Below are 142,409 nucleotides of genomic sequence, written 5' to 3'. Positions count from 1 at the left end.
AGCGACCACTGGCCATATGCCATAAAAACAGAACTGAAATAAACCCTAGAATAATCATTGCATTGGACTACAATCCTATTTCATTATAAAGGCACTCTCCTGGACTGCTCCATTCTAGTACCGTTCTAATCCCTTTATAAAAATTCCCTCCTGAACATTTCTGTTTTGCACATGCTGCAGAATGATAGGGGTTCCACCAGGTGGGAGCCTTCTAAGGTTGCCAGCTCAGGGTTGGGAAATACCTGGAGATTTTGGGGGCGGAGCCTGAGGAGGGCAGGGTTTGGAGAAGGGAGGGACTTCAATGCCATAGAGTCCAATGGCCAAAGTGGCCATTTTCTCCAGGGAACTGATTTCTATCGCCTGGAGATCAGTTGCAAAAGAGGGAGATCTCCAGCCACCACCTGGAGTTTAGAATTCAAGGAGCAAGCACCAGCAAAAGTAAACCTAAAATAAGGTAACTACAATACAAACTTGCTCTTAAAATGTATATTAAAGGTAATTACTAACAGGCACAACCTTGGTTGAGCAAACAGGAAATTTACAAAAGGTTCAAAGTGAATTCAATATAACAGCATACAAGCTTTACACAAAGATAAATATAGGCAAAAGTGCTCAATGTATATCATAATTTCAAGTCCATGCATGTAGATTTCAAAATTCAAGCAACAGAGACAAGACGTGGTACAATGGAAATCCGGTATAATTCCATTTCATATGAAACTTTTTCAGGCTCTTAGTCCTTCCGTGCTAAGTTCATTCAATATATGAAGGAGTGTGCCTTCCTTGTATACATGGACGGCAAAGTAATTACCTTTAATATACATTTTAAGAGCAATTTTGTATTGTAGTTACTTTATTTTAGGTTTACTTTTGCTGGTGCTTGCACCTTGAATTCTAAACTCCCGATTAGCACTTGCAGCTGAATTTTGACTACCATCTGGAGTTTGGCAACCCTAGAGTCATCAGAGAGAATGCACATGAATGGGCAGTTGCTGATATTACCCATTTGCAAGGTGGCAGCTTCATAAGACTTTCCTCAGATGAGTGAAGCTGTTGTGGCAGAGCGTAGCAGGAGAAGTAGCCCTGCAGGTATGTGGTTCCAAGGCCATTACGGGCTTTGTAGGTGATAGCCCATACCTTGATTTGAACCCGGTAATGACTGGTAACAAATTAAGTGACTGCAGAATGGGTGTGACATGCATGTTCCACCTGGTGCCCAACAGTAATTGAGATTTAGCATTCTGTACCAACCAGATAATTTCAGAGGGTAGCCATGCTAGTCTGCAGTAGAACAATTAGATTCAAATCTAGTAGCACCTTAAAGACCAACAAGATTTCTGGGGTATGAGTTTCGAGAGTCAAAGCTCCCTTCATTAGCTGCCTTATCAGTAGGCTTGCCAGGTCCCTCTTCGCCACCAGAGGGAGGTTTTCGGGGCGGAGCCTGAGGAGGGCGGGGTTTGGGGAGGGGAGGGACTTCAATGCCAGAGAGTCCAATTGCCAAAGTGGCCGTTTTCTCCAGGTGAACTCATCTCTATCGGCTGGAGATCAGTTGTAATAGCAGGAGATCGCCAGCTTGTACCTGGAGGTTGGCAACCCTGCTTATTGGATTTAGGAAGCTTTGACTCTCGAAAGCTCATACCCCGAAAATCTTGTTGGTCTCTAAGGTGCTACTGGACTTGAATCTACATATTCCCTGCAGACCAACATAGCTATCCTCTGAAACATCATTAATAGTCCCATGTCTTCAGCCGTACGGAGGAGGGCAATCTGGCAAATACTTAGGGTTACCAGGTCCCTCTTCACCACCAGTGGGAGGTTTTTGGGGCAGAGCCTGAGGAGGGCGGGGTTTGGGGAGGGGAGGGATTTAAATGCCAGAGTCCAATTGCCAAAGCGACCATTTTTCTCCAGGTGAACTGATCTCTATCGGCTGGAGATCAGTTGTAATAGCAGGAGAACTCCAGGTAGTACGTGGATGTTGGCAACCCTACAAATACTTTGAGGGTAAAAATATAGAATCATAGGGTTGGGAGGGTCCACCAGGGTCATCTAGTCCAATCCCCTGCACAATGCAGGAAATTCACAACTACTTCCCCACACCCCCAGTGACCCCTACTCCATGCCCAGAAGATGGCCAAGATGCCCTCCCTCTCATGAACTGCCTAAGGTCACAGAATCAGCATTGCTGACAGATGGCCATCTAGCCTCTTCTTAAAAACCTCCAGGGAAGGAGAGCTCACCACCTCCCGAGGAAGCCTGTTCCACTGAGGAACCACTCTGTTAGAAAATTCTTCCTAATGTCTAGACGGAAACTCTTTTGATTTAATTTCAACCCGTTGGTTCTGGTCCTATCCTCTGGGGCAACAGAAAACAACTCGGCACCCTCCTCTACATGACAGCCCTTCAAGTACTTGAAGATGGTTATCCTATCCCTGATTCCCCTCTCAGTCTTCTCCTCTCCAGGCTAAACATACCCAGCTCCTTCAAGCTTTCCTCATAGGACTTGGTCTCCAGACCCCTCACCATCTTGGTCACCAGACCACCTCTGTATTGTTTCTAAAGACTGCAGGAAATCTGCTCACTCCTGCATTTGGACACTCTAGCAACAGAGTAAGCCCCATTGTAGAATGGCCGTTTCAGATTTCTGTGGTGAGGGGAGGCAACTGGCCTCTTGGTTTCATAACCTGCTCTTGAAGACGTTCAAAGATGAATCCCAAAGGGGTGGAGCCAATGTGAGTTTTTAGAACATTTGTTGTGGGACTTGTGCCTTTGGCATGTGTAAGCCCACGGGGCTGTTTACACCAACCACAGCTTATTGTGTAGAACAGGTGAGCCATGTGGCAAAAGAACCTCCTGCTGAGGGATGACAGACTTGAAATTCAGGGATGGGAGGAACACCGCCTGCTATTTACTCCCTACACATTGCTCCTGGGCACCAGAATAGAGTTGCCAGCCTCCAGGTACTAGCTGGAGATCTCCCACTATTCCAACTGATCTCCAGCCGATAGAGATCAGTTCACCTGGAGAAAAATGGCCACTTTGGCAATTGGACTCTATGGCATTGAAGGCCCTCCCCTCCCCAAACCCTTCCCCTCCCCAGGCTCCACCACAAAAACCTCCTGCCAGTGGCGAAGAGGGACCTGGCAGCCCTACACCAGAACCAGGCCCCGAGCGATGTCAAAAAGAAACAAAAGGGCCGCACCAGTAACAGGAAATAAAAATGAGGTCAAGGCCAATGCAAAACGCCTAGGGAATTATTAGTCTGAGTAATAAAAAAAATCTTTTAACCTGTTTTGCACCATTGGCCATGGCCTTATTTTTAGTCCCCAGTAATGTCACCCATCCAATTCCTAGGGATTCAAAAGGCAGAGCTCCATCATCCCAGATGCCCTATATCCTTTCCGGCCTCTCTGATCCTGTGGTGATTTGGAAAGAGGACATTTATATGCGAATAGCCCAGACTTTTAGTCCGAGCTTGTCAGATCTCAGAAGCTAAGCAGGGTTGGCCATGGTTAGTATTTGGATGGGAGACCCGCCAAGGAAGATCTGGGTTGTTACGCAGAGGAATTTGCAATGGCAAACCACCTATTGCCTTGAAAACCCCAGGAGGGTCTCCATAAATTGGCGACAACTTGATGGCTATTCTTTATGTGAAACTTTCTTTGTGGTCTTGCCACAGTTTAACACCAGATGGCACTCCAAGCCTGCATGAAGCATCATGAGTGACTCAGATTCTAGATCAGTGGTTCCCAACCTTTTTTTGACCAGGGACCACTAGGACTTTTTTGTTCGGTGCAGGGACCCCAAGGTCCAAAATAAAAATTCTGAGAATTTGAAAATAAACTTTAATCATAACTGTTAGTTAAACATTAAACTTAGTATAATATTTGAATATATATATTTTATAATAGATAACTTTTAACTGAAAATATTAATTTATTATGGGTTTATAACTTTGTTTCGCGGACCTTAATTTAGTTCTCGCGAACCCCTGGGGGTCCATGGACGCCTGGTTGGGAACCAGTGTTCTAGATGGACCACTGTACTGCTCCTGCAAGGCTCTTCTTATGTTCTTAAGCATCAGACAAACCAAAGGTGGAGCAAAAGTCTCATAGCAACAACGACGACTACACAATCTGAAACAACAGCAGCAGCAAATTCCCCTGCTTTGAAAAGGTCCTTGCAGAGTTTTCTGACAGGAGGGTAGGAACTTGTCTAACTGAGTGAAGCACACTGTTCTACAAAGAGGGTTGCCAACCTCCAGGTACTAGCTGGAGATCTCCTGCTATTACAACTGATCTCCAGCCGATAGAGATCAGTTCACCTGGAGAAAATGGCCAATTTAGCAATTGGACTCTATGGCACTGAGGTCCCTCCCCTCCCCAAACCCTGCCCTCCTCAGGCTCCGCCCCAAAACCTCCCGCCAGTGGTGAAGAGGGGCCTGGCAACCCTATCTACAAAGATGAGGCAGACTCTGAAAAAGGCCACAACTAGGCTGCAGCAGAAGACAGCACACAAAAGGAGGGGGCCATCAGAATACCATGAGCGCATTCCTGGGTGGGGGGAGTCATTTGGAGACAGCGTGACCCCGCGCCAGCATAAGGGCCCACTTATCACAATATTAGGGACACTTATGCTGGTGCGGGGGGGGGGCATTCCCGTCAGCGCCTGGATGCTGCAGAGCTGCACGGGGCTCCCCCGCTGGTGCAGCCTCTCCGGAAACTAAATCCTGGAAGAGAATGACTGCAGAGCTGCACGGGGCTCCCCCACTGGTGCAGCCTCTCCGGGAACTAAATCCTGGAAGAGAATGACGGTGGCATGGGAGGGAGGCATTCCCAGGGTGTTCTCAGGGACGGAACTGACTTGAATCATCTTCCTAACCCCTTCTAGCCCGGGAACACGCCTCGCTGCTGGGCCAGGGCTACGACACCTTTTTTGTTATAGCAGCCATGTTGTTTTCAGTGGGGGCATTTCCCTCATTTTCGCCTTTTTTATTTAAAAAAAAAAGGCTTTTTTATTATCCGCTCACGGTCCCCAAGGATCCACCCCCTCTCAGGAATGGGCTGCCCAACTGGATAATGAAGAGGCCGCATGGGGTCAGGTGGAGAGTGATGGTCCTTCAAGTATGCCGCAGAAGAGAGAAACAACAGCACGTCCGGTTAATTTCATGACAAAATTGGGATTTGAACTTTGAGTCTTCCTAATCATAACCTGGCCCTGACGTCGATGGCACAGGCTAGCCAGATCTTGTCAGATCTCGCAAGCTAAGCAGGGTTGGCCCTGGTTAATATTTGGATGGGAGACCACCAAGGAAGTCCAGGGTCGCTACACAGAGGCAGGCAATGGCCACGAGAGAGGAGGAGGCAGTGGTGGCTGACAGCCAGCTGCTGCCTGAGGAGGAGCACCCCGCCAGGAGGGGAGAAGAGGAGGCAGTGGCCGGGCTTAGAGGGGCCGTGGCTCAGTGATAGAGCATCTGCTTGGCATGCAGAGGGCCCCAGGTTCAATCCCGGCATCTCCAGTTAAAGGGAGCAAGCAAGTAGGTGATGTGAAAGACCTATGCCTGAGACCCTGGAGACCCACCGCCGGTCTGAGTAGACAATACTGACTTTGATGGACCAAGGTTCTGATTCAGTATAAGGCATCTTCATGTGTTCAAACCACCTCTCAACATCTCTTGCCTCAGAAACCCTATGGGGTCGTCATAAGTTGGCTGCAACTTGATAGCACTTCTCACCACTACTCATAAACTCATACTCCCATCATTGGGCTGCTCTGGTTCTCAAAATGTTTGACGCGACATTGAAGGATATTAATGTTGGATGTATGATATCAGAAATGCGGTGGCTTGTTCACACATGCAAGTTTGTTCAACATCACTTGATGTTGGAGTCAACCAGTGTTGAACGTACATATACAAAACCCAACCCAATGTTCCTTACGCCGATGGAAACATTTTATTAGTGAACTTTTACAGTTTCGGGAGGGTTACATTCAATATCCGTGCCAAGTATCAATCTCATTAGCATCAATCTCATTAACATCCTGTTTCTTAGTAGAGATAATAACAATTAAATTCTTTTTTTAATAAGGCTCCATCCTGTTAGAATGTTCCAGTGTTTCCGATGGAAAACACAATTATAACCAATCCCCTGCCCTGCAGGTACTCAGCCACACCAAGGCTCCAGCTAGAGGCCTGTTCTAACCATTAATTTGTCACTAATCCAAGTTGCTGGATTTGATCGGTTGAGGAAATCATCCAGTACAACTTTGAAGTCTAATAGTATTTATTTACTTCATTTATACCTTACGTTTCTCCTCAACAAGGACCAAAAGTGGTTTAAAGCATTCTCCCCTTCTCCACTGCAGAAGAAGAAGGAGGAGGAGGAGGAGGAGGAGGAGGTTTTTATATGCTGACTTTTCTCTACCACTGAAGGAAGACTCAAACCGGCTTACAATCGCCTTCCCTTCTCCTCCCCACAACAGACACCCTGTGAGGTTGGTGGGGCTGAGAGAGCTCTAAGAGAGCTGTAACTTGCCCAAGGTCACCCAGCTGGCTTCATGTGTAGGTGTGGGGAAACAAATCCAGTTCACCAGATTAGCCTCCGCTGCTCATGTGGAGGAGTGGGGAATCAAACCCAGTTCTCCAGATCAGACTCCACCGCTCTAAACCACCGTTCTTAACCACTACACCACATTGGCCCCTTACAAACAACCCTGTAAGGTAGGTAGGGATGCCAACCTCTAGGTGGCCAAACCAAGTAACAGCAGTATTGGCTATGAAAAATACAGAGAACTACAACATGAACAGCACAGCTCTGTTGTCAATTGAATACTATTCAAAAATACATTCAAATACAATCATATAATACAATGTGCAATTCTTACACCATTACATGAACAGAACTGTCGTATTCTCAATACAAAAGTGAAGAGAATTAAAGTCCAAGTCCATGCCCAGAACTCCTTGAGACAGAAAGGAACAATCAATCCCAATCTCCCTGGAGCCGTGTAGCGAGGTGCAGGAGCTGTGTAGTGAGGTCCACTTCAAAAGTGGACAATAGTTTGTTCAAATGAATCCATCACAGGACAGGGATCTGGTATTCTTCCTGTTTTGGAAGGTTCTTCATCAGGGTTCAACACAGACTGCACAGTAGCAAGTTCACATGTTGATTGGAACGCACACAACATTGTGTGCAACTGCAACCTCCAGATGATCTCCCACTATTACAACTGATCTCCAGAGATCTCCCACTATTACAACTGATCTCCAGCCGATAGAGATCAGTTTGCCTGGAGAAAATGTCCGCTTTGGCAACTGGACTCTATGGCATTGAAGTCCCTCCCCTCCCCAAACCCCGCTCCCTCAGGCTCCACCCCGGAGCTGGCAACCATAAAGGTAGGTCAGGCTGCGAGTGTGTGACTGGCCCAAGGTTATCCCTCAACCTTCCATAGTGGAGCAGGGATTTGAAATGGGGTCTCCCAGATCCTAGCCCAACACTCTTCGTCACTGCACCATACTAATCAAGTCAGCTTTTCCTCTCCTCAGTTCCCCTCCTTACAATATCACACAAGCCTTTTGTCCATGTAGGTCCCATGATCCCCAGTGGTCAAATGGGACCCTTCCCTTTCCGCTAGCAGAAAAGTTGGTTGGATTCAACCTTTAATCTATGCACATGTCTGGTGGAAAGTGCAGTCAACTCACAGCCGATTTAGGGCAATCACATAGGGTTGTTAATGCAAGAGACATTCAGAGGCGGTTTGCCATTGCCTCTGCATAGCTTCCCTGGTCTTCCTTGGTGGGAAGGAGATTGGAAGCCAGTTTGATTCTCCTTAAACAGTAGATTAAATTGGCATGTTTTAAAAAAAAATCAAACCAACCAACGACCTTTGTCTCTTGACCCCAATACATGCCCTCTTAGCCTTCATGACCAAATGAAATTTCTTTACCCTTACCTGCTATTTCCACCAATGTCCAGTGGTAGTGGTTGGTATCACCAACTCTTATTATTGCCCAAAGGAAGAATTTGGATCTATGCTTAAAAGCTCTCACACATCCTGGTTCTTACAAGCCTTTGCCAGCCAAAAGGGGACAACCAACAGATTCACAACAGAGAAAAGATTCCACCAGCATTACTGTTCTGTACAAATATTTAGCAGACAGCAGGAGCGCTCCTGGTATGTTGTTAAGGAAATCGTTCCATACCTTAGTGCAGGTGGGTTTGAGAGAAGGAAGGAACCAGGGGATAAAGGGGGGAAGTTTTTCATAATAACTTTAAGGAAATGCTTTTGTCTTTGAGTGAAGGTGCGGTTGGTAGATTGGAAGGAATGATAAGAAACCACTTAAAAATCATATTTCTAAGCCAATACTTGGCGGTTGCAACGTCATAAAAGTAACACAATTAATTATCTTCACATTGAGGCTATCGTGGTGGCAGAGAACAAAGGAGAAAATGAAGGGCCTTAGGCCAGGAAAGGAAAATACGGTGGTAGTTGTGGAGAGAAAACACCTCTGTTCTGATCTTACCCTGCATACTCACTGGTAGCCCGAAGCAAAGGCAGACTAGAGAACCATCCTAAGTAGGTCTACAGTGTGAATAGATAGAAACTTCAGGGAGAAGCTTTAGTTGCTGTTACTGAAAATCCTTTTCAGCCTCCTTGTCACAATCCTTTCTTTTTTTAAAAAAAATTGATTGGGTTTTAGTCACACAATTTACAGCAGTAAGGACTAGAGGTTTAGAGGGTTTTCAACAAAACCTAAGACTTCTGTGTCCCAAACCAGTTTCTTCATCTGTATGCTGAATTAAAAAAACTCTGGGATCCATTGCAGCCCTGAACAGTGAATCTGTGGGTTGAATTGTCATGTGTGAAAACTGCTGCTTGAACATTACTCAAGGCAGAATCAAACCGGCTCTCAGTCACCTTCCCTTCCCCTCCCCACAACAGGCACCCTGTGAGGTAGGTGGGGCTGAGAGAGCTCTTAAGAGAACTGTGACTAGCCCAAGGTCACCCAGCTGGCTTCATGTGTAGGAGTGGGGACACCAACCTGGTTCACCAGATTAGCAACCACCGCTCATGTGGAGGAGTGGGGAATCGAACCCGGTTCTCCAGATTAGAGTCCACCGCTCTTAACCACTACACCACGCTGGCTCTCATGAGGTAGGTTAGACTGAGATAAAGTGATTGGCCCAAGGTCGCCCAGTGAGTTTCTATGGCAGCACTATAACCACTGCTCTATGCTCGGTTAGCCAAGCAAAGGGTTCGATCCATAGTAAATTGTCAGTTTCCACTTATTGCCGCTTCTCACTGCAGACCCCCCTCATGTCTTCCCTCAGGGTGCCTTTCCCCCTCCCCAGAACCATAATTTGTGGAGATCAGTGGGCTGCAGTGGGAGGGGGAAGAGAATTCCATTCTGCCATTGGAAAATTTGGTTGGATTGTCAACAGAATCTAGACTCCCCTTTCCAAAGCAGCCATCCAAGATACCTCGAGATCTCTACAATTCGTAGGGTTGCCAGCTCTGGGTTGGGAAATACCTGGAGATTCTGGGGATGGAGCCTAGGGAGGGTGGAGTTTGGAGAGGAGAGGAACCTCAGCAGTGTTCAATGCCCTAGAGTCCACCCTCCAAAGCAGCCATTTTCTCCAGGGGAACTGATCTTGGTCATCTGGAGATCAGTTGTAATAGTGGGAGATCTCCAGGTGCTACCTGGAGGATGGCAACCCTAACCATCCTGCTTTCCTTTGCACGTAGCTTACGGTGGACTCCGCAGGTATGGTTTGTGGCCTGAGCATTCCCTCAACAACAACAAAAAATTGTGCACAGCCTGACTTGACACCTTGTGTAAGAAGTGTTCCTCGCTGCAAAGCCGTTGTGCAGAGTGTGTCGTTTAGATTCATGTTTCCATTCAGTTTGTTCATTACTTGCAAGGAGACCAGCTGGGGTCCCCCCCCATCCTAAGTCTTTGCCAAAGTTTATTATATTGCAGGCAAGGCATCAAAGGAAATAGTTGGAGAGGCTGGAGGAGCCGACCACAAGGGTCACGCTATAACATCAGAACCTTTGGAACAGTCAATATTATTTCAGATCCTAGCAATAGGAAATATTTTAATTCTTGCTTTTCAACATCCCTGGATATGTTGCTTCATAACACTCCACCCTTCTCCCATCTGCTAACAGTCGCCAGCTATCTATGGTTGGAATTAAGCAAGTCCAGCTCATGAGCACAGGCTAATCTTCAATACTGAAAGCCAGGGGTCGGGGCTGGCTAAAATGCCCCACCTGAGATGTCAATGTCATCGAGGGCATATCAGTTCTCTTGAGAATCTGGAAGCAGCAGATGAATTTGTCTGTGGGTAGGGCCGTTTATGCTCTGCAACAAAAAGAACCAAAACATTGCTTCAGATTAATCTGAATGGTGAGCTGAATCCTGCAATTGGTACCATATATAGGGTTGCCAACCTCCAGGGGCCCCCTGAAGCAACTTTTTTTAATGAGTGAATTTCTCAACAAAATCGATGGAGTTTTTTAGTGATAGAATCATTAACCAATGGACGGAAGTACTTAATATTGACTTTAGAATATGCTCTAATACCCATTTCATATGGCCTGAAAATGTCCCTGTAATTGATCAAATTTTTCAGGAGCTTGCAGTGCTCGAACCCCCCAGCTGTAAGGGCTCACTGAGCTCATCGGAATATTCACAGCCTACATTTTGGCAGCTGGATCCTCAAATCCTTCATTGGTGCATGGCTTAATAGTTCTGTAGTTTTATTTCATCACTGTATGGCCCATTTTCAAGGACTCCACCCCACCACCCTGTTCTCCACCATTTCTGCCTCAAGGTCCTTGCAAGGGCAGCAAGGCCCTTTGGACCTTGTTCGACGTGGCCCTATTGTTGCTGGTTGTGAAGGGGGCCCCATAACAGTTCAAGCTTCAGGGCCCCAAAAATGTAGGTCCCCCACAGCACAAGAGAAAGCATATAAGGAGCTCTTGTCAATTTCACTCTGCTAGCTGCAACTGAGGAAGAAGCGGTTCGAAAAGGACTTTGAAGCTGGCCGTTCCTTTTTGCAGGTGATCTATTCAATTATTGACCTCATCCCATGTTGCATAGTGGACCTTGCGAATATTATGCAACGATGTACAGTGGACTTCTTTTGGGCATATTGCCTTTGTAAGAATTGTTATGGGCACAAGGAAAGCATGTATTGTAAAATTAACACTGCATTGACTATAGATATATAATGTATTCTTATTGACTGTTCACTGTGTTTATTGTGTGTATATTCAACATATGTCCCATGTATTGTTATTAGTTATTCTACATTGATATCTGGCACAAATTTTGTGTAAAATATTGTTGAATTATGATATACCTTTAATAGCATAATTGGCCACCGTGCTGTTCTTTTCTTTTTTTTTTTGCTATCAGTCTCATTCAGCACAAACCCCCAACTTTTTTTTGTAACCTCCAGGTGGAGACTGGAGATCTCCTGCTATTACAGCTGATCTCCAGGCGACAGACATGGCAGCTTTGGCAATTGGACCAAACCCCGCCCTCTTCAGCCTCCACCCCCAAAATCTCCAGTTTTTCCCAACCGGGAGCTGGCAACCCTAACCATATAAAAGAAAATCGGCATATAAAAACCAACTCTTCTGCTTCTTCTTCGCCCCCAAACCTGCAGCCACCAGCCCTGAACTGACTCAATCACAAAGCACTGCTGTCCAAGCCAACATGAGATGCAAACAAATGTTCTCTGTGTAGCATTTGATCAGTGGTGACTCCACACGTGTAAGTTGCCACCGAGCTGCAGCTGATAGATGCATGTCTGTGATGGGTGAGAAATGTACTTCTCAAATATCATGAATTTGAGCTGGGGCTGTCCTGTCTTAGAAGCTCGGCTCATGTTATTCTTAGTGAGACACTGGCAGCCCAGAGAAATCCACACTTCCTTTCTCTTCCTTTTGCCACCAGCTTATGCCTCCTTAAATTACAGCACGCTTTAAATCAAAAAAAGCCTCGAATGCTTGGATTGGAGCACCTTTTATGGAAAATATTTCCTACTTCTCATGCTGCTCTGTGGAAGGGCCAAAGGGTGTTTCCCCCCTGGGGAATCTGGTGGATGTCGGTTTGTTGAATCTAGGGTTGCCAGCGGGCCTGGAGGAAAAGAGCCCTGTCCCTTTAACAGTGGCTAAATGTATGAAAATGGACAGCTGAAGCTTTTCATGTCATGGAGGTTTATAGCATCACCATCCTGTTAAACCTCTGTTAAAGGGACAGTATTTGCCAGGCTGGCAACTGGTGGGAGGACTGGGAATAGGGACATGGTGGGAGGATGGTCACTTCCATGGAAACCAGGAAGTGATGGTGGGTAGCTTTAGAAATCACCAGAAACTCTAGGTTAGGGTTGTCTACCTCCAAGTGGTAGTTGGAGATCTCCAGCTATTACAACTGATCTCCAGCCGACAGAGATCAGTTCACCTGGAGAAAATGGCTTTGGCAATTGGACTCTATGGCATTGAAGTCCCCTCCTCAGGCTCCCCCCCCCCAAAAAAAACCTCCTGCCGGTGGCGAAGAGGGACATGGCAACCCTACCTGGAGAAAATGGCTGCTTTGGAAGCTGGACTCTATGGCATTATACCCCATTGAAGTCCCTCCCCTCCCCAAACCCCGTCCTCCTCTGGCTCCACCTCCAAAATTTCCAGGTATTTCCCAACAAGCAGCTGGCAATCTTATCTATGGTGAAACCTGGCACCCTCCTCAGAAAACAACAATGAGAAAAGGAAATGGTGCCCACACTTACCATTCTGAGGGGCAACCAGTATCCTTCATTAACACAGGCTTTGCAGGACATAAATAGGTAGCAAATGCACATGGCACAAACATGCATCTCTTCTGAGTTTTTCTCTTACACCCCAGAGAGCATGCTCAAAGCAGAACCTGTGTGAGAAATGGCCATGACAACAGACAAACCTGAGGAGCCAACGATGGTGCTGGGAGGTGACAAGAGGAAAAAGGGAGGGGAGACCTAGAGGGATCATGATAAAGCATTCATTGCCACTTGGGTATGTATCTTGTGAACCATTTCAGTACATGCAGGATAGGTTCAGGGCACATTTGCTGTGCATTTGCTGTTTGTTGGCCCTCTGGGGCAAATGGTCAGTCACTATGAGAAGCAAAATATTGGATTAGCTGGACCGCTAGTCTGATTCAGCCTTGGAATCTCTTATCATCTACACTGTCAGTGTGGTGTAGTGGTTAAGAGTGGTGGACTCTAAACTGGAGAACAGGATTTTATTCAACACTCCTCCACATGAATCCTGTTGGGTGACCTCGGGCTAATCACAGTTCTCTCAGAACTCTCTCAACCCCACCTACCTCACAAGGTGTCTGTTGTAGGGAGAGGAAGGGAAGGCAATTGTAAGCCGGTTTGAGACTCCTTAAAGGTAGAACCAGGTTGGTTTCCCAACTCCTACCCATAAAACCAGCTGGGTGACCTTAGGCTAATCACAGTTCTCTCTGAACCTACTTCACAAGGTGTCTTCACAAGGCACCTGGTCGGCCACTGTGTGAACAGACTGCTGGACTTGATGGGCCTTGGTCTGATCCAGCAGGGCTTTTCTTATGTTCTTATGTCTGTTGTGGGGAGAGGAAGGGAAGGTGATTGTAAGCCGATATGATTCTCCTTAAAAGGTACAGGAAGTCGGCGCATAAAAACCAACTCTTCTTCTTCAATGCCCACAATGCAAATTAACACGCACTTCAACCGATTGACATTGATGGCTTAGAACAGACTGCTTAGTGGAAAGTTCCTTACACTGGAGGAAAGCTTCCCCATTAGTGGAACCAATCTACAGGATCAGACCCATTATGTAAGAAAGCTTAAGCCTATTGAATTGTGGCCAATAATGTCCAGCAACTTCGTTTTTGGGGTTCGATCCTCGTTCAGAGAGCTCTGGCAGTAATCGTTTTCTACCGATGCCGAGAATGTTTATGTCGAGATCACTCCTCCTTCAAGACTAACCATTGCCAGGCTTCCTCATGACATTTAAGCAGGTTTGAAGCTGGTTTAAATTTAGTACATTGATATTCCCCACAGACCCCACTACCTCAAACAATAGTGGTACCATTATTACCCTGTGGAATTATTTGCCTAATGTTGGTATGTAGCCCAAAGACAGTTTAATATAGGAGGGAAGGAGTCTCTCAGCATTAATAACTGGCATCGCCGTGAACAAAAAAAAATCATTCATTAAGAAGTGATACCTTGTGCACGCTGCTGTCTTGAAATCTACATCAAAGGCCGAAGCTGAAGGAATGCAGGGAGTTCACTCTTCTCTTTTCTAAGAAAATGCATTTTTTATTAAAAACAGGAGGTGGGCTGGACATACCATCCTCTTAAAATAGTTCAAATTTTAGCCATCAAGAGTTTAAATTGATGTACTGTGCTTAGCTATACTCTCTCTCTCTCTCTCTCTCTCTCTTTTTAAAGTCTATATGTACTTTAAAAGACAAATAGAAAATTCAAGGCCAACAATATAATTCATGAGTAACCACCTAAAGCTGGGTTGTTGTTTTTTTCTTTCTTCCCAATTTTCGGTGTTTGAATTTCCGTTGTGAAACATTTACATATAGCCCCTCATCCCAGGAGGCTATGTGTTATTTGCATTCATGTTTCTCGGTGGAGTTGAGCAGATAAAACAAAAAAACAAATCTGCAGGGTAATGCTTTTTCTTGCCCGCCCAAGAGGCACCGCAGAGCATCTCTCGGGTCTGTCTGTCATAGACAGGAACAGAAAACATGGCAACCCCCAACACTCATCACTAATTTATCCATTTTCCCCCCCTCCAATCCAGGAAGAAGAATGAAGAATTGTCATCGAGTCACAACTGACATATGGCAAAGCCAAACCATGGGGTGTTCTAGGCAAGAGATGAGCATAGTGGTCTGCCATTATGTTCCTCTGCATAGCAACCCCAGTCTTCCTTGGTGGTCTCCCATCCAAGTACTGACAATGTCCAACCTTGCTTAGCTCCTAAATCCTGACAAGCACAGGCCAAAATTGTTTTTGTCTTCTATGGGAATTAAGCCATTGAAACCTTTCAGCCCCACAACGCCGAACTCTTGCTTTAGAAAGCTTCCATTTATTAACAACAGGGCTTAACAGCGTGCCATTTGAGAGACAGCGTGGTATATTTGTTAGAATGTCGGATTATTACTGAGGTGATCCAGGCTAAGTTCCCCAAGTAAACCCTTCATTTCATTTGGGCCATATGGTTAGGGGAGGGGCAGTGGCTCAATGGTTGAGCATCTGCTTGGCATGCAGAAGGTCCCAGGTTCAATCCCCGGCATCTCCAGTTAAAGGGACTAGGCAAGCAGGTGATATGAAAGACCTCTGCCTGAGACCCTGGAGAGCCACTGCCAGTCTGAGAAGACAATACTGACTTTGATGGACCAAGGATCTGATTCAGTATGAGGCAGCTTCATGTATTGTTCATGTGTTGTTAGCTCTTCAATGAAATGAGGTGAAGCGTTCTCCTCGGGTGGTCGGTTTGGAGGGCAATAGCCTCCACCACCCCTTCACCTCTGCCATCCACTTCCCACCCCAGATCCAGAATAGCCAACATTCCCCAGGCATTTTTTAAAGACATTTCATCAAGCTGTGCACACCCACCAGGGCTTGTGGAGATCTCAAGGGATGTGAGAAGAATCACTCCTCAAGCTCTTGGCTGGGAGCAGGAAGAGTGCGAAGTCAAGGCACAGGTAGACTGGCCATTTAACTTACAGGGAAAGTAACTGGTGGGCCACTGTCCTGGAGGTCTCCTATCAATCAGGAGGAAATAGAGACAAGTCCCTGTATATCTATAAGGGCCACGAAGCCTGGCATGCTCCTGTTCACCCCTGTGTGGGGGTTGGGCAAGAGATGAGAGGCAGAGAAGGTGACAGCCTCAGATAACACTGACTCACTGCTGATGGGATGGTACTTGGTTTGTATCTCTGGTCTATTTCTGAGGACAACCAAAGGGTTCTTCCATCAAAAGAGGAGGAGCCAATTATCCACTGTTCCCATGAGGAGTGGTTAAAATGTTTAGGGTTGTTTAGTTTGGAAAGAAGGCGGTTAAGGGGAGACATGATAGAGGTCTATAAAATTATGCGTGGTATGGAGAGAGTGGACAGGAAGACGCTTTTCTCCCTCTCTCATAATACTAGAACGTGGGGTGATCTGCTGAAGCTGGAGGGTGAGAGATTCAAAACAGATAAAAGGAAGTGTTTCTTAACACAACGCATAGTTAAATTGTGGAACTCCCTGCCTCAGGATGTGGTGATGGCTGCCAACCTGGAAGGCTTTAAGAGGAGAGTGTACATGTTCATGGAGGAGAGGGTTATTCATGGCTACTTGTAAAAATGGATACTAGTCATGATGCATACCTATTCTCAGGATCAGAGGAGCATGCCTATTATATTAGGTGCTGTGGAACACAGGCAGGATAATGCTGCTTGCTGCAGTCGTCTGGTTTGTGGGCTTCCCTGGTTGGCCACTGTGTGAACAGACTGCTGGACTTGATGAGCCTTGGTCTGATCCAGCATGGCCTTCCTTATGTTCTTATGGCAACGCCACTTTGTATAGGATCCAATGGGCTGTCACAGAAGGAAGAGACAGAAAAGTCCCACAGCACCAGTACTGCTCCACACTGATGTTTTCCACCCAATCTATCTTATGTGGTTAGGGGAGGGGTGAACCCTTGTATACTGCTCTGAGTGCCTTGGAGGAAGGGACAGAATAAAATATAATAAATAGATTTTAGATCTCTCGAGGCTCTAGGTAGGGCCCATATGCACACCCAATGGCCATGATATAATCACTGTTCAGGCAAAACACTTCTCTCGTTTGTTTGGAGTTCCTGATTTATGATAAGTTGATAGCACAGCCAAGTCATATCAATGAAATAGCCAAGGAGCGTGTTTTTCTTTCCTTTTAGAATCCAAGAGCTTGTTTTCTTTTGCACTGGCCTATTTATTATGGCAGCCAGTGCAAATATCCTACTCCCTTCAAACAGAATGGCAGAAAATGGGACTGGCAGGTGCCTATTTGATCCCATCAAAAGAAAGGACAGGGGTAGTATTTAACAGTATACGATCACAGACTAGGAATGGGTCTCTGAGATCTATCAAGTCTAACCTCCATTATGGCAAGATTCTCTAGACTTAAATCTTCACAACATCATTCACCTTTAATCTGGAAGGAGATTCCTGGTCATGCCTGGTCAACTTGCTTCATAAATAGTAGTTTCCACAATTAACTGCCCTTTGAATCAATTTGTAATGATTGGTTATTGTATCTGTATTACGTTATGTTTCAAATATTCTGTTTTGGGTTATACATTGGATCGTTTTGCTTTCTGCTATGGTTTTGGCTGATGCAGTTGTCACATAAATCTAATCTCCATGGTTAACAGTGATAAAACATTTTCCTACCTCTCCATCAAAATCTTTACCTGTCAGATCCACTGCTTCCCATATGATGGGAAACAGGAGCATCCACTGGTGGATTAGATTGATCCTAGTTCCCCATCAGGCACAAAGTGATGGATTCCATTTCCATTCCACGTGCTGCACCCAGTGCAAAGGTTAGATTGATCTTTCTAGTTTGTCCTTTCTCTAAGATGTACAGGTTTATCGACATGTACATAAGAAAAGCCATGCTGGATCAGACCAAAGTCTATCAAGTCCAGCAGTGTGTTCACACAGTGGCCAACCAGGTGCCTCTAGGAAGCTCACAAACAAGACGACTGCAGCAGCAGCATCCTGCCTGTGTCTCACAGCACCTAATATAATGGGCATGCTCCTCTGATACTGTAGAGAATAGATATGCTTCATGACTAGTATCCATTTTTACAAGTAGCCATGAATAGCCCTCTCCTCTATGAACATGTCCACTCCCCTCTTAAAGCCTTCCAAGTTGGCAGCCATCACCACATCCTGGGGCAGGGAGTTCCACAATTTAACTACAAAATCAAGATACTTGCATTTCCTCCCCCACCCAAACAGAACAACACCATTAACTCTACAGTGTTTGGGGGGAGGAAGCTGATGTCTTTTCAGCTGAAACAGGAAAGGAGATTGTTCAACAAGTGAATAAATGCCATGGGCAACAATTGAAATAGGTATTTATGTAACAGACAAAAATAGGAACCATATATTTTTGTAGCAAATAAAAGCCTAGTGCATAAGATTGTTAAGAAAATCAATGTAATAAAAAGTCACAAAGTGTGCATATAAAAAACACTGATTGATTTGATTCCTACCACAGAAAAGAATGACCTGAATTCTGCAGAATTCAAGGAAAACTTTGTTGGATTCTACCTTCACTTTAAACAGCATTCACTGGCCTTCACTGGATTCAACCTTCATTGGTCTTCCCTGGAATTCCTGCTTCACAGGTCTCCATTAGTTTCTTATACCTTCTCCCACAGCCATTCAAATTACTTCAACATCTGCTCTAGTTAAATTTGCTTATTTGTTTAAGGGGTTTTATTTGTTCTGGCCTTATCAGGATTCTAATCTTCAACACTGTAAAATATGTGATGCATCTCTCTCTTAAATAGCGATGTTAATCCTCCAAACGTTTATCAAACTCTGAAATGGACACATTTTCAAAATAACTGTCAGTTATTTCAGTACGAACATTATTTTGCGAAGTCAGGATCATGCCAGAGCCCAGCCTTAAACCAGGGAGTGTAGCAAACATAGGTAGGTTTTGTCGTTACCCGACTTCATTGAGACTGCTCCAGTTTAAAGCACTATAGGATGGTGATACTACATTTCGAGATCTGTAAATGTAGGGTCACCCAGACCTTTATGGTCCAGGCTAGTATAATCTCATCAGATCTCAGAAGCTAAGCAGGAACCCTCATGGTTAGTAGTTGGATGGGAGACCACCAATGAAGTTCACGGTTGCTATGCAGTTCACCAGGAGAAAATGGCCACTTGGCAACTGGACTCTATGGCATTGGTCCCTCCCCTCCCCAAACCCTCCCCTCTTTAGGCTCCGCCTCAAAAACTTCTCACCAGTGGCGAAGAGGAACCTGGTAACCCCAGATAGGGCAGCATACACTCTGCCATGACAGTTTCACTCATCTAAGAAGTCTTATGAAGTTGCCACCTTGCAAATGGGTAATATCAGCAACTACCCATTCATGCGCATTCTCTGTGATGGCTCTAGAGTTGCCAACCTCCAGGTGGTGGCCGGAGATCTCCCACTATTACAACTGATCTCCAGGCGATAGAGATCAGTTTCCCTGGAGAACATGGCTGCTTTGGCAATTGGACTCTATGGCATTGAAGTCCCTCCCCTCCTCAGGTCCCGCCCCAAAAACCTCCTGCCAGGGGCAAAGAGGGACCTGGCAACCCAAGGAGAAGATGATGCTCATGGCAGTTTCATGTTCTTCGTCAAGAGGTCACTTTCCGTGCTATCCATGAGTCATGGCTATGCTATGAGAAATTCCATACTGGTATACTAACTTTTCAGGGCTAAGTTTAAGCTAGTAATTTAAGGATGGGGAAGAGATAACAACATTAAACAGGACTGAATGTAAGATGACATAATGCACTTATTCCTTCGGAATGTGGGGTGAATATTTATTCAAAAGGTGCGTGTAGGGGGAAACCCATAAATATGAACATCTAACACAACATCTGGGCTTGACTTGGCTGTACATGCATAAGACTATTGCAATTTTCAGATACCAGGAACAAAGGGGGAACACCTATTGGCACATCTTTAAGGCAAAAAAAAAAGATAGAAAGAACAACTTTAATGAGCAACATACGATTTGGTATTTCAACTGCCTCTGATATTTCCATGAAATGGCTTCCACAAGGAATCCCCCCCCCCCCCCGCGCGCGCGATAATCTACTGAATATGACATGGCTGGGCAATGTTAGTATTCTTGGAGGTCTTCAGTAAAGAGGTCCACCTTTCCTCTTATCTTTCCATGTGCCAAGGCGGCACAGGATTGCACAGATTGATTTTGCCAAAGCTGCACATGGATGGCTATTCCAATGCTTGGTGAATTCGCATCACATGGACTGGAAGAGATTCCAGACAAGGCTTCCAACTGGCACCGCAGGGAAAATAGCAGCTGCGTTGAGCTGATGCTAGGAAAATGGTGCTGATGTGGGCTGGACTTTCCTATCCAGTTTCCACATCACTTCTGGGAGTGACGTCATCATGCTGGCACCGTTGAGGCCTAGGCATCATTTTTAAGCCTGGCAGCGCTGGGGGGAGGGGCCCAAAGCGGGGGATCCCCCACCCCTGGTGGGGGTCTGGCAACCCTGGTTGTTTTGAGGAGAATAATGGAAGCTGCTTTTGGACCAGCGTGGTGTAATGGTTAAGAGAGGTGGTTTGGAGCAGTGGATAAATGGGTTTGATTCCCCACTTTTCCACATGAGTGGTTGAGGCTAATCTGGTGGACCGGGTTGGTCTCCCCACTCCTACATATGAAGCCAGCTGAGTGACCTTGGGCTAGTCACAGCTCTCTTAGAGCTCTCTCAGCCTCACCTACCTCACGGGGTGACTGTTGTGGGGAGGGGAAGGGAAGGTGATTGTAAGCGGGTTTAATTTTTCCTTAAGTGATAGAGAAAGTCGGCATATAAAAACCAACTCTTCTTCTTCTTCTTCTTACATGAATTAAATAAACAAAATAGTCTGATAATTTTACCTTGGCTTTTAAATAACTCTGGTCCTTATGGCTATGGATACGTGTTTGAAAACACACATACGCAGAGAACCTATGAGAGACTCAGGTGTGTACAAGGTGGAACGTCTGTATACTGCATTGCCTATGCAACACCCCCCCAGTAATTTCTTAAGAAGAGCATGAATCACTGAGAGCCATCAATGGCCCCTAAACAAAGAACATAAGAACATAAGAAAGGCCCTACTGGTCCATCAAGTCCAGCAGTCTGTTCACACAGTGGCCAACCAGGTGCCTCTAGGAAGCCCACAAAGAAGACAACTGCGGCAGCACCATTTTGCCTGTGTTCCACAGCACCTAAGATAATAGGCATGCTCCTCTGATCCTGGAGATAATAGGTATGCATCATGACTAGTATCCATTTTGACTAGTAGCCACGAATACCCCTCTCCTCCATGAACATGTCCACTCCCCTCTTCAAGCCTTCCAAGTTGGCCGCCACTCTGGCAATTGGACTTCCAAGATCCCCACTGCCTCCCCATTTACATCTACAGAACATGCAAAGGAACACAGAATTCAGGAAGGGGAGAGAGAAGAGGTGAGCAAAGAGTGAAAGTAAAAAAAATAAGCTCTACTGAACTCCCTCTTCTTAATCCTTCTCAGTTGGTGGGAGGGGTGGAGCTAGGGTTGCCAACTTCCAGGTATTAGCTTCAGATCTCTTGCTATTACAACTGATCTCCAGCTGATAGAGATCAATCCCCCAGGAGAAAATGGCTGCTTTGGCAATTGGACTCTGTGGCATTGAAGTCCCTCCCCCAAACCCCACCCTCCTCAGGCTCCACCCCAAAAACCTCCTGCCGGTGGCGAAGAGGGACCTGGCAACCCTAGGTAGGGCTCTCTAGGAATCCTGATTCTCTCACTTTCGTCCTGGGCTAAACGGAGAAACTCACCAAGCAATCTCTTGGTGCAGGAGGATACTTACTAAAATATCAAGCCAAGCCATGGGTTCAAGTGAGTATTTTCAGATTCCTAGACAGGTTTTTATCCTCCATTGAAATGCTCAGGTTTAAGCCAAGGGGCATCGTGTTTTCCACTTCCTTGCTTTCATGAGAGCAAAATGAGGCTGACTTCTCAAGGCCCTCCACCCAGCAATCTGAGCCCTGAGAATTTTGGACATCTAGTTCCCCTCACCCCATGTGGCCCCAGTTTCGTACACAATACAGAACTCTCTGGCGAGGTGGTAACTGTTCAGAAGCCTTCCAAGATGACTATGTGGCTTGCTTGACCAGTCATGAGGCACAAGAATCAAACCTGGATGTCACAAATGAAAGATTCTATCAATACCATTGAAGGAGCTCAGAGCGAAATGATCCCACTAATTGAGACAAGTCAACACATGTGTGACACGTCCACTACAAACTCTGCTTAAAGCGCAGATTCCAGGTCTTTAAGGTACCCCAAGGTTTTGGTAGAAACAGTCTAACTCTGCTACTCTTTGTGGATTTTCTTCAAGGAGCATCAGGCTACCAGTAATTATTTGCCATAATATCTAAACAGAAGCCCCGATTTCTGATTAATATGGTAATCTTCACAAACAAGATTACCACATCCAGGATTTCCTTCATGGAGGAGGAGAGTTGGTTTTTACATGCCTACTTACTCTACCACTTAAGGAAGACTCAAACCAGCTTATAATCACCTTCCCTTCCCTCTCCACAACAGACACCCTGTGAGGTAGGTGGGACTGAGAGAGCTCTAAGAGAGCTATGACTAGCCCAAGGTCACCCAGCTGGCTTCATGTGCAGGAGTGGGGAAACCAACCCGGTTCACCAGATTAGCCTCCGCCGCTCATGTGGAGGAGTGGGGAATCAAACCTGGTTCTTGGAGTCCACCGCTCCAAACCACCACTCTTAACCACTACACCACGCTGGAGGATAGGGCTACCAGTAGTTATTAGCCATAATATCTAAACGGAAGCCCCTATTACTGGTTAATTTCAAAGGCTGTGTGTGTGAAGTGCTTTCAATTTGCAGCCAATTTAAGGCAACCCTATAGGGTTTCCAAGGCAAGAGACGAACAAAGGTGGTTGCCATTGCCTGCCTCTGTGAGGCAACCCTAGACTTCCTTGGGGGTCTCCCATCCAAATACTAATCGAGCTGACCCTGCTTAGCTTTGGAGGTTTGATAAGATTGGGTTAGCTTGGGGAAACAAACAGAGGAGGACGGTCACATTCTTGTCTTGCCTTTAAATTCCCCAGAAGCCTCTGGCTTCTACTGGAATAAGAATGCAAATCTAGCTGGATTTGTGGCTCAATCCAAGAGACTGTAACATTCTGAAGCAGAAATGGCAACCATACATCTTTACCACCTAATCTAAGGACCTTTGGATCTTAGGAAGGAAGAAAGGAAGAAAGGAAGAAAGATTTTTAAAAGTGCTGACATATGCATTTGGGTTAACAATAAATTACAGAGTGTGAGACATTTATTTTCTAACGCAGGGCAGAGACCCCTCCCCCTTGTGCTCTCTAATACCTTGGCATAGCTTGATTCAGAACTATCACTACTCAGCTTGGATGTGTTATAGATGGAGGTAGGTCAAGGAAGCAAATATTCAGTTCTGGATCTAGATTAGGTTTGTATTGATTAAGACAATGTTGAGGTTTGGAGTCTCATTTGCCACAGCCAGATGCCTCACAAATAATTTGCTGCGTGATTTGTCAAGATTTTCACAACCAAGGCCGTTTTAAAAAGCTTCACATGACTTTGAACCCTGGTGCCATTTGCTTTTGCTAGTCTGTGGCTGGTCTAGAGAAAACAGGTATTGTAGGTTTTATGGAACACTACAAAAGCCTGAAAAATATGTTGGACTAGATGACAGGAAAATGAAGGGCAAGGATAGCTCTCCAAGGAGTTCAGATGACCGGAAAACGAAGGGCAAGGATAGCTCTCCAAGGAGTTCAGATCTCCAGCCACCACCTGGAGGTTGGCAACCCTAGCAAGCAGTGGGCATGGGACATGTGACTGCCATTCCTGCCTGCCTCTACCACCTCTACCACCATTCCACAACAGTGTTTCCAAAATGGTGGCGGCTTTTACTGCCCCCTTCTGGAAGCAACCAGAGCAACTGGCTCAAGGTCGCCCGACATGGGCAGAAGTAGACATTTTCAGAGACATAAAGGGAGTCTTGCAGCAACTTAAAATACTAACACATCTGAAGTGTTTGTAGACTTCAATCAACTTCTTTAGATACAAGCATGTCCTTCGGTGGTGTATATATGGGTGGGTACAAAAACTTTAAATAGTGAGGTCAAAAGGCAATGAACTAGGACACCTTGTCAGTCATACAGAGATGGTTGCAAAGTCTTATTTGTAGGGTTGCCAGGTCCCTCTTCACCACCAGCAGGAGGTTTTTGGGGTGGAGCCTGAGGAGGGCGGGGTTTGGGGAAGGGAGGGACTTCAGTGCCATAGAGTACAATTGCCAAAGCGGTCCTTTTCTCCCGGTGGACTGATCTCTATCGGCTGGAGATCAGTTGTAATAGCTGATCTCCAGCAACTACCTGGGGGTTAGCAACCCTACTTATTTGGGTGGATTTTGCAATCGATTCATGGTCCTCCCCACCTCCAGAATCCTCTTTGGATAGAAGTAGGGGTGCCAGGTCCCTCTTTGCCTGAGGAGGGCGGGGTTTGGGGAGGGGAGGGACTTCAATGCCATAGAGTCCAATTGCCAAAGTGGCCATTTTCTCCAGCTGAACTGATCTCTATCGGCTGGAGAACAGTAGTAATAGCAGGAGATCTCCAGCCACCACCTGGAGGTTGGCAACCCTAGATAGAAGCTTGATCTTTGAGAAATCTGATGCAGAGACTGGGTATGGGTGTTCTACTTTCAGGATTCCCCACACACACACTTTTTTGAATATTGGGAGGGGATTTTTTTTAGAGTCCCTTGGGTACACATTTTCACAGCCCTGAGATTTGGTGATATTAGGAAAAATGCATCCATTAGTTACGTCATGGAAACCACCACCACAACAAGAATAGCAAGAAGCCCCTTTGTGTAATGTAATGAAAAACATTTTTTTGAAAGTGTTTTACAATTTTGGCATCCAAATGGCTCATTTTGAGGAGGTTTCTATGGATCTTTTGTTTCTGTGTTGCAAAACAGTGCAACAGGAACGAAAAAACGTAATAAAAACATCACCACGGAAGTAAAGAAAGAACAAATCCCAACTGGGAATGAGCTCAGGGTTGTTGTGAGGATAAAATGGAGGGACGACTGTGGCCCTTTGGGATCCCCACTGAATAGGGTTGCCAACCTCCAGGTACTAGCGGGAGATCTCCTGCTATTACAACTGATCTCCAGCCAATAGAGATCAGTTCACCCGGAGAAAATGGCTGTTTTGGCAATTGGACTCTATGGCATTGAAGTCCAATGGCCAAACCCCTCCCTCCTCAGGCTCCGCCCCCAAAATCTCCAGGTATTTCCCAACCCAGAGCTGGCAACCCTAGGGCCAGATAAGAGCTCCCAAGGGGCTGGATCCGGCCCACAGGCCTTAGCACACCCTGGTCCTCTGTAATACCATTAGCCCTTTGAAACATGTTAAAGACACAAAGAGACATGATTAAGAGTCCATCTGTCTATAAAAGGTAAATTGCTGTCTATAAAAGGTAAAATATCCTTCAACACCTCCCCCGCCCCCCCAGTAAGTGAAACTGGGCTCGAGGCCAGCGAAGTTGTTAACGTTTCAAGAAGTCTTTAAAGGAACCACTTTACAGACCTTCTGCAAACATTGGGTGAAAACGCATGGTCGCTTTATCCTCCTTTAATCCCTGTTTCAGCCAGGATTAATCCAGGATCGAACCCATGCGTTTCGCCTAATGTGAGTTCAGTCCTGGCTAAAACAGGGATTAAAGGAGGATAAAACGACCATGCGTTTTTGCCCATTGTAACATCTACTTTTTATAGGCGCGCTTTTTCACGAAACGTTCCAAAATCAAAGTCTCAATTAGCATAGTTTTCAGCAGCTGAGGCTCAGAGGTGGAGCATCTGTAGGGTTGCCAGGTCCCTCTTCACCACCAGTGGGAGGTTTTGGGGGCGGAGCCTGAGGAGGGCGGGGTTTGGGGAGGGGAGGGACTTCAAATGCTATAGAGTCCAATTGCCAGAACGGCCATTTTCTCCAGGTGAATTGATCTCTATCGGCTGGAGATCAGTTGTAATAGCAGGAGATCTCCAGCTAGTACCTGGAGGCTGGTGACCCTAAGCATCTGCTTTGCATGCAGAAGGTCCCAGGTTCAACCCCCAGTATCTCCAGTTAAACAAAACAAATACTAGATGATGCGCCCTGAGCTGGATGGCCCTGGCTAGCCTGATCTCATCAAATCTTGGAAGCTAAGCAGGGTTAGTGCTTGGATGGGAGACCAACAAGGACGTCCAGTGTTTCTCTGCAGAGGCAGACAATGGCAAACCACCTCTGAAAGTCTCTCTTGCCTTGAAAACCCTAAGGGGTTACCATAAGTCAGCTGTGACTTGACAGCACTTTCCACCACAGTAGGTGACGTGAAAGACCTGTGCCCTGAGATCCTGGAAAGCTGCTGCCACTCTGAGAAGACAAGAGTGACTTTGATGGACCAATGGTCGGATTCTAGGGTTGCCAACCTCCAGGTGGTGGCTGGAGATCTCCTGCTATTACAACCAATCTCCAGGTGATAGAAATCAGTTCCCCTGGACAAAACGGCCGCTTTGCCAGTTGGACTGTATGGCATTGAAGTCCCTCCCCTCTCCAAACTCCGCCCTCCTCTGGCTCCACTCCCAAAATCTCCAGGTATTTTCCAACCAGGAGCTGGCAACCCTATCAGGTTCAGTGTATGGTAACTTCATGTATTCATATTTTTTAATGATTACTATGAATTGCTATATTTATATTAAAAAGTTCCATAGAAGTTTTAAGACTATTAAGTGGTATAGAATTTTTCTTATAGAAACCCTGGCAATTATATGCCAATAAAGGCTTGTATTATGTCTTATGTCTTATAGAAACAGCTTTCAGAGTATCTATCTTGCAGCTTTGCAAGATTTCTATTGCCTGTTTAAATATTTTTGCAATACTGTACCCTCCCCACCTTCCCCCAAAGAGCTCAAGGCTAAGCCTAAAGTATAGGGTTGCCTCTAGGTATTAGCTGGAGATCTCCTGCTATTACAACTGATCTCCTGTCGATAGAGATCAGTTCCCCCTGGAGAAAATGGCTGCTTTGGCAATTGGACTCTATGGCCCTGAAGTCCCTCCCCAAGCCCCACCCTCCTCAGGATCTGCCCCCAAAACACCTGCCGGTGGCAAAGAGGGACCTGGAAACCCTACTAAAGCAATGAACCTATGCAGGGTTACTCCATTTAAATCCCATAGGTTTATGCTGCAACTGACTTTAACCTCAGAACAACCTTGTAAAGTAGGTTAGACCAAGAATGAACAACATACTCAGGGCCACCCAGGAGAATTCATGGAATTATGCAAATCTTTAAATTGTACTTTCCCATACTCAGGCCTGATGCGCCAACCACTGCTGCAGCCCGCAGTGGGCTTTGTTCCTGCATTTTCATTCTGGGACTGATGCATGACCCAGTTTTAGTGAAATTCTTGGGATTTCAGCCCAAATGCTCCTCTGTGCTAGAATTCATATTGATTCAGTTGCTATCCCATTGGAAAATTGTATTTCCACCCCCCCTCTCCCAAGTGCCTAAGAAAGTCACCCCCACCCCCCACCCCAAGACAGAGAGAGAGAGAGAGAGAGAGAGAGAGAGAGAGAGGTTTGGAAACTGCTGGCATTATTGTGCATTCTTACACAAAGTAATTACTCTGGAGGAGGGGGGGAAGGGGAAAAGGACACATTGATATTCTGAGGAGAGTTACTTTACCTCAGGAATGAGAAACTAGTTCACCACCAAAGTCAACTCTGGAAACCTATTTTAGTACAACTTTGCATAACGAATACAATTTGCATTAAATGTCTGGGTGGTGTTAATGCCAAGCCAGGATACTGAGAAAATCTCCCAGGTCCAACTTTGATTCAGGGCCCTCTTGGGGGGCGGGGATATCTCACCATGACAGCCCTGAGATCTGCTCATCCTTCTGAACCCTGGACTACCCACAGTAGGTTCACCTCTACCCCCTTGGCTACATACAGCCTTGCTTGCCGGGGAAGTTCATATCCTGCAACATTTGACAGAAGAAAATACAAAGGCAGCCCTCTGTTCTGGTCCCACAGGTCACCACCACAATGCTTCTGTCTGCAGTGATGCAAGTTTGCAGGGTAGTGGTCAGGATTGCTGGGATAATATATGTGAAGAACTTGCAAAATTCAGAAAGTGCTGCATAAATGCAAAGGATTATTAAAACCATTATCAATTTGCATCAAACAAGAATAAATGTTGTTTTGCTTTCTCCAATGTATCCTTGAGGTCACAACATCTATGAGTTGAAGCTTCCTTTTTGGCTGTAAAGTGTCTTTAGTGTTATGGAACATGGAAATTGTGTACAGGGCAGAGTCACATGAGTGTTCATTGCAATCCAGTGTTTACACAAAGCATCCTTCCTGTACGTTGGTCCATTAAATTCTGGAGAAATACCGGATGCAAGTCTGTCTCTCACCATATTGGCTAGGCTGTAACAAGAAGCGTCCCGCTCCATTTTAACAGTGGGAGCTACATAAAAACATAAGAAAGGCCATGCCGGATCAGACCAAGGTCCATCAAGTCCAGCAGTCTGTTCACACAGTGGCCAGGTGCCTCTAGGAAGCCCACAAAGAAGACGACTGCAGCAGCATTGTCCTGCCTGTCTTCAACAGCACCTAATATAACGGGCATGCTCCTCTGATCCTGGGGAGAATAGGTATGCATCATGACTGGTGTTATGTATACAACTAGTATCCATTTTGACTAGTACCCATGAACATGTCTCCTCCATGAACATGTCCACTCCCCTCTTCAAGCCTTCCAAGTACCATTTTATGCAACAGCCCACACCAGTGACCAGAGCAGGTTTTTGGCCAGCAAAACTACAGCATCAAGTTGATACACTCCACTACAGCCACTTCACACATGAGGAGGAGAGCTTTCTCATCTGAAGGGGCCATCCTGCAAATGAGTCAGATGATCAAGAGCAGTTCTCTGTTGTGGCCCCCACCCAGCTGAATGACCTCCCGGATGAGATCCAGAAAGCTCCCACACCTTTGTGATTCCGCATAGTGCGTAAAACAAAAATGGTTCAGGAGGGTGTTTTTATAGGAGGGAATAAGGTTGTTTCACATCTGTGAAATCTAGTCAGCGTTCGTCATTCCATTTCTTGTATGTATCGCACTGCTTTTTCATTGTATTGTTTGACAGTTTTGCAAAGTTTTGCCCTTACGTTATTTGTGCGCACTGTACTATTTTCGTGCCTTGTTCTCTAATTTTGCCACCCAGTTGTAATCATCGTTGGCTGCGGGTTTTATATTATTCTTAGTGCGTTATTTTTAACTGAGTGATCCATCTTGAGTCGCAGCAACAAAAACAAATGCAGGTAATAAAAAAATAAGTAGAACAGGTTATGTTGTGTCTTATCCTGTTTTTATTGCCTTGTTTTCCAATTTTGAATCCAGTCTAACTGCATTGTTTACAGAGTGTTTTACACTGTTTTTTTTTTAATTGCATAGTTTTTCAGTTTTGTAAGCCACTTGGTAGTCTCAGCGGAAAGGTGGACTATAAATAAAGTTAGTAAACAAATTAATGAATAAAATCTAAAATGCCACCCTTTAAGGTCTAGCAAATAGAGTTGTTAATTCTGGGGGAAGCGGGGCTTGTATCCCTAACTCTGCTATGAATACCCCCAGGAGGTCTTGGACAAGTTCATGAGACATTCAGAGGTGGTTCGCCATTCCCCTCCTCTGTGTAGCAATCCAGGACTTCCTTGGTGGTCTTCCTTCCAAGTACTAACCAGGGCGAACCCTGCTTAGCTTCTGAGTTCTGATGAGATCAGGCAGGCCAGGGCTACCCCTGTATAAAATGAGGAAATAATAACGACTTGTAAAGTTTTTGTGACTGAAAGAAAAATTGAAGTGTCAACCTCCCACTTCAAGAAGGCAGCTTGCCTGTCCTCACAATTAAAGGATACATATTTCATTCTTATTGCTACCTTGAAGGTTGACCCAGTCCCATGCTAGGAGTGTTATATTCCATTTCCACATATGGGACTGAGAGGGCCTAGGAAGCAGCGAGAAACCAAATGTGTCGCTCAGTCTTTTTCTTTTTTAAACAAAAACAAAATGGGAGAAACATAATGGGAGGAAGTGCAAAGACTTCAGAGAAAAGAATGGCCCAAAACAAAATTATCAAGCTATTCCAGTGTGCAGAAGATATATTCACCGCTTTTTATAGGGTTGCCAACCTCCAGGTACTAGCTGGAGATCTCTTACTATTACAACTGATCTCCAGCCGATAGAGATCAGTTCACCTGGAGAAAATGGCCACTTTGGCAACTGGACTATGGCATTGAAGTCCCTCCCCTCCCTAAACCCCACCCTCCTCAGGCTCCACCCCAAAAACCTCCCGCCAGTGACAAAGAGGGACCTGGCAACCCTAACTTCTTAAAACACACACACCAACATGAGAATTCCAGAGGGAGTCCATTTTTAAAAATGGATGACATCTTGCCATGATGCTCATCTGAGGGGTTCAGGATACTGAAGCATGGAGGTTGAAGCAGTTTGGGAAAGGAGAAATGAAAAGGTGATGGCAAACTATGCTCCTGACCAATGCTGAAGTTGACCACCTGTTCCTCAGTTATAGGATCTTTTCTTTATTTACTTTTGTGACAGGTTAGGTTTGACAGGGAGGGCGGGGTTGGGGCGGGGAGGGACTTCAGAGTCCAGTTGCCAGAGTGGCCATTTCCTCCAGGTGAACGGATCTCTGTCGGCTGGAGATCAGTTGTAATAGCAAGAGCTCTCCAACTAGTACCTGGAGGTTGGCAACCCTACTACAAAGGTATGCTATTTTTCAGCCTTACCAGCCTCACAACTTTAAGGTTGACAATGAGGAAATTGAAATTGTAGAAGACTTTCTATTCTTTGGCTCCATCATCAACCAAAAGGGATAGTGCAGCCAAGAAATCAGAAGGAGACTGGGAAGGGCAGCCATGAAGGAGCTAGAAAAGATTCTTAAGTGTAAGGATGTGTCATTGGCCATCAAGATCAAGTTAATTCATGTCATCTTATTCCCTGTTACTGTGTATGGGTGTGAGAGCTGGACAATGAAGAAAGCTGATAGGAAGAAAGTCGATTCCTTTGAAATGTGGTGTTGGAGGAGAGTGTTACGGATACCGTGGACGACCAAAAAACAAATCAGTGGATTACAGATCAAATCAAGCCTGAACTGACCCTAGAAGCTAAAATGACTAAACTGAAGCTATCGTATTTTGGTTACATTATGAGAAGACCAGAGTCACTGGAAAAGACAGTCATGTTAGGAAAAGTTGAGGGCAGCAGGAAAAGAGGAAGACCCAACAAGAGATGGATGGACTCAATAAAGGAAGCCACAACCCTCAATTTGCAAGACCTGAGCAAGGCTGTCAAAGATAGGACATTTTGGAGGACTTTCATTCATAGGGTCGAGCACTTAACACACACACATGGGCAAATAATAGGGGGGGGACAAATCAGTGGGTTATAGATCAAATCAAGCCTGAACCGACCCTAGAAGCTAAAATGACTCAACTGAGGCTGTCGTATTTTGGTCACGTCATGAGACCACAAGAGTCACTGGAAAAGACAGTCATGCTAGAAAAATTGAGGGCAGCAGGAAAAGAGGAAGACACAACGAGAGATGGATGGACTCCATAAAGGAAGCCACAGCCTTCAATTTGCTAAATCTGAGCAAGGCTGTCAAAGACAGGACATTTTGGAGGACTTTCATTCATAGGGTTGCCATGAGTCGGAAGCGACTTGAAGGCACTTAACACACACACATGGGCAAATAATATTGGGGGGGGACACAAATCAGTGGGTTATAGATCAAATCAAGCCTGAACCGACCCTAGAAGCTAAAACGACTCAACTGAGGCTGTCGTATTTTGGTCACGTCATGAGACGACAAGAGTCACTGGAAAAGGCAGTCATGCTAGGAAAATTGAGGGCAGCAGGAAAAGAGGAAGACCCAACAAAGAGATGGACCCAAAGAGATGGATGGACTCCATAAAGGAAGCCACAGCCTTCAATTTGCAAGACCTGAGCAAGGCTGTCAAAGATAGGACATTTTGGAGGACTTTCCTTCATAGGGTCGCCATGAGTCGGAAGCGACTTGAAGGCACTTAACACACACACATGGGCAAATAATATTGGGGGGGGACACAAATCAGTGGGTTATAGATCAAATCAAGCCTGAACCGACCCTAGAAGCTAAAACGACTCAACTGAGGCTGTCGTATTTTGGTCACGTCATGAGACGACAAGAGTCACTGGAAAAGGCAGTCATGCTAGGAAAATTGAGGGCAGCAGGAAAAGAGGAAGACCCAACAAAGAGATGGACCCAAAGAGATGGATGGACTCCATAAAGGAAGCCACAGCCTTCAATTTGCAAGACCTGAGCAAGGCTGTCAAAGATAGGACATTTTGGAGGACTTTCCTTCATAGGGTCGCCATGAGTCGGAAGCGACTTGACGGCACTTCACATACCCATGGGGAAATGGGGCATCCGGAGAGCAGCCAACCCAACGCAAAACCTCCCGTGCATTGACCCACGCTCCGAAGCAACCCAACTCGCGTCGCCAAAAGATGGGGGGGGGAGAGAAGAATTTGACACCCCGGCGCGGGATTGGCCGGCGGCCCCGGGGCCATTCGTCCAATAGGAGGCCGGGGATCGCCGAGGCGCTGTATATAAACCGGCCCCGGCGGCTGTCCGCGCGTGGGCTCGCCGGGGCCTGGAGATGGGCGGACGGGGGAGCCCAGCGGAGCTGCCGCCTGTGCCTCCTCTGCGGGGCGGGCGGGACCGGCCTGGGGCGGCGCTGCTCCTCCTCCTGCTCCTGCGCACGGTGAATCTGCTTTCTTTGCTTCTCTCCCCCTTTCTGCTGAAGAGCCAGCGTGGTGTAGTGGGGAAGGGCGGTGGTTTGGAGCGGTGGGCTCTGGGTTCGAGTCCCCGCTCCTCCACATGAGCGGCGGAGGCTAATCTGGCGAACTGGATTTGGTTCCCCCACTCCTCCGCACGAAGCCAGCTGGGTGAGCTCGGGCTAGTCACGCTCTCTCAGCCCCACCTACCCCGCAGGGCCTCTGTTGCGGGAGGGGAAGGGGTGATTGTAAGCCGGTTTGAGCCCTCCTTAAGTGGTGGAGAGCCGGTGTCGTGGTTAAGAGCGGTGGTTTGGAGCGGTGGACTCTGGTCTGGAGAACCGGGTTGGATTCCCCACTCCTCCCCAGAAGAGGCGAACCCTAATCTGGTGAACTGGGTGGGCTTCCCCGCTCCTACACGGGAAGCCAGCTGGGCGACCTTGGGCTAGTCACAGCTCTCTCAGCCCCACCCACCTCACAGGGTGCCTGTCGCAGGGAAGGCGGTTGTTTGAGGCCATTTATGCACGGAAGGTTTTGCCCTGGATTTTCTGCCCTCTAGGTGCACATTTTCCCCATCCAAATTCTAAAAAACTCTGCATGGGGGCTTATTGTTGAGTTTTGAGAATTTAGATGGGGGAAATGCGCATCTAAAGAGTGGCAAATCCTAAGCAACCCCTCCCGTGCATAAATGGCCAAAGTCTCCCTGAAGTGGCAGAGAAAGTCAGCATCGAAAAACCAGCTCTCCTTCTCTTCCCCTTGCAGGTGTGCGGCCAGGAGCCCCAGTGCCCGCTGCCGTGCCGATGCCCCGCGGAGCCGCCTGCCTGCGCCCCCGGCGTGCCCACGGTCTTGGACGGCTGCGCCTGTTGCCCGGTTTGCGCCCGGCAGCGGGGGGAGAGATGCTCGGAGCTGCTGCCCTGCCAGGAGAGCCGCGGCCTCTACTGCCACCGCGGCGCGGGGACGGCGGCGGACCTGAGCATCTGCATGGGTAAGGGGCCAGCTCGCCACCCTCCCTCCCTCCCTCCCTGGGCGCTGCAAAGCTGAGCGCCTCTGAAGCCAAGGCCGTTTATGCACGGGAGGTTTCGCCTTGGATTTGCCGCTCTCTAGATACGCGTTTTTCCCCTCCAGCGTCTCAAAACTCTACGGGGAGCGGGGGCTTATTTTTGAGTTTTGAGAATTTGGATGGGGGAAATGTGTATCTAGAGCACTGGTTCCCAACCAGGGGCCCATGGACCCCCAGGGGTCCGCGAGAACTCAATTAAGGTCCGCAAAACAAAGTTATAAACCCATGATAAATTAATATTTTCAATTAAAAGTTCTCTATTATAAAATATATGTATTCAAATATAATTCTAAGTTTAATGTTTAACTAACAGTTATGATTAAAGTTTATTTTCAAATTCCCAGAATTTTTATTTTGAACCTTGGGGTCCCTGCACCGAACAAAAAAGTCCTAGTGGTCCCTGGTCAAAAAAAGGTTGGGAACCACTGATCTAGAGAGTGGCAAATCCAAGGCAAAATCTCCCATGCATCACCTCTGAATGCGCACCCTGTCTTTCGCAAGATAGAAGAAGAAGAGTTGGTTTTTATATGCTGGCTTTCTCTACCACTTAAGGAAGAATCCATCCATCTTACGGTCCCTTTCCCCTGCCCACAACAGACGCCCTGTGAGGTAGGTGGGGCTGAGAGAGCTCTAAGAGAACTGTGACTCGCCCAAGGTCACCCAGCTGGCTTTGGGTGGAGTGGGGAATCAAACCCAGTTCTCCAGATCAGAGCCCACTGCTCTTAACCATGCTGGCACTGGTAGACCAGTGTGCTGGTGGTACCTTACTCCCGTTGTGGAACTCCACATGGTACCCAGCGGGTCTCCCATAAGGGTATCGCCCAGGTTTGTGTTGTGTCTGCAAAAGGAGAGCCAGTGTGGCATAGTGGTTAAGAGCAGCGGACTCTAATCTGGAGAAACAGATTTGATTCCCCACTCCTCCACATGAAGCCTGCTGGGTGACCTTGGGCAAGTCACAGTTCTCTCTGAACTCTCAGCCCCATCTGCCTCACAAGGTGCCTGTTGTGGGGAGAGGAAGGGTCGGAGATTGTAAGCTGGTTTGATTCTCCTTAAAAGGTAGAGAAAACCGTGGTATAAAAATCAACTCTTCTTCATCATATACCTTGGGAAGGGCCTGTGGGTCATGGGTAGAGCATCTGCGTAGCATGCAGAAAGTCCCAGGTTCAATCCCTGGCATCTCCAGGATGATGTGAAAAACTATGACCTGAGACCCTGGAAAACTGCCTTCAGAGTAGACAGCACTGACCTTGATGGGCCCCTGGTCTGACTTGGTATAAGGCACCTGTGTTGACAGATCTCTCTTTGGAGAGGGGCTTAGGCTCAGGGGTAGAGCATCTGTGCTGCATGCGGATGGTTCCAGGTTCAGTCCCCTGCATGCTGAACTTGGTAGCCCAGCGGTCTGACCGGATTCACCTTCCACTCACCTCTTGCTTGAGTATGCAGTTGCATATCTGTGTATAATGCTAACCTACCATGCAAAGTTGTTGTGAGCTTCACAGTAACAAGCTTGTGTCTGCTTAAGCCGTTTTCCTCCCTTGTTGCTTAATATTTTATTGAAGGAATTTGTGCACCCACCTCTCCAGGGTCCTGCTTGCAAGAATGCAAGAACGTTTAGACTTTATGCAGTGCTTTACCCTGTTTAAAGTATCTACATGCGCTTGTCATTATAAACCTTACAACAGCCTTGTAAGGCGGGCCACTACTATTTTCTAATAAGGGAGAATGGCTTTTCTATGGCTGCCTGGAGTCTGGCGGCGGCTGCAGGTGAGATTTGGGCTTCTTGGCCTGTAGCTCAGTTTGCGTGCCACCAAAGTAATGGGATGGGCGAAATTCTTCTGAAAAAGCAGTTGTACCCTTCTACTGATTGAGGTGCCCCCCAAAAGCCGCTATTGGCCCCTCAGGGCGAGGTAAAATAGGTGTTTTCCCTCTATTTCTTTCTCCATAAGGCTGGTATTGACTGGGGGGGTTTAATATAGAAATGGCAAAGGCTAGCTCAGACTCAGACCTTGGAAGCTAAACAGGATCAGCACTGGTCAGTACTTGGATGGGAGACCATCAAGGAAGTCCAGAGTCGCTATGCAGAGGAAGGCAATGGCCAACCACTTCTGAACATCTCTTGCCTTGAAAACCCTACGGGGTCACCATAACTCAGCTTCAACTTGACGACACTTTAGTCACCTCGATCAGGAAAACTGTCTGTAATTTAGGGTTAATTCCTTTCTCGGCGCTGCCTTGCCTTCTTCCCCCTTCCGGCTGCTTTAAAATAAAAGTTTAAAAGATCTAGCAATCCCAAGATGGATCTCCCACATTGTGTGTGGTTTGGCATAAGCCCCAATGATCATGGTGCAATCATGCAAAGGAGGGAGAGTCGGGGCCGTGGCTCAGTGGTAGAGCATCTGCTTGGCATGCAGAAGGTCCCAGGTTCAAGCCCCAGCATCTCCAGTTAAAGGGACTAGGCAAGCAGGGGATGTGAAAGACCTCTGCCTGAGAACCTGGAGAGCCGCTGCTGGTCTGAGTAGACATTACTGACTTGGATGGGCCAAGGGTCTTGATTTGGTAGAAGGCAGCTTCATGTGTTCAAAGGATTGCCTTCTAGTTCTCCGCAAACATGGTAGATGCCAAATTAGCAGGCAGTTGTGCAGGCTTCCAGTGGAATCCTGAGCAGAGTTATGCCTCCCAGAACCCATTGATTTCACGCAGCAAATCATAAGCTACAAAGATGCCTATGGGCTTGCATTTTCAATGTTTTTTAATATAAGCACTTTCTGCATTCTTGAGAGCTAGAATCATAGAGTTGGAAGGGACCACCAGGGCCATCAAGTCCAACCCCCTGCACAATGCAGGAAATTCACAACTACCTCCCCCCCCACACACCCCTAGTGACCTGAAGATGCCCAAGATGCCCTCCCTCTCATCATCTGCCTAAGGTCACAGAATCAGCATTGCTGACAGATGGCCATCTAACCTCTTCTTAAAAAACTTCCAGGGAAGGAGAGCTTACCACCTCCCGAGGAAGCCTGTTCCACTGAGGAACCGCTCTAACTGTTAGAAAATTCTTCCTAATGTTTAGACGGAAACTCTTTTGATTTAATTTCAACCCATTGGTTCTGGTCCGACCTTCTTGGGCAACAGAAAACAACTCGGCACCCTCCTCTATATGACAGCCCTTCAAGTACTTAACGAACATGGTTATCATATCCCCTCTCAGTCTTCTCCTCTTCAGGCTAAGCATACCCAGCTCCTTCAACCTTTCCTCATAGGACTTGGTCTCCAGACCCCTCACCATCTTTGTTGCCCTCCTCTGGACACGTTCCAGCTTGTCTACAGCTTTCTTAAATTGTGGTGCCCAAAACTGAACACAGTACTCTAGTTGAGGTCTAACCAGAGCAGAGTAAAGCGATACCATCACTTATGCTAAAGCTTATGCTAAAACATGCAGGTTTGGTTTCTAGCATACCAGGGCAAAGGCATACAGCAGCATAGTGAATGCATGTTGTTTGAACGATATGTTCCATTTGAAGATAACTAAACATTTGGAAACCGAAAGTACTTAACAGGCTTCGGTCAGGGAGGGCGGGATAGAAATCGAACGTAACAAATAAATAAATCAACCTGAGACTTTAAGCAGCGTGGCTGTTGTAATCAAAACTGTGAAAAGACATGAATGTTCAAAGCTAGCTTCTAAATGTATCGGGCTTTCATTCCACAATGCCAGTGGGTGTCCAGATTCTGAGGGGTAACGGAGGCCCCCTTTTTAGAAAGGACATATGGACATTTTTGAGTGGCATGTAGCCAGCCAGGGACAGCCCAAAGCATAATCCACCTTCCCTCTTGACCCAAACTGTTCAATAACTTCTCAAGTATGGAATGTCACTTGTTCTTTGTTCATGGGGTATTTTCTGTGTAAATTCAGTGTGGGCACCTTGACCCAGTTCATAGGTAGAAAGGTAAGACCTTTGCACAGAAACCAACGCTGTACCTGGAGTAAGTGCTACAACCTAGGCAGATTCAAAACCAGCATGGCGTAGTGGTTAAGAGTGGCGAACTCTAATCCACAGAACCAGGTTTGATTCCCCACTCCTCCAAATGAGTGGAGGACTCTATTCTGGAGAACCAGGTTTGATTCCCCACTCCACCACATGAAGGCTGCTGGCTCACCTTGGGCTAGTCACAGTTCTCTCAGAACTCTCTCAGCCCCACCTACCTCACAAGGTGTCTGTTGCGGGGAGGGGAAGGGAAGGTGATTGTAAGCCACTTTGAGACTCCTTAAAGGTAGAGAAAAGCAGGGTATAAAAACCAACTTTTCTTCTAAAAGGAAGAAAGTTGATTTACTTGAGATGTGGTGTTGGAGGAGAGTACAGATACTGTGGACTGCCAAAAAGACAAATCGGTGGGTTCTAGATCAAATTGAACCTGAACTGTACCTAGAAGCTAAAATGACTTAACTGAGTCTATTGTGCTTTGGTCACATTATGAGAAGATAAGAGTCACTGGAAAAGACAATAACGCTAGGAAAAGTTGAAGGCAGCAGGAAAAGAGGAAGACCCAGCATGAGGTGCACTCAGTCAAGGAGGCCACGACTCTGTTTGCAAAATCTGAGCAAATTAACAGCCTCTTGTTGAGGATGTTTTGGTGGTCATTAATTCATAGGGTCACCATAAGTCGGAAGCGACTTGACAGCACTTCACACACACACACACGCACAAGCAGATTCATATCCTTCTGACTTCATATTTCATTCTAGTTACAAGAATGAAACCAATCCTACGTAATCTGTGATTTTCTGGTGATGGGAATGGCGTCAAAGGATAGCTTATCCAAGTACTGACGAGGACTGACCCTGCCCTGGCTGGCTACATGCCTCTCAAAAATGTCCATATAATTGGGGGAAAAAATGGATTAAATGGAATTTAATATTCTGCAGTATTTCTTATTGCAGATTTATAGGCCAACAGAAGTATAGTACTGGTTGGCCACTGTGTGAACAGACTGCTGTACTTGATGGGCCTTGGTCTGATCCAGCAGGGCTTTTCTTATGTTCTTAACACATGAAGCTGCCTTATGCTGAACCAGACCCTTGGCCCATCCAAGTCCGTATTGTCTACTCAGACCAGCAGCGGCTCTCCAGGGTCTCAGGCAGAGGTCTTTCACGTCACCTGCTTGCCTAGTCCCTTTAACTGGAGATGCTGGGGCTTGAACCTGGGACCTTCTGCATGCCAAGCAGATGCTCTTCCACTGAGCCACAGCCCCTCCTTCTCATAGTGGAATGGTAGCTGAGTACTTGATATGCCGAACTGAGGTGCAATTTGATCTCTTTCTTTTCTTGCCCTCAGACCTTGATGGAGACAACTGCGTGTTCGATGGGATGATTTACCGGAGTGGCGAGACGTTCCAGCCAAACTGTAAATATCACTGTACATGCAGGGATGGACAGATCGGCTGTGTGCCACGCTGTAACCTGGACCTCTTGCTTCCTGGCCCGGAGTGCCCCTTCCCTAGGAAAATTGAAGTCCCCACGGAGTGCTGTGAGCAGTGGGCTTGCGACTCTAAGGAAGACATGGACTTGGGAGGCTTGGAGATGGCAGGTGAGAGCTTCGGGGTTGGAAGCTGCTTGTGTAGTACCCTCTTGCAAATGCAGAATTTGACCGAAGAGATCGGTGACAAATCTTTTACGTGTCCTATACAAAAAAGGGAATTAAAAATATTCCCTTGACCTATGCTCATGAGAAGAGTTGGTTTTTAAATGCCGACTTTCTCTACCACTTAAGGGAGAATCAAACTGGGTTACAATCACCTTCCCTTCCCCACAACAGACACCCTGTGAGGTAGGCAGGACTGAGAGAGCTGTGACTTGCCCAAGATCACCCAGCTGGCTTCATGTGTAGGAGTGGGGAAACAAATCCAGTTCACCAGATTAGCGTCCGCCGCTCATGTGGAGGAGTGGGGAATCAAACACGGTTCTCCAGATCAGACTCCACCGCTCCAAACCACTACACCATGCTGGCTCTCCTTTGGTCCAGCTGGTAATGTCTGTGTTCTTTCCAAAACTATTTCCTTTCCCTAGATTTAACAGCCATTGCCTATTCATCTATCATTTCACACTTGAAAAAAACGGGGGGGGGGGAGATGAAAATTAATTTTTCTTGACACTAGAGAGAAAAGTTGCCACATCTCTCACGCAATTCACTGATCTACCTGACCGCAGATAACCTAGTATCCGCTTCTCAAAGTGTCACTAGCTGTTTTATCCAGGGAGTAAATTATTTATTTTGTGCAGTATTACAAAAAAAAGGAAAGTAGTTACAAAAAGGGAAGTCAGCAGTCTAATAAAAGCTTTAAAACCATGGAAGCCTCCCGGCTGTGACTATATTCCATCTGAATTGCTTAAACTTGATCCAGTTTGATGGGCTTCCTTTCTGGAACCTTTATTTACTGAGATAAATCAGACTGATATTTGGAAATTAGCAAAACGATTTCATCCATTCATTTCCTGAAATGGCTAGAAAACTCATGTTCAGTTTCCAGTGGGTAGCCATGTTGGCTAGATTTGAGTCCAGTACTAGTATCCATTTTATTAGTAGCCATGGATAGCCCTATCCTCCATGAACGTGTCCATGAACATGGGGAGGGGCAGTGGCTTAGTGGCATCTGCTTGGCATGCAGAAGGTCCCAGGTTCAAACCCCAGCATCTCCAGTTAAAGGGACTAGGTGATGTGGAAAGCCCTCTGCCTGAGACCCTGGAGAGCCACTGCTGGTCTGAGTAGACAATACTGACTTTGATAGACCAAGGGTATAAAGCAGCTTCATGTGTTTAGTAGGATCGTAGAGACCAAGATTTCCAGGGTATAAGCAAGTTCCCCAGTGTATTGCCTATGAAGGAAGAGAGGGGAGTGTTCAGTAGTTCACAATCTGAGGTGATAGAGGAGAGAGTTTCTCTTGTGACAGGCTACTCATGAGACTTGGGCCCAGCACCCATTCTGTCCAATGAAGAAGTAAATTGTAACTTGAAAGCTTGTACGTTGTGATCCGTGGTTTAGATCCCACAGAGGATTTCCACCGAAAGAAGAATGGATGATTTCTGCTGATGGCTCCGTTCTGCTGCACCCCTCTGACCCCCACCCCCCAATTACCTTCCCTCTTCCACAGGATCGTCATTTGGAGAAGCGTTTTGGTTTGCAGAGGGAGGTGGGAACTTATTAAAGAAAACCTCTTTCTATCTGTGGAAATCCTTTCCACCGGTGGAAGTCTCTGGTGGATCCGAGCCCCTGCTTGCATAAGTCAAAAAACATTTTCATTTCTGTTGGGGGAAAAACATCTTAAAACATGTTTTTAATCCGACTTCCTAGTGGTCATTTCGATATGCTCTATTACTCAGCTAAGGGTGGTGCGTTCCACCAGAGGAAGAGCTTCTCATATCAGCCTCGTGTTGCTGGAACATACTGTCCTTAATTGAGTGGGCCAGAAGGATACAACCCAATAAGTCCAAAAGCCATTTGAAATCATACGTACCTACACTCTCAAACACATTCCAAGGTCGATTCTCATTCTTACTCCTTCCAGTGTGTTTCATAACACTACTCTCATCTGCTCATAAAGTTTGGTAATGTTTACATGTTACAGCTTCAGCGTATGCGGTGATGTCACCGAACCAGGTCATAAACCCCTCTGGTTGTCTCGACAGGGTGCAGTTCTCACAATTGGCCAAAGCGATGTTTTACAAAACTGTTCAACAATAGCCTGTTTAATGAAATTGCTTTATGGCTCTGGACATAAAGCAATTAAGTTTTTTTTCTTTTCTTGCTGGTACTTACTACATTTACATAAAAAGCTGATCCGGAAACCGAGTAAACAAGCGTGCCGTGGCTGGGAAGGTTGTGAAGGAGGGAAGATGTGTTACACTGAATGGAGGTTGTCGCACTTGTAAGTTAGTTGCCTTGGCAAAAGGGGAGGTAGGAGGTGAAGCATTCAGATACCACAAATGACCCTCTGCCTGTTTGTGATGGGCATGAATCTGGTTAATAGTTGCAGGCATGTTTGCTCCCTCCTTTTGTGTCTGGAGAGTCCTTGATTACTTCCGGGTTTCAGAAGTCTTCTCCCAGTTCGTTGTGGAGATGACCAAGTACAGCCACCTGGACAGACCCGAGTCTGTTTCTTCCCTATAAATTGGCACTTAAACCCAGAGAAGCCAAGTTCGTCCAGGCAATTGCATTTGGATATCATGACAAATGGGACCGTGCACACCGGAAACCTAAGCACTGATGAGCCTTTCCTGGCAAAATGTCCTGACTGCAGGCAGACTTGAGGGCCAGAGGCGGGTAATGCAGGCGAATAGCAGTTCGAGGGTCAATGCTAGGCTGTTCCAGGTCTGGGTCCAAAGTCAGTATCAGAAGCAAAATCCAAATGCCAAGTCAAAGTCCATTTTAAAGTCAAGGTCATAAGAGTATCCGAAGATATCAGAGTCCAAAGAGAAAACCCAGGGTGGCAGTAACAAGTTGTTCCCACACTGGCCTCGATGCAAGTGCCTGCTTAAATAGGCCTAGGGTCAACCAGCTATTGCTTGTTCCTCTGACTCGGCATTCCCTGCTGGGTGCAGCTCATTAGTCTCATCACTCTCAGCAGAGAGTGCTCTTTGCTGGGCCTGCAGTCCAGCACTCCTTCTACGCTCATGTAGGAGTGCTCTGAATCTTTGGCACCTCTGCTCCAGCAGCTTTGGAGGGGCTTTCTGGTGACACTGCCTGTGGCTGGTCCTCTGACACAGGTGAGTCCCGCTCTGGGCAGTTGTAGGCACGGAGGGAACTCAACTGTCTGTGACTGCTCAGCCTGCTGCTGTTCCTTCCTTCCACTGCCTGCTGCTTCAAGGTCCTCATCTGAGGAAGCCTCAGCAGGCTGCCCCATGACACAAAACAAGCATGGTTCAATGACTTCTTTTGTGTCAGGGTTGGGCCATCCACCAAGAATATCTAGGCAATTGCCGAGGGTGCCAGAGATGCAGGGGCACCAAGTAGCCCTGACATCCACAGCAACAGGGTCTACTGTGGCAAGTGGCAACCCTGAGAGATGCTCTGGCAAGGCCCTCTTCCCCCTTCCACGGCTTGGTGGGGTGGGTGGTGGGCAGGATTGCCTCCATCTCCCCACAGCATGGCCTTGGCTTGCAGCGATTCTCCTGAACTAGGTGGCAATATTTCAAGGTTTCCAAATGGCTCCTTATTCCTGATGTAATAAAGGCCAATACGCTGAAGGCTATGACGAATGCGAGCTGCAAATTTTCCACTTATGTCGCGTTGGTTGTTTTGCCCAGCATACAGGCCAGAAGCCACTCTGGGCGACGATGGGTCTGATTCGGGCTCTAACTGCATCGAGCAGACAACGGAATGGAGTGCCTGCTCCACAACTTGTGGGATGGGAGTCTCCACTCGCGTCACCAACAAGAACCCGATGTGCGAGATGGTGAAGCAGACCAGACTCTGTGAGGTGCGGCCCTGTGAAAATGGCCGCCGGCCGCCGGATAAGGTAGGGCTTGCCTTCTGACGAGTTCCTCACATGGGGGGCTTTGTGTGGATTGCTCGTAAAAGGAAGATTGTGCATTGAACACAGACTTGGGCTAGACAGCAATGACTGTCATGAGTGATAGGTGGCTTCATCCTGCCTCTACTGCTAGTAGTCTACCCAAAATTTCTTGGAAGTTGATCGTGGAAATAGTGGGAGGGTGCACAGAGACTTTACACGGGGTGGGGAACGTCAGGCCCGGGGGCCGTATAAGGCCCGCGAAATCATGTGGTCAGGCCCTCCATGGGTCCTGGCTTATCTCTAGCTCAGAAGGATGCTTTCCTGCCTGAATCTCTTGGGCCCAGCTGGGGACGGCAGAGCTCAAAAGCAAGTTGCTCTATGTGGCAGATACTTCGAGCCATCTCCGGTTGTGCCTCTTGGCTAAGTGTTTGACCAAATATAGCAGGCTAATTTTTAAGTTGATAATTTTGTATGGCCCGCGAATGATGTCATAAATATCCAAATGGCCCTTGGCAGAAAAAAGGTTCCCCACCCCTGCTTTACACCCTACTGGGCCCAGTACATTTTCTTGCAGGGCAAGTCGTGTTTCTGTCCCACTCTTAAGCTGCATTCCTGATTCCAAAGCCAGCATGGATTTTTGGCCCTTGCCCCATATTTTCCCACTTTAAATTCAGGGGCCTGTTTATCCCAGGTAATCATTTATTGAACACCTTTTTTAAAAAAACCTGTTTTTCATTTGTAACAATGGGTATTGCTGTTGTGGCAGTGAGATGGCTTCCTGATTGCCACTAGGTCCAACCAATTAACTCTCTGCACAGTTAGCAGAAGGGGGGCATGGATCCATGATTGCTGCAAGACCCAACCAGTCCAGTTTATGCTGGTAGCAGACTGATTTTTCTAATGAAGGTAAGAGGTCTGGGCAGAAGGGGGCAAGCACAGACTCTCCAGTGGCTCAAATGCAGCATAAGAACATAAGAAAGGCCACGCTGGATCAGACCAAGGCCCATCAAGTCCAACAGGCTTTTCACACAGTGGCCAATCAGGTGCCTCTAGGAAGCCCACAAAAAAGATGACTGCAGCAGCACCAAATGTAATAGGCTTGCTCCTCTGATCCTGGAGAAAATAGGTATGCATCATGGCTAGTATCCATTTTGATTAGTAGCCATGGATAGCCCTCTCCGCCATGAACATGTCCACTCCCCTCTTAAAGCCTTCCAAGTTGGCAGCCATCACCACATCCTGGGGCAGGGAGTTCCACAATTTAACTATGTGCTGTGTGTGGAAGTATTTCCTTTTACCAGTTTTGAATCTGTCACCCTCCAGCTTCAGCAGATGACCCCATGTTCTAGTATTATGAACAGCCTTGTTTGTATAACCATGATTGTTGTGTAACACCCTGTCCCTTTTTTAGAAGGGCAAAAAGTGCATCCGAACCAAGAAGTCCCTAAGAGCCGTCCGCTTGGAGTACAAGAATTGTACCAGCATCCAGATGTACAAGCCCCGTTACTGTGGGGTCTGCAACGACGGACGATGTTGCACTCCTCACAGCACCAAAACCATCCATGTCGAGTTCCGCTGTCCCCAAGGAGGCACCGTCAAGCACCCTGTAATGTCGATCGCTACCTGTGTTTGTCATGGCAGCTGTCCTCAGGATTACAACACTTTCTTCAGGCGGCGCCACTGAAGAGGGCCGAATAAAAACAGGGACTTGAAAAATGACTTCCATGGGGAGTGGGGAATATTTAAATTTAAAAAGCTTAAGTTTTATATGACGTGTTGGAGACACCCAATGGGTAATGTTGACCCCCTTTTCCTTCTAATTATCACTTCTTTTTTATGGAGTGGTGGAGGCTCTGTTTCCTTTTGGCGCCTGTGGAGTTCCTTGAAATCATTTCTCATGCATGTAGAAATCATTTCTCCATGCGTAAACTTATTACCCGTGAGTGAGGGCGGGGAGAGGACATAGCAACTCAACGTGGGTTTTGACATATAAGAAATTCCTAGAAACTGCAGGCACTAAAATTTCCTGCTCATTCATGTACTAGCTCATCTCTAGCCGGATTTCCATATTCTTTTCCCCAAAACAAATTATTTTCTAAGTGCCACAGGCATGCTGTTTCTATTTCTCAAGCCTTATCGTTACCCCTATTTAACTACAAAGAGAAGTTAAGCACAACATGCTGGTGTGGCGTGACAGGGCTATACTTTTAAATTTGGTAAAAAGCCCAGTTAAATAATAAAGGGGAGAGTCAGGTAACAAATGTGCAGAACTAACAGTGCATCAGCTGGTACCCAACCACGTATATGAAATTGTGTCCGACGCTCACAGTAGTGTATTCAAAAATGTATTTGTATATACATAAACATACATTTAATACTAGTTGCAAATTAATGGTACATTTTACATTTGTAATACAATTCTTACAAATAAACACCTAATACAAAATTAATGGAAACACTTTTTTCTTTTATGTAATTCTTCTTCTTATATCACAAGTAGCAAATTGCTTCCTTTGTATAACAGGTTAACTTCGTGTTTCAGTTAACAAGCTCCTAGGTTGTACTTGTTTCATCGAGGTTAACTTCCTCAGAACAGTCTTTCTAACAAAATTGCAAAGAATAAATAAATCAAGTATTTTTATATCTTTCAATTTTACAAAGCCATATATAATTCTTAATAATTATTGCTGTATGGTACCTGCAATTGATCTTAATGGAACATATTCATACATACGTTGACTTGTGATATATGAAGATGTGTTACATAAAAGAGAAAAAAACAATAGTTTCCATGTATTTTGTATCAGAAGGTGTTTATTTGTAAGAATTGTAATATAAATGTAAAATGTACCATTAATTTGCAACCAGCATTAAATGTATGTTTATGTATATACTAATACATTTTTGAATACACTACTGTGAGTGTTGGAAACAATTTCAAAGAAGAGGTTGGGATACACTGTTAATAAAGCCCAGTTAGGCAGGCATCCTCAGGATCTGTTTCTTCATGGTAGGAACCCAAAAGTAGTTGTTAGAAAGGACAAAACTCATAGTGTGTCAGTGCTAAGAATTACACTGGTCAACCGAGCACTTAACCCCCATTCCTTTCTCTAGGCAGCAACTGCTGCCCATATAGCTTTGCCCATATTTCTCCCTCTATTCCTTTATTCCTCTTTCTCTGCTGGCCATAAGATGTCTCCAAGATGGCACCAATATCAGGAATAGATGATAAGGTTTAAGTATGGTGCCATTTTCAAGGCATTTCTGCCGCTGGGGAAAGGAGTGTAGTGAGATTCTGCGCTACCCCTCCAACAACTACAACCAAATTGATCAGGTGGGTACAGTAGCTGTCCTGTGAGGATTGGTTAAAATGCTTAGAGCTCTTCAGCCTAGAAAAATGGTACGGGGAGACATGATAGAGGTTTGTAAATTAGGCATTGCATGGAGAGAATGAACAGAGAACCTCTTCCTCTCCCATAATACTAGAACCTGGGGTCATCCGCTGACGCTGAAGGGTGAGAGATTCAGGACAGACAAAGGGCAGTATTTATATGCACAGCATATAGTTAATTTGTGGAACTCACTGTCACAGGATGTGGTGATGGCCGCCAATTTGGAAGGCTTTAAAAGGAATGGACAAATTCATGGATGACTGGGCTATCAATGGCTACTAATCATGGTGGATAGCTACTCCCTCCAGTACCAGAGGCACTATGGCCATTTATGCATGGGACATATTGCCTTGGGTTTGCTGCTCTCTAGATGCATATTTTCCCCATCCAAATTTTCAGAACTTAACAATAAGCCCCCATGCAGAGTTTTGAGAATTTGGATGGGGAAAATGTGCATCTAGAGAGGCAAATCCAAGGCAAAACCTCCCATGAATAAATGGCCCTCGTCTCTTTAAATCAGTTGCTGGGGAGCATGGTCAGAGTAATGCTGTTGCAGTGTTTGTCTCTGGGCTTCCTAGAGGAAGCTGGTTGGCTACTGTGTGGGCAGAACGCTGGACCAGTTGGACCTTTGGTCTGATCCAGAGTGGCTCTTACGTTCTTACTTTTCCTGAAGCCAGCTCTGAAAATTTGAGGCCAACCCAAAACATGGTAACTTTTCCCAGTTGGTCTTCCCACTTTGAACTGGCTTGGTGGATCCTTCGTTGTGTCCTGATCATGTTCAAGCAGGGTCAGGAGTTGGAAGATCCCTAGATGTGCTGCAAAGGTCAACTCAGAGAGTGATTCGTGTGGACTTGTCCTGTGAATTGAGCTACTTGAAGCATGAATGGTCTAGCTCTTCACATAGGGTGTTTCAACTTAAACTGGGCTGCCATTGCCCCAGTGGTCTAGCCAGTGGTGTCACTTCATGTTGTACTGTGAAGCATGTGGATTGGACTGTGTCATGGGTGAGAAAGCAAACTTGTAAATCTCTTCAATGTAGTTCTCTGTTTTATAGAAACAGCAATGTAAATAGAAAGCCTACATAGTATAATCTTATTTTTCTCAAAGTTCAAGCATTACTGATTAAAATGTCCTCTTGACTTGTGACCGAACTCTTGTTGTGAACCAGTCTGAAAAGTCTTTTCATTGTTAATCTGAAGGAAAAGGCCAAATTGAGTCACTTGAAGTCCTTTTGGCTGCTGACTTTTGAGCTCTTGAGAAGATGGCAGAGTCATTTATTTAAAGCTTCAGGCCGCAATCCTAAGTGTGCATACTGGTAAGCAGATGTGAAAGAAGAAGAGTTGGTTTTTATAGGCTAACTTTCTCTACCACTTAAGGAAGAATCAAACCGGCTTACAGTCACCTTCCCTTCACCAGAACAGACACCCCTGTAAGATAGGTGGGGCTGAGAGAGCTGTGACTAGCCCAACGTCACCCAGCAGGCTTCATGTGTAGGAGTGGGGAAACAAATCCTGTTCACCAGATTAGCATCCACTGCTCATGTGGAGGAGTGGGAAATCAAATCCGGTTCTCCAGATTAGAGTTCACCGCTCTTAACCACTACACCACGCTGGCTCTCACCTTCCTCACCTGCCAATACGGTTGTGTTTGTATCGAGTTACCATTCTATGGAATTGGTGCATTTTTACACTTTGCATACTTGTTGGGTGGGGGACATAAGGAAACTGCGAGGTGGGTATGAAGTCACTGATAGATAAGATCTTGAAGCAGGTGGTACCCAGGTAGTAGGCCTGTATCGATTCACAATAGACTTGGGGAAGACTGTTCTTGGAATTTGGGAAGAAAGGAGCTTGAAGCCAGTGTGGTGGTGTGGTCAGCATGTTGGACTAGGATCTGGGAAACCTAGGTTCAAACCTCTGCCATGGAAGCTTGCTGGGAGATTTTGGGCCAGTCATACCTTCTCAGTCTAACGGTCCTGACAGAGCAGCTGCAAAGATAAAAATGGAGAAGGGGAAAATGATGTAAGCTAGTTTGAGTCCCCATTGGGCATAAACGTGGGGTATAAATGAAGTAAATACATTCAATAATAATTTAGGAGGGTCTGAGTGCTCCAATTCATAGATTCTGTGGCTATGGAACTCTGTATATCCTGGACTGGGTAGGGGCCGTGGCTCAGTGGTTGAGCATCTGCTTGGCATGCAGAAGGTCCCAGGCTCAATCCCCAGCATCTCCAGTTAAAGGAACTAGGCAAGGAGGGGATGTGAAAGACCCCTGCCTGCTGCCCTGGGGACCGCTGCCTGTCTGAGTAGACCAGGGATGGGGAACCTCAGGCCTGGGGGCCGGATCCGGCCCTCGAGATCATTTTCCCTGGCCCTTGAGCCGATTCCGGGAGCTCCAGGGCCCTGCCACTCGAGCTCTCCCTATTTAGGCTCTCCCCTCGGCACTTCGGGCATTGCTGGCAGGCAGGCACGTGTGTAACACTGATGCTGGTTGGGTCATTGTTGGGCCGTTTCTCCCCACTCTCCCCGCTTCCTGACACACAACTTCCACCCAAAAGGTGCGCCTGGCTGGAAGCCCCCCTCCCCTTTCTCTCACCGGCTGTTTCCAAGTGGGTGGGTGGCGTGCCATGCCCTCCCTTCGCTCTCCAGCTTGGGCGCCTGGAGCTTGTGTCACCATCTCCCCCTCACCTGCCTGCCTGCCGCTGGCCGCACCCTCCACCGGCTCAGTGGGCTCTCCCCAGGGCCGAGGCCACCAAGAAAAGTGGTCTCCATTAGGCCCTGAAACCTTCCTCCCACCCACCCCCCCCCCCCGCCCAAGCTTGCCTGTGACCCGTGCGGTGGGGTGCTCCCCCGCAGCTTGAAGCTGCTTGGGCGCCCAGAGCTCGTTCCACCATCACCTGGCTACCGTGGGCTTCTCCCTCCCCACCCTCCTCCCCGTACAGGTGTGTGTGGAAGTGGGGCATTCCCCCGATCGCCAGGCCACTAGCATGGCCCGGTGAGTGCATGTGTGAACGTATGGCAGGGGGGGAGCCAAAAGCTTCCCCCAATCGTGCGTGTGTGTGTGTGTGTGTGGAGTGGGGGAATGCCCCATTTCCACACACACATGTACGGGGAGGAGGGTGAGTGCGATTGTGAAAGTGGGGAGGGGGAAGCTGAGAAGAGGCTTCCCCGATCGTGTGTGTGTGTTTGAAAGTGGGGAAGGGGTGGGAAGCGTGTGTGAAAGTGGGGAGGGGGGAGAAGCTGAGAAGGCTTCCCTCAATGGCGTGTTTGTGTGTGAAAATGGGGAGGGGGGAAGCGGGTGTGAAAGTGGGGAGGGGAGAGAAGCCAAGAAGGCTTCCCCCAATCGCGTGTGTTCATGTGTCTGTGTGGGAAGCCTCCCTCTCTTTCCTTCCTTCCCTCTCTCCCTCCTCTGCGTAGCCTCTCCTAGGGTTCACAGAATCATAAGAGTTGGAAGGGACCACCAGGGTCATCTAGTCCAACCCCCTGCACAATGCAGGAAATTCACAACTACCTCCCCCCACATCCCCAGTGACCCCAACCCTCCACCCGCCATGCAGGATCCCACAATCAAAGCACTCCCGACAGATGGCCATCCAGCCTCTGCTTAAAGACCTCCAAAGAAGGGGACTCCACCACCCTCCAGGTGGTGGTTGGAGACCTGGCAACCCTTAGCCTCTCCCCCCCCACACACACACCAGGAGATGTACACCTGGTATGGCCCCTGAATGATGTTATAAATGGGCAAATGGCCCTTGGCCGGAAAAAGGTTCCCCACCCCTGGAGTAGACAATACTGACTTTGATGGACCAAGGGTAGCTTCTACTCCTTAAAGGTAGAGAAAATCAGGGTATAAAAACCAACTGTCTTTGGAGGATACTAGGACAGTTTACAAAATGTGTAAAAACTGAAGTAAGTTTATAATGCAGCTGTGTCCTTTCACCAAGGCATCAGTGGTGGTTTATCACTAGGGGCATAGCCCTTAGCACTGATTGCAGAACCAGGGAAGGGAAGAAGTCTAAAGATGTAGGGTTAGAATTACATTTGTGACAGGATCTCTATACCTACTGGTTATCGCTCCTGTTCAGCTGAGCCCTGAGGCAGAGAGGGTGGAAAAAAGGTTTGTGCTGTCCCCAGCTGGAACAAAATATCACTGCCTGAGCACATATCACAATTTGTGCCATTTCTATTCATAATAGACCGGTGAAGGCAACGGCCTGCCAATTTATGGAGCTGCACTTCAGCTCGCTGTTCCTTCCATGTTTTCCTTTTACGAAACCAGATGTGGCCTTGCCGTGAAAGTAAACGTTTTGCTTCTAGTGGTGGCGGGGGGGGGGAGAGAAGATTTAAGGACAGTGCGATGGATTTCTTTACTTTGTCAAGTTTGATTGGCCTGATTCTGGACTTAAGGCACTCTTGAAAGAAATCCTATAACCGGTATGGGACATCCTGGACTTTTTTCCCAGAATCACTAAGAGCACCCCAGATTCCAATAAAACACTATTCTGCGTGTAGCTTAATTGCACTGCCATTCGTTGCTGCGTTTGTGTGCATTTTGAGTCTCCACTAGATGGTGCCAAATGAAAATCCATTACCAGTTTTGTAGCTAATGTTTCATTTTGTAGCTAATGAAGAGTCTGCCCCGACCCGTTTTAATCATCCTTTGCAATGTTTCTGCTTCCGCTGCCGATGAGTAAATGTATTCCAGTCGTCCTGCATTTCTATCTTGTGGTTCCCTTCCTAGAATAACAAATGCCAGATTCCCATCAGACAGGCAAATTTAACAGAAGGCCTTCCTATGTTTCTGTATATAGTCTTAGTATGGATTCACTGATCAGAAAGTTCCAGGGAGCGCCCAGTACAATTTCATCAACCTGGCCTTCAGATAAGGCTAAAAGTTTTGTTTATGATTACTATAATGGAGGATACTGTACTTGAAGATAAACATTTGGACGAGAGGAGTGGAAGGTTTTCCCACTCATTTTTATTATCTCAAACAGTAGGTAAAGGTAGTCCCCTGTGCAAGCACTGGGTCATTCCTGACCCATGGGGTGATGCCACATCACAATGTTGACTAGGCAGAATATGTTTACAGGGTGGTTTGCCATTGCCTTCCCCGGTCATCTACACTTTACCTCCAGCAAGCTGGGTACGCGTTTCACCGACCTCGGATGGATGGAAGGCTGAGTCAACTTTGAGCCGGCTACCCGAAACCGGCTTCTGTCAGGATCGAACTCAGGTAGTGAGCAGAGCGTTGACTGCAGTACTGTAGCTTACCACTCTGCACCACGGGACTCCTCAATGAACAGTGCAAGGACCAAAATAATAATAATAATAACCACTGCAATGAGAATTCTGTTTATGAAGCATAATTCTACAACTCTGCATTGATGAACATTTGATGCTGTGTCCCCTCCCCGCTGACATTTTATACCAATTGGGTCTTCTCCCCTACCCCCCAATCTATGTTTATGTAGTATCACTGTTTTGAAGAAAACACTGCAACAGAGATGTGGGGAAGACATATTGCTTCTGTTCAGTCTGGCCAGATATCCATAACCCCATTTATCCAGATATACCTTAATGTTCTAGAAAGGACAAGACCATAACAGTAGTCATGCCGGATGAAATAGGATGTCCTTCCAGTCCAGCATCTTGTTTCCTTAGATTTGAGTCCAGTAGCATCTTACCATGGCTACCCTCTGAAACGTGTTTCCTCAGTGACCAACTAGATGTCCCGGAAAGCCCACCAGCATGGTTACGAACGCCGAAATTGCCACTCTTTCCCGTCACCCCCCAGCAACTGGCATTCAGGGTTCTGCTGCGAATGAACAAGGAGGACCCATTCAGCTGTCGTAGTTCATTCCTCTGTTTGTGTGTGTAAGTACCATCAAGTAGGGCGACCCTGTAGGGTTTTCAAGACAAGAGCCCTACAAGAGAGGTTTGCCATTGCCTGCTTCTGCATACTATGGAAGTGAATAAGTAAAGGCGAGCTTTAACCCTCGCTAGAGGTTCCATACTTCCCTCAGCAGCTTTGGAAGGAAAATTTAGAAAACTCCCAAGAGTTCAGTGAGAGTGTCCTTTTGGGCCAGAGAAACTGAAGACTCTAGCCATGTTATTCTTAGGTGTAATTATTATAAGGACATTAGACAGAAGTTGATTCATCCGCTGCTGAAACTAAGGGCGTTTGTTTCAGAAGACGAGGAAATGAAATTTCTGCTGTAGGAAGGGGACAGACCTTTTGTCTGTCCCAAGTCGCTAAATTTTGCTCAGTGCCTATCAAGGTCTGTTTGAGAGAGATCACTCATGGTAATGTCAGTGTTGGTCACAATGAGCTCTTAGGTACATTTTAGTACAACATTTTTTATTGTGACTATTTTATCATTTTTATATATTTCTGTTAAGCTATGGGGATACTTTTAGATTTGATACCTACCCTTTTAAAATTCTTTTTAAGATTGTAATTGTTCCCGATGTTCTGGCAAAAGCAGCAAATTAATAAATTATTATTAGCAACTGGGGCTGCCGGCTCCGAGTTGGGAAATACCTGGAGATTTTAGGGGTGGAGCCTGAGGAGGGTGGGAGGGACTACAATGCCAAAGCGGCCATTTTCTCCAGGTGAACTGACCTCTATCAGCTGGAGACTAGGTGTAATAGGAGAAGATCTCCAGCTACTACCTGGAGGTTAAAACCACAAACAGCACCAGCTCTAATTGGTCAGCTGGTTATTGGTATGTATGCAACTTACTGGACAGTGTGATATTCATGTGATATATATGTGACTTAGTTTTAGGAGTTTGCCATATAAATTTGTTTTACAGAGGTTTATGGACCCGAAGAAAATTAAATCAACTGAAGAAGCTTTGTTGGCGAAACGTACACAAATCCGGAGGTGGCGTTTTGTATGATGGAATTCTCCTATTGAATTGGAACTCTCCTAATGAACTTGGATTTCTTTGCATTTATACATTGGATTTATTTTCAAAACGTGGACTTGTGACCTTATGGACGATCATTCATGAGCATTTGGACCTGGACTTATGTTTAAACTGTTGGTCAAATAAGACCTGGGTACTTGCACCCTTTAATTTGACGCCAGGGTCTTTGGTGAAGCAACCTGTTTTTTCTTTCATTTATTTTTCATGAATTGAACAATTTGTGTTTAGGATATTTGGTGATGCACCCATGTATTCTTTCCTATTTTAATGAATTGAGCGTTCCGTGCTTATTGTTCCAATTGTGTGATTATATAATTCAGTAATTCTTAGAGCTGGTGCTGTTTGTGGTTTTAACTGTGGTTATTCAGCACACGTATCTAATAGTGTTAGTTCCCCCTAGACTACCTGGAGGTTGGCAACTCCAGTAGCAACCCTGGACTTCCTCTGTGGTCTCCCATCCAGATACTAACCTGGATCAACCCTGCTTAGCTTCTGAGTTGGGGCCATGCATTTGTCTAATTGCATCATAAATTATCAAAGACCTAGTCTATACAATGCACTAACCCCAGGGAGGTTTTGTTTGTTTGTTGCCAGCTCCATGATATATGTGTTCATTGGTGAAGGTTACCATGTGCATTTGGTGTGTTGAGTTGTTGGCTTACCACCTCAGTCACCCACCTCAAGAATTTTGTGATGATTTGATATGATCCTTTTTTAATGGCCTGTGTCCTTTTGAACATTGGCATTATGCTCTTGGGGGACAAGGCCTTCCGTGTCTGCCAGCCATTGTGTTCTGATTCCAAACCATCACCAAAAGTGACCCAGCAGTCTATGGTTCTCTCTCAATGGACTGGCTTCTACAGCTTCCTGCAGAAAGTCAGCAACGACTCATGGGATATGAAATCTCCAGAAATTCAAGGAAGAGAACTGAGGGAAACACATCACAAGAGGAAAGGGCTATTTTAAACCTTTACACCATGCAATTCATATTATTGTTTGCAGCAAGCAACAATCAAGGCAAGTACTGACACTGCCCCATCACATCATTAAACCAGGAGCATGGTAAATGTATTGCTTAGATTAGAACCAAGCTAGAAGCCAACACCATATTCTTTGGCAGTGAATGATGCATGAGGAAGAAGAATTGGTTTATATAACCTGCCTTTTCTCTCCAGGTCAGGGGTCATCTCCCCTTAGTCATATATTTAATCTAAACTGAAAAGGTCCACATTTGTTAGCCTTTGGAGTAACATGGATCAGGGCCACGACGCAAGGGAAAGTGTGGGGGGGTAACACTCTCCCCTATACTTTTTCACAATCAAAATGCCCCCCTTAAGGTCATGGCTGCTTGGACATAAACCAAGAACTGACCTGTCTTTGTACAGGTGGCAGATTTTGAGGGTCAATTAACACAACCAGAGTTTCAGTGTCGTATTATTTTGTCCTAAAGGCTGCATACCAAGGAAGGTCAAGACTATTTGGGGAAGGAGCAGTTGGAGCTGAGAATCTCCATTAGATGCCACCCTATCCCTGCCCTTTCCTCCTGCTCTCCAAATTCTCCTCACTCATGTGGTTATTTAAAAAAAAAAGACAAAGAGGAAGAGGGACCTGGCAACTCTACTCCTGCTGTAGGTCCCCCTAATGTGCCATTGCGTCGCAACCAATTCATGGTGACCCCTTCCACGGGGGACTCCAGACATGAGATGAGGAGACATGGTTTGCCTTTGCCTTCTCCTGCATAGCAATCCCAGCCTTCCTTGGTGGTCTCCCACCCAAGTACTGACCATGGCTGAACATGCTAACCTCCCAAACAGGGTTAATCGAGGTAGGGTCCCCTCCCATTCTTTTCCCCCTTTGCATTATCAATCAGTCAATCAATACTCCGCCTATAGATGGTTAGACAAGCCAACCAGCTCATCCACCGAGAGGCAAAGCCAAATTGCAGAAGTGTACAATTAATTTTCCAGGCTGCAGATGCAACGAAAGTCGAGTAATTTATGTTCATCCTACGCCAATGGAGGCCCCGGGCCTATTTCTGAAGATCAAAGGTTGTTTTCAGCTGCTTCTGGAAAATCAATCTACCTTATTTTTAGTGCAGGTTAGGAACTGTGAGCAACGGACCGGGAGGGTTTGCCAAGAACATGGTGAGACAGACAGACTTTGAAAACTGGAAACTGTGGTTGCTTTCCAAAGCCAAAGTGTATCGGGCTCATGGCTGGCACCTCTCTGTGAAGTGCTCTGTGCTTTTAATCCCTGTTTGTGAGAATCAATGCGCACTTTAAGACGAGGCCTGTAATCACTGGCCCCTTGGGACATATCCTTTTTATGAGGGTTTAGCCAGACCACTGAATGTCCTCAGAAATTAAGAATATTTGCTCTTATCCCTGTAAAAGAGATAGACTGAAAAGGGCTTGTTTAATAACATTGCTGGGACTTCAGAAAGGCAAATCCTTCACTGTGTGAAGGGAAGGTTGCCAACATCCAAGTGAGGCCTGGGGAATCTCCTGGAATTACAACTGATCCAGATGACAGATATCTAGGGTTACCAGGTTCCTCTTCTCCATTGGCGGGAGGTTTTTGGGGTGGAGCCTGAGGAGGATGGAGTTTGGGGAGGGGAGGGGCTTCAATGCCATAGAGTCCAGTTGCCAAAGTGGCCGTTTTCTCCAGGTGGACTGATCTCTATCGGCTGGAGATCAGTTGTAATTCCAGGAGAATTTCAGCTAGTACCTGGAGATTGGCAACCCTACAGACATCAGTTCCCCTGAAGAAAATGGCTGGTCCAGAGGATGGACTCTATGTTCTCATACTCCACTGAGCTCTTTCCCCTCCCCAAGCTCTGACCTCCTCAACTGCCACCCCCAGATCTCCAGGAGTTCACAGCCCATAGCTGGCAACCATAATTACGCCCTTTGCATTTTTTCAGCCACTTCACTAGGGTTCCCAGGTGCTCACTAATGGCAGGCAATCTCCTGGGGATTCCTGCTGTTGCCCACCAACTAGGGTTGCCCACCTCCAGGTGGTGGCTGGCGATCTCCTGCTATTTCAACTGATCTCCAGCCGATAGAGATCAGTTCACCTGGAGAAAATGTCCACTTTGGCAATTGGACTGTATGGCATTGAAGTCCTTCCCCTCTCCAAACCCGGCCTCCTCAGGCTCCACCCCAAAAATTTCCAGCTCCAACCTGGAGCTGGCAACCCTACCACCAATGCTCAGCTGTTTGGCAGGCAGAAGCAGGCTAGCTGAAAGGGGGGGAGCAATCTGCATTTGTGAAGATGTCACTTCCAGTGTGATGGGGAAGTGCTGGCATCACACCAGGGGAATGTTCTATCACTCTCCCCAAAACTCTATGGAAACCAGCACCGGGGGATGTTCTAGCACTTGCCCCCAAAGCTCTATGGAAACCACAGAGTTTGGGAGCAAGTGCTAGAGCATCCCCGGGTGCAATGCCAGCGCTTCCGCATCACGCCAGAAGTGGCATCATCATGCACAGTCGCAGATCGCTGCCCCCTGAACCCACCTCCCAACATCTCCTGCCAGTTGCCAGGAGGGATCTGGCAACCCTACATTTCACACATTACATGTAAGCAAGCTTGGGTTTGCCACCAAGTGGAACCACACCTGACTTTGTATGATGCATCTGTTTGCAAAGACAGCTGGGCCATATTGAAGTTATTATGCTTTTACAAAATCATATGGGAGGAGCCAGAACTGGAAAATAGACAGGATATGACGTCATATTCTGTGTGCAAGTTGAAGACTTGTGATTCATACATCTATAATCTGTTTGTTTCATTTCTACCTCACCTTTCCTCCGTGGAACTAACCAAGGCAGCAAATCTAAAGTTCCTCAGACAACCGCCCGTTCGTGTACTGATCAGATAGACACCAGCTTAGGGTTTGCTGCATCTGCTGCTAAGTTCAGATCATGTACCAAGACTTCCTTGATACAGGCGGACTGAACCACAACCTCAGAAAGTGATATAACACCCAGGTAGTCAAGACAGGAGTTCAATCCAAAAACCAGACAAGTAGATATATATATTTTTGCCGCCAAGTTACAGCTGACTTTTGGCGACCCTGTAGGGTTTTCAAGGCAAGAGATGTTCAGAGGTGGTTTGCCACTGCCTGCTTCTGTGGCACAACCCTGGTATTCCTTGGAAGTCTCCCATCCAAATACTTGCCAGGGTCAAGGCTGAGAGTGTGTGAGTGGACCATGGTTACGAAGCATGGTAGAGTGGGGATTCGAACCTGGGTTTCCCAGATCTTGGTCTGACACTTTAACCGCTATACCACGCTGATACCATCCCATTAAAGTTCAACAGAGTTTAGCCATGAGTTGAAGCATGCCACTTAGAAGAGGACAACAATAAGGAGAGACTTGGCAAATGGTTCTTACAAGTGTAGGAAGTTGAGGAAACTGACAATGACAAACATTTGGAAAATAGCAATAAAGAAGGAAATCTCTAAATGATAAAACAGATGTATGAGAATAAAAAAACACCTTTAACAACATGGAAGAGGTTTCGAATTTCAAAGGGAAGATCTGGATTTGCCATCTGTTGGCCAGATGGCAGGTTTGACTTCCAGAAAGAAGATCTTAGAAAGGGTCTACCTAACCCGTACATTTATTGGCTGGAACCACAAACATTCTTCCTGGCTGAAATGTGGGAAGTCATGAGTTAATTTACAAGAAAAAGGCCTAACTTTAGCTGGTGACATGCATCACCATCCCACAGTTCTAAAATTAGAGCATTTCCTTATGTGGTGATAATGTTTGGAACGTCAATGTCACCCCTTTTTGTTTATGCGACTGTGACGAAATTACTTTGCCACAGTTTTATATATGGTTTAAATGTGTGTGTTTTAGCCTTTTAATAAGTAGGTTTTGAGTGAATGCCCTTACTCTAACTTGTTAAACCGAGAGTTCGTCGGTTAGAAAAGAGCAGGGATAGGATTGGTTGAACGGTAGCCCTACAAGGTAGGGAGACCCTTTTGGAATCTTTAAGAAGCAAGAGACACAGATAAGGAGTTGGAATACTGGGAAATATTTTGTTGCCCAAAATAGCAAACGGTAGGGTATAATGCCACGGACTCCACCCTCCAAAGCAGTCATTTGCTCCAGGGGCAGTGATCTGTGTAGTCTGGAGATAAGTTGCAATTCCAGGAGATCTCATAAGAACGTAAGAAGAGCCATGCTGGATCAGACCAAGGCCCATCTAGTCCAGCAGTCTGTTCACACAGTGGCCAACCAGATGCCTCTAGGAAGCCCACAAACAAGACAACTGCCTTGTGGAAACAGCCCAACTGACATGTAGTAAATGTTCCACCTTTTTTCTGTGCTAGTCAGATCCCATCTGAAATACTATATCCAGTTCGGACACCATACTTTAAAAGGGATTTTTTTATGCCATCAAGTCGCAGCTGACTTAAGGCAGCCCCTTGGGGTTTTCAAGGCAAGAGACGTTCAGAAGGGGGTTGCCATTGCCTGCCTCAGCATTGCAACCCAGGTATTCCTTAGTGGTCTCCCATCCAAATACTGACCAGGGCCCACCCAACGTAGCTTCCAAGATCTGATGAGATTGGGCTAGACTGGGCTATCCGGGTGAGGGTAAGAGGCATATAGACAATTTGAAACAGGTTCACGAGAGCAACAAAAAAAGTTATGGGTAAGGGGGAAAAGTCCTACATGAAAGATTGCAGGAGCTGGGTATATTTAGCCTGGAGATCACTGGGGAGGGGGGCAGGCATGATTGTACTGTAGGGTTGCCAGCTCCAGGTTGGGAAATACCTGGATATTTTAGGGGTGGACCCTGAGGAAGGCAGGGTTATGGGGAGGGGAGGGACTTCAATGGGATATAATTAGGCTTACCAGGTCCCGTTGGTCAATCGGCGGAAGGTTTTCTGGGGCTCGCGGTCCGGGCGCGCATCTGGTTCGACGCGCCCACGTGCCTACATCTCTTCTTGTTTACTTGTAAGTGATGGGGACGCTCTCTCAATCTCGGCCGAAACTCTATGGAAACCATAGAGTTTCGGCTGAATTTGCTAGTGTCCACGTCGCTTCAGGGTAAACCCTGAATTGACATAGGCGCGTCACACGTGCGTGCGGGCACGGGGTGCCTGCCGGCCCTCAGCTGGTTGGCGGGCAGCCTACTGGATTGGCGGTAGTTTACCCTCCAACACCTGGCAGTTGGCAACCCTAGGTATAATGCTATCGAGTCCATGTTCCAAAGTGGCCACTTTCTCCAGGTGAACTGATCTGTTGCCTGGAGATGAGCTGTAATAGCGGGAGATTTCCAGCTATCACCTGAAAGTTGATAACCCTATTGTACTGTTCATGTCCACAAATGTCTGGCCACATGGAGGATGGCAAAGACTTGTTTTCTGCTGCTCCAGAGGGCAATACTAGATCTAACAGGTTTAAGTTACTGGAGATTTCAGTTGGACATGAGGAGGCACTTACTAATGGTGTGAGCAGTTCGACAACAGAGCCAATTACCTGTAGGGCGCTCCCTTGCTGGAGATCTTCAAGTAGATTTTGGGACAACCATCTGTCAGGGGTGATCTAGCTTTTGATTTCCTGCCTTGAGCACTGTAAGGCCTCTTCCGACTCTAGGATTCAATCTTCCTGGGACTTGAGCATTGCCAGAAGTCCTGTGGGTGGGTTGCCTGAAAGCATCTAGCTTTCTACTATTATTTATGTAATTCATTTGTACCCCCCTTTCTCCCCAATGGAGACCCAAAAGTGGCTTACCTTGTTCTTCTCTCCTCCATTTTCTCCTCATGACAACCCTGTGAGGTAATTTAGGCTGAGAGTGTATAACTGGCCCAAGGTCACCCAGCAAGCTTCCATGGCATGAGTGGGGATACGAACCTGGGTCTCTTCGATCCTAGTCCAGCCTCTAACCACTACACCCACACTGACACTCGACGGGAAAGAGAAACAGGATGTTGGACCTTCAGTCTGTTCATTTTATGTTCTAATGCTAGAGTTGCCAGCTCCGGGTTGGGAAATACCTGGAGATGTTTGGGGTAGAGCCTGAGGAGGGCAGGGCCTGGGGAGGGGAGGGACTTCAATGCCATAGAGTCCAATTTCCAAAGCAGCCATTTTCTCCAGGTGAACTGATGTCTATCGGCTGGAGATCAGTTGTAATAGCAGGAGATCTCCAGCTAGTACCTGGAGGTTGGCAACCCTATCTAATGCCTTGTTTGCACATCATAAAGAACAAGCTGGAAAATCCAGAAAAATTGAAGATTTTGGACACCCAAATATTCAAACACTGTCTGAGAAAGGAACACAAAGTGAAAAAAACTGAATGTGTGGCTTTATTATATTTAGATTTCTATTCTCTATGGAGCTTAAATAGGTCTATCACATAATTAATAGTAATTGTCATTTTACATGTTGATACACAATTCAGGACTAAAAACCAGACAAGGAGTGCTGGAGTGGGGGGGAAAGAATTAACTTTTTCGCAATGCAAGTATCAATGCCGCAGCACCATGTGAAAGCTTCAACCCAAAGACTCAAGCGTCAGCACTACCAAAAAAAAAAAAAAAAGACACACAGAGAGAGATTTATGCTTATTAAATCAGACCCAAAGACACACCCTCCGTTAAAGGAATCAAAAGAGAAGACGACTGACACAAGACTTTATAAACGTTTAAGATTTGATGTGAGATTAAAACACACTAATAATTTTAATGTCCTGTTTCAAATTAATAAATATAATATAAAAATATACACCACTTGATGAAGGGATGTGCCGAATTTGAAAAAGGAAGTTAGATTTCGCTTTCGAACGTATGCAGATATGTCTTTAAAGAAAGCATTTCGGAGTAGTTTCGGTTGGTCTTCCGGAAAAAGTCCATGCCGGTCACCAGCTCAATATCGCGTACTCGAGCTGTGTGCATCTTCAAGAGTTCTTCCACCCACCGAGAATCTTCCTCAGAACTCTGAAACCGAAAAAACAAACTTGACTGAGACAGATCATGAGACATTTTATTCTGGCCTCCCCATTTTCATTAAAAATTTCAACGAGTATGTTACAAAACGTATTAATCCATTTTCTTAATCTTGGTAATCATAAAAGGCAAGAGAAGTTCAGTGAATCATTTGAGCCATTATTCAGAGAGGAAGAGGAATATTTGGACCAAGACAATGCAGCCAGGACCAACTGGAGCCTAGAAATTGTGAGAGGAAGTGAGTATAGGACTGGCCAAATCATAAAATGAGACCTTTTAGAAGCAGCCTGAATAGCCCAGCTTAATCCAAGCTTGTCAGAGCTCGGAAGCTAACCAGCGTATTAGCCATGGTTAGTACTTGTATGGGAAACCAACCAAAGAAAGCTAGACTGTTCTGAAGAGGAAGTCAACAATGGCAAACCATGTCTGCTTGTCTCTTGCCTGGAACGCCCCATGGTTGGGGTTGCCATGAGTCAGTTTTTGTTCTCTTTCAGATAGCGGAACACCCTATTGTGTTTGATGTTTTGTAATGATAGATTGCTCTGATCTGGTTAGTTCAGGCTAGCCTGATCTCATTAGATCAGTACAATTATGCATGCCCCCAAGCACAGTGATCTGCAGGGTAAATATACCTAGTTCCTGCAATCTTCCATGTAGGACTTGTTTTCTTTGCCCATAATGATCTTTGTGAACGCTTCATATAGCCATTGCTTACTTTGCCAGTACAAATTTTCATTTTAAGTTCAGTTTCTCCAAAATTTCTTTTTATTTCTAAAGGCCAGTATCAAATACAGCCCAAAGAGTAATAAAGCCATACACTTAAAATCCCCCCTCCCGGTCCCTACTTAAAATGACTCCTTTCTCCTCTGTCTTTTTCATATATTTAACAAGAGGCTCAGCTTTGCAGCATGTATGAGCTGGAAACTGACTGTTCCTCATTCATTCCAGGTTTTCAAGATCAACACAGTATGGAAATATTAACGTAAGATGTTGACTGCTGAGAGAACAAACAGTGTGATGTAGAGGTTAAGAGCGGCGGACTCTAATCTGGAGAACCAGATTCCCCACTCCTCCACACGAGCAGTGGATCTACACAGGAAGCCAGCTGAGTTACCTTGACCTAGTCACAGTTCTCTTAGAACTCTCTCACAAGGTGTCTGTTGTGGGGGGAGAAAGGGAAGGCAATTGTAAGCCAGTTTGACACTCAGTAAAAAGAAGAAAAAATCATCGTATAAAAAACAACTCCTCTTCTTCCTCCTCTTCTTCCCACTGAACTGAAAACCGTACTGCACACTCGCTAAGTGGAGTACCAGACAGCACCGCACCAGATGGCAGCTGCTGATGGCAATGAAATGAAGTCGCTCTTACCACGACCTTGTAACCACTATCAAGGGGGTAGTAAAGGCAGGCTTCGTTTCCTGGCCATTCGAAAGACAGCTGGCTTCCCAAGGGGATGCAGCAACTACACTGGGAGATTATGAAGTGGTCACCAGGTGGCGGTGTGTCATTTGAAAGCCTCTTAACCTGCAGAGCAGAGCTAAATGCAAGAAAAGACACCCGGAGCCCAGACGCTCCGCTTAAGTTCCCGCTAGTTAGGACTGTTGGGGATTTGCTGTCAAGAACGATAGTGGTATGTGGTGTGGCTAAGCCTCGGACCTTATGCCAAACTCTGTCACAGAGCGTGTGTGTGTTTAGTGTTCCTGGAAATAAGCAGCGCCGTTTCTCCATCTAGAAAATGCTCGTAAACATTTGTACCTTTTACACAGTGTAAGAATCTTAATTAGCGCAGCTTGGCAAATAAATCCACAACGTTACTAGACCATAAAAATGTTTACTAGCCTGTCTGCTTGACCATACCTATATTAGTCGCTTGCGGGGGGGAGGTAAAGAACCAGTTAATTTAAAGCTTCCATGTTGCCTGCAGGCAACTCACGCTTACCACAGGCAAGCGGCTATTTATAAAGGCTGAAACAGTGGAGTTTTGAGATGCAAGAGGGTTTTGTCCCTAGAAATGCAAGCAGACTGGCATCTTGTGTTATGCTGAAGTTCCTCAAAGCTCAGGAACTTTAGTCACTTAAGTCTAAACACACACAGATATGCACATTTGCTTAGCAAAGTGGTCTCGGAATAGTGTTAGAACACAATGGGTAGCCAAATTAGTCTATCTGTAGCAGGAGAAAAGAGTAAGAATACAGTAGCACCTTAAAGACTAACAAAATTTCTGGTAGGGTATGAGCTTTCGTGAGTCACAGATCACAAGTAGGATGAGCTCCAGCTGAGGAAAAGGAGGAGGAGGAGAAGGAGAAGGAGGAGAGTTGGTTTTTATATGCCGACTTTCTCTGCCACTTAAGGGAGAATCAAACCGGCTTACAATCACCTTCCCCTCCCTTCCCCACAACAGACACCCTATGAAGTAGGTGAGGCTGAGAGAGTGTGACTAGCCCAAGGTCACCCAGCTGGCTTAATGTGAAGGAGTGGGGAAACAAATCCAGTTCACCAGATTAGCCTCCACCGCTCATGTGGAGGAGTGGGGAATCAAACCCGGTTCTCCAGATCAGACTGTCAGGGTCTTCACTGAACGCAAGATCCTGACGGGCTCTTGACATGAGTGCAGGCCAAGTTCTGGCCACAAGTCAAGTCCTTGGTTCCCAGAGCTTGGAAACTCCTGTGTATACTTCGTTAGTGCCTGTTATCACAGCTGTGGCGTGTTGTGTCTTCATTCATGGGAAATGTCTATCTTGCTGTTGCCTAGCAATATTTATCTTACTCTCCTGTCCTAATGTTTTTAAGCAGGTAGTCTCTACTTGCTCTCCACTGCTAACCTCGCCTGCCTGCGAGCAGTTCTTTTAATTTGCTTTTTAGTTCCTAATAAAGTTTTACTGCTTCGGATCTACCTGTCTGGATGAGTATGCTTGAGGGATGCTAGAGGCAAACTCCTGAGACTGGCACAGACTCCACTGCTCCAAACCATCGCTCTTAACCACTACACTGCGCTGGCATACCAGTTCACCTGGAGAAAATGGCTGCTTTGGCCATTGGACTCTATGGACTGAAGTCCCTCCCCTCCCCAAACCCTGCCCTCCTCAAGCTCCACCCCAAAAATCTCCAGGTATTGCCCAACCCAGAGCTGGCAACCCTAACCATGCTGGCTCTCATCTCCCAGTAGATCTGGCTCTGGAGAGGCTGGCCTTCCTTTTTCCAGAGGGAAGGAGGATGATGGCTGGTGGTCCTGGTCAGGCCGGAGCAGGTTGGCAGTGAGGAACAGGCCAACGAGGAGAAACAGGCTGGTGGAAAGCTGGAAAAGGGGAACTAAGGACTGAAGCAGAGAACTTTGGGGATTCCTGCTGCAGGATTGAAGCTCCGGTTAGAGAGTTTGTTGTTGTACAGTGTCAGGCGAGCCCTGGGAAGAAGGGTGAACCAGTGAACTCTGATTAGTCGACTGGCGAACACGAAAAGGCCTTGCCAGGGACTTACAAATCCCAGTTACTATTTCTACCCCCTCCCCTTTTAGATTTGCTTCCTCATTAAAGTTCCTGTTCTGTACAGTTAAGTGTGAGTGCAGCTGTTGGAACCCACCAGGATTGGGAAGAGGTTGCCAGCCCTGAAGTGCCTTTAGCACTTGCCTCAAGTCTGAAGGGTGCTTTCACACATGCTGAATAATGCACTTTCAATCCACTTTCGATGTACTTTGAAGCTGGATTTTACTGTGTGAAACGGCAAAATCCTCTTGCAAATGATCATTAAAGTGCATTAAAGGCGGATTGGAAGTGCATTATTCAGGATGTGTGAAAGCGCCCTGAATTGCTCAATTATTGCGAAAGGGGGGGGAATAGCCAGTGGCAAAAGGCGTAGCACTGTTCCTTCACCTCCAGTTGTTCCTCTGTTGTCTCTCAGGGCTGCTTTTCACAGGTTTTTTTAAACAAATGGAACTTTGTTACTCACATTAGCATATAATGCATTTGCCTCAGAGACCATGCAACCGCATTAGCTTCTATTCACCCCCTTTTATCTCCGTCTTCCCCAAGCTCCTTCTCTCGTTTCTCAGTTTTTTAATGATAGACCAGTCAAGTTAGAGTTAATGGAGTTAATTATGATGATGAGTAATTATTATGGAGCATCTCCCCAGCTGAGTGATGATGTATTTCCTTTCGAATGGCTCCCATAAAACCACTGAACGTTTGAGATTAGACGCACAACCAATTACTTTCCATTTGAAAGAAGCAGGGTACAGATCTCTAAATTTGTCCTAAGTCAACAGAGAAACAGATGGTGAAAACCGTAACAGCGATTTGCTCGGAGTGCTTTTTCCTGGGTAAAGATGGCTTTACACACACAACCAATAAAGCGCAGGTAAGATATCCTAAAGCGCTCTCCCTCTAAATATCTATGCAAAACAAACGACGTGCATAAATATGCCCCTGCAGATCAACAGTTTAGCACAATGCCAAAAGAGCTGCACATTCTAATGAATGCTCATCCTTTATTTAGGCTATCTGAAAATCTTAATCAGACCTGGTTTGAAGGAGTCAGTTATTGCTATTTTGTAATATGGTGCAAGGTACCCTGGAGGAGTCACGCCAGGAGACAAAATTCTTAGCCACCGTATCTAATAGTAAATTGGCTGGCTACTCTGCAAATAATAAAAATCCAGCCCCTTCTCTCTCATGGGGTTGCCTGAGGCGGATGCCACAGGGGTGTATTACTTTAGCATGCCGAGTAGCCAAGGCAGGTGGGTAAGGAAATGTGCAGACTCTCTAATTAAACAACTTAATTTCTACAAGGCACAAACTTAGGGTACTACAAGGCAGATCTAGGTACACTAAGTAAATCAAACAAAAGCGTGCTGGTCTACAACCGTAACAACAATAAACTAACTAACTAACTAACTAAAAAAAAAAGGAAAGTTATTAACGGTTTTTTTGGGTCAGTTCTGGCCCCATACTGCTTTGATTTATTCCCTGATTGCCATACACATTTTTGTGCCTCTGGTTTTTACTTCCTCCCCGCCCCCGCCCCCCCGGGGTTTTCCCCAGCTCTTTTGAGTTCACTTTTACCCCAATGTTTTTATGGAAGACCATTTTGAGTTGGTGTTTTCCTAGTGCATAATGTTTCTAATGGTTTTCTTTGTCCTGCCCACTCCCACCTACCTCCTACCCACTTTTCAGTGATTGGGCTGTGGTCATCATTAAACCACTCCCTCTTCTCCCTAAGATGAATGATTTCAATTTCTTTTTCAAAGCCCTCAATTATCGATATAATGCTGTAGTGTTGTAATGACAGCTTAAGCAGGTTCTCTCATTTCCTAGCTTTCATTTAAAAACAAAAAGTCTCTAGACCCTTCCCTTGTGAAGATATGCCCTTCTCCTTATATCTCTGCGAGGGAAAGGGATAGAGACTTACTTTAAAAAAAAAAAGAGAGAATCTGTTTAAGCTACCATTACAACACTACAGTGTTATACTGATATTGTAGGTCTGTTTTTTTTAATAATAATAAGGGGGTGCTGTGATGTCACCGATAACATCAATGACAACAGCACCCTCCCTTGAAAATCTTCATTATTTAAGCCACGTGCAGAAGAAAACAAACTGACTCCACAACTGTAAAAATGCACAGGGAGGACAGACGTGCAGAAGAGCCCCACCCAAACCGATTCCAATCCTTGTGGATTGACTCCAAAAAAAAAATTAGGAGTAACTCCAATGTGCAGAAAAAATCTAGATCCTTGGGATCCATGAGACTCCTTTGATGGTCTTCAGGTTCTCACATGTCAGGAATTGAACTCTGGACATTCTGCATGCCCAGCAGTTACTTTACCACTGATCTATCAAACATTCCCCAGGCACAAAGGCCTTTTATGCATGGCTGTTTCCCTCGTGGTCACCCCTCTGACGACTTTGGGTCTTTGTTTTGATTATGGATGCCCTTTCTGACTGATCGCCTTGCTCTCCCCCTGTGTTTCCCAGCGTTTTGCCCGCCTTTTCAAATTTGAGATTAAACAGGTCCCATGCATAAAAGGCCAAAGAGCAGTTGTTTAGAGGTGTTTAATTGTAACATGGCTGTTTAGCTAGAAGCTAAATACTTCTTACTGGGTATTATTCCACCTCAAATTCCACCCAATCAAAGAGAGCTGTATCAATATGCAACAACAGCGGCGAGACTATCATTGGCGCAAAAATGGAAAGATAAGGAGATATCAGATTTAAACATGGGGATTACAAGAATGTATGAATATGCGATGATGTCAACTCTCCACCTTGCTACATCATGAAATGTATGAGGAGCACAAACAGAAATGGCAATCCTTCTATGATAAATATGACGGTTCATAAGTATATATTTCAGAAAACATTGTTATGATATTAATGAAGGTTCTTTATAACAGATCAAAAAGTAATATTAGAGATATTAAACACAATATTAGAGAATTGTAATATGAATGTAATAGGAGTAAGATTTAAATATAATATTAGAGAATTGTTATATGAATGTAATAGAAGAGAGTAAGATTATGACAGAGATAATGACCTAGAATGTCCGTACGCCGGTGTAATAGTAATGTAATATGAACACAGATTGATTATCCCTTTCCCTGTTTTCCTTTTCCCATGTCTTAAAATAAAAACAAAAAAATTTAAAAAACAAAACAAAAAAAATTGTAACATGGCTGCTTTTGCATGGAACACAGGCCGAACACCATTGCAGATAAACAAGACAAAACCAGCATTGTTGCTCTTGTACCTATTGGTTGGTTTCACAAGACCAAAAAAACAAAAAACACCACAAAACTGTCCCAACTTACAAGGCAGCTCTCATCGTTGTCGGGACGGTGCGGGATTATATAGGACAGAACAGAAAGGGGTCCATCACACTTGTCAGCCGGCTGGTTGAAATCTAAACAGCTTGTTATGATGCTGTAGTAATGGGTTGGAACTGGGATTGAACTGCCTTCCACATACCTAGGGGAGCAGAGACGAGAAAAAAATGGTTTTATAACAGGTTTATAGTTGACTCAGGTTGTGGGGGAAAAATTCTGATTGAAGGATCACTACAGGGTTTGTTAACTGAGGGCCAAACTCCTGAGGAAGAGGAGGAGGAGGAGGAGGAGGAGGAGGAGGAGGAGGAGGAGGAGGAGGAGAAGAGGAAGAAGAAAGGTTGGTTTTTATATGCCGACTTTCTCTACCACGTAAGGGAGAATCAAACCCACTTACAATCGCCTTCCCTTCCCCTCCCCACAACAGACACCCTGTGAGGTAGGTGAGGCTGAGAGAGAGTGACTTGCCCAAGGTTACCCATCTGGCTTCATGTGTAGGAGTGGGGGAACAAATCCAGTTCACCAGCTTAGCTTCCGCCGCTCATGTGGAGGAGTGGGGAATCAAACCCGCTTCTCCAGATTAGAGTCCATCGCTCCAAACCACAGCTCTTAACCACTACGCCACACTGGCTGACTTCTCCCTGTGCCATTTTCCCACACTGGAACAGCTCTGGGGTGAGTCATTTGCTCCAAAACGGGGTGGATAATTCCTCCCAGAGCCATTTCAGTATGAGGGGGAGGCAGGAGCCCCTGTTTCCCCCCACCACGCTGTAATCCCAAGTGACTCAGGCCCCTGCAGACTGGTAAAACAACATTCTCCGCAGCTGCTGTGGGGCTACAGGGAAAACCAGCTAGGGCCAGGGGACCTGGTCCTGACTTATTAGCATATAGTGTAATTTGGACCTTATTAAAGGTGGTTGATAAATAATACTAGTAGTTCAGATTTATACAGTGTTTTAGGGCATTCAGATTGTTTCACTTAGGCTGCATTTAAACAGCCATCTTAACTGTGGTTAGGATTGTCAACTCTGGGCTGGGAACCTCCTGGACATTTGGGGATGCAGCCTTGGAGGGGCAGGATTTGGGAAGGGGAGGAACCTCAGAGGTGTATAATGCCATAGAGTCCACCCTCAAAAGCAGCCATTTTCTCCAGAGGAACTGATCTCTGTTGTCTGGAGATCAGCTGTAATTCCAGACGATCTCCAGGTACCACTTGGAGGTCAACAACCCTAAGCATGACACTGGCATGATGTTGAGGTCATTTAGCATGTTCAGGGTAGCAGTATGATTCAGACAGGACACTCTCCAATTTGTAGCTCAGTCTCAGTGCAATCCTAAGAACACTTTCCTGAGGATAAGCCCCACTAAATAGGATTCTGAATAGGCATGCTTAGGATTGTTCTCTTAGCCACTCAGCTATGCCAGCTTTTATACGGTATTATGTCCTGGCAAGTATACAGAAGAAAGCCTCCTCACTAAGCCACCAGCAATCAGTTCAAACTTTTTCTTCTTCTCTCTCTCTTTTTTTTTTTGCACGCAAATCCAATCTGTTTTTCAGCAGACCTTGGTGTGGCAAGCCAATCTTTTAAACGCATCACCCTATATCAATATCACAGCTCATCTGTCCTGGAAAATATTTCCTGAAAGTGATTATCCCCGGAACATGTTGAGTCATGATTTTTCAAAATGCAGATGTGTAGTCAAGTGGAGAGGAGCTCTAGCAAAGTTCAGGAGTAGCGAAACTCAGGCTGGAAACCATATTGCAGCGCTCACAAGTTCTGCTTGCAGTTCTTCCAGACTCCAAGAGCTGCAGAAGAACAACAGGTCTAACCAGGGATGGGCCGGCCATGTAACTTACAGGGAAAGTACCTGATGGGTCTCTGCCCCTGGAGGGCTGCTGGTAATCAGAGTCATACAGAGCCAAGCCCCAGCAGTTCTACCAGTACTGCAAAGGCCTGAGCCTGGCTTGCGTCCGATTAGGGTTGCCAACCTCCAGGTACTAGATGAAGATCTCCTGCTATTACAACTGATCTCCAGCCAATAGAGATTAGTTCCCCTGGAGAAAATGGCCGCTTTGGCAATTGGACTCCATGGCATTGAAGTCCCTCCCCAAACCCTGCCCTCCTCAGGCTCTGCCCCAAAAACCTCCTGCTGGTGGCGAAGAGAAACCTGGCAACCCTACTTCCAGTCCAATTTAACATCCCAGTCCATCCCTAGGTCTGACCACCTGGGACCAGAAATAATGTTATGGCTCTCTTACAGCTGTGTGGCATTCCTTGGCTTTAATGAGTTGACATGACTGCCAAACTTATTTAACAGAACTTACTCCTTTATGGTGGTTCAGTGGGACCTCACATTTTAAAAAACATTTATGTGGACGTTCAAGAATTTTTTCTTCATTTAGAGGGGCAAAAAGTTTGGTTCCTCTTTTCATGTAGCACCACTCAACTAGGCCCAAATCGAGGGATGTCAAATCCAGAGCCAGCGCTGGCATCATGGGACAACTATTGGCTTGCCAGCCTCCAGGTGGTGGCTAGAGATCTCCCGCTATGACAACTGATCTCCAAACAACAAAGATTAGTTCCCCTGGAGAAAATGGTCGCTTTGGAAGGTGGCATTGAAGTCCCTCCCTTCTCCGACCCCTGCCCTCCTTAGGCTCTACCCCTAAAATTGCCAGATATTTCCCAACCCAGAGCTGGCCACCCCAGGCAACTATCAGAGCCTACCACTGAGCCAACGCCTGCAGATGGATTTGCCACCTGCTTGCCTCTCTGGTGGGAAAAACGGGATTTGGCCTTTGCTGTGCCCAGAAAAGAGGACATGCGTAAGAAGTGACAGAGAGGCTCTCTTGCCCAGGACTTCCAAAACCTATGACTGGCCCTGATTGACCTTCAATAAGTCTACCAACCGAATGCTTCCCCCACCCCACCAAAAAGCACCAAACAAAATAAGATTCTACCGCCACCAAACACCAAGCAGTTATTTCAAAAGGCAGCGTGCAGAACAGGAGATACTTACTGTTTTATTTTGTCTGTTGTGTCGTACAAACCATCGAAGTCGTAATCAAAAATTGGTCCGCTTATAACATTGACTCCGTTCCGCTCAGTGGCATATCTCTTCACCAAGACCCTCTGAAAGTAATTCCACACCCCTGTAGCAAGACATAAGATTATCCTTACCCCAGCAATAACAACAACAAAAAGTGTCAGCTGAGGTAAGGGAGCACTGACTCTTCAATGTACACATTTTGCAAAAATCAATAAAATGATGGGCAACGGATTCAAGACGGACAAAAAGAAGTACCTCTTTACTCAAGGAGTGATTAAACCACGGATTTCACTGCTAGTGAACACAGAGTCAGGGGCAAGAACAGATGGCTTTGAAAGGGGATTAGACTAATTCATGGAGGGTAGGTCTATCAGTGGCTACTAGCTAGGGTTGCCAGGTCCCTCTTCGCTACCAGCAGAAGGTTTTTGGGGTGGAGCCTGAGGAGGGCAGGGTTTGGGGAGGAACTTCAATGCCATACAGTCCAATGGCCAAAGCGGCCATTTTCTCCAAGTGAGCTGATCTCTATCGGCTAGAGATCAGTTGTAATAGCAGGAGATCTCCAGCTACTACCTGTAAGTTGGCAACCCTACTACCAGCCATGGTGGCTAAGGCCATTTATGCATGGCTGTTTCCTCACAGTCTGGGCATTGCTTTGATTATGCTTGCATTTTCCGACCGTCAGAGGTCGCCTTGCTCTCCCCCCACGTTTCTGCACGTTTTGGCTGCATTTTCTGGATTTGTGTTTAGCCAGCACCCAGAAAATGCAGGGAAATGCGTGAAAACACAGGGAGGAGAGCGAGGTGACCTCTGATGGTCGGAAAATGCAAGCATGATCAAAGCAAAGCCCCGAAGTAGTCGGCGGGGTGACTGCGAGGAAACAGCCATGCATAAATGGCCCAAGGGGAACCTCCACGTTGAGAGGCAGAAAACCTCTGAACGCTGGTCTTGGGAGGCAGCATCAGGGGGGCAGGCCTCGGCCTCTGTGCCCTATCGTGGGCCCTCCATAGTAACTGGTTGGCCACTGTGTGAGACTGGACTGGACCAGATGGCCCACTGGTCTGATCCTACAGGGCTCTTCTTACATCCTTATATTATTATGAGATGTGGATATACACACAAGTACAAAATATATCCACAACAGAAGAAGCAGAGTGGGAATCAGCCCATGCAACTGCTGAGTATGATTCCTTTGACGTTTCCTCCTTCACCATCTGATCCAGCAGGGTTCTTCTTGTGCCCTTAACACAGTATTAATATAATCCGCAGACTCGTTCCATTTCTGCCGAGGAACACTATTCACATTTTTGTTGTTGTTGTTTTACATTCTCATCTTCCTACCTCCAGCTACAAACAAAGGAAACAGGCAATGCCATTCTGAGGCTGGCATTGCCAACGGGCACGCCACAGAGGTCTCATTGTATTTTCCCGACAAACAGGGCGGGTTTCTCTCACTGCCTTACGTGCAAGCAGGCACGCATGCAAACACACATTTGTAGCGAGCACAGTTCCTCAAGACGTCATCCTTCGTGATCTAGCTAGGATGATCATGCTGTTTGCCCTTCGTACTCATTTTCGAAAGCAATTTAAATGGCAATACCTCTGCTAGACAAAAAGATACCAGGGCTCAAGCACCACCCTCTGATCCTGAATCCCTTCTCCCCCAGCGTCCAGGGTGCACAGACCCTCTGAAGTTACTTGATGAGTGAAAGAAATGCACTCTGCACCTGCTCGGGGGCACTTTGGATCTACTATTGTTTCATATAATCTAGGATTAAGCCCTGGCATTGATGTCCCAAGCGACATCCCAGAAAATTAAGCCCGATTGAATAGAAATTAGTAATATCAATAGAAGTGCAAGCAGTCTGCGTGTGACTGGGATGGGCAGAGAGGGAGCCCACTTACCAGAGGCCAGGAGGTGCTTAGGGCTGCCAGTTCCAGGTTGGGCTATAACTGGAGATTTTGACGGTGGACTCCTGGGGAGGGCGGGGTTTGGGGAGGGGACGGGCCTCAGCAGGGTATAATGCCATAGAGTCCATCTTCCAAAGATGCCATTTTCCCCAGGGGAACTGATCTTGGTCAGTTATAATAGCGGGAGACCTCCAGGTGCCACCTGGAGGTTGGTGACTCTACAGATGCCCCACGGGAGAAAAGCCCAGAGGCACAGCTGGAAGCTAAAGGGTACACCAGCAGCTCTGAGAAGCCCCATCAGAAAAGGCAAGACAAACCCCAGGTGGAGCTGGTGAGGACGAAGAACCCTGGAGACAGGCGGAGGTAAAGGTGAGCAACCATGGGGTGATGTCACATCCCGATGTTCACTAGGCAGACTTTGTTTACAGGGTGGTATGCCATTGCCTTCCCCAGTCGTCTACACTTTACCCCCAGCAAGCTTGGTACTCGTTTTACTGGCCTCGGAAGGATGGAAGGATGAGTCAACCTTGAGCCGGCTACCTGAAACCGACTTCCGTCAGGATCGAACTCAGGTCATGAGCCTGCTTAGCTTCTGACGTCTGTTGAGATCAGGCTGGCCTCAGCCAACCAAGTAAGGGCATGCAGCAACTCACTTCCCAAATTACGTCATGCCATTATTTATCATTATTTCCAAATACAAGTACTAATGAGCCAAAAGCTGCTTTTACCAAAGCAAAAAATCACTATAAAAGGTACTTACTTTTGAAGGCAGGATACATGGGGACAACGTTTGTTATTAGAAAAGCATCATATTTTGCTTCTGCTGAGGAACTTAGTTCTGGAAATAAAGAAGTTAAAATATCCTGTCAGAACTACTTTCAATTGATTAGCAAGCTTCTGTGTATACACATCCAGGGATGAAAGAAAACTAGGGATGCTGCTGGATTAGTGAGAGTTTCTATTCATGCTAGAGATCCTTCCAGAAAAGGTATTAGAGGTTCAAAACAGCCCTCTGCCTAACCCAAAAGTCACCACCTGGAGAGGGATGAAGTTGTATGTTTCTAGTACAGGGGTCCCCAACCTTTTAGAGCATGTGGACACTTTGGATTTCTGAGACAGCGTGAACTTTCAAGAGTCAAAGTATCTGATGAAGGAAGCTTTGACTCTCGAAAGCTCACATCCGCAAAATCTTAGTGGTCTCTATGGTGCTAATGGACTCGAATCTATCTGTTCTAAATGTTTGTAAGAGATTATCCAAAGAGCTTGTTGAGTACCTATCACAGCTTGGAGAAGGTGAGTCTACTCAGTTGAGAAGAAAAGGTAAAGCTCCCCTGTACAAGCACCGGGTCATTCCTGACCCATGGGGTGACGTCACATCCCGATGTTTACTAGGCAGACTTTTGTTTTACGGGGTGGTTTGCCAGTGCCTTCCCCAATCATCTTCCCTTTACCCCCAGCAAGCTGGGTCCTCATTTTACCGACCTCGGAAGGATGGAAGGATGAGTCAACCTTGAGCCGGCTACCTGAAACTGACTTCCGTTGGGATCTAACTCAGGTCATGAGCAGAGCTTGGACTGCAGTACTGCAGCTTACCACTCTGCGCCACGGGGCTCTTCAGTTGAGGAGAAGGGGTTGTTTATGTATAGAAATGGCAGGTATGGAACAGAAACAGACAGAGGTTGCTGTGAGTTGGCTGAAGCACTTTTGGTTGCAGGATCTCTCTCAGGATCTCACATGTGGCATGCTCTCCCATACATCCACATCCCTACTTTAAAACTCAGCCCAAATCTCCTGAATATTTATGTTTATACAGACACATGGGCATGCCCATCAAAATCTATAGACATTGTGCCCGCGCAGCTTACGGGGAGGAAAAAGGAACCCATAGGACATCTGCCTGTCCACTCTGTAAGCTGTACAGCTCTGGCTATTGATCGGAGAAATGCGCAAGTCCGGTCGTACGCAGTTCACCAGCTGCTCTGGGACACCAGATACTTCTGCCTGTATTGAAAGACAAAGAAAAACAAACAAACAAAAATTTTAAAAATCACTAGAAGTGTGTGTGTGTTAAGTGCCGTCAAGTTGCTTCCGACTCATGGCGACCCTATGAATCAAAGTCCTCCAAAATGTCCTATCTTTGACAGCCTTGCTCAGATCTTGCAAACTGAGGGCTGTCGCTTCCTTTATTGAGTCAATCCATCTCTTGTTGGGTCTTCCTCTTTTCTTGCTGCCCTCAGCTTTCCCTAGCATGACTGTCTTTTCCAGTGACTCTTGTCTTCTCATAATGTGACCAAAATATGATAGCCTCAGTTGAATCATTTTAGCTTCTAGGGTCAGTTCAGGCTTGATTTGATCTATAACCCATTGATTTGTTTTTTTTTTTGGCAGTCCATGGTATCCAATACACTAGAAGCGTATTGCTCATTAAATAGCCCAGCGTTTTACCTGGGGAGAGCTAATGTGGTCTAGCAGGAAGACTGAAAAATGAATTTGGATCTGACAGATGCTAGCTCCACCTGTGGGTGTTTTGGCTTGCCTTGGGCAAATCGCTATCTGAGAAGCCAGAACTACAAAGAGTCTTGCAGCGCCTTATACTGCTTATGCTGCAATAAATTTTGTAGTCTTTATGGTACTGCAAGACGCTTTGTTTCAGCTGCTCCAGGCTACTGGGACAATCCCTCTGGAATTTATAAAGAAGGTAGATAACAAAGCCCTTACAGAATAAGATCTTATGATGTCAAATTAAGGGTCACGAAACAGTTTGCACATTGCTAAGAGCTACATTATGTTTTGTACTATATAGTATTTTATTTTTAACAAGATACTGCAGTACCGGGTCTCCAGCCGTCACAGGGTGACTAGCAGGGGGGAAAAGCTATTAATTGGCCCCTTCTCTTTTGACTATTCTCACCTTTGGCAGAATTTAGCAGACCTCTGAGAGCCAATGCTCAATTAATGAGTTGTATTTGGGTTTGTACCCTGACCTGGATGGCCCAGGCTAGCCTGATCTTGTCAGATCTCAGAAGCTATGCAGGGTTGGCCCTAAGAACATAAGAACATAAGAAAAACCATGCTGGATCAGACCAAGGTCCACCAAGTCCAGCAGTCTGTTCACACAGTGGCCAACCAGGTACCTCTAGGAAGCCCACAAACAAGACAACTGCACCTGGTTAGTATTTGGATGGCAATGGCAAACCACTTCTGAACGTCTGTTGCCTTGAAAACCCTACTGGGTTGCCATTGGTTGTCTGCTACTTGACAGCACTTTACATTTGGGTTCACATTTTTCTTTTCTTTTTTGCCATCATCTCCAACTACGGCGACTCTGTAGGGTTTTCAAGGGAAAAGACAAACAGAGGTGGTTTGCCATGCCTGCCTCTGCTTACAAACCCTGGTATTTCTTGGTGGTTTCCTGTTCAAATACTAACCAGGGCCGACCCTGCTTAATTAAAAAAAAATAGGGAACTACAGGTTCTAAATATATTAAATTAATAATCCTATAAAATAATACATTTTTGCTTATATGGCTCTCTAAACCACCATATACCTCAGTGTTGCTATGCAAATCAATTATAACACATAATCTCTCTTGATCAGAACATAAATTCATTTAGCTGGCCAACTGCGATGTGTATATTCATGGCAAAGAGGTCCACAAATTAACAGAAAATTGTGTAAAAAACACGGTTTTCTATGTTAATTTTCAGAGGGTTCTCGTATTATGTGATAATCTTCACTAGTCAGTTGGACATGTTACATAATTTTAAACACCATACTTCTTAACCAAAATGAATTTAGCACTAACACTTTATGGGTCAAACCCCCCCTCCCCCCAAAAAATGGATTAAGGCAAATTTAGTGACCTGTTTTGAAATGGTATAAGATGTCCAAAGAGGCATCAGGAAGGTTTCGCTGTAGCCACTTTCAAAGTCATGGTGATGCAAGATGCTGTATTTTGTACGATAAAGAACAGCTGGACGGCCATAAAGGAGGTGTTTATCTGCAAGATAATAAGGAGGAGGCATGACACAAAGAGTTAAACACATCCATAACAGCTATTTTGCAAAAGGGAGCGGAAAAGAGAATATAAGAGATACCACATAAAGTCCTTATGCTCCATTCCCCTATATTCAAGGAAATTTTATTGCTATGTTGTTCAGAGCCAGTGTAAAATAGAGGCTAAGGGTATGTTAGGAAGCCCTTGGTTCAGATCTCAGCAGCATTATGAACCCACTGGCTGTCCTCTGGTACACTTCATCAGTAGGGCTGCCAGGTTGTTCCTCGTCACCAGCGGGAGTTTTGTGGGGGGGGTGGCTGGCAGCCATGATTGGTGTGCGCACAACATGTGTGATGCGCCGATGTCACTTCCGGGTTTACCCAGAACCAACACAGTCGCTCTAGCAGTCACCCCCTAGAGTTTTGGGGGCGATTACCAGAGCGTCTGCATCGCTTCTGATAAACCAGGAAGTGACGTCGGTGTGGTGGGAAGGTCATCTGAATGCCAATTGTGGGGGGGGGCCCTCCGTGGGCTCTTCCGCTCACCGATCAGCTGAGCATCGGCAGACAGCCACTGGGAAGTTGGCAAGTCTATTCATCAGTTAGGCCAGTTATGCAACTGAATGTATGCAGGGGGGCATGGCTCAGCGGTAGAGCATCTGCTTGGTATACAGAAGGTCCCTGGTGCAATCCCCAGCATCTCCAGTTAAAAGGACCAATCACTATGTGATGTAAAAGATCTTGGCCTGAGACCCTGGAGAGCCGCTCCCCGTCTAAGCAGACAATACTGACTGTGATAGAATGGTGGTCTGATTCACAATAAGGCAGATTCATGTAGTCATGTGTTCAATCCCAGGTCCCTGACAAGGGTATCCGTAAGATACACCGGTTTGCAAACTCATACTTTACGTTTTAGGTGTACACATAAACCACCTTAGGTATACAACTGAAAAGTCACATACACAGTTGCCCTTAAAGAAGGCCCTGTCTTAGCCTCCCATATATAACATGAGGATAATAATATTCACCTGCTTTACATGGCTGCAAGGACAATACATAGGAGGCAATGGGAACATTTCAAAAGTACTGCATAAAAACAAAGTCATATTAGAAAGCCAGTGTGGTGTAGTGGTTAGAGTGTTGGTCTAGAATCTGGGAGATCCTGGTTTCAAATCCCTACTCTGCCATGGAAGCTCACTAGGTGACCTTGGGCTCCGCCCCAAAATCTCCAGGTCTTCCCCAACCTGGAGCTGGCAACCCTAGCAATTTACCTGATGGGTGAATCAATTTCAATTTGGGCTGCGTGCCATTTGCCCTGTATAAATCCCTCTCAAAGTGCTATTAGCCTTACAGATTAGGAAGGATTCAGTAGGACTGGGGCAACAGCAGAGGAGGTCATATGTCAAACCTGCTCCAATCCAGATTGGGTCCCATGCAGTTTCTTTTTAATGGGCTTTTCACATTCTCTTTTTCCTCACTTGTAAATTCCTGTTTCTTCAGAGGGGGAGTTCTGTTCGCATGTGTTTTGCTCCCTCTAGTGGTTGATTCAATATTACACTGGTTTATGTCCTGCATATTTCCCTGCAGATTTAAACTGCAGGTTTTTATGCTGGACATAAACCAATGTAATATCGAACCAGCCATCAGAGGGAGAAAAACATGTGCTCAACAGACATCCCCCCCCAAAAAAAGAAACAGGAACTTACAAGCGAGGAAAATGAGAATGCAGAAAAGCCCTATGTTAACTTTGTACTGATGTACACTGCATTGCATTGACCTCCACTGCATACTCTGCCTTGAGTCTCAGTGGGAAAAGCAGACTATAAATAAAGTAAATAAATAAAGAATCAAGTCATCTAATCACAGATTTCCCACATAACATATATTTTGATTCCAAGGCTTGCAGGACTAATTATTATCTTATTGTTGCTGCATAAAAGGAAGGGATAAGGAATGAATCCGTTCAGTTTTCTCCCCACCTCAGCTCAAATACTCCCCAGAGGGGGAAAAAGACAGACCTGATGCACATAGTGGGTTGGATCCTGGTGCAAAAGGGAGCAGGCGGTCCCCTTTGACCAACAAAATGATTATGCTGGGGATGATGGGACCTGCATGGACAAAAGACATGTGAGATGGGGGCTGAAGCAAGAAGGGAAATTAGGTGAGATTGAGTGAGAAGCTGGCTGGATCCAACCCGTACTGTACAAAGCTCTGCTCTATGTGAGCTTGCCTGCCAATCAATTATCTTGATTGCCAGAAGAAGGGAGCCTGCAGGAGAACACCTCATGCACTTGCCCGAGTACATACCCCCAGAGAGGCAAGATTAAGTGCTAAGGCTACTCCTATATATTGCAGTGGTTCTTCCACGTCAATAGCATAATTCTAATATTTGCTAGATCAGAGCCCGATCCTATGGCAGCACATCAATATTTAGGGCAAAAGTTATGATTGACATATATGATACAAAGCAGGACATTAGATCAGCATACAGCAGCAATGATCAGGGACAATTAACATCAGCATCATTTCGGGTCACAGTGGTATCCAGTAAAAACTACCATTGTTAGATTCTTATTAAAGGCCATATTTAAATCAAAACTTTGGGAATGATTTGGGGTTCAGTTTTAATCTCAGCTAGTAAAATCACTGGGCACCCTGTGGCACATCACCCTCTCTCTGCTTCAATTCACCAATTGTAAAATGAAAGCATTAGGGTCCTAGCTCACTAGCGAGAATAGAAAATACTGTAGGTCTCATGGAAAGAAAACACACGCACACTCTCCTGGGCATAGTCTAGTCTGATGGTGTAAATTGTTTTAAAACCAAAATTTCAGATTAAAGAGGAAGACTGAATATTTGGCTGGTATGTTAATTCTCTTCCCGCTTTAAATTACAGCCTACCAAGGTGAACGTGAGAAAATAAAGACTTCACATATGGAACTTGTCATTGTGGCCTTACCTTCTGTCCCTTTGACGTGAAGACGCCGATTGAGTTCGTCCAACTTATTCTATGAAACGGAGAGAGAGAAAGACTGGAGGAGATCAGGGGCTAAACTAAAAGGATCATTCTCTTATATCCCGCTTCCACTGTTTATCTAGAAATCGAACGCTACACCTGTGAAAACTGTTGTTGATAACGATTCCTAATTTGTGAAAGCTACACTATGCTACTTAGTGCTAAGGTATGCTATATTTCTAAAATAATAAATAATCAGAAGGGACTCCCAAATGTCTCAGGGCTTTTGTAGCAGTGGCAACACTCTGGTATTTTGTGCAGTTTTTAAGACCACTTCACACAACCACACTGACAATGTTCAGCATATGCATTAGTGCGCGGCATGTGATGAGGCTGCTAGGTAGGGTTGCCAGGTCCCTCTTCGCCACCGACAAGAGGTTTTTGGGGCAGAGCCTGAGGAGGGCGGGGTTTGGGGAGGGGAGGGATTTCAATGCCACAGAGTCCAATTGCCAAAGCAGCCATTTTCTCCAGGTGAACTGAACTCTATCGGCTGGAGATCAGTTGTAATAGCAGGACATCTCCATCTGATACCTGGGGGTTGGCAACCCTACTGCTATGTGATTTCTTGTTCCCAACGTGCATTTTATCCTACTTATGCCAGGCAGAGATGTTGTATAACAGAAGACATTTTCATTATGTAAGACCCATCTGTCCGTGGCTCTCACAAACCACCAGGACTTCTCATTCACTAGGAACAATCACCCCTCTCACCACACCATTTCCCCTTTCCCTACCCCAGCCAGCCCCATAACCTCTCCCTTTCCCCTGCTTCAAGGGATTCTATGAGGCATTAAAAGATGGTCACCTGGATTGCAAAGTACAAAGAGCTGCCATTAATTTACCTTGTCGTCACATGAACATCCCAGGTCATAATCCGATGAAGGCGTTGTAGCTACGGGATAGAGCGGCCTGGCAACTTCATCTGGCATGGTTGGTTTAAACGTATTGCTCCGAAGTAGATGATTTAAACTTCCATGGGTCCCATTGTTAGGGGCAGGCTTTAATCCAAGAAGGTCTGGCAAGGGATTAAAAACAGGAGGGAAATGTCTATATGTAAAATATGCTATGGATGGATGGATGGATGGATGGATGGATGGATGGATGGATGCTTGTTGCTAGTATTATCTAGGCTGCAGAATACAGTACATTCACCCCATGAATATGCATCAGGATCCTGCACAGACCCACTCTGCATACCCAAACACCCCACTCTTATGGGCTCGATCTAGGGTGGTGGGCAGTGGGGTTTTACTCCCACTGCAACTTTGTCAAAATAAAGATCAGCACTCATAGAATCATAGAGTTGGAAGGGACCATCAGGGTCATCTAGTCCAACCCCCTGCACAATTCAGGAACTTCACAACTACCTCCCCCCACACACCCCCAGTGATCCCTACTCCATGCCCAGAACATGGCCAAGGTGCCTAAAGTCATAGAATCAGCATTGCTGACAGATTGCTACAGATGTAGGAATGAATGCCATCTGTTCATCCAGATGGTCTCACCGAGATGGGTTTTGTCCTGAACTGCATATTTTATTTACTCACAAAATTGATATCCTACATTTCTGCCCAATGAGGGCCTCCAAAGTGGCTACAACTCATTTACTCTGTACTATAACAAGTCATTGAAACTTGGCTGGAACTGACTCAGTCCCTATCTGGACCCAGCTCCACGCCATAGGCTTTTTCTCCCAGACACACCAGAGTATAATGCTAGAATGAAAAAGAACTAAGGAACCTAATGGACAGCAGAAAAGTTATTCAAATCCTCCATGGGGAAAGTGGGATCAGGCCCTGAGGACATAGTGGCCCTGGTTATGCCACTTAAGGGAGACTCAAACCAGCTTACGATCACCTTCCCTTCCCCACAACAGATACCCTTTGAGGTAGGAGGGGCGGAGAGAGTGTGACTAGCCCAAGTTCACCCAGCTGGCTTTGTGTGTAGGAGTGGGGAAACAAATCCAGTTCACCAGATTAGCCTCCGCCACTCACGTGGAGGATTGGGGAATCAAACCCAGTTCTCCAGATCAGACTCCACTGCTCCAAACCACCGCTCTTAACCACTACACCACACTGGCTCCCAATACCTAGAGCCCACTGCCCCAATACCTACCTGCACATCTTAAATTTGTATACAGATCATACATAGGGTGTATCTGTGCATCAGAAGCTGCATGTGTAGGCTACATGTGTAAGCTGCTATGTAAACCTGAAATATGTTTTCAGTATTATTTGTACTGTAAACTGTCACATAACACAAAAAAAATTACAGACTCAGAATGTCAGAAGAAGTGGAAATGTAGGTGTGAGTACCTGGTTTCAAATTATGGAATTTAATTTAAAAGTGATGCTACTTACCACACATAACATTGTAAAGTTCTATATTTTCAAACGGAGGGACTTTTGTCCTGTATTTAAATGAAGGGCCATAGCCTACAAAGACCGTCTAAGAGATAAAATGAAGAAAAGAAATTAAGCAAGAAATTAGTTAGGATTATCTGTATGGGCACTACAATTTCATACAAGGGCAGGAAAACCCACACACACAATTTTGTATTTGGCACTGAATTTAACATCCTAAAAATTAAGTATTTCATATTTTAAAACCGGCTCTCTAGTGCAAAATTTGAATCACCTTATATAGAAATGGTGGGGTTTTTTTAAGTGTATAATTCTTACAGCCCTGAATAAGGTTTACTGAAACTTTATAACTTTGAAACGCTATTTTCACACAGTGAGGCTGCAATCCAAATAAACAACTTTACGCATATGTAGACAGAGGATTGTGTGAGGCAATACACAGGAATTATACATAATCCCTGTATGTAGGGTTGCCAGGTCCCTCTTCTCTACCAGTGGGAGGTTTTAGGGGCAGAGCCTGAGGAGGGCGGGGTTTGGGGACGGGAGGAACTTCAATGCCATAGAGTCCAATTGCCAAAGCGGACATTTTCTCCAGGCGAACTAATCGCTATTGGTTTTCACACAATCTCTATCTATTTTCACACAATCTCTATCTATTTTCACACAATCTCTGTCTATTTTCACACAATGAGGCTGCAATCCAAATAAACTACTTCACACATATGTGGAAAGAAGTTTGTGTGAGGTCATACACAGGAATTATACATAATCCCTGTATGTAGGGTTGCCAACTGAATACATCTTGTGATATCATGAATGCTGCTTATGTGGCTTAATTGTTAAATCTTGTTATCAACCTCCAGGTGGTGGCAGGAGATCTCCTGCTATTACAACTGATCTCCAGCCGATAGAAATCAGTTCACCTGAAGAAAATGGCTGCTTTGGCAATTGGACTCTGTGGCATTGAAGTCCTTCCCCTCTCCAAACCCCATTCTCCACAGACTCCACCCCAAAAACCTCCCGCCGGTGGCAAAGAGGGACCTGGCAACCCTAGCCATATGTGACCTCCCACAAAGCTCTTACCACATAAAAACATTACACAGAGAAAACACACACATTTAAAATACGTCTCTCTTTGGTTTTTCCATGCAGTTTTAGAACAGGTTTATTTTAAGGCAGCCTCAAAGGAGTGCTGGATTGCAGTTTATGTAGTTATAATTCATGATTATAAAGTTCTGTTTGTGCTAACAAGACCCATTTTAGATTCCCTTCTACAATCACCAGCTTACTTCCGAGTATTCTGCAGCCCCTACCTGCATGCTATTAATCTTGTTGTCATATCCGTGGTCTCCCTGGAAAAGGCACTTTCCTGTTATCTTCTTAAAGACATCTCCGGGCCTCCTAAGTGTTCAAGAAGACTCTTTGTAAAATCATCACTGAGCTCAAATATAGCCAGGTAAGATTTCTGCAAAATGTTCTAATGAAATGGTGAAAGATGGCTCTTCATACTCTGAGGCTAGAGATGACAAACGTAGGCATTCAGGGTGGAAGGGATGAAACCGGGTTCCTCAGACAGTTCTCTGGGAGTTGGAAGCATCGTTACAGGAGAACCCAACCTCTTCATGATGGTTTGTGCAGAAAAGTGGGGCTTTGAATAAGGTTGGGGTGCTTTCACACACATTGAATAACACACTTTAAATTCACTTTCAATGCACTTTGCAACTGGATTTTAGTGTGAAAAATGGCTAACTCCACTTGCAAAAAGTACACTGAAAATGCACTGAAATTGCATTATTCAATGGCCATTTATGCAGGGGTATTTAGCTCACGATCCCTGCGGGACTGCTTCGAGGCTTCCTTTGCATTATTCATGATTTTACCGACCTTGCTCCTGCCTCCTTCTTTCCCTGCAGTTCTAGGATGCTGTTTTATAACTAATTTAAATTCTGCTTCGAGGCAAGAGCAGTGCAAATCCCCGCCATTTCTATGCATGAAGCCCTAACTTCAGGTTTCTCTCCCCACGCACATTCTGGCTTCTCCCTCTCATGTGTCTGTCCCTCCCATCCAACCCCTTCCCTCAAAACAAAGCACAAAAGAGGGAGCGAAACCTTCATGACATGTGCAGGAAGACACCAACCAAAGAGAGGCTGCAAAGCCTGGAAGGCAGCTCCCAGCAAGGAGCTGTTGAAGAAAGGTGGGGAGGAATACCCAGCTTTGCAAAAGCACACACACAGACAGGGAGCAGACCCTTTAAGAGCTGACCCGCCCCCTCCAAGTAAACTGCAACAAGACTGCGTTTTCAGGGGGAGGGACTCAGGAGCTCTGTGATTCTCTGGAAATGCATAATGAATCACAAGGTACTCCTGAAATTTTTTTGGAGGGAAGCCCTCATGCATATGATGCTTGAGAATTCGGAACAGAAAACTGCAACAAACCAAACACAAACTTCCTCTGCATAAATGACCAATGTGTGTGAAAGTGCCATTAGCATCATCTAAAGGCATGGGCCAAAGAGAAATGCAACATCAGGAATCTCTTATACAATACTGAAAAACACATTTGATTTTCCTCATAACTGTGGCCAAAACACTTTAGAATGTCTTGACTGAAATCTGGAAGGACTACCAAGAACCAAAGAAATTTGCTTTGCAGCTCAAATTCGGAATCTAAGCTGGCAGTTGACCAACTCTCTATTAAAGACTCGAAGTGCCTTCTCACAAACTGAGACTCCATGAAAACTTTAATAAATGTTTAAGACCAAGCTCAATGCTTAAGTTTTTATAATGTTGGTGGTTCACTGTCATTATAGTCATAGTGCTTAGAAAACCAAGGCAGAGATACAAAGTTCTACTGCAGCACACGCTGTGATAAGATTGACAATTTCATATGTACATTATCACTTAACAACATTGACAAAAAAACCTCATAACCACAGGTTCATCAGCATAGTATCAACTCACATGCTATGTGGATTCCCCATGTATGTTGATGAACTTATGAGGCGGCTAACAATTTGAAACATACGTGATAAAATCACATTTTAAAACCATTAAAATCAACCCCCAACACACATCATTAAAACAATTAAAAAAACAGAATAAAATACATACAAAAACATAAAAACAGCAATTAACACATTAGGTAGGAAGGAGGGATCATTAGGGGGATGCCAGACAAAACAAAAAAGTGGAAGATAGCAACAGAAGGGGACAGGTGAATTTTCCTAGGGGAGAGATTTCCAGAGCTTTGGTCCCATGACCAAGAAGGCCCTCTCCCAGGTTGCCACCTGCCTAATCTCAGAAGGTAGGGATACCCAAAGCAGGACCTCTGAAGATGACCATAGTGGTCAGTCGGTTTCATAAGGGAGTAAGCACTCCTTTTTGTGATTGTTGATGTGAAATACCATACATGCAAAATTATACAATTTTATCACAGCATGTACAGCAATAGCACTTCATACTTCTGTCATCATTACACTGTTGCTCCTTTGTCCTTTTTAATGTATGGTAGAAAACCAACTTGGCATATACATTTTCTAAATACATTAAAAGTGAAAAAGCACGCTAGTTTGCCAATATTCTTGACTCCGTCCTGTCAGTCATTATCTCTAGTGCTGCCTTTTCTTTTAGGGTGAAGCGTAACCATAAAAGAACGCACTGGCCATAACCATACAGGATGAGTGTAGAGACAACACAGGTGATTCCTCAAGCATGGTCAGGGGATCCAAGAACATTCATAGGTTGACAAGCATAATATCGGCCAACAAGAAACATCTAAAGAAAAGTCTAAGCCATAAAAGAGAGGAAGACATCTTATTTACTTGGCCACATGCCATCTTCTTTCCACTAACAAGTGAACATCCTCAATTCTTCGGTTATTCGCATAATGCAACCGCTTGGGAAGATGTTGCTTCAGATAGGGCTTAAAATGCTGGTCTGGTCTCTTGCACTGAAACGAGAGGAAAGTAATTTAGAAGGGGCCTTGTGGGGCATCAACAAGGTTGTGCATGCCTTTTGAAAACCACATGAAGAATTAGCCCTCGCTTGTTTCTGAGACAGGAACTACAAGTGGCGGGAGGAGAAATGAAACAAATGAAAGGTTCCCATTTGTTTTGGCAATGCACATCAAAAATCCCTTCTTAGAGTGCAGTTCTGGTCTCTAAAAAAGCAGTCCTGGCAGAGAATGAGACCATTCTCTAAACTCCGGGGTTACTTCACGGAAACCACACTTGTGATGCAAAACACCAACGATGAACCAAAATAAGCAGTAAAATGAAGGAATTAACAACTAATTAACAACTAAAACAAACGTGTCTTCAAAAATAAAATGATCCAAAGCAAAAAAAAATTCCCTAATTACATCCTTTTTTTATCAAAGCCAAGCAGCTTTAAATGTTTTAAAGCAACAACAGCATCATGAGGAGAGGCAACTGAGGGAACATTCAAACATTTCATAGTCTGGACCAGTATAGCCCTGAAACAGGGGTATTACATCTAGCCAGGGCCAATTCATATGAATGCCACAAACTTTAAAGTTTCTAACTCTTCAGTCAGACTAATGATCCATTATGAAGACTCTTGAGTTTTTACAGCAGTATTTTACAACTGACTGCACTGAATTATACTCTTGACTAATATCTTTTCTTTCCTCTCATATCTTTGTGGAAGGGGTAGTGGGATGAAGAGTCAGTAGAAACCTAACTCAAAGATGTGTGAACTGATTCAAATTCCCTTTTCTGAAGAGTCAAATTTCAAGTCCAGGCTCACGTTAAGGCTTTTTTGCAGGGGAGGGGGTGGTAATGGGAAGTACAGGGCGAAGGCTTATCAGCCGAATTTTTCAACAGAGCACTGGCAAACTGTTTACTCTTAAGACCATTTTCCATTTCAAAAGGAAGGAAAAAATGGACTCATTTCACAGGCCATTTACGCAGGGTCAATTTTGAAGCTCACTCAAAGCTCTTTTTTTAAACATGACCTTTAAAATGACTATTCACGGTCCCGACAGAAAAGGAAAAATTCCACCCCCACCCCCACACTCGCCCGCTCCTTTGTTCCTTCCATTAGCCAACCACCGTTTGCATAGCTAATGCGCGGCTGTCATTTTGCATGGTTCCTTCAGGGGATTCTTCGGTGTGGGGGCGGAGCAAACACAAAAGGTTGCGTTAAAGGGGCTCTTAAGTAATGCGAAGCAGGTCTGCGCCAACTTTGCAGTCACTTCCTGAATGACGGTTCATTGTGAAAAACTCAAAAAAATATGCGGGGCAATTCTGCTAATTACCAAGCATAAATGGCCATAGAGTCAAGGCATCCAGGCATACCAACATATGCCTAGATACCTTGACTCTAGAAGAGTTATAAAATCTATCACCAGCAACAGTGGAAATCGTGACAAGCCGCCTTCCTTACTCATGAAGGTACCTCTTTAGAGGGCTTTAAATGCTTTAATGAGCACCATGCCTAAACCATAAGCCAGTAACAATGACAGAAAGCCCATAATTAGTAGACCTGTGCCCTAGACAGAGATGCATGCTAATCAAGTACTTACTGTGAGATTGGCGACAACAACTTTTGGGTCATCTGTTACGGAGACAGGAAAAGAAGAAAGAAGACATTCACAGAACGATCTACTATATTTTTTGTCCCACCTTTCCTTCAAGGAGCTGAGGGTGATTCTTTACAACAACCCCAAGAGGAAGATCAGGCTGAGAAAAAGTGACTGGCCCAAAGTCATCCAAAGAGCTTTGTGGCAGAGAGAGGGTTTGAACCCTAGTCCCAGTTTGACACACTAACAGTGCATTCCTAAGGAGAGTTACTCCAGTCTAAGCCTATTCATTCAATGCACTGTGATTTACACCACACTGTCTCTAAGAAGAGGGATTAGCTTTCTTGCTAATTGCTTCTGTTTTAGGTGGGATACTGACATTATTTTTAGCCATTTAAGAAGAAGAAGAGTTGGTTTTTATATGCCGACTTTCTCTACCACTTAGGAGAGAATCAAACCGGCTTACAATCACATTCCCCCCCCCCCCCCACAACAGACATTCTGTGAGGTAGGTGGGGCCGAGAGAGTGTGACTCGCCCAAGGTCACCCAGTTGGCTTCATGTGTAGGAGAGTGGAAACAAATCAATTTCACCAGATTAGCCGCCACCGCTCATGTGGAGGAGTGGGGAATCAAACCCGGTTCTCCGGTTCAGAGTCCACCCTCCAAACCACAGCTCTTAACCACTACACCACACTGGCTCTTTTTGATTGCATATATTAGGATCTATGCATGTATTAAAATCTGCCTATTATCCTATATGTCATTTCTAGATAGCAGCAGTACCCCAAGCCCCTGCAAGAGGAAATTCCTCTAAGTGAAATACCACTCTGGGGGGAAGGGGGCTTCCCATTCCTGTTAACTATTGCTCCTGGCAGTAATGTTGGGTATACCGAAGGTGTTCAAAATCAACTTACACCTGACGTTACTATTAGCTTTGGCACGAATGCGCCCTAGAGTTCCGGGTACCAAATATATGTCATCCACGTTAAGATGATAATTGCTCAAATATTCAGTCCTTTCACAAGTGGCATCTTCCATCCCTGCAACAAAAATCATGTATCTTATGAAGCAAAACTAAGTTTGCAGAAGAAGCAAAACATACAGCTTTCCATTAGCAGCAAATGTGGACCCTTTTTCACCTATTTATTTATTTTTTAGATTCAGATCCTCAAATCCACAAATAAAAGTTATAATTCAGATTTTTCGAAAGCATCCCAAAGATCTACCAACTAGTAGATCTACCAACTATTTTGTCAGATTGCACAGAGAAGCCATTGAAATTCACAAAACATCAGCACAACTTTAACAGAAAAGAGGAGAGTTTAAGAATGAATAAGGCTTGGCTTCCTGCCCTGAAAAACCTCCAGACAAAGACAACATTCAACAATAGCCATACAGATTAGTTTTGGATTACACACATTAACAGATCACTTCAGGATACAATGGTTCCATATTAACATACCATACCCTCATTAGCACCTTATCTTGATACTTACAGGACAATACTTTTGCAGGACAATACTCAGCTCAAACCCAACCCCTTTCTGACTATATATTACTCTTTCTACACCCTTGACACTGAGAGACACTGTCCTTCAGTGTTACTACTCTGAAGATGCCTGCCACAGTTGCTGGCGAAACGTCAGGAAAGAAAATTCCAAGACCACGGTTACACAGCCCGGATAACCTACAAGAACCAATGAACTCTGACCGTGAAAGCCTTCGACAATACATCCCAAAGAATTTTGTACCTTATTTCTTTCCATTAAAATTATAATTTTGATTTATAATTTCAAGAGAGTCAAACCAAGGACAGCAAATATCTGCTGTGGGCTTGTATCAAGGGTTCCATCAGCACATGCAGTTCAGATGTAAACTGTGGTTTATTTTAACCAGTTTGTTACACTTGCACTGGTTCGACTAGCAGAAACAGCCTTGTCTTCTCATGATGTGACTGTTCTCCCTGAAGCAAATAGATTTTTTACATCCCTCCCCTATCGTTTGCCATTTTTTTTGCCTTTAAAAACTCCTCCTTGGGAGAGACTGAAATATCTGAAGCATGTACTCATCTGATGAGCTTCTCCCCCATGCCATTTTCCTGAGCCGAAACAGCTCCAAGAGGTATTATTTGCCCCACATGTTGCCCTGCAATAGAACAAAAAGAGCTCAATGGAGCTGTTTCAGCTTAAGGAAAAGACACAGGGAGAAGGCTGAAGTGCTTCTCTCCAGCACTGTGGTCCCAATCCGAATCAGGTCCTATGGCCCTTGGGTAAGTTTTCCACAGCTGCCATGTGGCTGCAGGGAAAGGAAGTCCTGTCAGGGGAACCCTGACCCGCCTTGTGGTCAAATGAATTGTGTAGCTTGGTGCTCAGTTTTACTCTTAAATAAAATATAGATTTGAAGGGAATGAAGAATCTCGTTGGAAGTCACTGCAAATCCAGTCAAGTCATTTTCTCACACACTTACAGCCTCAGAGGTGTGTTTCTTTTCCGGACTGGAACTTTAAAGAAACCAAACCTTACACCAAAATCTTAAAATCTAAACTAAAGCATTGTTTTCTTTTTCTTTTTCAATTACCATGGTCGCCCACAAAGATAATGTTGACACATCGATGTAGGTTCAGCTGCTTCAGTCCATCCATCAGCTGGCCCAGTATCTTGTCGATGTCTCTTAGCGGATGTGACATCTATATAGGCACATATTTTAACACAATGAAAATTAGCCATCCATACTGTTTCTACACCTTAGGGCCAACTAGAGGTTTGAAGGGAAATCTGTGATCAGGGTTTTGTGCATTTAAAAAATGTTAAAACTAGCCCAGGGAGAGAGCAAGCATGAATCTGATTGGAGGTGCACCTTTGGGGAGGAGCTCGGTCCTTTTCCCTCTTGATTTAAAAACTTTAGGGGCGCAACAATTTGCCACAATGGAAATACACATTTTTACCTGATGTTTCCTTCAGTGAGTTTGTGTAGCGTGCCATCAAGTCGCAGTCAACTTATGGAAACCTCAGCAAGGGGCTTTCAAGGCAAGTGAGACACAAAGGTGGTTTGCCATTGCCTTCCTCTGCAGAGCCTTCCTTGGTGGTTTCCCTTCTAAGTACTGTCTCTGCTTAGTTTCTGAGATTGGGTTACAACATGCCGCCTTCCCTCCCTCAGTGAGCTTAGGGCGGTATATTTGGCTGTTCCGTCCACATTTTATCCTCATAACAACCTCCACAAAACTGGGAGGCAGGTTAGCCAGAGAGTGACTGCCATAAAGCTACCCAGGCAGCTTTATGGCAAAGCTGCGATGCGGATCAAGTTCTGCCTGGTCTTAACCCAACACTTCAATTATGAACACATGAAGCTGTCTTATACTGAGTCAGACCATCAGTCTTTTGAAGTCCGTGTTGTCTACTCTGACTGGCAACAGATCTCATGGGTCTCATGCTATAGTCTTTCACACCACCTACTACCTGATCCTATTAACTAGAGATGCCAGGGATTGAACCCGGGACCTTTTGCATACAAACCAGATGACCTACCACTGGGCCATGTCTCCTCCTTAAATGGTATTGTAGCTTGTTTAAAATAGGGAAAACTCTCTGAGTGCTGCAGCCCTGACCTGATCCCCTGTGTCCCCACTCCCTAATGATACCCCATCACAATATTAGCATGGCAATAAAGTCTTGCTCCTTCTGTAAAGCAAAATTCATAATTATCTACATAAGCCCTACATTCCAACAGACCTTCTATTTATATAGAAACCTCATGAGTCAGGGCAGAAGGAATACCGCTGCAATCCTGAAGGGGTGCGAAGCTCCTTAGGAGCTGGTGTGACCCCACACCAGCGTAAGTGCCCGTTTAACCCATGATAAGGGGCACTCACACCACGCAGTAGCATAGGGCTCGGGCTCAGGTGCTGCCTCCTGGCAGACTTCCAGTGGCGCAAGTCATCACACCAGCATCCTAGGAAGTGTCCTGGGGCATTCCTGGGGGCAGTGTTGCCCTTAGGCTGCTTCCTAACCCCTTTTTGCCCCGGGAACACCCCTTCTTGCAGTGGTGTAGCTATGACACCTTTTTTGGTGTTGTAGCCCTTTTGAAGTCTATGAGGGCATTTTCCTTTTTAAAAGAAGTTTAATTTCCTTTTGGTGACTGGGAAGCCTCTGAGGTGGCAGCGTGGCAGTGCCACAACCAGCTGCCATCGCAACACTCTCCCCCCCCCCTTAGGAATGGACTGACCATCTTTCTCCAGCAGTGAATCCAGTTAATTTTAGGCAGTTCAGTCAAACCTTACCTTACCAAATAAAAGGTGGAGGGCAAGACGAAGGAGAAACACGCTTCTCCAGTTAGCGGGATGTCTAAACAAGGCCTTCCATGCTCATCATCTGAGCATAGCCAAATTTAGTATAAACAATCTCAAACTAATAATTCACAACACGGTGTCAAATAGCTGGTCTAACAGTGTGAAGATGAACATGTGGCAACCCAGATCAGCTTATATGCTTGAATGAAGAAACTGTTTTGGAGAACAGTATTAAAGACATCTGTATTGCATTAACCAAGACTTCTGCAGTTGAAATAAGGTTGTGATCAGTAAGACCATTACCGTACTTAACCATTCCTCAGGCTAAACAAAATAAGAAATTGCTGACAGCCCTACTTTAACAGAAGATGACACAGATATGAGCAACTTAACCTATGACACGGAACTAGCCATCTCCAAGATCCAGGCTGGAAATCTTTTGGCCATAACTTATATCTACACTCATATGCTAGAACTGTGTATATCCTGAAAAGTGAAGGACTCTACAGCCTACAAGTTACCCACACTTTGACTAACAAGTAAGCTTTCAAACAAAAATTAACGGTCACCTATTTACAAATGAAAATTCATTGGACAAATGCTTCCTACCAATTATTGTATTTGCCTACCTAGTAGTAAACTGTGATGTAGAAACCATCCCTTCTCTCACCAACTTTCAATGCACAAGACTGAAACTTGGAGTCCAAACAGGGAGTACTCATGAATTTCAAGTGAATGGTTTGGGGTTGCTTTGCTTATTTTTTATTATTATTATTATTTTGTAGATTCACAGAGGAAAAAAGTGCTGTGTTTTCTGCTGCGATTAAAAGGTCTACCGGTCATAAGCTTATGTCAGTCCTCAAGTTTGAATGAAGACATCTTATGGATGTTTTATACCCCTGAAACTATGATCTTGCCAAACAACATGTGAAATCGGGAGCGTGCAACTGCTTGAACAAACCGATTGCTGGTGTAAACCATTCACAACATTACTTGCTGATTCTCTGTGCCTCAAAACTTTTATGATGTTCCAAGGAAGACTCTGGTTTTCCAGAACAGCTGCTGCCATTATTATAAAGTTGTTGGCCATGAAATCAAAGACTTTCAGACCAATACTTGCAAAAACAGTTCTGAATTTAATGTTCCAATTCTAAGGAAGTTCATAACACCGCACAAGGCTGTTCTTAATAAGGAAATGACTTGGTGATTTTTCAGAAACGTCTAGATATTACTAAGAAGTATATTCCACATGGGGAAATGCCTGATTCCACAGATTTCATTTTGAGGTAAACAAAATATATAAATCATGATATTAAGATTTTGGAGGCTGGTCGAGAATTTTTCCACCTGTGGATGAAGAACATGAGACTTTTGCAGTAGCATTTAATGCCCTTGCTGTGATTTCTTTTTAAGAAGATGGATTTTACAAGAACAAATGGATACAGAGGTAGCACAACTCCCCAAAAAGAAACTCAGGCTGCTTAACTTGTAGCAGTCTATGGATGTAATTTGCAAGATGGCTCTAGAAGCTCCACTTTGGGGATTCTCGTCTTCAAAAGTGGAAAAAGGTAAGCGGCGCAATGGCTTCAAATGTGACAGTTATGGAAACTTACTTTGTTCTGACGGGATTCCGTAGAGTATTGTTCCGCTCTGTGTACTTTTCTTCTTTTCTTTGAAGGATCAACACGTCTTTTCTGTCTCCTCTTAGGAGTGATCTTTCTCTTAGGTCTTTTAGACGGAGGAGTAAGAGGGGAGCCAAAATTACTCTCCTGTACTGGCGGAGAGAGATGCCTGGACTCAGAAAAGGATTGACTTAGCCAACATCAGACAGTTAAACTAGCTGTGTCGGCAGCTCTAGGAATCTGTACACCAAGTCTTGGTTAACTCCAGAGGGAACGGGGTGTTTTTAAAGGGCGATTTACGGTGAAGATTGAAAGTAAGGAGGTACCTATTTGTAAGAATAGTACTAGAGTACGTAAGAAATACTCCGAAGAAGATGAGATCAATTTTCAACTATAAACCATTAAAGCAGGTTTTTATGTTGTTTTTAGAGGGGCATTCCACAAACTGTAAAATTGGATTAAATGTATCCCTTCTGCTAAGTGAGGAATCTTCCGGTGGAAGGAGGAAGGTTCCTTCCTCTGCAGGAAGGTCTCTTTCCTCCTTCCAACAGAACATTCTCTCTTAGGGATGGGACCCGTTGGATAAAATGAACTATACATAAGCCTTCAGAAATAAAAAACTGATGTATCACAATTTCAATATGTTTATTGCAAATACTTTCACAACACTGAGAAGCTGTTAAGCATTTCATGGCCACATAGCTAGCTGTATGCCAGTTCCATGTAACAAGAGACAAATAATAATAATACGAATACTAATAATAGCAATAACAATAATAATAATACTCAGATGGGACACAGCAATCTCCCATTCTCATATCGGTTTTTAATGCAAAACATATTTTCTAAGAAGTAGAGATCCTGCTGTTGCTATCTGCAGCATATGGACTTCAGCCTTCATAGCCTGTTTCTATGAACATCTGCAATTACTTTTAATGCACAAAGTCACTGTGGCATTTGTGGGGGGGGGGGCAAAGAGAGATGCTGGAGATAAAACTGTCCATCTGACCAAGAGTTGGGAAAACCATTTTTGAAGAAGAGCTGTGGAGCCAAGCAGCGCACAAGGGGTTGGATAATACTTCAAACTGATCTTAAAAGCAGCCAAGTTGCATGCAACTCCGATGGACTGTTCCAATGAGAGCTCTTGGCCTCTTTTTAGGATCAGATTCTCAGAAGGGAGCAAGATGATGCATACAAGAAGATAGTGCAGCGTAATTCAGAACAGAGAGGAAAAGGAAGCACAGTGAAGGGGCCCCGAGACTCGGCAGTGATTTATAACGCCATTTGTTTCTATCTGCTTAGCCATTCTCCGTCTTTGTTGTTCAGTCACAGGGCTGCGTTCTTGGAAGGGGGAAATAGTGTTACCATCTGCCATGCTGTTTCACCGCTTCCTAGGCAAGCAGCTGGAAGGGAGATGCTAATCCGATTCCATTTGTCTCTCTCCAGAAAGCAGCTTCAGAGTTTTCTTTTCAAAAGAAGAAGAAAAAAGGAGAGTTCAAGCCTCGTGCAGTCTTGATGAGCAATGCAGAAGGAGGGGAGGGAGGAAGGATTCTTGCATTTTACTCACTCTTTCCAAAAGAAGCACAGCCAGAGTTGGAACCATACCACCAAGTGGTTCTAATAATCAGAATCACCATCCCAGGGCAGCATGTTAGAGGAGCAGCAGGAAGAGTCCTTAAGCACATGGCTCTGTTGTCCGATTCATAGCTCGTACAGTAGACTGCGAATTTCGTACATACATTTGCAAAGGTATAGTTCTCTTTCAAAAGAAGTTACAGCTAGGGAGAAAGCCAAGTCTTTATTAACCAGCCAAACTTCAGCTTCACTTTGAAAGAACAAGAATGGTTATCAGAATTAGAGAAGGAAGGAAGGATGCTTTCGATCTCTCAATTTGTAGGAATGTTATGATATCGCAGAACTGGTCGGCCAGATGTCTACCTTCAAGGACAGCCTCCTAGAGCAGGACAGAACGCTGATGAAAAAAGCAAGCGCTTGGCCTAAGGGTGCTTCCAAAAGATAGGGTTTTTCAAGTATTGGTCGTGTTTGTTTATCACATATAACACCTACAAGCCGCAGAGGGGCCTGCACCAATCCCCATGATGATAATAATTTTGCACTGTCAAGTCACAGCCAACTCATTGTGACCCCAGGACCATGGGGTTTTCAAGGTAAGGGAGGAGCAGAAGTGTTTGGCCATTGCCTTCCTCTGCATAGCAACCCTAGACTTCCTTGGGGGTCTCCCATCCAAGTACTACCCATGGCCGACCCCGCTTAACTTCTAAGATTTGATGAGATTGGGCTAGTCATGGCTATTTTGGCAGGCTGACTACCATCTGGGCTAGTAGGATCAGTATGGGCAGTGCAGTCTAAGGCCAAAGACTTAGCAGAGGAAAAAACCTGAGCAGATACCACTTCCTTGTGCTAAGCTCAAACCATGCATGGAGGAAATTACGATGCAGTCCAGCTTGTCACTGATAAACCTGTGTATGAGTGTGGCTAGTATGAACTGGGGATATTAGGGGGCAAAGCTCTGCTCAGCACTAAGCTATCTAGGTGGCTTCAGTGAGCCTCTCAACCCAACTGTTACAAGAATAAAATAAGAAAGTCCCAGGTGTGCCCTGCAGAAAAAATGGGATGCAAGTGCAACAAAAAAGGTGAGACTTTCTTATGAATAACTCTTTTAGGGTCAACTTGCTACTTAAAAAAACCCGTGCAATTTCTCCACATGCACTCACTAAAGAGCTCCCTTTAACAAAATGGTTGCTTGGACTGAAAAAGCATTATAAAAAGTCAAAGCATTACTATTTTTACAGTTAATACCTGCAAATCATAATTTCAGTGACCTAAAAACTGACCCAGTGGCATACTGACAGCCATTGTAGAAGAGCAGCTAGATCTGAGTCCAGTAGCACTTTAGAGACGAACAAGATTTTCAGGGTATAAGCTTTCGCTAGTCAGATACATGTCTGACGAAGGGAACTTTGACTGCCAAAAGCTTTTGTGTGTGTTAAGTGCAGTCAAGTCGCTTCCAACTCATGGCAACCCTATGAATCAAAGTCCTCCAAAATGTCCTATCTTTGACAGCTTTGCTCAGATCTTGCAAATTGAAGGCTCTGGCTTCCTTTATTGAGTCAATCCATCTCTTGTTGGATCTTCCTCTTTTCCTGCTGCCCTCAAAAGATTATACCCCAAAAAATCTTGTTGGTCTCTAAGGTGCTACTGGACTTGAATCTAGTTGTCCTATTGCAGCTCATCTGTGAAACTATCTTCATTTTAGAAGAGGTATCATAAGGGCAACGTCTCTCCCTCCAAGTTCTTTAGTCCAACTGTCTTGAGATACCACCAGTGCAAATCTGACTTCAGCACAAAGAAATATTCAATGTTCTACAGAAACAATCCGTTGATGTTTTCTAACGACCCTAGTTCGGTCACATTTGTTTTGTGTGTTTTTTAAAGTCCAGTGTGTTTTGCATTGACTCCAGTTTAACATTTCATAAACAGGATTTGTTTATGGAGCTTGGTTTTTAGCACCAGGGTAGAAATATATGGGAAGTTATCTGGAGTCAGTAATGACTATAGTGTTAATAAATACACTGTACAAAGGTGCTTCATATTCCAGAAACACAGGGAACCATAGACATTACATAATTAATTATCATCATCGTCATCATAACCACATTAATATTGCAACAGAATAAGTATTAAATATATAGCAAAAGAGGAAACAACAACTTATAAACAGTATATGATAATAAGTAAACTGGAACTCCTTTGAGTGACGTTCTCCCAGAGGTGACCTTCCTTTGGGTCACGTGCCATTAGAGATGCAACCTTCCTATTAGCAACCTTTCTTGACCCTCCTTTTGGGTGCATTCTCCCGGCAGTTTTCCTGAGCTTTCTTTTAGTTACTTGTTACTAATAGCCATACTGCTTTTATTTTTATATATATAATCAAAGCGGTTTACAAGAGATTGACTTTTCAATGAATATTGAAAAACTCGTAAAACAGCAAAAATAATTTACATTTTAAAAAGGCATACCTAATAGGCCAATATTAACAGGCCTGGAGGGAAAGGACAGTTTCTACTCCTGTCTCCTGTACATGACAAAGCTAACCAGGCCTCTAAGGGGGGAAATCTCCACAGTGTTGGTTGGCCCTGTTCCTGATGGATGCCAGGCATTAATCTTTTATTCTATTTTGCAGCAGGGCCTAGGGTTGCCAGGTGCCTCTTCGCCACTGGCAGGAGGTTTTTGGGCGGAGCCGGAGGAGGGCAGGGTTTGGGGAGGGACTTCAATGCCATAGAGTCCAATTGCCAAAGTGGCCATTTTCTCCAGGTGAACTGATCTCTATTGGCTGGAGATCAGTTGTAATAGCAGGAGATCTTCAGCTAGTACCTGGAGGTTGGCAACCCTAGCAGGGCCCCATTGGCAGATCTTAAAGAATGGCATTGGTGGGGTTTGGAAGAGATGCTCCCCCAGTGCTCTTGCCCTAGATAGATAGCTGAGGGCTATAAAAGTTAAAAACAGCACCTTACACCCATCAAAAGTCGAGCAGCATAGGAAGACCAGAGGTCTTCAGCTCCTCTGCCCTGCTGGGAAGCAGGGGGAAAATGCTGGGGAAATGGGTGGGGGCAATTGGTGTTGATACCATGACATCACTTCTGGTGTGACCTGTAAGTGACATCATCATACTGGGTACATTCTCGGATCTGCCCAAAACTCTTATGATTAAATAATACAGTTTTAGCAGAATGCTAGAGCATCATCCCCATGCGATTACATCATTTCTGGGTCATGCCAGAAGTGACAACATGGTGTTGGCGCAACACTGAAAAAGTGACTCACCCCCCCTTGTGACCTTCTGCCCGTTGCCAGCCATGGTCTGGTAACTCTAGGGCAGCAGCATTTTCAATCCATTGAAGCTTCCAAATGGCCTTCAAATGTTGCCCCACACAGAGTTTATTATCTAGATATCTATTTCTCAAGTGTGGCCCCCATCCGTGGTATCTAAATCCATGGTTCGGAGCCACACTTTTCCAATGAGATATTCTACAAACTCAGGGTTCTCCCTAGATTTGCAGAAAAATCAGAAATTTTTTTTAAAATACCCAATCTTTACCAAACTCGGGAGTTCTGTAAGGAGAGTCACCAGCAGCTATGCTGCAAATTTAGTGCCTCTACCTTAAAAACAAAATTTTGGTGTGTTTTTTCGGATTCAGGATTTTTCAGTTATTATTATTAAAGGATAAAAAAAATTCAGCCGAAAAAAAAGCCGAATGCACACCTCTACTTTCCACTGCAACCCAAGAGACCTTTCAATCTCTGCTTTGGCTCATTCACAGAAGACAGAGGTCTCTCTTTCATTCAGATACTCTTGGAAAACCAAGCTCCCAAACATAAAAAAGTTAGTACTGACAGACTATCACCTCCTTAAGAACATAAAGAGTTCTAATGGATCACATCAACAGTCCATTGAGTCCGGCATCCTATTTTTCACATTCCATTTTTCAGCAGCTAACCAAACACCCCAGAAATCCCCACAACAGGGTCACAGAACTAAATCCTCCCCAGCAGACATCTACTGACTTCAAATACGGAGCTCCCAATCCCAAACAGTCATCGTGGCTAATAACCATTGGTGAACCTACCCTCTATGGATTTGCCTTATCCCCTTTTAAAGCACCTAAGATACTGGTTTTTTAAAGCCCCGTCCCACAACAGCAAGCTCAACTTAATTACACGTTGTGCGAATAAGTACATACTTTTCTCTATCCTAAATCTCAGTCCATTATTTAAAATACTGCCATCAGCACACCCTGGCTATTGTAGTGCTAACTAATACTCCCAAGCCTCATCTATGCATTTTTTAAAAAGAGTTAAAACTCCCTATTGGTCCATCAAGAAAATGAATAACTCTTTTATAACTCGTATTTTTCTATGCCAGGCCACACAATGCAATTGTGTCAGTTGTCGATTTTTAAAATCTAAATCCTGAAGGTACAAAGTCAACAACAAGAACAAAACCTGAAGATGAGGTGATAATACTGAACAGGGACAATCAACATAACACAACTACTGTGTTAAGCAGATGCTCATACCATTTTGGTCCCCTTTAGATCTCCCGAATCTTTAACATGCAATGCTTCTCCCCCTCTAAAAAAGGTAAAGGTCCCCTATGCAAGCACCGGGTCATTCCTGACCCATGGGGTGACATCACATCCCGACGTTTTCTAGGCAGACTTTGTTTACGGGGTGGTTTGCCAGTGCCTTCCCCAGCCGTCTTCCCTTTACCCCCAGCAAGCTGGGTACTCATTTTACCGACCTCGGAAGGATGGAAAACTGAGTCAACCTTGAGCCAGCTACCTGAAACCAACTTCCGTTGGGATCGAACTCAGGTCGTGAGCAGAGCTTTTGACTGCAGTACTGCAGCTTACCACTCTGCACCACAGGACTCTCCCCCCTCTACCATTCCAATTTAAGTATAACTGACCACTGTTAGCTACCAGCTGGCAACCCTACATGCAGAGGTGTGGCTGACATGTAACAAATGCAATGCCGGGAGCCTGGAACTCTTGTGGCTTATGGCCAGAGAAGAGCTTCAAAGAGCATCATTGAGGGTCGGTGGAAATGTATAGTGAGAACTGCACAAGTGACGCATCTGTGCTTAATTACAAGCTATTTATTATCAACAAAATCAAGGCCAAAAAATGAATTAAATAAGGAAAACCCAAATATATGTCCAGATTAGGGTTGCCAGGTCCCCCTCTCCACCAGCGGGAGGTCAATTTGCCATTTCATTGGTTTGACAACACATAACGTAACATGTTACCTCTCCTTTCCAATATACTTCTTAATCCACAGTTGGTCATCAGTTCCACCCATTTACCTGATCCCCAACACCTGGGTCCTTTCAACTTTGTTATCTGCCTAACTGACCCATTCCCTTAGAAGGAGGAGGAGGAAGAGGGAGAGGAAGAGTGGGTTTTTATATGCCGACTTTCTCCACCACTTAAGGAAGAATCGAACAGGCTTACAATCACCTTTCCTTCCCCTCCCCACAACAGACACCCTGTGAGGTAGGTGGGGCTGAGAGAGTATGACTAGCCCAAGGTCATCCAGCTGGCTTCATGTGTAGGAGTGGGGAAACAAATCCAGTTCACCCAATTAACCTCCGCCACTCATGTGGAGGAGTGGGGGATCAAACCCAGTTCTACAGATTAGAGTCCATATACCATGCTTAACCATATACCATGCTGGCTCTCCTCAGCAGATAATCAGTTCCGCCCATTTACCTGATCCCCAACATCTGGGTCCTTTCAACTTTGTTATCTGCTTAACTGACCCATTCTTTTTGAAGTACCCATTACGGTAAGTGGTACACATTTCTTCTTAGCCCCTCTCTCAGCTACCTCATCCTAATCCTTTCCTTTCTGTTCGCACAAAGATTCCTCTTTCCTAGCCTGAATATAGTTCTTTGCAGTCACTAACTAATTCTAACATATACTCATAAAGCTTCACATACACCATACAGCACTGATGTTTATAATACTTCCTACCATCTTACCACACAATGTATACTTTCTCATACTATCAATAATAGTCACTTCAGTAGAAACAGATCACAATGGATAGACATGTTAGTCTGTCACTAACAGTAGAAAAGAGCAAGAGTCCAGCAGCACCTTAAAGAACAACAAAATTTCTTGCAGGGTATGAGCTTTCGCAAGCCACAGCTCATTTCTTCAGATACAGCTAGCTAGAAGTGAGCTGCGGCTCATGAAAGCTCATACCCTGCAAGAAATGTTGTTATTCTTTAAGGTGCTACTGGACTCTTGCTCTTTTCTACTTCAGTAGAAACATTTTTTCTGCCCTTTCATAATATATACCCTTTCTTCACTGAACTCTTACAAACAAGGAGACCAGACAATCCACAGATTCAGGAGTTAGCATTTCAGCAAGTTATATTTTCATGGCAAGTCAACAAGGACAGAGATGGGTGTTCTATTTATGTAAGAAGAACTATACTAACCTCCGAGTTAAAAGGACCATATCTGTGGCCAGCGATATCTGGTTGTTCAGAGTAGAAAGCATATGCATAAGGCCTGAAAGAGATTTTTTTTCCACAACAGTTCATTGAAGCAAGTCAACCATAGCTTTCATTACAGGAAGGGGGAGGGGAGAGACTTCTACTGAGTTGTAAGGTTTCTACAATCTGATTAACAGGTTGCCAACCTCCAGGTGGTGGCTGGACATCTCCTGGGATTACAACAGATCTCCAGGCAACAGAGATCAGTTCACCTGGAGAACATGGCCCCTTTGGAAAGTGGACTCTATGCCATTATACCCCTTTAAAGTCCCTTCCCTCCCGAAACCCTGCCTTCCTCAGGCTCCAACCCCCAAATCGCCAGGTACTTCCCAACCCAGAGCTGGCAACCCGAGTGAATAACCAATTAGTTGTTCCATAACTTTGTGAAATATTAGCAAGCATGCAGAGAAGTACACAGGGTCAAAATAAGCTGATGAAGAAAACATTTCATAAGAGAGGATGGAGGGGGAGAGGAATAAACAACAATTTCCAGTGTCTGTGCCCACTGGCAAGTTACAATGCCGTGCGTACACCGTTAGAAATCTTGACATTGGCCCAAACCTCAGCATGCAGTGCTTACATGACACTAAGTAGGATTAAGGGGGGGGAGACACCTGCCAACATTAACCCATGCCACTAAATGTTCTCCAATAATCAAAGGACATTCACATCATGAACTTGTTAGGACAGAAAGGTGGTTGATCAAAGCTAAAAATCTACCAAGAAAACCAGCAACACTAGCATTCTATATTCTTTTGCAAAGCTACAATAGGAAAAGGGGGGGGGACTTACCTTTCATTCTCTGGAAGGGTTAGCCACTGCAGTATAGTTAATATTCTGCGCTCATGAGGAATCATACTAGACCGGAATAAAGGAAACACAATAAAGCATCATCTAGACCATTGAGTTCAATGGGCTTAGAAGGATGTAACTCTGTTTAGGATTGCATTGTAAGCTACAACAGTTTGATCTCTTAGCTATTAACAACTTTCTATTGCTCACTCAATAGATTGCAACAACAGTACAGATTTATCGTATGTTTGGGAGAAATTTACTTCTAGTGATAAAACTGGAGTAACTCAACCCCCATCCAACTCAAGATTAGGAGAAGAATACAGGTTCTCCCCAAGACCCCAGGGGTGTTACAGGGAACAAAACCACCTTATTTTATACAGCTATTTTAAATATTAACGAGATAAGGTAGAGCTAGATTCAAGTCCACTAACACCTTAGAGACCAACATGATTTTCAGGGTATAAGCTTTCAAGAGTCAAACCTCCCTTTGTCAGATAAGGCAATGGAGATAAGGTAAAGGAGCATTCAGGCAAAGTACTGTATAGATACTAGTTGTCCTTTTTGAGTCAATACAAAGGACAAACTTTAAAGGGACAAATTATGAAGGGGAGACAGATTCCTGTTCTGCACGTGGTATTTTGTTCCTTCTTGTGGTCAATTCAATATTATGCTGGTTTATGTCTGGCATAGAAACCTGCAGTTTAAATCTGCAGGGAGATATGCTGGACACAGACCAGTGTGATATCAATTTGGCCACTAGAGGGTAAGAACATAAGAAAGGCCCTGCTGGATCAGACCAAGGCCCATCAAGTCCAGCAGTCTGTCCACACAGTGGCCAACCAGGTGCCTCTAGGAAGCCCCCAAACAAGACGAGTGCAGCAGCACCATCCTGCCTGTGTTCCACAGCACCTAAGATAACAGGCATGCTTCCCTGATCCTGGAGATAATAGGTATGCATCATGACTAGTATCCATTTTAACTAAAAGGGTACAAAACATGTGCAGAACAGACACCTCCCCCCCCCCAAGAAACAGGAATTTACAAGCGATGAAAACGAGAATGTGGAAAAGCCCAGAGAAAACTTTATGCTACCTGACTTGAAAGCTATTTAACTGATGGAGGCCAGAGTACCAATTTTATAGCCCATTCACATTGTGGAAGCTGAACCCCATCAATTTCAATGGTGTTTTATTTCTAGCCAGTATGACAAGCTGCAGTCTGGCAGGAACACAGTTTGTTTCCATGCTCACATGCTCCCCTTCCTCCTCCTACATCCCTTCTTTTACATGCAACGTTTGACTGAAACTTGCCAGGTTGATCAAACTGCCATTTGCTGTGACATTTTAATGCAGGGACCCTGGCTGACGAGGGGGAAGGTCTGCTGAAGGCTTGCTCATAACTCTAGCTTGGGCACATGTCAGAGCCTTAGTTCTGCAAATAACAATCGCCTGTTGTAGGGTAAGACTGGGATTTTCTAGAAGCTTCTCCAGAAGTTTGCTATCAGTCACACTAAACACAATCTTGTCCCTCAACATAAGATCTTGAGAGGGACCGAACTCACAATGCTGTGCTTTTTGTCTAAGCTCATTGACAAAGGTATCTATGCTAGCTGCATCATTGTATTGCAATTGCCAGAATTGATATCGCTCAAACACAGGGTTCTTTCTGGGTTCACAATAGGCACGGAAAGCAGTTAAAACCTCAGTCGGGGTTTTATTGTCAGGGTCTGCAAACACACCTTGCAAATTATTGTAAACTTCAAGGGCTTTATCCCCGATACAATGAAGCAAAACTGCAATATTGTATTCTTCTGACTCATCCTCAGCTCTGGTAACTGCAAGGTAAAGTTTTAACTTTTGCTCCCATCGCCTCCAGTTTTCCTCTAAATTTTCCACGAAGGCCAATTCTGAAGGAGGCTTGAAATACTCCATTTCTGTGTAAGGGCTGCACCCTAAAGCCTCCCAGACAGGCACCTGGGAACGTGTGAAGATCCAGCCTCACTTCTGACACCATGTAATGATCCCCTTTTAAGGCATGCAGCATCAGGCAAGGGTACTCTTTCAGATCCATCCAACAGCTTTTATTTATATAACATCAACTCCAACAGGCCCCAGCTACAGCTCAGAGCAACATCAACTAACTAGAAACTGGTAACAAGAACTCCACCCTCTGGGACTTAACTAACTCCAATAGATAATGGGGGAGGAGCGGACTATATCATTATATACGTATATCACAGTAAATAATACCACAGATTCTAACCCTCTGTTAAATTCCTGTTTAATATTCTGGGATCACATTAACACTCCAGTTTGCTGAGGTACCTGCATTCAGATGACCTGTGACGTTGGAGCTTGGTCCCATGAACACATGAAGCTGCCTTAGACTGAATCAGACCCTTGGTCCATCTAAGTCAGCATTGTCTACTCAGATCGGCAGCGGCTCTCCAAAGCCTCAGGTAGAGAGGTCTTTCACATCACCGACTTGCCTAGTCCCTTTAACTGGAGGTGCCGGGGATTGAACCTGGGACCTTCTGCATGCCAGGCAGATGCTCTACCACTGAGCCACAGCCCCTCCCCTTAGTGGTCAACCAGGAAGTTTCCAACCAAGCTCCATGCACCAGAGGAGGGAGATAGGAAAGTAGCCGCACAAATACAGCTACAAACTGTGTTCAAGCTCGATCACAGTTTAATTACACCTTGTTATAACATCTGAATTCAGTCAGTGTTTAATATTGCAGCTGTACAATACATTCTCTCTCATACTGTTCAGAAAATGAAGGTTACTTACGTAGACCAAAAGAATGTACCGGCTTTTACCCCTTGCTTGGCAGCAGTAATCCATAACTAATGAGGAAAATGTAAGCAGATTACAAAGGGCTCAAGACTTTTGCTCATAAGAGAGAACAATTATTAGAACGAAATGTCATAACACATCCCCCTCCCCCAAGTTGGATTCCATTTCTGCCACTTAAAATTGGAGAATTCATATTGCACATGAGTTTAAAAAGCTAGATCCAAATTGTTCTTTCAATTAATAGAACGTCAAATCTGCGTCACAAGGGCAAGGCTAAAATCTGGACAGGGCCCTTTCTTTAAACCTTTGCATTGCAATTCCACACATGTAAAATCCCACTGAAATCAATTATACCGTTCACATAACCAAGCGTCTGGCCGTGCAAAGGTCACAGAAAAAGCCTGTTGGCTTCCTGCCCACAGCAGTCTTGGTTTGTGCAATTCTGCATTTAGCACACAGTGACAAGTGTAATTTTCCTGGCTGCACACAAGGTCAGCTCACCACAGGCCAGGGCCACTCCATGAAGACTTTAACGCTCACTTCACATTGCCTCCATGCGTCCAAGAATTACGTAACAGACATTTATATGCACGTGTTTACGTTCAGGAGCCTCCATTTTTCAACATAAAAACACCAGCGTGCGTGTATCAAGTTTCAAAAACAGTGACAGACAGGTGAGCATTGTGTAGATCAGGGGTATCGAAGTCAATTGATATGAGGGCCGGATATGACATAAATGGGCGAAAACGCATGGTCGCTTTAACCTCCTTTATTCTCTGTTTCAGCCAGGATTCAGGCAGGATCGAACGCACGTTCGACGAAACGCATGCGTTCGATCCTGCTAAATCCTGGCTGAAACAGGAAATAAAGGAGGCTAAAGCGACCATGTGTTTTCACCCAATGTCACTTTATTGGGCCGGGCCATGCCTCGCCAGCCTAGATCGAGAGTGAGAGGGGCTGCTGCCTTGGCTGGCTCGCGGGCCGTATAAGAGCTCTCAAGGGGCCGGATCTGGCCCCCGGGCCTTATGTTTGACACCCCTGGTGTAGATTCTTTGCTGTTTAACATGTGCTAGGTGAAGTTAAACATACGAGACAAATTGGCAGAACTACCATGCGCTCTGCGCTTTGTAGAATACCCCAGCTATTTAATACTCTATGGCAGGGGTCCCCAACCTTTCTGAACCTGAGGGCATCTTTGAAATTCTGAGACAAGATAGTGGACGCAATCATAAAGTGGCTGCTGCTTAGGGTTTCCAGATGCCTGTTAATGGTGGGCAACTGCCCGTCAATTAACAGGCCTGCCCGCCGCCCCTCAGCTGGCCAGCGGGGATTATTCCCGCGTGTGCGTAGCAGCACATGGCACAATAATGTCCCTTCCAGGGATCTCTAGAATGTCCCTAAAACTATGGAAACCACAGAGCAGTACAGCTGCTCTATGGAAACCATAGTGTTTTTGAAGGAATATGCTAGAGCATCCCCATCACTTCCAGGTCTGGTGGGGACGTTCTAGCACATGATGTGCTAGAGCATCCCTTCCGAGTTTACCCTGGAAGGAACATTATTGCGCACGCTAAAACAGCATCCGGAAAACACGGGCAAAACACACGGAAACGCGCAGGGAGAATGAGCGACCTCTGACAGTCGGGAAAGGCAAGCATAATCAAAAAGAAGCCCAGAAGCAGTCAGCAGGGTGATTGCAAGGGAAACAGCCCTGCATAAATTGCCACAGCTAAGATTCACAGCAAAAACAACGTGCATCTAGAAATTAAACATTATTTCCTAGTAGCTTAGGCATACGGAGTTCACAAGTCTTACATAATCAATTCCAGGGAACCAAATGTTGCTTATCACTGCCACATGCGTACAGGACACAAACATACGTGAGACAGTGTCCCTTGCAAACAGGGGGAAAAGTATTTGAAGGAAACTTAGAAGCCTAGTTCTTCTAATCCTCTTTTCTTCCACTAGGGTTGCCAGGTCCCTCCTTGCCATCAGTGGGAGGTTTTTGGGATGGAGCCTGAGGAGGGCGGAGTTTGGGGAGGGACTTCAATACCATAGACTCCAATTGCCAAAGTGGCCATTTCCTCCAGGTGAACTGATCTCCATCAGCTGGAGATCAGTTGTAATAGGAAGGGAGATCTAGCTAGTACCTGGAGGTTGGCGACCCTAAGTTGTGCCCAAACTGACATCATCATAATCACTGACTTTCCTTCCATTGCCTGGATATTTGCTATTGCAGCTGCTATTAAAACTTCAGACTGCCCAGCCAGTAGCTGTTCTTAGCCATAAGGGAGGCTATGGGGCAATATCAAAGTCCTTATTGCTCTTTCTCCACTGGGGAGCCTGGAAAATAGCTGGCGCTCAATGTCACTTCTGTCCAAGAAAAAAATGCATCACTTGCTTAAGAAGTTGTCCACCTGCAGAAACACCATATTCCTTGCTGTATATTGTGATGACAAGAATGTTACGTTAATCTTTCATGGTTAGCAGACCCTTTAAATTGGCTTTGGCTTTTGAAGGTAAAAGAAATGTTTCCAGATTTCCAGTTCCCCTTTCTGTAACTACTGGGAAGGCCATGGTCGCATGGATACTTCCCTGGTGTTATGTTATGGTCTTCAAAAAGTTGATGACCCACAATGCTCTTGGCATCGCCACACTGGATTTTAATTTAACCATTTCTTCCATTAAAGTACTATTATTAAATATTAAAGGAAGAAAAAATATATCTTGAAAAGGGGGGACTGAAAAACAAGAACAAACTCTTGACAAGATTACTGAATTCAATTGCTCCCTAACTCAGGACTGCAGTCTTAGGGAGAGATCCTAAACATGTCTACTCAGATGTAAGTCCGATTTTATTCAATGAGAGTTACTCTCAGGAAAGTGCTCTTAGGATTGCAGCTCTAGTTACAGTTAACTTTGACCCTATGATATGTAAAGTAACACCGGAAGATCTTGAAGAGCAAACACTGATTTTGTAGAGAACGAGGTTTGATTCACTACTCCTTCACATGAGTGGTGGACTCTAATCTGGTGAACCGGGTTGGTTTTCCCACACCTACACATGAAGCCAGCTGGGTGACCTTGGGCTAGTCAAAGCTTTCTTAGAGGTCTCTCAGCCCCACCTACCTCACAGGGTGTCTGGATGGAGAGGGGAAAGGGAAGATGATTGTAAGCCGCTTTGATTCTTCCTTAAGTGGTAGAGAAAGTCAGCATATAAAAAACTACTATTCTTCTTCTTGTTGTGTGTAGTCACAGAGTTATTATTTTTGGCTATATTTCATAAACCTTGCAACTTACTGGTTGTCCTCCCCACCATCTGTGGCTGAATTTCTCTCGGCCCCGGAGACTAAAGGTTGCATCAAATACAGGGTCATACATTGAATTGCCAATGATCCCATGAGATTCAGGATAGAGTCCCTTTGTACAAAAGCAAAGTTAAAATTAGTGAAACTCTTTACACGTTGCGTCCTGAACATTTCATTGACTTTTTAATAGCATAAGTGCTGTAATCAAAAGCGACTTTAAAAAGTGTTGAAACTGTTACGTAATTAAGTAGATTATTAACTAGGCAAAGTGACTCCAGTACAAAATTTACTAGGTTTAAAGGGAAGAAGGTAAGGGCTTCAGCTGATTTCACCCCCCTCAGATATGAAAATCCATCTTATAAAATACTTCATGAGTTAAAATCCAAAATAAATATTAGATCTCTTTCCACTATCAATACTATTTAATTCTACATCTTTATGACAATTTATTTGTTTCTTTATTTTATTCGATTTCTAACTTGCCCTCCCCGGCCAAGGCCGGGCTCAAAGTGAGTAACAACATTAAAATCAACATACAAGCGCAGTAATTCTAAAAAAAATTGTTTAAAGCCTACAATCACTGTGTAGTCATGAATAACAGTTTAAACATTTGTAGATGTATACATAGTGGTTTAAACATTAATGGATATATCTGTCTTTTTGGTACATTATTCCCATCTATCCAACTATCCAAATAACAACCGCCTACGAAAAGAACATCAGATAAATGTTAGGTCCCCTCACCTGAAAAGTGAGAATTGCTTCAAGCATGAGAACATTTAAGCTTCATGGGTGCACACAGCTACGTGTGAATATCAAATATTTTTATACTGTCACATATGCTGGAAAGTCGTGATTGGTAACAGGCGCCTAATACTCAGAAACATAACAAAACAGGCATACATTCTTCACAAAACAGGCATGTGTACACAACAGTTCAGCTAAGATGTCTTGTGTGATGCAGCTCTGAGAATTAATAGCAGGGAGCAAGAGAAAAAAAATACTGTGACTCTACTAGTGCTTTAACAAAGTCCAAATACAGCTATGTGGCTAAAGCCATGGGCTGGGAAAAATACCGGTATTCTACCTCTGTAAAAGCTGGGTAGTGCCAGTTTACACCAACAAAGACCAGGGTGCAAATTCATACAAAACTGTACCACTCTGCAGTTTTGGGCATGTGTGTTTGCCCCTAGTAACTATGAACTTTGTCATGGTACAGGTATGTACAAAAATTAATCTTCAGACTCCGTGACATTTCTCATTCCTGCTTCAATGCAAAGTAACAAGACCATTTGCTGGTTTATACTTGAATATACACTAAGTTGCCTTATACTGAATCAGACTCTTGGTCCATCAAGGTCAGCATTGTCTACTCAGACTGGCAGCTGCTCTCCAAGGTCTCAGGCTGATGTCTATTAATATCACCTACCACCTGATCCTTTTAACGGGAGGTGCCGGGGATTGAACTTGGGACCTTCTGCATGCCAAGCAGATGCTCTTCCACTCAGCCACAGCCCCTCCCCAGAATTGTTTAAATCTAGAGGCTTTCCTTTTCCCTTCCTCCTCATTTAAAGATTTTCAGAAAGATAAGAGCGATTCCATGTATCCATAAAGCAAACAAAAACAGCTTACCGTTGCCATAGTATACAAGTTAGGGAAGGTTTTTGTAGGATAGACAGGTCTCATATACGGAGCATGAGTTCCACAGGATCCTGAAGACAATATATAAAAGGTATATTATAAAACAGAATGGGTTCAGTTAAGATACCTTTATTGGCATATCCAAGATTCATCCGAGTACAGTAAAAACGTAACATAACTTATTAAAAAGAAGAGCGAATTGCCATCACACCAACCAAAAAAATTAGCCACAATTTCTATGATTTTAGGGTCCTGGTTATTAAGAAGGGTGAGAACCTTTGAACAGTTAGAAAGTCCCTCCATCTGACTCAAACTAGGATTTAAGAGTTTTAATCGTAATCTTTGATACAAGGGGCACCGAAGGAGAACATGTTGTATGGTTTCCGTCTCTTCCATAGAGCAAGGGCACAGTCTATCGGGAAGGGGGACACCAGTATAACGGCCAGTTAGTAAGGCTGATGGTAATACGTTAAGTCTGGCTAAAGAAAAAGCCCTGCGCGCTTCTGGAGTGTACAGTTGATATAAATACGTGGCAGTTTCACCAGATTTAGGAAATATTCCGTGGTGAAGAGGTGACCATGTCTTAGTAGCAGACTCATATAATGAATGGAGCTCATGTTGAAGTAATTTGGCTCTTATAATTTAGAAGGCCGCAGATTCAGCAAGTAGAAAAAGGGAATCTACAGTGATACCGAGGGACCTTATTTTTAGTTCTATATGAGAGATCCAGTTCGAGTCGTTAGAGTCGAAGAGGAATTGAAACACATAGCTAGAAGGATTTGAGAAACTTGATAGTAATAAGCCACATTTTAGTTATTATTAGATTCAAGCAGAATGGGTTTAAAAACCATCAATTTAAACACAGCTTTAATTGTGCATCTGCCCCACTGGGGAAACTTTTATTGCCTTTCTGAACAAGCTACAGACACCACATTCAACTACTACTAGTTTTAACTATTCAGAAAATAACAACTGCCTTAACTTTATTGAGCCACACAAGATATTTAAGTGTTGTTTTACTAGACAGATGTATTTTATAAAGAAGAATGCAACATTTTTATAGAGGAACACCCCCCTCAACCGCCAAGAAGCTGCTCCAATAAAAAGGCATAATCTTACCAATTAGTACCTCTCACTCAGCAAACAAAAATGCCATAGATTCTTCAAAGCAATAAATGGAGGCCACTGATATTATATCTGTTTTGCCCTATCAAGGCAGATTCCACTTAAAGCTAAAATGAAACTATGGGGGTTACCGCACTTGTATTCCCACCGATGTATTAAGAGTTTGAAAATGTTATAAAAAATGCTGTTCACACTTTGTTTGGCCCCTTCAGCTGTGAAGACGTCTTCCAACCATTTATTAGCCGTGGTATCCAAAAACCCTTTTAAAGCGATGCTTTTTATAACATTTTCAAACCCTTAATACATCATTGGGAATACAAAGTGCGGTAACCCCCTATGAATCTGGATAGCATAAGTAGCAGCATTTGGTCAGTAGACTAAACATTGCCTGGGGCGGGTCCTCTTCTCTGCATTGTAATACTAACCCTGTCCAGCTATTATGTTTGACCATGTGTATTGAACAAATGCATTACATACAATCCTCTCGATATGCACAACCACTATTTTTTTAAAGGGCAATGTATATATTCCAGAACACACATATCAGACTACAGATTAAACTGGCATCCGGTATGCATGTACTGAAGCAGAAAATCCACTTGTTGCTGCTTTCAGAAGACATGGCAGTCATGCATATTGGGAAGATGGCACGTAGCAAGTTCATTCCATACGCGCAGTCATAGCACCAGAAACATAATGTCTGGAAAGGGATAGGGATACTACTAATTTGTTGTTGGCTAATATTATTATTATTCCCCCTTACTGCCCTCAGAGGCCCACCAAGGCAGCTAACAAATTAAAACATACAAATTAAAATCTCATATTAAAAGCAATTAAAACCAACACACAAATACATAATTAAAACCAGTACAAAAGAGAAAAACCAGTTAAAACATTGGGGAGGAAGAAGAGATCACTGAGGGAATGCCAAGAGGGAAAAAAAGCCTTCACCTGCTGGTAAAAGATGGCAACAGTAGGGGACAGGTGAGTCTCTCTGGGGAGTAGGGTTGCCAGGTCCCTCTTCGCCACCGGCAGGAGGTTTTTGGGGCAGAACCTGAGGAGGGCGGGGTTTGGGGAGGGGAGGGACTTCAATGCCATAGAATCCAATTGCCAAAGCGGCCATTTTCTCCAGGTTAATTTATCTCTATCAGCTGGAGATCAGTTGTAATAGCAGGAGATCTCCAGCTAGTACCTGGAGGTTGGCAACCCTACAGGGGAGAGAGTTCCAGAGTCTTGGTGCCACTACTGAGTTTGGTGCCACTACTTTTCCAGCTTGCCACCCACCTTCTCTCAGAAGGTGGGGGACCCGAAGCAGGGCCTCCAAAGATGCCTGCTGTGATCAGATAGATTCATAAAGCAGCAGGTGGTCCTTCGGGTATGTTGGTCACAAACCGTATATGGCTTTAAATGTCAGCACTGAATTGACACCTTGAATTGTGCCCGGAAACAAACTGAAGGCCAGTGTATTAGTGTATAAAACTGGAGTGACATGATCCCTTTGACCCACTCCAGTCAACATCCTGGCTGCTTTCTGCACCAATTGAAGTTTCCAAACATTTTTCAAGGGCAGCCCCACGTAAAGTGCATCGCAGTAATCTAATCTAGATGTAGGAGAGCCTTCACTCTGGCGAGATGTGAGGCTATGCCCTCGGCATTACTGGATGGTAAATACGAGAAAAAAAACACCCTATCTAGAGAGACTCTGCCCATGGGAGAGGTGGAGACAATTAAGCATGTCTTTTTTTGATGCCCATATTATAGTGGTCTGAGGGTTAAGTTTGTCCATCCTATAATAGTGAAATTTGCAGAAAGTCCAGAGCAAGTACGGCTGGATAAATTATTAATTGACAAAAAAACCCTATGATCTCAAAACAAGTGGCCAATTTATGTGCTAGTGGGATAAAAGCCCGGAGTAGGAAAAGGGCTGAGGGAAAGGATAAGGAAATTTAATAAGTATAGAAACTCTGCTCCAAGTTTTATACTGTGAATAGTATTTTATCTGTTTTTTATTTGTCCTGTTACCAGTTTTTTAAATGTAAGGTTTGAGATTTTGGATTTGTAGCATAGCAATGTAATATTGTATTTACTGGTCTATGACTGCAATAAATTATTATTATATTATATTAATCTAGATGTAACCAGGGCATGTACCACAGTGGCCAGATCTTTCCTGCCCAGAAAAGGTTGCAGCTGGCTAACCAGTCTAAGCTGTAAAAAGCACTCTTGGCCCCAGCTTATCCAACAGTAGGCCTGAGTCCCAACGCACCCCCAGACGGCATACCTGTTCCTTCAAGGGGAGTGCAACCGCATCGAGGATGGGTGACACCTAGGCTTGCCAGGCCCTGCAGCTCCACTGGTGGGAGCTTCGCAGGGCCATGGTGTTAGCACGCGAAGCGCAAGTGAGCCTGACACGGATGTGACGGGGACGCTCTAACAATCCCAGCCAAAGAGTTTTAGCCGAGGGTGCTAGAGCGTCCGCGTCACAAACCGAAAGTGACACGTGCGCTGTATCTGTGCGCGCATGCGTGCCTGCAGTACCTCAGCTGGCCGGCGGGCAGCCCGGTGGATGGGCGGTACTTTACCCACCACCACCGGGCAATTGGCAACCCTAGTGACACCTTAAATCCTGGGTCAGTCCTTCCGCCCACCAGTAGCACTTTTGTCAGAGTTTAAGCTTCAGTGTGTTCGCTGGCATAATTTAATTCTATTAACATTTCCTCTGCCCAGGATTCCCTGGGCATTAACAGATAATCTTTAGCACCCTCCCCAAACTACGATATCCACAAATTCTTTGCAGGAAGCCATGACAGTGAAACTGGTATAGACCCTCCACAGAGCTGTAGCATAGACATACATCTATGTTGCCAAATATACAGTAAAATTGGGGGGGGGGGAACAGCACTATGGCCCATTATGTCAAAAAATGGTAAAGACACATATGCCCAACTTCTATATTGTGGTACCTAATTTACACACAAGTAATAACACTAAGAACTATCTGCTAGTCCTACGACATATCGCAACTTATAAAAACATCCTAAACATGGAACGCATATGCATACAATAAATATAAAAGACTGGAACGTGAAAGTGGGACACTGTGTGGCTATAGCATTTACAGTTCAGACCAATGTTCGTTGTTATAACGGAGCGTGGTCCCATCCGAGGCAGCGGTGCACTTTTCCTCTCAGCGCCGCCTCTGCTTGCAATTCTTAAAGGGGCAATGCTCCCAAACGCAAAAGTATTGACTGCAGCCAAAAGCGACTGGTGAGATGTATGATCCAAATTATACAGTTATAAGGATGAGAATTGCGAACTAGGGAGGGATCCAGTTATCCTATTTCGAATTGCTACTTCTTCAGCCTCATTTCGTTCATAAACTGGATCACATTATCGCAATTTTGACGCCCAATTAAATGTTGGCATTTTGTATCCAGTAAGGATTAGTTCCACGGATTGTGGTGTCTTATCATTTTCGGAGGGATACTTGAATCACCTTCCATCAAAAGGCTAGAAAGCAGTGTAGGAAAGCAAGGAATGTATTACACTTACTTAGTTTTTCAATGTTGCGCATCACTTTATCACCTTTCTTCATATAGGATGCTCGGAAGCCATCGACAGAGAAGATGATCAAGGGAGGGCGGAAAAAACTGAAGCATAAAAATATACTTGTGAACAATAGGCTGAAGACCACGTGGCAGAAACAGAGAGCAACTGGAGGAATAAAGCCATGTACAACTTTTGAAGGGTTCCTGGGCAACATCACTTGGGAAGATCCCATGAGAGAAGCTAGCATGGCTCATAGGGACATCCGAACACTGCATATGGTGCAGTGGTTAGAGCATCATGTTCAAATTCCCACTCTGTTCCAAAGCTCATATCACTGGCTGAACTTCAGCCAGTCACTCTCAGCCTACCATACCTCACGTGTCCATCCTAAGACAATCAATAATTGTTTAATGATTTATCCTACATGTTTATAGACAGGATTTCAAACAATCAATATGCACCCTAGCTTTCCTAGTGAGCCCCAGCCAATCATGAGTCTAAACATGGAATTAAAAGTCAGGCAGGTATGAATTGTGAATAGAACTAGGCAAGATGTTAGAAAATTTGTGAAAGGATCCTGCTGAAACTGTTTTTTGCCTCATTGGAAGAAGCATGCAGACTACCCATAGATGTGCTACAAAGGTGCAAGCAGCAGGAAAGTGGCACAGAGCTAACATGTACCACACTTAAGGTTGCCAACCTTCAGGTAATAGCTGGAGATTTCCTGCTATTACAACTGATCTCCAGTCAATAGAGTTCAGTTCACCTGGAGAAAACGGCTGCTATGTCAATTGGAGTCTATGGCATTGAAGTCCCTCCCCTCCCCAAACCCCACCCTCCTCAGGCTCTGCCCCGAAATCTCCCGCCGGTGGCGAAGAGGGACCTGGCAACCCTAACCACACTCCCAATCTGTAACTGCCCTCAAGCTGCTGTTTAGAAATGTAAAAAAAATCCACTGGAAATACGGATGCCAGCCTCCAGGTGGGCCCTGGAGACCTCCTGGAATTACAACTGATCTCCAGACTACAGAGATCCGTTCCCTGAAAGGAAATGGCTGCTTTGGAGGGTGGACTCTATGACAACATACCCCACTGAGGCCTCTCACCTCCTCAAAACCCACCCTCCTGTGGGTCCACCCCCAAATCTCCAGGAATTTCCCAAACCGGAGTTGGCAACCCTAGCTGGAAATCTGTTGCTCACTCTTCCAGCACCTCATTTAATTCAACCCTGAGATTTCAAAACAAGCATTCAGCTAAAAGCTAATGGAGAATATAGGTTGCAGGTTGCATTTGGCACCAATTTTTCAAAAATGAAAAAGAAGAGTTGATTTTTATATGCTGACTTTCTCTACCACTTAAGGAAGAATCAAACCACCTTACAATCACCTGACCTTCCCCTCCCCACAACAGACACCCTGTGAGGTAGGTGAGGCTGAGAGAGCTTGAAGAGAGCTGCGACTAGCCCAAGGTCACCCAGCTGGCTTCGTGTGTAGGAGTGGGGGAACAAATCCAGTTCGCCAGATTAGCCTCCGCCGCTCATGTGGAGGAATGGGGAATCGAACCCAGTTCTCCAGATCAGAGTCCACCACTCCAAACCACTGCTCTTAACCTCGACACCACACTGGCTCTTCTGTATTTGTTTTGTAATGTCCCAAGCATCACTGCTTGAAGTAGTTCTCCATCTTATTACAGACGCCTCAGGATTTTGCTGCATAATATATTCTAGTACTCTGTGATAGCCTGCCCCAGCTCTGAAGATTTAGTAATTTGACTTCTTTCTTTTTAATTGCCAGTCTTCAATTGCATCTTTCTTAAGCACCCTTAATTCTCTGTGTTAGTTTTTTTAGAAGTTCTACATATCCTCAAATGGTCTCTATTTACCAGGGACAATCCTAATTATCTGGTAGCTGTCTCTGGAAAATTACTGTCCCTGTTTTGCCTTTGGGGAAAATGTTTGCTTGTTTTAAAAATCTTGTCTGAGAGCTCTCCATGTTTCAGGCGTTTTCCTCAACTCTTTAGAATTTAAATCTCTGAAGTTATTTGGGAGGTGAATGAATCTTAACATTCATGCCTGTAGGTGTCCATGTAAATTCATTCATATGGAAGCAAAATGCCAGTCAGGTTGCCAATGGGACAGTTTTCCACTTGGTCATATGCATGCCCACTTATGATAAGTACTGATATGTAAACTAGATATGGAAGGTGCTAACTCCTCAAATACATTTTGAATTTATTAGGTAGTTAACATTGCTAATGTGGCATTACTAGGCTCGCCCCTTGCATCTCAGGATTTGGGTTTCTGAAGACCTGGCAACCCTAAGGTATAAATAGTTCTTACAGATCTCCAATTGTCATGTAATCAGATAGCTCCTCAGTAAGACACTGCAAGACCCAACTGCATTTATTTCTTCTCATAGCTTATATTCTACATCCATCTCTAGCACATAAACTTTCCATGAGTAGGGTTGCCACATCTGCACCTGAAATCCTGAGAGCTTTTGGGTGGCAGAGCTTAGGGAGGAAGGAGAGTTACAGATGCTGTGACATCACTTGCAGGTGATAACTGGTTGGCATCTGGTTGGCCACTGTGTGAACAGACTGCTGGACTTGATGGACCCTGGTCTGATCCAGCATGGCCATTCTTATGTTCTTAAGTTGCATCACAGCCTCACGGTGCTCTAGGAATTCCCCCACCTCTATGGTAAAGATGATAGATATTAGAGGAAGTTCCTAAGACATCACGGTGCCCATGACATCATTGCCCCGCCACCATTTTTCCTCTTGCTGCTCAACTGATTGAGCATAGGTGGGAGTTTGCCTGCCACAGGTGGGCAAATAGTAAGCCTCTACACGAGCAATTTCAAAGCTGTTCAGGGACTATGAGCCAAAAAAATTCAGAGAGTGTTACAGTTGTTACTAAACTGTTATCAAATAAACGAGTCCCAGATCTCACCTACTGGCCCAGTCCCCCACTAGTACATCCTAAACTTAATATTAACACAGAGCCTGCTTGGCTTCCCATTGTGTTTATCAACTGTTCTATTGGGTCATATGCTTTTTGTTGTAAAATATGGTTTTGTATTGAGTGGCTGCTTGAGGCTGGATAAAGCAATTCAGAAATGTTATAAATAAATGAGAGAGTTTTATTTGTCACAAGTCCAGAGGAGCCTGGGTATATCAGTTAAGTAAACGTAAAGATAGTCCCCTGTGCAAGCACCGGGTCATTCCTGACCCATGGGGTGATGTCACAACCCGACGTTTCCTAGGAAGACTTTGTTTACGGGGTGGTTTGCCAGTGCCTTCCCCAGTCATCTTCCCTTTACCCCCAGCAAGCTGGATACTCATTTTACCGACCTCAGAAGGATGGAAGGCTGAGTCAACCTTGAGCCGGCTACCTGAAACCAACTTCTGTCAGTTAGCTGCTATTAAAAATGCACTTACCCTGCTGGGCAATCTGGAGCCCGTATTTCCTCACAATCATCCTGTACCCAGTGAGTGTCTCCTAAAGTGAGAAGATACAAAATACTGTGAACTGTGCAGTCAAGGATTACAGCTATAACCAAACCAATGGCATGCAATCCAAAACTATGCAAGTTTGCTTGCAACTTCCATTGTGATCACTTTGAATTACTCCCAAGGAACAGTGCACTGGCCCAGGCTAGCCCAATCTCATCAGATCTCAGAAGCTAAGCAGGGTTGGCCCTGATTAGTACTTGGATGGGAGACCACCAAGGAATACCAGGGTCGCTATGCAGAGGAAGGCAATGGAAAACCACTTCTGTTAGTCTCTTGCCCTGAAAAAAAAAAACCTACTGGGTTGCCATAAGTTAGCTGTGGCTTGACAGCACTTTAAACACATGCACGCACAAGAGAGCATATGACTGCAGCCACAATAATCATCCATCTTTCTGTATTGGTTAAGTGATCATGAAGAAGGTTAAGGAGTCACTAAATCAGATTTCCCAGGCCGTTTATGCTTGGTAATTAGCAGCATGTTCCAGGCTGAAGTGCCCCACATATTTTTTTGATTTCTTCATGCTGAACCATCATTCCAGACATCACTGCGAAGCCGTCCCATACCTGCTTTGCATTTCTTAAGAGCCCCTTTAACACGATCTTTTGTATTTGCTCCGCCCCCTAATTGAAGCATTCACTGAAGGAAGCATGCAGAATCACAGCCACAGCTTAGCTATGCAAATGACTATTGCTAATGACTATGCAAACGAAGGAGCAGACGAGTGGGGGTGGAATTTGTTTGACTTTCTCCTCTTGCATCGGGACCGTGAACAGTCATCTTAAAGGTCAGATTTAAAAAATCAGCATTGAACAAGGAGCAGAATCGACCCTGCATAAATGGCCCCAGTGTCTCTAATTTTCCTTAAAAGTAGCCATGGAAGGAAGGGGACAATGGACACCATGGCTCTAGGACAGGGGTGCGTAATCTTTTCACACACAGTTTTCCATCAGAGAAGTTGTCCCCCGCTGTCCTGAGCCCAGCCACCAGCTACAAGTGCTTGTCTATCTGTGAACTGGGTTCTCTAGATTTCAGCCAGAACTACCCAGAATTGTAGAACGGAGTGATCTAGTCCAACTTGCTCTTGCAGCTGAATTACTGAGACATAAACTGTACATCTCATATACTGAATGCTGGGTTGGTCCTGGGAATATTAGTTTATATCCAGGATTTGATCCTGAATGAAAAGGTCAGCGGTCAGTATGCCACTGGCTTTAAATGTCCGATAATAGATATCTCAGCCAATGCTCTTCATAGTCTCTGTGCCAATTTGATTATTTTGTTTGTTGTAAAAATCTGATCTAGCCCATTCGCCGTAAGACCTCCACGTGTTACTGTATTGTTTTTTCTAAACGTTATCATCATTGCTACTTTTAGTGTTGCATTATTATCTGTCTGTTGTTTTTAGTGTTGTATAATCATCTGTCTGTATTATTTTAGATAATAATTAAAAAAAAATTAATAAACTGTACATCTCGGAAACTCGCTCAGTCTTCTTAAAAGCCGCTAAGGCAGGGGGTGTCGAACTCAACTGTTACGAGGGCCGGATATGACATAACTGTCACTTGGTAGGGCTGGGTCATGACTTGCCAGCCCAGATCAAGAGTGGGGGGTGGCTGCCTCGGCTGCTTCGTGGGCCAGATAAGAGCTCTCAAGGGCCCGGATCCAGCCCACGGGCCTTATGTTTGACACCCCTGCTCTAAGGCAAAGAAAGTGACAGCAAACTGGGCTGGCTCCCATGGATACACAAATGGATCTTCCCTGCATTTCCCTTTACTAGAAGATTCCCAGATTCAGGAAACCCTTCTAAACAAATTTCCTCATGGCACTAGAGGGTGTGGTAAACAGAGGAAATTGGGAAAAAATCCCTCCCGTTCAACACGACCAGCAATACAGGCCTTGGCACTGCACTTTATGCCCGTCAGCAGCTAATGCGCAAACCAAAACAAGGGAAGTGGGAGCCAAGAGGCATAACAGGGCAGTGTTCTGCCAAATGTTTGACTGATGTTCATGCTGGGGAGGGGAAGGGTCAGAGAGCCCTTTTCCCATGTCTCAGCTCATACGGGAGTGAGTCTGTGGGCAGAATCACCGTTGCTGACCTTTCAAGACCTTCTTTGATTCAAACTTTCTCATCGATTTAACTCTCTGTTAAAAATTAGTCACTAACAAGGGCTCTGCATTGTACAGTGTCTGCTCTTGGAAGCACCGCTTCCTTGGATACCAAAACTCACATTCCTGGGGAACTCGCAGTCAAATCTTCAACAGTTGCACCTAGGGTTGCCAACCTCCAGGTGGGGCTTGGAGACCTCCCAGAATTACAAATTATCTCCAGATGACAGAGATCAGTTTCCCTGGAGAAAATGGCTGATTTGGAAGGTGGAATGTATGGCATTATAACCCTTCCCTTTCCAAAGCCTGCCTTCCCCAGGATTCAATTCCAAATCTCTAGGTATTCCCCACCCAGAGATGGCAACCCTAGTCACAACAATGGGCTTAGAATTATAGTGCAATCCTAACTGTGCTTAGGATTGCACTATAATTCACATATTGGATATCTCATGGTGTCTAATATTAAAGTCTTGCCAACGAGAGTTTTCCATAGGGTTGCCAGGCACACACCTGGAACTCCCTGTAAACAATGGGGGCGAGGCATGGGGGAAATTATGTTGTTGACATCACTACCAGCCAAACCCCAGAAGTGACATCACTGACACTGTAGGTATTTGTTCTGATCTCTGCAAAAAATCCAGAAAAAATCCTGGCGCATCAGTGATGTCGCATCCAAGTTTAAGCAGGAAGTGACATTGACATGTTGGCAACATGTTGAGCAGCAGCAGGGAATAGGGGTGCTTTGGCAGGGATCTGCCTGCCAAAAGCAGGCAATAGGCGCCCCCAAGTCTTTCACAACTATATACCCTTGCACGAACATAGGGTACATATGTATAAATAATGAAGAATAGGACCCATCCTTCAGGAACGGCTTGGGAGCTAGAAAGGCACTAAAGAGGGAGAGATAGGAAAGGGTCAGCCACAAACCATTGAAGAAGAAAATCAGTGGAGGTTTGTGCCCCTGTAAAGATTATCACATTTTTGTTGCATCAGAACTTTAGTGTTCTGGAGCCCACTTCTGCGGGCATTTTCACTACTGTAGACTAACACAGCTATCTCTCTGGAATTTATAAAACAAAGGTGGAAAAGAATGAGCCCATTTATGCATGGCTGTTTCCTCGTGGTCACCCCTCTGCCTACTTCGGGGCTTTGCTTTGATTATGCATGCATTTCCCAACCATCAGAGGTTGCCTGGCTCTCCCCGCGCATTTTCCCTGCTTTTTCTGGATGCTGGCTAAACACAAATCCAGAAAATGTGGGTGAAACGTGTGGAAATGCGCAGAGAGAGGGAGGCGACCTCTGACGGTTAGAAAATGCAAGCATAATCAAAGCAAAGCCCTGAAGTAGTCGGCTGGGTGACCACGAGGAAACGCCCATGCATAAATGGCCTGAAACGTCTGAAGAGTGAGGTGCTATGATGCTCTGTCCCAACCCTACAGTGGGAGATCTGTTTTCCAAATTATCCCTCTAAATCCAAGTTTGTAAATTATGGAAAATAAAACCCGGAGCCTATTTCACAGCAGAATAAACAGCAGAATAAATTTGTGCAATTTATAATTAAAGTTGCTCATGACAGGATGGGGGAAAGGGTGAGGAGAATCCTCAAGTAAAAGTTACTGTTTGGTATATGCAAGAAGTTATCGGCGATTAGTTTCAAGCAAAGTCAGGATAACAGTAGCATGCAAGTGCTGGAAGGAAGATGCTCCCAACTGATCCTTTTGAAGCTGAATTTACAGTCCTTCTGGGCTACAGGCCAGGTTTTGCTACTGGCTATTCATAGTTTGGGAAATTCTGTTTCACTTTAAAGGGGAGGGGGCATCTCTGAAGCCACTAAGGTGAAAAAAATATACTCGGCATAAGGGAGTTTCCGTACAGTGGCATATTTCCAAAGTAATGCCTGAATAACCTTCTGATCAAGCTTCCAAGACAAGAAATAAACTGAGAATACATTTACATTCTTCTTTTAAAAAAATAAAAATAAAAGGGTAACCCTTTCAACTGATAGAGTGCTAACAGTAATTGAACAATCAGACAAGCTATCTAGGGAGGCTGTGGAAATTCCTTCCTTGAAGATTTAGATAAGATGAGACAACCATATATCAGCTTTGCCTTGGGGTATAGTTCCATGACTACAAAAAAGAAAAAGTCTGGAAAAATATGTGTTATAGTCACAAATTTTGCAGTTTAAAGGGAAAAACACAGGGCTATTTAACTCTTTCTTGAACTTTTCCCCCAGCAAGGGTAAAAGTAACTTGGGGGTGGATACATAGCCCTTCCCCATGGTCGCCCTCCTCCCCTCTAATACAGATTACAGTTGCACATTGAATGTCTGGGGAGAAATATTCGACCCTTAGCATCATTTTTATTACAATAAGGAGGGGAATTAGATGGCCCACTTTCCCTTTCCAAAACTGTCGTTTAGTGCTTATTTCTTTTGCAGGGCAGAAAAGGAACAGAAATAGATACCTTTGCAAACAACTTGGAAGTTTGTACAGCAGTCTCCTCTGGCCAGGCAGTCTTCAGAGCACTGGCAAGCATAATCTTCATTCCTTGCCTCTCCACAGCGCTCTTTCGTACACTCCCAGCCTCCAGCTAGAATTAGTACAAAAGCAAAAACGTGAAAGGTATTTTCCACTATCTCTGGAAGAAAAAAACAGTTGCACCCACATTTATTTAGCTTCTTCTGGTACGTATGGAGGAATAAAACTTTGAACTGATTAAGGTGGTTGTATGTGTGTAAAGTGCTGTCCCAACCGACTTATGGCAACCCTGTAGAGCTTCCGAGGCAAGAGATGAACAGAGATGGTTTGCCATTGCCTCTCTCTCTGTGTGTAGCTACCCTTGACTTCTCTTGGTGGTCTCCCATCCAACTACTAACCAAGGCTGACCCTACTTAGCTTCCAAGATCTGACAAGATCAGGCTATCTTGGACCAGCCAGCTCAGGGTACGGTTGTTTACCCCATGACATAAGGCACAGATACATTATCATCATGTGTTGGATTTTACACCAGTTTGACCAATCAAGCTAAAGAATGAATGCTGAGAATTGTAGTTAGGTTAGGATGCTCAAAACTCTTAGAGATCCTTAGCACTTCCCGGTATAGATCAATTTCAAAGATTTTTTTTAATTGAGAAGGAAGAACTATTGAACCAGTTATCTTTAAACAGATAACTACAAACTGTGAGTAAAAAGAGCTCATGGAGGCCAAATTTATCCAACCCAAACAGCCCCATGACCTCTGAAAATCCAATGCAGAGGACAGTACAGGCAGTAGGAGAGAGAATCAGCCAATAGTTCCCCTCTTCCACTAGCATGGATGGTCCATGAGACCATTGTAAGGACAAAGGGAAAGCATTTCTCATGATCATCTCTGGCTAATATGAAAACAGAGACTTCTCCAATTTCTAAGCATATGGCTAGGGACTCTCAATTTCAGTGAAATGCAAAGGAATCAACATTAGGGATCTGCATTTGGTAAAGCCGACCCAGAAAAAAAGACCAAAAATACCTAACCGGTATGAGAATTCAGGGATATTCGGGAATGCTGAAATGTTCGGCTCTATCATTCCTGAATCTGAAAAATACTATTTGTATGTGTGTGCATACCCCTAATCAACATCTGTCTCTCTCTCGGAAGGTGGGTGCTCATAGAGTTGCCATCACCTGCAGTCACTTAGCTTCCAGGTTGTCTCAGAGCACTAGACAAGAAAATGAGCTGACTTGCTGCCAGGAGCCATTAACTCACCCCTAGAAACTCTTAATTGGTCGAGAGGCACCAAGGAGATACAATCCTAATACAATCGTTGTGGTTCCAGTACAAAATTGAACTGGTTTTCAATATATTTTGATGGGAGTTCAGCTGAATCTAGGATCCTACTATGGAATTTTGCTTCATTTAATGTGTTATGCTGATACTTATGCTTTGCTGATGTGGTTAAGAGCCTTGGGGTTATTACTGGAGAAGCAAGTTAATGCAGTTGCTTAAAAGGCTTTCTTCCAACTTGGCCTAGCCCAAAAGACGGCCCCTTACCATGATACGGCTGATCTGGCCACCTGGATCCATGCCATAGTAACATTGAGACTAGACTACTGCAATGCATTGTACATTGGTCTCCCCTCAAAATCAATTCGGAAACTCCAGCTGGTGCAGAATTCTGCAGCTTGGCTATTACGGGGGGCGGGGAAATAGGAGGAGGAGGAGGAGGTGGAGCTGGTTTTTATATGCCAACTTCCTCTACCACTTAAGGAAGAATCAAAGCAACTTACAACCTCCTTCCCTTCCCCACAACAGACACCCTGTGAGGTAGGTGGGGCTGAGAGAGCTCTAAGAGAACTTAGGGTGACTGGCCCAAGGTCACCCAGCTGGCTTCATGTGGAGGAGTGGGGAAACCAACCCGGTTCACCAGATTAGAGTCTGCCACTCATGTGGAGGAGTGGGGGATTGTACCCGGAACTAGAGGGAGCACACATATTACTCCCATTGTGCAGGCACTTCACTGGCTGCCCAGCACTCATTGGGCTCAAGTTAAGGTATTAGTTATCACATACAAAGCCCTTCATGGCCTTACACCTTCATATCTGTGAGACCGCCTCTCCCCCTATGCTCAGAATGAGGACAACGTTCTCCTTCAAGAGGCTCACATCCAGGATGATACGCAGGACAAAAACACAGGATAACAACTATGAGAATTATAAACAAAACTTTGACAAAACAGGGTTCATTAACTATGCTAGTTTTGGCTCCAACCAACTGAAGATTTGGGGGAGTGAAGTTTCCATCATTTGGATTCTGCTCCACCATGACAGCTTCACTCATCAGAGCAGGGTCTTCTGCAGGTGCCAACTAGCAAATGGGCAAAATCAACAACTGCCCCTACACCTGCCTTCTCCATTGTGGATCCCACCTTGTACAGTGGCTGCCTGAGGAGGTGAGGAGGGCTCCCAGTCTCATGCTTTTCTGAAAACTATGCAAAACTGAATTATTCAAGAAGGCTTTTCTACACAGGCAACAGACTTACACTGCACTAAATGATTCACAAAGTTACTTAGCAAAATTATGGGGACTATGGTCTATACTATGTGTATAGGATGTGTATAGCTTGTTGAAACTAGGATCCTACTATGGTAGGGTTCCTAACCTCCAGGTACTAGCAAGAGATCTCCTGCTATTACAACTGATCTCCAGCCGATAAGAGATCAGTTCACCTGGAGAAAATGGCCACTTTGGCAATTGGACTCTATGGCATTGAAGTCCCGCCCTTCTTCAAACCCTGCCCTCCTCATGCCCCATCCCAAAAACGTCCTGCCGGTAGCAAAGAAAGACCTGGGAACCCTATACTATGGAATTTTGAATCATTTAATGTGCTATGTTAATACTTATGCTTTACTTCAGTTCTGTTTTTAGACTTCTGATTGGTTCTACAATGCTAATCCTATTGCATTGTTTATTGAATGTCCCATCCATCAATTGTATTGACTTACTCTGCGTAATCTGCTTTGATTCAAAGGAGAAAAGCAGACTATATATATCATAAATAAATAAGCTTCAAAGCTAACATTGTGGCAACATTGAAGATTGTTTAAAAGCTTGGTGCAATTATTGACATCCTTCCTAACATTACAAACTTACAGTGTGTTGGAAGTTGTAGAGTTCAACATTTTATTCTTTATATAGGCTTATCTCCAATGCCTTTACTGTAACTTATGTTAAATAACTACTGGAGGGATTTTACTTGGGACTTCCCCACTTTTTGGCTTTTGATGGAGGATGTTATATTCTGGAAAGGAATCAGTAAGTGGTTCTACTTAAACCCTTATTAAAGGATTTGCCTTTTATTATTTCCTCCTAAAACGTATCTTCTGAATGGCTGGTCAAAGATAATCTGACCCAAATATAATAAAAATGAATGACTACTATAAGATCATGTTTGTCTTGATCGTTGTGACCTTCCAATAGCCTCCTGAGACGATGAAAAATTTGACAGGAACGTGATTGGCTTTTGAAACCACCCATGCTGATTTTATGCTGTTCCGAGAAGAAGTCCAACACTTTTCACATTTACATGGCAATAGAAACAGAAAGCTAGGATCATCAGGAACCCAGTACAGAACCAACTTTGCCCAGTTGTAGAAAAGAGCAAGAGTCCAGTAGCACCTTAAAGACTAACAAAAATATTTTCTGGCAGGGTATGAGCTTTCGTGAACCACGAGCGTGGCTCACGAAAGCTCATACCCTGCCAGAAAATATTTTTGTTAGTCTTTAAGGTGCTACTGGACTCTTGCTCTTTTCTACTACTGCAGACAGACTAACACAGCTACCCACTGTGAATTTGCCCAGTTGTGTGAGCCTCCTTCTGCCCCACGATTAGGATTGCCAGCCTCCAGGTAGTAGCTGGAGATCTCCTGCTATTACAACTGATCTCCAGCTGATAGAGATCATTTCACCTGGAGAAAATGGCCGCTTGACAATCGGACTCTATGGCATTGAATTTGCTCCCCAAACCCCGCCCCCCTCAGGCTCCACCCCAAAAACCTCCCGCCGGTGGCAAAGAGGGACCTGTCAACCCTACCCACCATGGGCTCATCACCCTCTGCCATTCTGTCCGAGATCAGGCCACCTTCCCTGAGGCCTCAGAATGAGAAGGAGAGGGGGCATGCCTCCCAAATCCTCATCCTTCCCATGACTGGCTTCCTTTAGACTCTCCCTCATCCTTCTCTGTTAAAGGTGCCTTCCCTTTTATAGGATTCTCTGCCCCCACCTGCCCTGTATCCAGTCCCCTTCCCTTCACTCCACCTGGGAGGCTATAAAAGGAAAGGGAAGTGATCCCTGCTTCTCCCTGCCCTGGCTCTTCAGGGCTGCCTCTTATCCTCTCCCATCCTGGACTTCCCCAAACCCAGGCTTGACCTTGCCTTCCAACCATGACCCTCACAGCTTGTGCCTGGCTCCTGGCCTTTCTCACACAGGTGAGTCAGGCCTCTGGCTGACCTGAGCTCAGGCAGCCGTGGCGGGGGGTGGGGAAATCAGGGCTGGATGTTGGCTCCCAGAAAGACCATGCAGACTTTATATATGCTTGCACAAACTTGTCATTCCTTCCCCCTTTTTAATTTTATCATTTTAATTTTTTTTCTTCAAAATTTTTTAATATGCAACAACCCCTCTTTTCAATGTTAACAGCATTATAGCATCCCCGGTGCCCCCCCACACACACACACACATAATTCCCCTTATCACTCTGCAGCAAAGGGACTAGAAACTTAATTTTTTAGAATGAAAGCTGGGACTTCAGATTGATATAAAATTATAACAATATTTTAAAAACTGGAAAAGCTCCTGGTGGTAAGGGGGCATGGCCACTGTCATGGGACTGGGGCAGGAAAAGTATGGGGAAGCCATGTTTCCCAATGGGAAACCGCTTTTTGGCTCCCTTTAATCACCGCCATTTTTTTAGCACCCCCACCCCCCGAAAAGTACTAATATGGTATTTTTCGGGGGGTGGGGTTTGGTTCGGCTTTAGCTGAATGCGCACAGCTAATGGCTGCTTCTAAAAGTGGTCGCCTTGTATTTCTGTTCGCTCTCTGCCCCCATAAGGTTTAATGCAGCAAACACAGAGAACATGAGTCATGGTATCGCAACTCATCTGCTTAATTCCTATTTAATTTAATGGAGTAGGTTTTTTTGAGGGGCAGGGAAACTCATACTGCAATGATGGTATATACTATTCTTTCCTGAACTTTACTAGGGGGTGCAGGAGAAAGCTCTTGAATGGTTCTTTCAGCAGCAGTAACATTTTGGCCAGAGTACTTAGGAGCAGCCTGAATAACCCAGACTACCCTGAGCTGATTAGAGCTTGAAAGCTAAGCAGGGTCCATCCTGGTTACTAATTGGATGGGGGAGCACCAAAGAAGAGTGTGGTTGCTATGCCAAGGAAGGTAATAGTAAACTGACTCTACTAGGGTTGCCAGGTGGCTTGGAATGGCGGGCGATTGCTCACCAACCCATCAGCTGGCTTACAGCAAAGATTGCGCATGCGTGGCTGCAAGCAATGCAATCCCATCACTTCCGGTTTATTTCTGGAAACGCCGCAGTGTGAAGGGACGATTTACCACTCAAGTGGGGGTTTGAGAGGTAAATCGTCCCGCTGCGCTTCCGGAAGCAAGCTGGATGTGATGAGATCACGTCGCTCATGGCCGCGCATGCGATCCCCGCCCCAAAAATCTCCCGCCGGAGGAGGGGGGACCTGGTGACCCTAGCCTGTACTCATGTCTTGCATTGAAAACCCCATTAGGGGTTGCCATAAGTCAGTTGCGAACTGATAGCCTTTTATTATTATTACCTAGTTAGAGCCCAACCTATGGAATGGCCCACCTAGCTATGTGTGTGTAGATAAGTATATTTTCACCTTTGGTGGTAAAAGCCTAAAGTGGGAAAGAATTTCAGAGCATAAGCTAGGACATACAGCAGCAGTAACAGTATGAGGACAACGTTTTCCTTCAAGAGGCTCACATCCAGGATGATACGCAGGGCAAAAACATTGGGTAACAACTATGAGAATTATAAACGAAACTTTGACTAAACAGGGTTCATTAACTATGCTAGTTTTGGCTCCAACCAATTTAAGATTTGGGGGAGTGAAGTTTCCGTCATTTGGATTCTGTCCGTTATTTCTGCAGGGCATCGATTACTTCTCCTTCCCAAATGTTCAGGAAAGGAACCCGTGACCACTCAGTGAAAGAGACTAAAGCAGGGGTCCCCAACCTTTTTGAGCTTGCGGGCACATTTGGAATTCTGACATGGTGGGCGCAGTCACAAAATGGCTGCAACAAAATGGCTGCCACAAAAGGCGGAGCCAGCCACAAAACGATTGCCACAGCTGAACATCAGTCAAACAGTACACATACTTGTGCTGTGCTGTAGGTGCTGCCAAAGCCACATTTTAAAAAATCTGCACATTCAATCAGAGGCCTTGCTGGGCAAAAGCCCTATCTGGCTCTACCCACTTCCTAAAAACACATTGGGGACCCCTGGGCTAAAGTGTACCTGGGCACATGAAAGAGGCCATGACCATTCTCATGAGGTTTACAAAAGCAGGCAGCCCCCGTGCTATCCTACCTGTCTTTAAACATAGTTCATCAAAGTCAGCACAACAACTGGTGTAGCTCTTGCACAAGTTGTCACAACGGCATCCTGGAGGCTCAGCCTCTTGAAGTTCAAAGCATCTGTTTCTGCAGGATCCGGCAGAACTGACCAAGGGGGAATCTGATAAGACTGTGTGGGGGGAAAAAAAAGAAAGAAAGAGGACACCATGATTCAGGCAATCAGCGGGTGGCTAAAGATTGCTCAAACTACTACAGATTTGGTCATCAACAGCCTAAGTGCATTGTCCAATAGAAGAGGGAAAGGAAAAACGAGATAGATGGGTGAAGCCATATGTTTTCCAAACATTTGTTTCTTCGTTTTGATGTCATGAAGATTAATGCAAGAGAAGTTATTCATCCATGGCAATAGAAGCCAAGATTTGCATCGGCACCCCAGTTTTTAGGCCCAGAATTACACATAATGATATTGTGTGCAAAAATAAAAATGTAGTGAAATAAGACAGAAAGTTGAAAATTCTCTGGAAAAAAGAAGGGAGCATGAAAAGAGGAAAGGGTGTGGAGAATGAGGATCTAATGAGGGCGAATTCAAATATTGGTGAAAGGGATCAAGCCCCGCTGTCTTGATCTCAGTAGAAGTTTTGTCCAACCATTCCTAACTCAGAAGTAGGGTTGCCAACCTTCAGGTGGTGGCTGGAGATCTCCTGCTATTACAACTGATCTCCAGCAGATAGAGATCAGTTCACCGGGAGAAAATGGCCGCTTTGGAAATTGGACTCTATGGCATTGAAGTCCCTCCCCCCGCCAAACCTGGCCCTCCTCGGGCTCCGCCCCAAAATCTCCAGGTATTTCCCAACCCGGAGCTGGCAACCCTACTCACAAGAGGGAGAGGAGCAAAGTTACAATAAAAAGTGGACAATGGCTCCTTGTGGCGTTTTGTTCTGGTGTGCCCATAGTGGAAAAGACAACACTAGGAAGAAGCAGAGATGGGGATCAATTCTAAGTAAGTCTGCTCAGAAGTTAGTCCTGGGCTTTCTCCCAGGAAGCTGCAATTGTAAGATTTTTGCTTCTGTTGTTTGAAGCATCAAAACTGAGTTGAGACAAATGTGTTACGAGCATAAAAAGATCCCTGTTGGATCAGACCAATGGTGCATCTAGTCCAGCATCCTGTTCCACACAGTGGCCAACCAGTTCACCTGGAGGGCCAACAAACAGGCCATAGAGGGAAAGGTGGTCCTATGATGCTGCCTCTGGATACAAGGAAGTTCCTGTTAATGGCTACTAGCCATGTTGAGTAATAGGCCTGTCTTCCATGAGTTTGTCTAACCCTCCTCCCCTTTTAAAGCCATCTATGCCTGTGGCCATCAGTATCTCCACTAGCAACAAATTTCACAATTTAATTACTAATTGAGTAAAGAAGTATTACCCATCAACTTCATGGGGTGTCCCCAAGTTCAGGTTTTATGCAAGAGGAAGAAAATAGTCTCTCTCTACCACATTCTCCATCCCGTGAATAATTTTATAAAACTCAATCATGCCTATCCCTTGATTGTCTTTTTTCTAACCTGAAAAGACTGAGACTCTTCAGCCATTTCTCATAGGAAAGATGCTCCAAGCCTATGGTTGCCAGCTCTGGGTTGGGAAACACCTGGAGAGTGGAGCCTGAGGAGGGTGGGGTTTGGGGAGGGGAGGGCCTTCAATGCCATAGAGCTCAATTGCCAAAATGGCCATTTTCTTCAGGGGAACTGATCTCCGTCACCTGAAGATCAGTTGTAATAGCGGGAGATCTCCAGCCACCACCTGGAGGTTGGCAACCTTATCAAAGCCATTGATCCTCTTGGTTGAACCATCGATCATCTTCTGGGCTTTTTCCAGCTTTGCAATATCCATTTTGAGATACGGCAATCAGAACAGCACACCATACTCCAAAAGCAGACACGCTATTGAGTGATGGGTAGGTCAGAATAAGGGCAGACAGTATCCTCTGTGACTCCAGTACATAGGAACAAAGTAATCTGGCTGCAATCAACCCTCACCTGAAGATCAGTTGTAATAGCGGGAGATCTCCAGCCACCACCTGGAGGTTGGCAACCTTATCAAAGCCATTGATCCTCTTGGTTGAACCATCGATCATCTTCTGGGCTTTTTCCAGCTTGGCAATATCCATTTTGAGATACGGCAATCAGAACAGCACACCATACTCCAAAAGCAGACACGCTATTGAGTGATGGGTAGGTCAGAATAAGGGCAGACGGTATCCTCTGTGACTCCAGTACATAGGAACAAAGTAATCTGGCTGCAATCAACCCTCTTTTCTTGGGATGTTGTGTTTATGAGGTCCGTGAATTTTATTCTCTCTTTTTTTTTTTTACATTTTACTATTTCCTCAAAGGAGTAAACGGCAGCAGTTCATTACATTGACTTTCCTTTTTTAGGGTTGCCAGCTCTGGGTTGGGAAGTAACTGGAGATTTTGGGGCGGAGCCCGAGGAGGGCCAGGTTTGGCGGGGGGAGGGTTTGAGGAGGGGAGGGACCTCAGCAGGGCATAATGCCATAGACTCCACTCTCCAAAGCAGCCATTTTCTCCAGATGAATTGATCTCTGTCAGCTGGAGATCAGTTGTAATCCCAGGAGATCTCCAGCCACCACCTGGAGGTTGACAACCCTAACCTTTTTACAGGTACAAAACATTTATCAGGGCCACATTTTGTGCAGCAGAAGAGATCCAGGATCAGATCTCTCAATCCATAATATAAAAAGTAAAGAAGGAAATAGGGAGGGCGCGCGCATGCGGCCGTGCCGACGCGATCAAGTCACTTCCGGTGTACACCTGGAAGTGCCGCATCGCAAGGGGCCTTTTACCACTCAAACTCCCAGTAAACGGCCCCTTGCAATGCGGCACTTCTGGGTTTAAACCAGAAGTGATGTGGCTCTGCGGGCAGGCACACGTTGCCCACCAACCCTCAGCTGGTCAGCGGGCAGCCAGGTGGATTGGCGGAGGGGGGTTGTCTGCCACCACCTGGCACTTGGCAATCCTAGGTAAACCTGGAGGTGACGTAATCACATCACGCACTGCCAGATCGCTGCCTTAGCCCCACCCCAAAAACCTCCCTCTGGTGGAGAGAAGGGACCTGGAAACCCTAGCCATAGTACTGAAGCAGGAGGGTTAATTCTCCCCCTAGCCTTTTCCCGGAACGAAATCACAAACCTCTATCCCAAGCTTCTATTAAGACAAACATAGTTCATCTGTATATTTTACACAACCACTAAGGTTGACCTTGGCCCGTCACTCTCACTCAGACTACACAGGGTTTTTGCAAAGATAAACGGAAGGAGGAGAGTATCATGTGTTTGTGTTAAATATAAACAGACAATTTCCAAGATGGTAATTCTGTAGTGTGACCAACTTGAACCTGATGGAGGGGGGAGCTTAGAGTTGCCAACCTCCAGGTGGTGGTTGGAGATCTCCTGCTATTATGACTGATCTCCAGTCGATAGAGATCAGTTCACCTGGAGAAAATGACCACTTTGGCAATTGGACTCTATGGCATTGAAGTCCCTCTCCTCATCAATCCCCGCCCTTCTCAGGCTCTGCCCCCAAAATCTCCAGTTATTTCCCAATCTGGAGCTGGCAACCCTAGGGGAGCTATACTTCTAATTATACTAACAGCTATACTTCTACTAAATTCATACTTTTATAAAGTTACAGTACCATAATGCGCGAGATTACTGTTTTCTCCATCTTCCTATTGCAGATTATTTCTTCTAATATAAAATGTCCAGATCTGCATCAGTCCTACGGTTGCCAACCTCCAGGTGGGGCCAGAAGATCTCCTGGGATCACAACTGATCCCCAGACTACAGTTCCCCTGGAGAAAAAGGCTGCTTTGGAGGGTGAACTCTATGGCATCATACTCACTAAGGTCCCTCCCCTCCCAAAACCCTGCCTTCCCCAGGCTCCATTCCTCAAATTGCTAGGAATTTCTTAACCCAGAGTTGGCAACCTGGATTTCAATCTACTAATCAAACCCAGACATATATATATAGTAGTGATTTGGGGGCTCTAGGTCCCAAGTTTAACTGCCTGCCTGGGATTGTAAAGGTGGGGAGGAGGCTGAATGTTTGGGCTGCACGTGAGTTGAGGGATCAATAGTTATAGACGTTCGTGTTGGGGGGGGCTGAATTCCTAAAACGTTGGTTACAAAACTAGTCATGCAGTTATCCTAATCAATCTTATTGAGGCTACTGGAGAAGTCCTATTTTTCTTTTTAAGTCTATGAAGCCACTGCCATAGGAAGGGAGGGGCCATGGCTCAGTGGTAGAGCATCAACAAGAGCATACTTAGGAGGGAAAAACCATTTCAAGCTGATATTTCTGCTTCTTATTTTGCCAAACACCAAATTTGTTAACACTGCCTAGGCTTTGGTCAACGTGACAACCCTACATGATATGCAAAAGAATGTATCTATTAGAGAGCACCCATCAATTGGGATGAGCTTCCACCAAGAACAAATTTGTGAACTACTTTTGCAGAACAGTTGTGACCACAAAGATATTTCCCAGTGTATGACTCTCATACCATACCAGTAAAGTATGAATGTTTTGATCATGTGTGTATTTCCCCAAGCTAGACTCAGTAGTCCCTAATGGGGACATGAGTCTTGGAAGTATTCACATGATCTAGGCTACCCACACGGCTGAGGCATCCTCAAATCACCCATGTAGCATAGGAAGTAGTCTTTTAGAAACATCCATCAATCAAAGATAATATTTGAATGGCATTTCAAGTACATTTGTTATGTACAACTGTCACCTTTTTAAAAGGAAATCAAACCGAGCTCCACCTTTCTAGTACACAAACATGTTCCTGAACTACAGCATGGATTTCAAGCCAGATGCTTCGGATCAACCGATTTTCTAGCATGAGTTCTAGGATGCCTTTGGCTCTACCATAAACAATGCAAAACGAAAGGTATGAGCAGGCAGAAAGCCAATTCCGTGTCCCTTTCTCTTACCCTCGCTAGCCCTGTGGTTTGTTTAGTTCATCATGGAGCACAATTGAGGAATGAAATTTTCAGTGTTAAGTGAAAGGAGGAAGGAAAAGGATGGAGTCCTTTTAGTGATAATGTCTCCTTTTCACCATTGATTTCTATGGTACCATAGGACCTTGCATGTACAAGGTCCTGGGTTCAATCTCTGGTGTCTTCAGTTAAAAGAACATCCTCCCAAGAAATAACTGGGAAAGCTACTTCTAGACCGAAGAAACAATGTTAGGCCAGGTCAACTAGCAGTCTGACTCTATGAGGAGGAGGAGAAAGAAGAAGGGGAAGAAGAAAGAAGGGAAAAAGGGAAGAAGAGAGAAGAAGGGGGAGGAGGAAGGAAGGAGGAGGGAGGAAGAAGGAGGAGGAGGAAAAGAAGGAGAGTTGGTTTTTATATGCCGAATTTCTCTATCACTTAAGGAAGAATCAAACTGCCTTACAATCACCTTTCACTCCCCGCAACAGACACCCTGTGAGGTAGGTGAGGCTGAGAGAGTGTGACTAGCCCAAGGTCATCCTGCTGGCTTCATGTGTAGGGCTTTCATGAGTTTTCACAGCTACATGGGTTTTCACAGAATGCCATGAAATTTAGTTTTGCTTACCAGCCTCGGTTAGTTCTGCCTAGTATTGGTTTGTTTTGCTTGATTTGGCCAGAAGAAGTCAAAATTGCAACATAAAACACGCGCGATATGAATAATGCTGAGCAGCACAGTGTTCTGTAACACTGCACAGGATAAAATCAAGGACAATGCTAAGTCTGTGATTTTTTTTAGGAATAAGGACACTGCTGACCCAATCTACAGCATTCTGCAAAATGCAGAAAGGAGGACAAGGTCAGCATGCACTGCATTAAAGCAATACACAGCACCAGCTTTCCGTAAATACTAAATACTCTGTTTATTTCCAAGCAGCAGAGATTACTGTTTGCACACAGGCATATTTAGAAGGAACTGAGATCAGAGCCCCCATTCTGTTAGGGAAACAGAGGGGGCAGAGCTAAATGTATTTACAGTGTAATCCTAAACAGCGTGGCATTCTTTTGAACCCACTGATTTCAATCAATGTGGAAGGATGCAGCTCAGTTTAGGATTGCACTGAAAGTGACACAATGCCACTACACATCTGGTAACCATGAAAGCACAAGTTTAGACAACTAATGTAGAGCCCATAGGTAACAAGTCATGATTATGGAGAGAAAAGTCTGTTCACACCTTCCTTTCTACCTGTCCCCCCACCCCAGTTATAAGAGCCGTCACCTTATATTAAGTGTCATTGGCAAGCCAGAAGATCACAGTCTACAGTAGCTTGCAGAATCGGTAAAACTACATTATATGAATACATGAAGCTGCCTTATACTGAATCAGACCATCAGTTCATTATCATAGAATCATAAAGTTGGAAGGGACCACCAGGGTCATCTAGTCCAACCCCCTTGCACAATGAAGGAATTCACAACTACCTCCCCCCCATACCCCCAGTGACCCCTACTCCATGCCCAGAAAATGGCCAAGGTGCCCTCCCTCTCATGATCTGCCTAAGTTCATAGAATCAGCATTGCTGGCAAATGGCCATCTAGCCTCTGCTTAAAAACCTCCAGGGAAGAAGAGTTCGCCACCTCCCGAAAAAGCCTGTTCCACTGAGGAACTGCTCTAACTGTTAGAAAATTCTTCCTAATGTCTAGACGGAAACTCTTCTGATTTAATTTCAACCCGTTGGTTCTGGTACAACCTTTTGGTGCAACAGAAAACAACTAGGCACCATCCTCTGTATAACAGAGCTTCAAGTACTTGAAGATGGTTATCATATCACCTCAATCTCATCAGGCTAAACATACCTAGCTCCTTCAACGTTTCCTCATAGGACTTGGTCTCCAGACCCTGTACCATCTTTGTTGCCCTCCTCCTTTGTTGCAATATCATTTGTTCCCACATGAATGAGCAAGAAGGGGTAATAATCTGTGGGCTTGATGAGTCTTCCTATCCTTTCTGTCACATTAAGGTCAGCATTGTCCACTCAGACTGGCAGCAGCTCTCCAGGGTGTCAGGCAAAGGTCTTTCACATCCCCTGCGACCTGATCCTTTCCTTTTTTTAAAGTGAAGTTGCCAGGATTGAACCGGGGACTTTCTGCATACCAGGCAGATGCTCAGCCACCGAGCCACAGCCCATCTGCAGTCTATACAGGTTGCTGCAGCCCAGATCTGCATACGTCCAATATACGCATTGCATTGCTCATGGAGTGACCAGAGCAGTCCTGAACAGCCACAGGTAACATTTGGATCCCTCTTAGAATAGCAGCCTGAATAGCCCAGACTAGCTCAAACTCATCAGAGCTCAGAAGCTAAGCAGGGTCAGCCATGGTTAGTACTTGGATGGAAAACTGCCAGGACAAACCAAGGTTGTCTGCATGGGAAGGCAATGGCAAACCCCCTCTGCCTATCCCTTGCACTGAAAGACCCATGAGGAGGAGTCACCATGAGTCAGTTGCCACTTGACGGCACTTAATTATAAGCTCTAACTTGGGTAGTCCAGGCTAGCCTGATCTTGTCAGATCTCGGAAGCTAAGCAGGATCAGCCCTGGGTAGTACTTGGATGGGAGACCACCAAGTAAGACCTGGGCTGCTATGCAGAGGAAGGCAAGGGTGGTCATCTCTTGCCTTGAAAACCCCATGGGTTGGTGGCTACTTGACGGCGCTCCTTTATTAGGGTAGTCTGCATTCAGAAATCAGTGAAAAAGGGAGAAAGAGTAGATTTCCAAAGCAGTCTGTTCCCAACTGCAGCCTGGCTGTTTAACAACTCTGGCTATGTGTTTGGAATTTGTAAGTACTACATCTAACACCTGCAAGGAGGATGGGAGCCCATGTTTCACAACACAGAGAGAAAACGTTTTCTGTTAGAACAGAAAGCAGCTGGATCAGACAGAAAAAATGGATGCCAAGTCCTTAAATGCACAAGGACAAAACTCAGCAGAGGTGTAAGAAGAGGTCTTGTGCAGCTGAGTTCCAGCTCACCATTGCTACGCACCATCTGCGTCTTCCATTACTAACAACAGGAATCATATGTGCTTATCAAAGCTGAAGCCTTTGATGGGAGCATTTGTTACCACTTAAAACTTCAGCTATCCAGCATAACGGCAGATCCTTCTTTCCCACAGCCCATAGTTCAGCGTTGCCATTTACGAAAGTGAAACACAAGGGCTTTCTCATCTCACATTCGGTACATCCTGTTTCCATTACTTTTGATACGTTAGAAACAACTTCGGGGAGGAAAGCAGGCGTGCACGCACAGAGATACGTATGTCCGTTTGTCCATTCTGTGGTCACTACAATACAGCCAACGTCTTGGCTGCCGTTGCAGTCCTCAAAATGTAAACAGGCTTTGTACTATAACCAAGAAGAAATGCTACAGAATAAATAGGGCACCTATAAGAGGCATTTTTGTTCACCCCACGAGGGACATCAAATGTTAAGGAGGCTAGAATCATCAGGCTGTTTATCCAAATAATTACCATGCTGTCCTAAGCAAGGTCTGATTGCTATAATCTGTGTTTAAAAAAAAAAAACCCGTTCAGTGCCCCATTTATTAAGGAAAACAGATCACGCTAAGTGGCTGCAGGTTTTTCAGCTTCATCGCTGGATTGCTTTTTGTAAAACACTCCTTCATAATTCATTAAATCGACTCACAGCCTTCCTTTCTTGTCTCAGAGGAAGGAACTGCAGTACAAGCCAAGGATACTGAAGAACATCGACTTCCCTTTCTGGATCAGACTGAAAAGGTCCGGGGGGGGGGGTCTTTGCATTTCATTGCATGAAGCACCTCCAGCCTGATGGCTCTGGAGAGGTCACAAACAGGGCATGAACCTCCATGTTCAGAGGCAGTGTTCTGCCAGATGGCAGGTTCTGGGAGCAAGTCACGTAGGAGAGACATTGCACACCGCACACCATGTAGCGGCAAGCTGCATAGATTATAATCCTTCCTTCCCATGTTTTGCTCTGACCCAGATAGCCCAGGCTAGCCTGATCTCATAGAATCATAGAGTTGGAAGGGACCACCAGGGTCATCTAGTCCAACCCCCTGCACAATGCAGGAAATTCACAACTACCTCCCCCACACACACCCAGTGACCCCTACTCCATGCCCAGAAGATGGCCAAGATGCTCTCCCTCTCATCATCTGCTTAAAGTCATAGAATCAGCATTGCTGACAGATGGCCATCTAACCTCGTCTTAAAAACCTCCAGGGAAGGAGAGCTTACCACCTCCCGAGGAAGCCTGTTCCACTGAGGAACCACTCTAACTGTTAGAAAGTTCTTCCTAATGTCTAGATATAGACTCTTCTGATTTAATTTCAACCCGCTGGTTCTGGTCCAACCTTCTGGGGCAACAAAAAACAACTCGGCACCCTCCTCTATATGACAGCCCTTCAAGTACTTGAAGAAGATCTGTCAGATCTCAAAAGCTAAGCAGGGTTGACCGGATTAGTACTTGGATGGGAGACTACCAAGAAAGTCCAGGGCTGCTATGCAGAGGCAGGCAGTGGCAAAACACCTGCGTTCATCTCGACTTGCAAACCCAACCGGGTCGCCATAAGTCAGCTGTGACTTGCCTGCACTTTCCACCACTACCCCCTTCCCACGTTGCTCATCCGAAACACGCTGAAGGCTGCATCCTGACAACATCTCTTTCTCTGTCCCTCTTAATTTAAAAAGGATGAGCAGTTAAGTACCCAGTAAGGAGCATCTGCTTGGGGCGGACTGGCTATTTACCTTACAGAAGAAGAAGAAGAGTGGGTTTTTATATGCTGACTTTCTCTAACACTTAAGGAAGACTCAAACCGGGTTACAATCACCGTCCCTTCCCCTCCCCACAACAGACACCCTGTGAGGCAGACAGGCCTGAGAGAGTGTGACTAGCCCAAGGTCACCCTGCTGGCTTCATGTGGAGGAGTGGGGAAACAAATCCAGTTCACCAGATTAGCCTCCACTGCTCATGTGCAGGAGAGGGGAACCAAACCCGGTTCTCCAGATCAGAGTCCACCACTCCAAGGGAAATTTCCCCGGTGGGCCACTGCCCTGGAGGGCCGTTGGTGGCCAGAAGCCGGCATAACCAATCTCTGCCGGAGTGTCAGGGGCCAACTTGGCTCTGACCCTTCATCAGCAATGGTCATTGGTGTCAGTCCACCTTTCCCCGCACTGCTGCCAGTTTTCAGGAGGGAGCAACGAGTATTAACCCGTTCTTTGCACCACCGCGTGACTCCTGCACTGCTGCAGAGGGCACTCAGCTTGGGTCACTCCAGGGTCATTTTCACTTCCCAGGGCACGCCTCCCTCTGCGCCACGCAAATAACAGTGTTAAAACTGAACACCTGCTTTCTCCCCCATCCCGCCCGGTCCCCTTACTCTGCTAACAGTCTGCCGTCTGCTGTTCAGAAGCCAACAGGACCCGCAAATACACCAGAAAAACTCATTTCCATCCCGATATACCCCTCCGACCAACAACTGCACAGTTTTACATGGGGGGTGGGGGGGTCACAGTAGTGGTGTTTAAAAGCAAGCCCTATGAAAATTGCTTGCCTTTCTTATTACAGGCCAGAGATTCTCAAGGGAGAAAGCAGTTTAATCGGGGTGTTTAAAAAACCCTCGACCTAAACCCCCACATCCTAAATCACTGCCCCTGAATACGCCTGCATCTCCCTTTCCCACACACACACACACACCCATCAGAAGTAAATAGATAACTTAATGTAATCCTTGAAGGTCAACACACTCTGGATTTTCCACATAACCTTTGCTATACTCCAGAACTGAAAAAGCAAACAGTAAAACTACATCTTTGGAGCCATTTGTAATCTCTCCCCCCCCCCAATACACACACACACACACCCCGAATCTCCTCCATGCAAAAAGGGTTATGAAACGGGACAGCTTGGGGTCATTTTCCCATACCTGAGAACAAGGTGTCTTCGCCAACCCCAGAACGCCGAAACCGATTGGCTGTAAATCCAATGCAGATGTTTACCCCAACAGCAAAAGTGAACAAGGATATTAGCTGGAAACAGAGAGACAGCGAGGGGGGGGGGAGAGAGAGAGAGAGCGCAACGGTAAGTACATGAAAGACATCAGGGGCCAGTATTTCTTTTTTTTTTAAAAAAGAGGGACAACCAACCTTTATGATTAAAATAGAAAATAACCTGCTATTTAATGTTCCCTGTTTGCCACCAACCCTACTACTGGAACACCAAATGACAGAGTCCCAACTTCAGAAGGGGATTTATGAATAAAACATCTTGCATGGAAAATTCAAACATCTCTTTTCATCCTGCCAGGGAGGTCTTTTTTTTTTTTTTAACCCTCAGGAGACATCAGTGGCTCCTCCTCAAAAATAAAAAAAAAAGGGGGAGAGGGGGGAAAAAAAGAGAGAGGAAACCCCGCTCCTACCTGATGGAATTGCAAAGAGTTTTTCTTAGCCATATTAAGAGGATTCTTGAAAAGCCTGCGGTGTGGGCGCTTTTTCCCTTTAAACTGAGCGGAGGGCTCTCGGTTTGCTGGGCTCCTTCTATTAGCTGCAGCTAATCCCACCTGGCGAGGTTGACAGACTCGATTTGATTTGTCCAGGGGGAGATTTCATCATGTTCCACTCTCAAATCGCAGCTCTCGTGTGCAAGAAGCCGAAGGCATCATCCTTCTGGCTTTCCCCTCCCCCCCTCCAAACACACACACACACACACACACACACACACACACACGCTTTCATGTGGTTTCCTTTGGCAACACAAGGGTTTCTTCTGTTACTGTAACCCACGAAACAGTTCATGCTCGTTTTGTTCTTCTCGCTCGCGGAGTAAGATTTCGAGAGAGGAACCAAATGGGTGCATTTTTGTTTTCATTCTGTTAAAAACATCATGAAAAGGCCTCGCGAACTGCAGCATTTTTATTTTTAATGCTATATTTCAAAATGTTTCTCGACCTGGAACACAAGAGCCTTTTAAGCAGCCCAGCGTGGCGACCGGACTCTGGTGGTGTCGTTACCAAAATGAGTTGCAGCGCCACATGAATACACACTAGCCCTGTTCGCAAGTTTCTGTGAGTACACGTGTTTCCCTGCATGCACATGTGCACATCCGTGAGAATGTGTACATCGTTGTAAGAATGAGACGACACATGTT

The 142,409-nt window shown here is 45.1% G+C and overlaps 2 protein-coding genes across 4 annotated transcripts; one reads left to right on the top strand and one right to left on the bottom strand.

Moving 5' to 3' along the window:
* The first annotated feature begins 32,632 nt into the window (after positions 1-32,632).
* Positions 32,633-44,999, top strand: CCN3 (cellular communication network factor 3). The gene is made up of 5 exons (XM_056854684.1): positions 32,633-32,737; positions 33,510-33,732; positions 39,141-39,392; positions 43,106-43,317; positions 44,729-44,999. Exons 1-5 carry the CDS (start codon positions 32,633-32,635, stop codon positions 44,996-44,998), a joined length of 1,062 nt encoding a protein of 353 aa, XP_056710662.1. The 3' UTR covers position 44,999.
* Positions 45,000-61,239: 16,240 nt separating this feature from the next.
* ENPP2 (ectonucleotide pyrophosphatase/phosphodiesterase 2) lies at positions 61,240-141,764 on the bottom strand. 3 transcript variants are annotated; one of them, XM_056854123.1, is made up of 26 exons: positions 141,682-141,764; positions 141,190-141,292; positions 130,229-130,384; positions 123,584-123,709; positions 118,936-118,996; positions 115,499-115,596; positions 110,813-110,892; positions 109,173-109,292; positions 105,867-105,922; positions 103,074-103,139; positions 102,225-102,297; positions 94,187-94,342; positions 90,866-90,974; positions 89,203-89,328; positions 88,291-88,322; positions 86,567-86,694; positions 84,060-84,147; positions 82,744-82,831; positions 81,226-81,398; positions 80,327-80,375; positions 77,235-77,371; positions 75,237-75,372; positions 74,132-74,209; positions 71,434-71,566; positions 68,404-68,560; positions 61,240-61,594 (listed from the first exon to the last, which is right to left on the bottom strand). In XM_056854123.1, exons 1-26 carry the CDS (start codon positions 141,712-141,714, stop codon positions 61,424-61,426), a joined length of 2,733 nt encoding a protein of 910 aa, XP_056710101.1. In that variant the 5' UTR covers positions 141,715-141,764; the 3' UTR covers positions 61,240-61,423. The 3 variants fall into 3 exon arrangements, with proteins under 3 accessions (XP_056710101.1, XP_056710098.1, XP_056710100.1); XM_056854120.1 differs by lacking the exon at positions 94,187-94,342; XM_056854122.1 differs by lacking the exons at positions 94,187-94,342; positions 130,229-130,384.
* Positions 141,765-142,409: the final 645 nt, after the last annotated feature.

The sequence above is a fragment of the Euleptes europaea genome, chromosome 8, assembly GCF_029931775.1.
Source record: "Euleptes europaea isolate rEulEur1 chromosome 8, rEulEur1.hap1, whole genome shotgun sequence".
Classification (NCBI taxonomy): domain Eukaryota; kingdom Metazoa; phylum Chordata; class Lepidosauria; order Squamata; family Sphaerodactylidae; genus Euleptes; species Euleptes europaea.
Note: the sequence above shows the minus strand (reverse complement) of the source record. Positions and strands in the feature narration are given on the sequence as shown.

Coding starts and splice junctions, on each gene's coding strand:
- CCN3 (XM_056854684.1), top strand. CDS start 32,633: ATGGGCGGACGGGGGAGCCCAGCGGAGCTGCCGCCTGTGCCTCCTCTG. Junction 32,738..33,509: donor TCCTCCTGCTCCTGCGCACG/GTGAATCTGCTT, acceptor TTCCCCTTGCAG/GTGTGCGGCCAGGAGCCCCA. Junction 33,733..39,140: donor GGACCTGAGCATCTGCATGG/GTAAGGGGCCAG, acceptor TCTTGCCCTCAG/ACCTTGATGGAGACAACTGC.
- ENPP2 (XM_056854123.1), bottom strand. CDS start 141,714: ATGGCTAAGAAAAACTCTTTGCAATTCCATCAG. Junction 123,710..130,228: donor TGAACTATGTTTAAAGACAG/GTAGGATAGCAC, acceptor TACTAATTCTAG/CTGGAGGCTGGGAGTGTACG. Junction 74,210..75,236: donor TGGGTTCCTTTTTCCTCCCC/GTAAGCTGCGCG, acceptor CTTTATTTCCAG/AACTAAGTTCCTCAGCAGAA.